Source organism: Zingiber officinale, chromosome 5A (genome assembly GCF_018446385.1).
Source record: "Zingiber officinale cultivar Zhangliang chromosome 5A, Zo_v1.1, whole genome shotgun sequence".
NCBI classification, from domain to species: Eukaryota; Viridiplantae; Streptophyta; class Magnoliopsida; order Zingiberales; family Zingiberaceae; genus Zingiber; species Zingiber officinale.
The window spans coordinates 143,961,037-144,100,294 of NC_055994.1; the positions used below are offsets into that span (position 1 = coordinate 143,961,037).

The 139,258-nt window shown below is 39.8% G+C and overlaps 8 protein-coding genes across 11 annotated transcripts; 5 read left to right on the plus strand and 3 right to left on the minus strand.

Moving 5' to 3' along the window:
• Positions 1 to 14,161: 14,161 nt before the first annotated feature.
• Positions 14,162 to 16,106, minus strand: LOC121982204 (heat stress transcription factor A-5-like). The gene is made up of 2 exons (XM_042535164.1): positions 15,729 to 16,106; positions 14,162 to 15,526 (listed from the first exon to the last, which is right to left on the minus strand). Exons 1-2 carry the CDS (start codon positions 15,954 to 15,956, stop codon positions 14,444 to 14,446), a joined length of 1,311 nt encoding a protein of 436 aa, XP_042391098.1. The 5' UTR covers positions 15,957 to 16,106; the 3' UTR covers positions 14,162 to 14,443.
• A 17,007-nt stretch (positions 16,107 to 33,113) lies between these two features.
• On the minus strand, positions 33,114 to 44,023 carry LOC121982205 (kinesin-like protein KIN-12A). The gene is made up of 16 exons (XM_042535165.1): positions 43,582 to 44,023; positions 43,363 to 43,500; positions 43,167 to 43,250; positions 42,932 to 43,057; positions 42,772 to 42,831; positions 42,633 to 42,686; positions 42,460 to 42,552; positions 40,413 to 40,508; positions 39,849 to 39,994; positions 36,768 to 36,917; positions 36,560 to 36,689; positions 35,515 to 36,474; positions 35,301 to 35,399; positions 35,071 to 35,223; positions 34,165 to 34,959; positions 33,114 to 33,631 (listed from the first exon to the last, which is right to left on the minus strand). Exons 1-16 carry the CDS (start codon positions 43,888 to 43,890, stop codon positions 33,323 to 33,325), a joined length of 3,702 nt encoding a protein of 1,233 aa, XP_042391099.1. The 5' UTR covers positions 43,891 to 44,023; the 3' UTR covers positions 33,114 to 33,322.
• A 3,883-nt stretch (positions 44,024 to 47,906) lies between these two features.
• LOC121982206 (protein JOKA2-like) lies at positions 47,907 to 56,804 on the plus strand. Its single transcript, XM_042535166.1, has 7 exons — positions 47,907 to 48,232; positions 53,723 to 54,957; positions 55,047 to 55,167; positions 55,313 to 55,546; positions 55,624 to 55,770; positions 55,853 to 56,347; positions 56,441 to 56,804. Exons 1-7 carry the CDS (start codon positions 48,194 to 48,196, stop codon positions 56,537 to 56,539), a joined length of 2,370 nt encoding a protein of 789 aa, XP_042391100.1. The 5' UTR covers positions 47,907 to 48,193; the 3' UTR covers positions 56,540 to 56,804.
• A 126-nt stretch (positions 56,805 to 56,930) lies between these two features.
• Positions 56,931 to 58,052, minus strand: LOC121982207 (oil body-associated protein 1A-like). The gene is made up of 3 exons (XM_042535167.1): positions 57,819 to 58,052; positions 57,342 to 57,745; positions 56,931 to 57,255 (listed from the first exon to the last, which is right to left on the minus strand). The coding sequence occupies exons 1-3, from the start codon at positions 57,944 to 57,946 to the stop codon at positions 57,080 to 57,082; spliced, it is 708 nt and encodes a 235-aa protein (XP_042391101.1). The 5' UTR covers positions 57,947 to 58,052; the 3' UTR covers positions 56,931 to 57,079.
• A 574-nt stretch (positions 58,053 to 58,626) lies between these two features.
• LOC121983342 lies at positions 58,627 to 85,636 on the plus strand. Its single transcript, XM_042536276.1, has 7 exons — positions 58,627 to 59,134; positions 60,232 to 60,323; positions 60,467 to 61,164; positions 66,663 to 66,733; positions 82,025 to 82,114; positions 82,183 to 82,373; positions 85,012 to 85,636. The coding sequence occupies exons 1-6, from the start codon at positions 58,757 to 58,759 to the stop codon at positions 82,324 to 82,326; spliced, it is 1,473 nt and encodes a 490-aa protein (XP_042392210.1). The 5' UTR covers positions 58,627 to 58,756; the 3' UTR covers positions 82,327 to 82,373; positions 85,012 to 85,636.
• A 2,201-nt stretch (positions 85,637 to 87,837) lies between these two features.
• Positions 87,838 to 114,170, plus strand: LOC121982209 (sialyltransferase-like protein 4). 4 transcript variants are annotated; one of them, XM_042535169.1, is made up of 14 exons: positions 88,146 to 88,210; positions 88,303 to 88,376; positions 88,741 to 88,798; positions 88,917 to 89,056; positions 89,273 to 89,362; positions 90,621 to 90,698; positions 90,991 to 91,091; positions 91,220 to 91,412; positions 91,499 to 91,589; positions 91,660 to 91,724; positions 99,462 to 99,616; positions 99,708 to 99,789; positions 99,874 to 99,983; positions 113,490 to 114,170. In XM_042535169.1, the coding sequence occupies exons 4-14, from the start codon at positions 88,979 to 88,981 to the stop codon at positions 113,677 to 113,679; spliced, it is 1,233 nt and encodes a 410-aa protein (XP_042391103.1). In that variant the 5' UTR covers positions 88,146 to 88,210; positions 88,303 to 88,376; positions 88,741 to 88,798; positions 88,917 to 88,978; the 3' UTR covers positions 113,680 to 114,170. The 4 variants fall into 4 exon arrangements, with proteins under 4 accessions (XP_042391102.1, XP_042391103.1, XP_042391104.1 ...); XM_042535170.1 differs by having other exon boundaries at positions 88,923 to 89,056; XM_042535168.1 differs by lacking the exons at positions 88,741 to 88,798; positions 88,917 to 89,056 and having other exon boundaries at positions 87,838 to 88,210.
• Positions 114,171 to 117,413: 3,243 nt separating this feature from the next.
• LOC121982210 (exocyst complex component EXO70B1-like) lies at positions 117,414 to 119,791 on the plus strand. The gene has a single exon (XM_042535173.1). It carries the CDS (start codon positions 117,553 to 117,555, stop codon positions 119,605 to 119,607), a length of 2,055 nt encoding a protein of 684 aa, XP_042391107.1. The 5' UTR covers positions 117,414 to 117,552; the 3' UTR covers positions 119,608 to 119,791.
• A 7,553-nt stretch (positions 119,792 to 127,344) lies between these two features.
• Positions 127,345 to 128,932, plus strand: LOC121982211 (photosystem I chlorophyll a/b-binding protein 2, chloroplastic-like). Its single transcript, XM_042535174.1, has 3 exons — positions 127,345 to 127,617; positions 127,720 to 128,234; positions 128,735 to 128,932. The coding sequence occupies exons 1-3, from the start codon at positions 127,380 to 127,382 to the stop codon at positions 128,750 to 128,752; spliced, it is 771 nt and encodes a 256-aa protein (XP_042391108.1). The 5' UTR covers positions 127,345 to 127,379; the 3' UTR covers positions 128,753 to 128,932.
• The last annotated feature ends 10,326 nt before the right edge of the window (positions 128,933 to 139,258 follow it).

The window sequence follows — 139,258 nt, forward strand, 5'->3', positions numbered from 1 at the left end:
CTATGTTCTGCTCATTTCACCAGACGGATACGCACAACACGAGGGATTGTCGAAGTCTTCCCTTCGTGGTCAATCCTAGTCCCAGGAAAGCCGAACGGCGGTCTACTCCCATTGACAGGAGACAAAGGACCCATGAAGCCGACCGGACACGCACCGAGAGGCAACATCGACAGACGCCCGATCGGCACCGGTCCCCAAGACCGGAGAATCGACGGGCGTCCAGAGAACGGTCCCGACCGTCCGCTCGGGAAGAGGAGAATAGAAGTAATATTGCCCGGGGCGAGATCAATGTTATTGCTGGTGGGCCGACCGGGGGAGATTCCAACCGAGCCAGAAAGGCGGGCGTCCGGCAACTACAAATTCACGCAGTTGGTTGTAGCCAAGAGCGAGCAAGCGGACCAGAAATCACTTTCGGGCCCGGGGACTTGGAAGGAATAGAAGTGCCCCACGACGACGCTCTGCTCGTCAAAGCGGTAATAGAAAATTACACTATTCACCGCATATTTGTTGACACAGGGAGCTCGGTCAACATTATATTCAAGAAGGCGTTCGATCAGCTGCAAATTGATCGAGCCGAGCTGCTTCCCATGACTACGCCGCTCTATGGGTTCACGGGCAACGAGGTTCAGCCGGTCGGACAGATCCGGCTGGCTACCTCGTTGGGAGAGTAGCCGCTCAGGAGGACCAGGACAATAAATTTTGTGGTGGTCGATTCTCCCTCGTCCTACAACGTCATATTGGGCCGACCGGCTCTCGGCGAATTCCGAGCAGTCGTCTCAACCTTCCACCAGAAGATGAAGTTCCCCGTCGAGGACAAAGTGGGAGAAGTACGGGGAGATCAGTTAGCAGCTCGGCGGTGTTACATAGAGATGGTCCGGGCAGAATCCAGCTCCGCTCGGAAGGCGCCTCGAATCGAGGTAAATGCTATCACTGAAAAGCCACCCGCCCTAATTTACGAGGAAAAAGAGGAAGTCTAGATTCACCCGACCCGATCGGAGGCTACAACTTTTATCGCCTCTGATCTGGAGGAGAAGCAGAAGGAGGAGCTGAGCCAATGCCTCCGACGAAATCATGATGTGTTCGTCTGGTCGACACATGAATTGCCTGGAATTTCGCCGAGCATAGCACAGCATGAGTTGCATGTCCGACCGGACGTTCGGCCGATAAAGCAGAGAAAAAGAGATTTCTGCGCCGAACAGAACTCCATCATCCGAGCGGAAGTGGAAAAACTTCTGGAGGCCGGCCACATACGCGAGGTGCAGTTCCCGAGCTGGCTGGCTAACGTAGTATTAGTCTCCAAGCCGGGCGGCAAGTGGAGAGTCTGCATCGGAGGCTACAACTTTTATCGCCTCTGATCTGGAGGAGAAGCAGAAGGAGGGGCTGAGCCAATGCCTCCAACGAAATCATGATGTGTTCGTCTGGTCGACACATGAATTGCCTGGAATTTCGCCGAGCATAGCACAGCATGAGTTGCATGTCCGACCGGACGTTCGGCCGATAAAGCAGAGAAAAAGAGATTTCAGCGCCGAACAGAACTCCATCATCCGAGCGGAAGTGGAAAAACTTCTGGAGGCCGGCCACATACGCGAGGTGCAGTTCCCGAGCTGGCTGGCTAACGTAGTATTAGTCTCCAAGCCGGGCGGCAAGTGGAGAGTCTGCATCGACTTTCGGGACTTAAACAAAGCATGCCCCAAGGACTTCTATCCTCTGCCTCGGATAGATCAGCTGGTGGACTCTACGGCCGGCTGTGAATTAATCTGCATGCTTGACGCCTATCAAGGATATCATCAAGTGCCGCTCGCCCGGGAAGATCAAGAAAAAGTAAGCTTCGTAACGGCCGACGGCACATATTGTTATAATGTGATGCCGTTCGGATTGAAGAATGCCGGGGCCACCTATCAACGCTTGATGAACAAGGTGTTCAAGGAGCAGATCGGGCGTAATTTGGAAGTCTATGTGGACGACATTCTTATCAAATCCGTCCGAGCGGCCGATCTCTTCAAGGACATGGAAGAAACCTTCCGAACGCTGCGCAAATATGGAGTCAAGCTAAATCCTCAAAAGTGCCTGTTCGGAGCAAAAGGAGGGCGTTTCTTGGGGTACATAGTGACTGAGCGGGGAATTGAAGCCAACCCCAGCAAGGTGAAAGCTCTGCAAGACATGCCGCCTCCCAGAAATACAAGGGAAGTGCAACGGTTGACCGGTCGGATAACTGCTTTGTCCAGATTCATCTCCAAAACCGCCGACCGGAGCTTACCATTCTTCAAGATCCTGCGCAAGGCTACTAAGTTCCAGTGGGATGAAGAATGTGATCGAGCCTTCGAAAAATTAAAGACATATCTTAATTCTCTGCCTATTCTTGCCAAGCCGATCGGGGGTGAGTCACTTTATATTTATCTATCGTCAACTGAGCATGCTGTGGGCTCAGCACTTGTGAAGGCGAGCGGCGAAGAGCAGCCGGTGTATTTTCTGAGCCACATTTTAAAAGATGCTGAATCTCGTTACACCGGGCTCGAGAAGTTGGCTTTTGCTTTGATTCTAGCCGCTCGGCGCCTTCGACCATATTTCTTGGCTCACACCATCATCGTCCGGACGAACAGTCCACTAGGAAGAGTGCTGTTGAATCCAGAAGCGTCCGGACGGCTCATCAAGTGGACGACAGAATTAAGTGAATTTGACATCCAATATCAACCCCGCTCGGCGATCAAAGCCCAATCCCTGGCTGATTTTGTGACCGAAGTGCAAAGGCCAGAGCCGGAAGCTATGTGGAGAATATATGTGGATGGATCCTCTACTCGGCTCGGAAGCGGGATTGGAATATTGCTGCTCTCACCTCAAGAAGAGAAGATGCACCTATCCGTCCGGCTGGATTACAAAGCTACCAACAACGAAGCAGAGTATGAGGCCCTCATAACCGGATTGCAGGCAGCCCGGCATGTGGGTGCCGGTCGGGTGACTCTCTATTCGGACTCACAGTTGGCCGCTCAACAACTTTCTGGCACCTTTGAAATCAACAGTGTTCGGCTTAAACTCTACGTTGAGGCCTTTGAAAAACTCAAAGCTACTTTCCGAGAGGTTCTTATACAGAAGATCCCCCGAACGGAGAACCAGGCAGCAGACGAGTTAGCCAAACTCGCAAGTTCAATAACACCAGTTGCCATTCAGCAACCAATTGAAAAAGTACTGCTGGTGGCACACGTCGATCGGATGCAAGGCCTCACGTTTCCAAGCGACTGGAGAACACCTATTATAGAATTCCTCCGTTCGGGCACCACACCCTCCGATGAATATGCAGCCCGACTCCTCAGGAGAAGAGCCGGTCGGTTTACACTCATTGGAGATCAGCTTTACAAGAAAGCTTTCTCGCGCCCATTGCTGAAATGTGTAAGCTCGGAGGACTCAGCTTACATCCTCCAGGAAGTACATCAAGGATCATGCGGGGGTCATCCGGGCGGGCGCTCATTGGTCAAGAAGATTCTCTTGGCCGGATACTTTTGGCCAACTTTACAAACAGACGCCGCTCGGACAGTATCTACCTGCCTTTCATGCCAGAAGTATCACAACTTCTCCCACCGACCGACCGAAGAAATGAGGGCGTCAAGCGTTTCATGCCCGTTCGACCAATGGGGAATGGATATTGTCGGTCCATTTCCGATGGCGTCCGGACAAAGGAAATTTTTACTAGTGGCGGTCGACTATTTCTCCAAATGGGTGGAAGCCGAGCCGCTGGCAAAGATCACTGAACAAATGGTTAAAAAATTCATCTGGCAACACATTATTTGTCGTTTCGGCATCCCTCGTCGACTAGTGTCCGACAACGGGCGGTAGTTCACAGGGAAGATGTTAGAGGATTGGTGCAAGAGCTACGGCATTGAGCAACATTTCACATCCGTGGCCTATCCTCAGAGCAACGGTCAAGCTGAAGTGGCCAACCGGGAAATTCTCCGTATCCTGCGCGCTCGGCTCGACCACTTGGGAGGAAGTTGGCCAGATGAAGTGCCGAGCGTTTTATGGGTCATCCGAACAACTCCTAAGGAAGGAACGGGCGTTACACCTTTTCATCTGGTGTACGGAGGTGAAGCGGTCATTCCAGTTGAGGTCGGCGTTGAGTCCATCCGGGTCTAGTGTTATGATGAAGGCAACGCCGAGCGAAGGAATATGGAGCTGGATTTGGTCGACGAAGAGCGTGCCAAGGCATCCGTTCGGCTGATGGCGTACCGTCAACGGATGAAGCAAAACTACAACCGGCGCGTCATCCCCCGATCATTCCAGGTCGGCGACCTTGTCTGGAAGAAAGTCAAGCCGGTCGGCGACGTCGGCAAGCTTGAAGCTCCGTGGGCAAGTCCCTTCAAAATCATCGAAAAGCTCCGCTCGGGCGCGTATTATTTGGAGGATGAGGACGGTCGGCAGTTAGATAGGCCGTGGAGCGCGAACCACCTCCAGCCTTACCGGGCGGGGTGAAAGGTGTGCCAATGTAAATCATCCTATGTACTTTTTTCAACTAATACTGGAAATGCAGAAATGAAGAATCAAGAGAACAAATATAAGGCATTGGCAAGAAATGAAGGCCACGAGCCGCTTAGCCGGAGTTAAATGGGTCGAGCCAAGCGCTCGAGGATCAAAGACCCAGTACCTTCCGGATGGAGGTAAATTATCCGAGCCAAAATGCTCGAAGCAGACCCTGAGCCGTTCGGCCAGGAGTACGTTCTCCAAGCTAGGTAAAAGGGGCATAGGGATTATCCGAGCCAAGCACCCGAATAAGTGAAGGCCTCCCAGCCGATTAGGTTCGCAAGCAAATGACCCATGCCGTTCGGCCGGGCACAAAGACTGTTCAAGCGTGAGATAAGTTATGAAGGCCAAGGTCGCTCGACCTGGTAAGGAGTTAGCCTTGAAGGCCGTCTAGCCCAGACGTTAAACCGTAGAGCCGCGCCGACCGGCTATAAACATCCGCGCTGACGAGCACCGTCGTTAAAAATCGAGAGCCGCGCCGATCGGCTATAAACATCCGCGCCGACGAGCACCATCGTTAAAGATCGAGAGCCGCGCCGATCGGCTATAAACAACCGCGCCGACGAGCCCCGTCGTTAAAAATCGAGAGTCGCGCCGATCGGCTATAAACATCCGCGCCGACGAGCACCGTCGTTAAAATTCGAGAGCCGCGCCGACCGGCTATAAACATCCGCGCCGACGAGCACCGTCGTTAAAAATCGAGAGCCACGCCGATCGGCTATAAACATCCGCGCCGACGAGCACCGTCGTTAAAGATCGAGAGCCGCGCCGATCGGCTATAAACAACCGCTACCGACGAGCCCCGTCGTTAAAATCGAGAGCCGCACCGATCGGCTATAAACATCCGCGCCGACGAGCACCGTCGTTAAAATCGAGCCACGCCGATCGGCTATAAACATCCGCGCCGACGAGCCCGTCGTTAAAATCGAGAGCCGCCGATCGGCTATAAACATCCGCGCGAGCCCGTCGTTAAAAATCGAGAGCCGCGCCGACCGGCTATAAACATCCGCGCCGACGAGCCCCGTCGTTAAAAATCGAGAGCCGCGCCGATCGGCTATAAACATCCGCGCCGACGAGCCCCGTCGTTAAAAATCGAGAGCCGCGCCGATCGGCTATAAACAACCGCGCCGACGAGCCCCGTCGTTAAAAATCGAGTCGGCGGCTATAAACATCCGAGCGGAAGGCCGACGAGCCCCGTCGTTAAAAATCGAGAGCCGCGCCGATCGGCTATAAACATCCGCGCCGACGAGCCCCGTCGTTAAAAATCGAGAGCCGCGCCGATCGGCTATAAACATCCGCGCCGACGAGCCCCGTCGTTAAAAATCGAGAGTCGCGCCGATCGGCTATAAACATCCGCGCCGACGAGCACCGTCGTTAAAAATCGAGAGCCGCGCCGATCGGCTATAAACATCCGCGCCGACGAGCACCGTCGTTAAAAATCGAGAGTCGCGCCGATCGGCTATAAATAACCGCGCCGACGAGCTCATGATCGTTCACAAGTACCAGATTGATTAATGCCGGTCGGCCGTCGGTTTGCCAATACTTCGCGTGCACTGAATGCAAGCAGTATGGTTAAGCGCTAAGTGATTTTGAGGAAGCGAGTCAATTGATTAACCCGATCGGTCGTTTAGTAAAAAACCCGGGGAGCCCAACAGATTATACGAATGAGCAGCAACGCATTAAAAAGGGTCAATGAAAGACAAACAAAAAATACAAGGCGCATAAGGGAGCCGAACGGCACGTACAATAAAGTTTTTGCATCCGCCAAGCGGATGAAATACAAAGAGCACTTGAAAGGACTCGCCTCACTCCGGGTCTTCAAAATTAAAAAAGGCGTCCGGGATGTCATCAATCATGGCCGCCAGGTCGGAGGCGGGAATATGCATTCCCTCGGGAAGGTAGCCACCCTTCTTCAGATACGCCAGGGTGACCTTGACCGCTTCGGCGAACGTAGAAGAGACATTGTCGCCGAACTTCGCGCCGAACCGCTCCGAGTGGAGATATTCTTGGCGCGCCGCTGCTAAGCGACTCGGCTCTCCCTCCTTATACCTTTTAAGCACCGCCCGGGAGGCAATTAGGGAATCTTGGACTGCCTTCAAGTCCATCGCAGCTTTTGTGTGTTCGGCCGAACGGATCTCCCGCTCGGCATTCAGATCGGCCTCTAGCTTCTTAGACTGCTGATCTAGGGCCCGGACTTCGACTTTCATTTTGTCCAGATCAGCAATCGCCCGCCTCTTCCGGCCACTGGCGCGTTTCACGTCCCCGTCCCGCTTCTTCACCAAGTCTTCGAGTCGGGCCACCTCTGCAGCCAGATCAGCAGCCTTCTTCTGTTCGGCCTCGAGAGTTTGTTTCTCCCGCTCGGCCGATGGACCCCCTGATACTTGGAGTTTTTCCAGGAGATCCTCCAGCTCGGCCAGCCGGTGGCTGGTGGCGATTTGCTCAGCCCAACGCTGTAAGGAAATAATAAAATCAGGAGTCAAACAATAGCATGGCACATGAAGAAAGATGAATTTACCTGTGTGGCCTGCTGCATATTGTTATCGCCGAGCTGCTTGGGCGTCATGAGGGCAACCTGAATCTGGGCGTCCTCAAAAAGCTTGGCGAGCGGACCCGTCAAGGTTATTTCGTGAATAGGGCTCGATGGCCGATCGACAGACAGTAAATATTCCTCCGATGGGAATCGGAGGGTGGTCTTGATGGTCGGATGGTCGGACGGCGCTTCTTCAGTTGCAGCCGCTTGTTGCGAAGACTCCCCTATGGTGGAAGTTTCGCCCAACCGACGTAAACGGCGACGAGTCCGGGGAGGAGAGCCGGGAGGCTGTGCGGTAGGCGAGGCCGCTGGAGTCCCGATCTGTGATGGCGTGCTAGCAGGCGGAGTTACGCCGATCGGCACCTGTGGTGCTCCCTCTTGTGGCGGCGGAAGGCTGGAGTCTCTTCGACGCTTTCGCCGAACTTCCAGCGGTGGATCCCCGACCTGAGGGACCCCCAGCTCGGCGGGGGCTGAGGAAACAGGATCCGCCTCAACCTCTGTTGAAGCGGATGGGGCAGCATCTGTTTCAGGGGCGGACTGCGCCCCCCCCTCTCCCGCATCTGCCGGGCGGCTGGGAATGAGACCCCGCTCGGTGAGCTCCTTTTCCACGGCCTTCAGTTTCAAATGAGCGGTAGCCTTAGAGCGCCACATGACTTCAGCTGCAGTAAAAGAAATTAAAATCAATTAGACAAAAAAGACTAAGAGAGTAAAGAATTCTTACTCATGCGGAAGGGGAGATTCGCCCGAACGGGAGACAATCCGAAAATATACAACACCCCCTTGAGAAGCAACTGGTCAATCTTGTATCGCTGACCGGACAACCAGTTCGCCGCATGAAGATAGGCTGGATTGCTTCTGAACTTGCCGAGCTCCGGCTGAGTCGGCACAGCGGTCTGCCATTTGGTTCGGAATGCTGGCCGCTCGGGAAGTCGGATATAAAAGAAAAACTCCTTCCAGTGTTTGTTGGAGGTCGGCATATTGTCAAAAAATTTAAAGCCTATTCTACTTTGGAAAATAAAAGTCCCCAGCTCGGATTGTTTGGGGTAGAAGAAGAAGTGGAATATTTTAGGGTCGAGAGGGATACTGTGCAGCTTGAAGAGGACGACCATCCCGCTCAGCAGCCTAAAGGAATTCGGCACAAGTTGGCCGAGCGGGATGCGAAAATAGTTACAAACCTCTAAAACAAAGGGATGGGTAGGAAATCTAAGGCCACCCTGGAATTGGTCTAAAAAGAAACAGATTGTGCCGATCGGCGGGTCATGTGGTCGGTCGGTCGGGTCGGCTACGACTATTTCATAGTTATCGGGAATTCCATACGTCCGAACAAGACGCCGAGCACCCTCCTCATCAAATCGACTCTCCATGGTCAGGTACCAAGGGCCATGAACACCAACAGCGGGTGCAGAGGAGCTTGCCATCTCGGAGAAGCGAAAGAATGGCAAGAAATCGAAGGAAGGGAAACGAAAGGGGCGAAATGAACAGAGAAGATCTTGTAAGGGAAAGGAGAAGCTTACTGAGGGAAGGTAGACAGAAAGGATCACCAAAGAGCCGGAGACCAACAAGAGATGAGAGCTGGGACGGCCGGAATGATGCTGCAGCAGCGGGCACCTTCGACGGAGAATACGCGATGAAACAGAGAATGCGGCGTAAAAGGTGAAGACGAGGGCTTTATACGAACGAAGCTGGCCGGCCTCGTCCATCGAATGCAGGTCACGGAAGACGAAGTCATCATCTAGCCGTCCGTTTCAAAATGACCGGCGTCCCATCGTACGGATCATCACCGCCACGCCAGAGAAGCCACGTGGCGCTCTGTCTCCAGGCACAATTAATGCGCCCATACCGCTCATGCTTCGACTTAATGGAGAGGATTTGCGTGATTTTCGAGAAGATCTAGACAAGCAAACACCCATGTTGAGCGACAAGACAACCGAATGAAGAGCCGAACGGCTGAATTTGGCAGAAGGGCCGAACGGCCCTAGAGATATTATAAGCGACTGGAAGGCGACGACCGCCCGCGCGGACTCACTGCCTCCTTCGACTAGACTTGAAGGGAAGGCAAGTGATCCGACGGTAAGAATGGGGGGGCCCACCCTCTGAAGGGTCCGAGCGGAGCTAGAGATAACCCATCCATGGGCTTGGGTTTCCGACGCTAAGGCAGGAGGATCGAAGAGCCGAGCGGGTTGCCCGTATCCCGCTCGGCTAGGATCGAAGGGCCGAGCGGGTCGCCCGTTCGGCCAAGATAAGGGCGAGGGTACAAAGGTAGCCGAGCGGCCTATTCGCTTGTCTCGGGATCTGGGATGTCAGAGAAGGCATGTCTGATGGTTGGGCCGTACACAAGATTGCACGATGGAAGATCTCGCCGTCACATCATGGAAAGGTTGATACAGTAGCAGTATGGCATCATGGACGTCTTCCTGACAGATCCATGTCTGGGCATGGCCCTTCTGACAGACCCATACCTGGGCATGGTCAAAAGGAGGTGGTTGCTTTGATTGGCGCGCCCAGGCTTCTTTGAGAGGTCTATATAAGGTCTCCATTTCTTCACCGGAGGTACACGAGTCTTCTACTTAAAAGCCACTTCTTTGCTATTTCCTCGCCTGACTTGAGCGTCGGAGGGCCGTCGCCGGGACACCCCTCCCGGCTCGGTTTTGTTGCAGGTTCGCCGGAGCACTCGAGGATCCAGCAGGGAGCGCCACGTTCCTAGCGTTCGTTGACCCTTGGTTCGGATAGGATCAAACAACATGTTCAACTGATGAAGATGAAATTTTGATCAATAGGATTCAATTGATTGATAATCCATAAACAATCAATTAAAAGCTCGACTAATAAACTTTCAACTCAAAGACCAATGGTGATCGATCTGCAACTATAAAAGACAAGTGAAGGTTGTTCGAATAGAACAAAAACTTATAAGCAATCATTCAATATTCATTCCACAACATTTTAGTGACAGCCAAGTGTGTCAGACTCTTGTTTGTTGCTTTTTCATTTCACACCACTATTACTTGTATTCTGTTGTTATTGTAAATTACTTTTTCAAGGACGAAATATAGTGATTTTTGAGTGACGACGGATTAGGTTGTAAATCACCTAGAATATTTTTGTCAGTCTGAAGGGTGTTTATTATTTACCTTTTTCATATGGGCATCCTTTTAAAATTAGCTATTCAAAATATCCTTATATTATTTGATTATTTGGTCCATCATTAGAATCTAGATTTTATATTCTTTTGTATTTTTTATTTTTTGGAATGACAATGAGATTAAAGTAATATTTCAACCCGATGTAATTGTATTTTAAATGAATACAATTTACGGTAAATTAAAAAAAAATCCTCAATGATAATCATAACTTTGCATGCAATCCCCATGCCTAAAAAACTTTGTTTCCACTCCCTGCATGCAAAGTATTACTTGTTTCAACTCCCTCATGCAAATATTGATACCTAAATTGCCCCTCAAATTTTTTAGGTACAAAAAGTTCAAAATTGAGTACAAAAAGTCTGAAAACGAGTATAATTCTTCTTAAAGTCAGTACTTTATATTAAAAATCGAGTATATTTTCTATCAAAATTGTCCCTCTTATTTTTTAGGTATAAAAAGTCTAAAAATAAGTATAATTCTTGTTAAATTCAGCACTTTACACTATAATCTAGTACTCTATACTAGGATCGAGTATATTTTCTATTGAAATTAACCCATATTTTTTAGGTACAAAAAGTTAAAAATTGAGTACAAAAAATCCGAAAATGAGTATAATTCTTCTTAAAATCAGTACTTTATATTAAAAATCGAGTATATTTTCTATTAAATTCAGCACATTAAACTAAAACGAGTATATTTTGAGGTGAAAAAAAGAATCGTACTCAATTTAATAGAAAATATACTAGATTCTAATTTAATATACTAAATTTAAGAGGATTTATACTGATTTTTGGACTTTTTGTGCCTAAAAATATTATGGGTAATTAGGTAAATATGTTTGACTGGGGAGTGAAAAGGAAGTTTTTCATGGATGGGGACTACATGCAAAATTGAATTTACCAATGGGGAGTGCATGCAAATTTACCCTACAATCTAATCTAGAAAGAGCATGGAATTTGTAAGTGCAGTAGCTATCAACTCATCTTACATGCAAGATTTTAAAAAAGTAATATTTTTTAATACTTCATACCTCCCACTGCGAGCTAGCATGATAGGTGGGAGGTTTTTCAATTTAATGATTACGGAGCCGTTTCTTTCTTTCATTTTTTTTTTATTTTTTTATATATTTATTTAAACAGCACAAACAATGGCTAATTTTTATTAGCTGTTGTATGTTTTTTTTAAAAAATTTTATATTAAAATATTTTTTTAATATTTTTTAAAAAAACACAAACAATGGTTAATTTTTATTAGATAACAACAGTTAAAAAATCATTGTTTAACAGTTAAAATTAATTTTTAAAATTTTAAAATAATTTATAAATATATGATCAATTTTTTTTCATTCATTTCATTATTAACTTTGCTATTTACTTATTTCTTTCATTTTTTATTTATATTTGAGATGAATAAAAATCGTAATACTTCTTTTATAAATCTTTTGAATTTTTCAAATATCCAATTCCTCGTATTTTCTTTCATGCAGAATATCCCCTACATGGTAAAAATATTTCCTAAATTTTAAAAATATTTTATATATTTCATAATATCCTTCAAAATTTTCAAATTCTTAAAGTTCTCAAAGTTTTTTTTGACAAATCCAAGTACGTCGCTCCAGTTCCATTGGATATGTATCCATTCCAAAATTGGTCAGCCATGAGTAGTCAACTTGGAATGTCTTATCCTTACGTATTTTCTCCTAATCAACTATCAATCATACTTTCGAATAAATTATGAAGGACTACTATGGATCCATCTATTGGCGACAAAGAATTTCTAACACTATCATCTGTTCTAGCAACTTAGTTGCCACCACATTCATCACAAGAAGAGCGTGAAGTTGAGCTGGAGAAAATAATCGAAATGAAGATTTTGGTCTCTTGATGCAGATGTAGTCCTTGTGAAGTCATGAGCAATTATCAATACCGATGTAATCATTGGTAATGACAAGAAGGATCAAGTTTTTTGGAAACGTATAGCTGATTACTACAACAAGCATCGCGCCCATTGGATCTATGATGAGAAACTATTAGCGGTTGAAATCACATTATTATATGTTTGCACCGATGGTAAATGAATTTTTTACAACCTATAATAATTTTTATACTAATCGTCAAAGCAGTTGGAGTGACGAGAATGTGTTGAAAAATACACTGAATATGTGGAAAGTCAACAACAATAACAATGATTTCAAGTATATGTATGTGTTGAGAGTTCTCAAAGAGTATGAGAAATATACTCCAGTTGGTATCATTATCCTAATAAGAAGGCAAGGACATCCGAATCAAGGGGAAACAATTCAACATCAAATCCAAATACGAGTGTTGATTTGGATGATTCTCAAGTCCGCAGTCATCCGATAGGGCAAAAGGCAACGAAGAGGAAGGATAAATCTAAAGTCAGAGAGGACGACACAATGCATCATAGTATCGACAAAGAATAATAAGATATTAAAGAATATTTAATACAAAAATGTCTTTGCAGGAAGCTGAAATCTTTCATAAAAATTATAAAATTGTTATAAAGGATACTAGTAAGATGACACCCGAATAACTTTATTTATATGAAAAAAATAATTGAACATATTAAATAGCGATATGATCTGATGTAGATATGTTTAAGTTTATTTTTATATATTATTATAATTTATATATTTTTATTTAATGTAATATAATATTTATGTATTTTTTTAATAAAATAATTTATGAATTTAAATTTTATAAAAATTAATGATATATAATGTAAAATAGGAAGAAGAGATAATATATATAATAAAAAATATGAGACATATAAAGGAGTTGTTGAGATTTTTTATAGTGAAAAAAAATATGAGGTTTTTTTACTTTTACTGATGTGGTAACAAAAAAAAAAGTTTTCAATGAGCTTAAGTATTGTGGATGCCTTAAGTCATATCATCCTTATTTTTTAAATTCCTTTGCGAATTAATTCTCAGTAAAGTCCTTTGAAATATGCGTTTCTTTTCTGTGCATATTTCAAAATATTTCTTCCCGCTGAATTTAAAATCTCTGATAAAAATATTTAAACTATTTTTTTTTATTATGCTATTCCCCCTTCTCCCTTAGCATCTATCTCCATCGAAGAAGGATTATTTTAAAAAGTTATTAATAGTTTAGCTCCATATAATATAATAATACTCAAAGAGCAAAGTTAATAGCATTAACCACTCTGAAAGCTAAAGGAGCATGGCAGAGTGAGTTATTTTTCAAATTTGAGAAATCTGGCCAAAATTACTACATAGAGCTAATTATCTAAAATTTTGAAGGTATAGAATAACTCAATACGTTCTAAGGAAACAACAATATGTTTGTGAACTTTGGATAGTATGGATTTATATAGAAGTTTTGGTCAAAATGTTATGTAAACTCAAATTGATCAAAGCTGAAAAATGAAGGTGTACATGTACTAAATAATTTTCAAGAAACCTAAATGAGTGTTTGGTTGTGAAGATTAATCAGTATATGTAGCAATTTTTGTTATATGTATTAAAAAACTACAAAAAAAAGGGTAAAAATAAACATTAATCCAAAGTGACCAAATAGGAGAGTTTAAAACTATTATTTATTCTTGTATTTCTACATTTTAAGTCCATCTAGCAATTCTGTACAACTCAAACATGATTATACACTTCAAAAAAATTAACAAAGGATCTTAAGCAATAAACCCTAATACTCTTCATGACAAAATAAAACTCTAAAAATAAAAAACAATGATACCCTCTACATATTCCTTCAAGTGCATGTTCATAATGTCAACATATTGTCCACCAAACTTGCACAATTTAATCTCATTCATCAGGAATTGCCTATCTGAGATCATCATGTCCTTGAAGGATCCACAAGTAGATCATCATGTCCTTGAAGGATCCACAACTTAAAACAGTGTCCTAAGGCAGGTGAAAACCTTGGAGTGTGAAAAATAGCTCATCATCTGCACTTATGGTCATTAAAGTCACCACACATTTCAAAATTGTAATAAATAACTTTGCGATCATGTGATGATCAAAACTCACACACAAACACAGCAACAAAGATATCTCCACCAAGTGTCTATCCAACTAAGAGTAAGAACATCCCCATGCTGAGAAAGGTTCATCCTGAAGAATTTATGAAATAACTACACATTATACAAGGACTCTACAGGAAGATCAGACTATAGTTTTTTGTCCAAATCCTTTTTGCATAGCCAGGCTATAGTTTTTTTCTAAATCGTTTTTGCATAGCCACACTTGCTTCTGCTCTTTCTAATATGCCCTCGAACTGGAGTTTGCTTCTTCAGTGTCATCTGAACCAGGCCTTTCAGTTAGGAATTGCTCCCAAAACACATCGTTGACTCTAACCGGATGATTCGGTTGTGTTTCACCACTAGTTCTTGGATTTTGTTGTGCCTGTGCAGCTTTTGTGCCACCTGATTCAGCTGCTGGATTTTGGCTACTTAACACTAGTGTGCCAAGTTCTTCCCCATCCGTGCCAACTTTGTCCAATTCCATGGAATTTTCTTCCCTTTGATCTGCTGAACTCCTATCCATTTCCATTCCAGATGATGCAAGCGTTAGACTTAAATGGCATGGAAAGCTCCCGTCCCCATTGTCATGTCGGCTTCGAGGCGAAAGATTTTTTGTTGGGCAAATAGATGCTCCGGTGTCGCAGAGCTCCAATGTCTCAGGCGTCAATGGCAGCAGGCATTCTGATGCGCCACCTCGCCCGTAGTCGAATTGCTTTTCGCGAGAGCTACCGGTGTCCTCGATGGAGCTCTGAGTGCTGGCCATGACCAAATCCCTGTCTTGAAAAGCCGAGCACAATTCCAGTTTCAGCTTATCGCAAAAGTCCTGATTGAGCACGAGCCCAGACTCGAATTTGGATGTGCTGCAATGGTCATCACACAAGCTGTTCTCTGATCCCAGCGGCAACCTTCGCTTCTTGTGGATCACCGAGAAGTCCATGGATGAGGAAGCAGCCATCTTCGCAAGAGTCTCCACGAACCGAGGGTTCAGCATCGCCTGCTGCAGGAACGTGATCATCTTCAGCTGCCGATTCTCCATGTCGGCCACTCTCCGCTCGACGTCATCGAACTGGCTGTGCATCTCCGAGCACTGTTGCTCGAACTTCCAGAGAGTCGCCTCGAGGCTGGATTTCTCTCTTCTCAGCTGGTCGATCTCGTCCTGTAAAGCGGCCCTCTCGGCATCCGCGACAGCAGCACCGCCAGGCGGGAGGCTGTGGCTGTGGATGGGCTTGCGGCGACGGATGTTCTTGAGGAGATCCTTCCTCCCTTTGATAAAATCCTCATTGGCGAACTCCCACCTCTCGGGATCTATTTTTCGGAATCCCTGCGTAAAGAATCAATTTCTACCTCGATTGATTGACCAGTTCCTTCAAATCTAGCTACACGAACTCAAGAAATTTCCCAATTCCAAAGAAGGCAAAAAACAGTTTTTTTCCAAAAAAATTCGAAAAATCGCAACTAGATTCAACCATAAAAAGTAAAAAATAAAAAATAAAAATCCCGGCATCGTGATTCAGGGGGCTTACATAGGTATTGAGCTGGCGGATGAAGCTGGAGAAATTGTTGTGCTTGAAGTAAGTCGGGAGGAGGCGGGCGGAGAAATCCGCGTGGTTCCACACCACGAAGCTCTTCGAGGAGGCGCTCCAGGAGACGACGTCGTCGGTGGAGGAATCATCCACCATCTCGTAGGTCTTGACCAGGAAAGGGGCAGGGCCGCCGGAGCTGCCTCCCTGCTCGCCACCCTCTGACTCCATTCTCTCTCTCTCTCTCTCTGTCTATCTTGCAAGGGTATCCTGGTCGTCGTCTGTATCGGCTCCGATCGCTTCCCTCCCGCGTGGGCGATGGTGGAGAAGGTTGGTGAAGACGAGAAGGGTCGCGAAGGTGGGGAAGTTGCGACTTGTGTTGGAAATTTGGTCGGGTCACTGTTTAGCAAAAAGGCCCCGCCTCCTTTCTCCAATAGAATCCAATTATTGCTCTTATTTTGGGCCTTCTAATTCTCTTATTTTGGGCCTGACAATTCTCCTTGACCTATCCATTATTGGTTGGTTTTCAACCCTTTTATGAGGAATTTCAAATAGATGAAAAGTTACGGTTGGAGGTTAGAGGTAGGCCAAAATATATATATACAAAGTTTTATAAATCACACAATAATGAGCCGAGAATTTAGAGAAGACAAAAGAGGATAAAAAAAAATTCTCATAGATTCCATTGATGAATAAACAGTCTATTGGTAAATACATAACTTAAATACTAATTTCAAATTTAAGTCGGATTTCATATTTTTCATCTCATCTCCGTGTATTATATAAATTCTCATCTAAATTCTCAGGGATATTCAACTCTCATGATATTCAATTTTAATCTCTATCTATCCTACCCAAATATTTTATTATCACTTAAGAGAATATTTTCTCCTTGCCGATTGATCATGTCTGAAATCGATAGAGATAAAATATTAAATACATAACTTTATTGTTGACCAAATAAAGACTCTTTACTCTCTAAAAAATGACTCCAAAGTATTCCTGTGTGTCAAAGAAAGTGTTAGTGATCGAGGTAGGGAAGGGTCTTGACATAGATTCTCCGACGTTCAAGTCAATAATCAGAAGAAGATGAGGAATCACAAGAACAGTAGATGCGTAAAATTATGTAGCTTTGTGTTGTGTGAGTGTACCTACACAAAGCCCTTTTTATAATGTTACTGTTTGTTTGTGCACGAATCTCAAAGTATTTTTAAAAAATGACACACCATAAGAATGCTCTGACATATTTTCTAAAATGAATTCACAATACCATAAAAATATTCTGACATATTTCCTTCCATGACTGATTGAAGACGCCTTCAGTCATTGAAGGCACACTCGAATCCAATTTTAGCCTTCTCCTCGAGTAAGCTTCAGCTCCGACTTCTCGTCCCTCGAACGTCACGCACATCCTTTTTGTCCACTGGCGTACTCTTCCGTAGCGTCTTATCCCTCGGACGCACCGAGCCCGTCGGCTCTCTCCCGTGCCGTCCTTCTCGCTAGCCGCGTCTTCCGCTCGACTTCCTGTGCTCCTAATCTCCTGCACACTTAGACACAGTAATCAGAACATAACAGGACCTAATCTAATTTGGTTGATTACACCAAAAATAACCTTGGGATTCCAACACTTACATGGCAAGCCGAGCGTGCTCCTTCTACAACCCGATTGACAGTCACTTAAGCTGATTGGACTTATAGGGTGTTATCGGGAACTTGCCATTTGTTCACCTTATATGTTTTAATCAAAGAGTTTAGCTGAACCAATCATTTGTTCTGTCCAATCGAACCGTAGTTCCGATGAGTTGAACTACTAAATCGGGCTAATGATGCTGCCTTCAAATGACAAAAAATTCTTGGCCCTCGAAGTGTCGACTTGTCTTTATGTCTTAGTGGAGAGGAATTGGGCATCTGATTGGTCCACTAGTTCGATCAAATAACCACCTGGCCAACCGATTTACTAAGTAAGCCTCAAAGGTTGACCTTTTTTTTTGACTCTGACCATCATGTGAGGTTACCTTCTTAACTTTGATCAGACTCTGGCCCCACCTCTTTGCTGACAAAAAATTGGTTCAACCCTAACATTCAATAAACAGTAATCCCAACCCAAATGGATGATTACATTAGAGTAAAAATGTATCTTAACGGTCCCTTCAAGTTAGCTTCACATATTCTAAAAAGAGGTATTTATCCTAGCATAATGGTCTAGGGATATCAAGTACTGACGTTGAGAATTGATCACGTATATATTATAATAAAAACTTATGCAATATCAACTATGCCAACACATAGAGGAAAAATAAAAAAAAATCCAAGACATTGGTAAGTTAATCAATTGATCTAATGAATTCACCGTTCTTAATTATGACAACAAAAGGAGGAAATTCATCATCCTTGAAACATTTGTGAGGAAGAGAGGCTGAACTCTCGTCTCTTAAACCTCGAGTCCTTAAAAAAAAATTAATATTAGGATTGACACCGGTGTGTATATATATGTACACACATACAGCAATTATTATACTCCGCACCGTGCAGTGCGCGATGAGCAATATTTTTTTTTTTTAAATTTAAGATTTAGTTTGATTAAGGTGTTAAGATATAATATTAATTTTTTAAAAAAATAAAAAATTATATTAAATGCTATATATATATATATATATATATATACTAATAATAATAATAATTTAATTGGATATTTAAGTTGGATATAAATAGAATTTTATTGACCAGGGCCGGCTCAAGACATAGACCATTAAGATATATGTCTAGGACCTCTATTATATTGGGGCTCATCAAATTGGATATATATATATATATATAATATTAATTTTAATATTAAATATTTAAATAAATTTTAGTTCAGATTTATTTTCATCAATAATTTTAATTTTTTAACAACTAAATTATATTTCGTCCATAATCTTTAATTTTTAGATTTATTAGATTTGATTGATAATTTTAATTTTTTAATATTAAAGTTAAATTTATTTGGTAATTTATTTTTATTTTTTTATTAAAATTTGACTCATAATTTTAAATTTTTTATTGATAAAATTTAATTTAATAATTAAAATTAAGTCTTGTTAATAAATTAAAAATGTTATACTTGATTAATATTTTTTTATAAATATACTTTTGAAAGTCTTTTAAAAGTAGGTTTAATGTTGTACTATTATTTCTCTAAATTTTATTTTTCATTCTATGTGTTTTTTTATTATCATTTTTAATTATTATTATTATGTCCTTGCTCTTCGACGAGTTATTATGCACATTTTTTTAAAAAAAAATAATGTGTCGTCGATATTTACTAGTTAAATATTTTTAACTAAATAAATTTAATTGATGATTTAGCCAAGTTAAAATTAATAAAAGACAGTTTGGTTCACGAAAATCTTGTCAACGTGGGATCCTAAAGAAAGATCTATTGTACCCAGTGTCTATATCTACTAGACTATTACTCAAACCTATTATATCTATGTCACACAATAATAATTTTTATCGTTGCGTCAAGAGTTACCTTCATAGAAGTTAAAATTAATTGATAATTTTTTTAAAAAAATAACAATTAAAATGTATATTAATAGTATTATAATTATTTATTAATCATTGTCAAATTAGTTAACATAAAATATTTTTTATTTTTTATAAATTTTACTAATAAAAAAGCGGGGTTTCTATTATATAAATAATCATTGACAATGTATAAAACTATCTGATCCGGCGGTTAGAACGGGGGACCCCCATTCTCAGAGGTCCATGCCACGCTGGAGTCAAAAGGCCAAGTGGTCGACCGGATAGGCAGACCAACCGATGAATAGCTGAGGCAATAGGCGCCCTGACTAAAGTTGAGGTTCCGACGCTCAATGAAACAATGTCTAAGAGCCGAGCGGAAGACAGTCGCCCGGAAGTCTCCCCAGCATTTCAACGCAAGCGACAGGCGAGACGTGAGGGGTGTACCGCCCGGCCGGCGCAAGGGATGAAGGCCGTCCGGACGATGGTCTCCGTCCAGCCGGCCGGACGTACGTCCCGGCCGGCGGCGGGTAAAGGAGAACAGGAACATCTTCTGACAGCCGTCAAGTCATATGACTAAGCCATACTCCTAGTCTGACAACGGGGTGTCTTGGTGTCCCATCGAAGGCGTGATGGGACTGTTGCAGTATGGCGTCAGGTAAACTTTCTGACAAACACATACCGAGGTATGGGCTGCGGACACGTACGCGCCGCGGTAGGCGTGTAGAAGCTCTTTCACCGCTCTATATAAAGAACTGCAGACTTCGCCGGAGGTACGCGTTCTACAAGCTTTGGAGCTCCTGACTTGAGCGTCGGAGGGTCGCCGCCGGGAACCCCTTCCCGGCCCGACTTCTGTGCAGGTTCGCCGGAGCTTCGTGAGACTAGCCGGAGATCTACATCGGCGACCCGGAGAGCGCCACGTGCCCAGCGTCCGTTGATTCAGCGTTCGGACAGGATCAATTTGGCGCCGTCTGTGGGAACGCTCCTGCATCCGATCGGAAGCAATGGACGAGGCTGGACGACAACACATGGTGACGCTTTCGAACGAGGAACTCGACGCTCTGATCGAGATAAGGGCCGCCAAACTCGTGGAGCAACAACAGAAAGCCACAGCCGAGCGGCCGGAGCAACAAGCAACATCAGCGTCTGGTGGTCGAGCGGAAGCACCACCGGCCACCGTTGCATTTCATCGAGCCCTATTCCGCACCCCTGAAGCCGTACCAGCTCATAGAGATAGGGGATCTTCTTCGGATGAGATGCCTAGACGAGATGACAGAAAGGGGAAAGCCCCCCGAATGGACGCATCACCCGAGAGGATTAATCGTCAATTTTCAGAAGCTATTCTGCGAGATCCCCTGCCGAAGCATTATGTGCCTCCGACGATCGGCGAGTATAATGGGACAACTGACCCAGATGATCATCTGGGTAAGTTCGATAACACAGCTACTCTCCATCAATACACAGATGGAGTAAAGTGCCGAGTTTTTCTTACCACTCTCTCGGGATCGGCTCAACGATGGTTTCGGAGGTTGCCGGACGGATCCATCACAAGCTTCAAGGGTGAGCATGTTCGCCATTAAGCAAGAAGCCCGTGAATCGCTCCGAGCTTACATACAGCGATTCAACAAAGTGGCGATGGATATTCCAACGGCCACTTCGGAAACCATGATGAATGCCTTCACACAAGGCCTAGTAGATGGGGATTTTTTCCGATCACTCATCCGAAAAGCCGCCCCGAGATTACGATCACATGCTGCACCGGACTAACGAATACATCAACGTGGAAGAAGCGCAAGCGGCAAGGAAAAAGGAAACACCAGCCGAGCGGGCTCCTTCGGCCGAGCGGAAACAGCACGCCACTCATCAGCCACCTAGAGGACCAAGGGCCGAAGCAATCCGATCCCCCCACGCCAGGTCCCATGTGCAAGAGGTAGCTGCCGCCCGACCCAAGCCAAAGAAGAGATGGACCCCGATGTTCTGCTCCTTCCACCGGACGGATACGCACAACACAAGGGATTGTCGAAGTCTTCCCTTCGTGGCTCATCCTGTGCCCCGGAATGCCGGACGACAGTCTCCCTCAGTCGACAGGCGACAGAGAACTCATGAAGCCGATCGGACGCGAACTGGTAGGCCACAACAACAAACTCCCAATCGGCATCGTTCTCAAAGGCAGGAGAATCGCCGAGCGTCCAGAGAGCGGTCTAGGCCGTCCGCAATAGAAGCAATACTTCCCGAGGCGAGATCAACGTTATTGCTGGCGGGCCGACCAGAGGAGACTCCAACCGAGCTAGAAAGGCGAGCGTCCGACAACTCCAGATTCATTCGGTCTACTGTAGCCGAGAACGAGCGGAAGGACCCGAAATTAGTTTCGGGCCCGGGGACTTGGAAGGAGTGGAAGTACCCCACGACGATGCTCTGCTCATCAAAGCGGTAATAGCCAATTATACTATTCACCGCGTATTTGTTGACACAGGGAGCTCAGTCAACATCATATTCAAGAAGACGTTTGATCAGTTGCAAATTAATCGAGTCGAGCTGTTACCCATGACAACTCCACTCTATGAGTTCACTGGTAACGAAGTTCAGCCGGTCGGACAGATCCGGCTGGCTATCTCGCTGGGAGAAGAGCCGCTCAGGAGGACAAGAACAACAAACTTCGTGGTGGTCGACTCTCCCTCTTCCTACAATGTCATTTTGGGACGACCGGCGCTCAGCGAATTCCGAGCGGTCGTCTCAACCTTCCATCAGAAGATCAAGTTCCCCGTGGAGGACAAAGTGGGAGAAGTACGGGGAGATCAGCTAGCAGCTCGGCGATGCTACATCGAGATGGTCCGAGCAGAAGCCAATTCCGCTCGGAAAGCGCCCCGGATCGAGGTAAACGCCATCACCGAAAAGCCACCCTCTTTAATTTATGAAGAAAAAGAGGAAGTGCAGATTCACCCACCCCGATCGGAGGCCACGACTTTTATTGCGTCCGATCTGGAGGAGAAGCAGAAAGAGGAGCTGATCCAATGCCTCCGAAGAAATCATGATGTCTTCGTCTGGTCGACACATGAGCTGCCCGGAATTTCGCCGAGCATAGCGCAGCACGAGTTGCATGTCCGACCGGACGCTCGGCCAGTAAAGCAAAGAAAAAGAGACTTCAGCGCCGAGCAGAATTCCATCATCCGAGTAGAGGTGGAAAAACTTCTGGAGGCCGGCCATATACGCGAGGTGCAGTTTCGGAGCTGGCTGGCGAACGTAGTATTGGTCTCCAAGCCGGGCAACAAATGGAGAGTATGTATAGATTTCAGGGATCTCAACAAGCCTTGCCCGAAAGATTTTTATCCTCTGCCCCGGATAGATCAGCTGGTGGACTCTACGGCCGGCTGCGAATTAATCTGTATGCTCGACGCCTACCAAGGCTATCACCAAGTGCCGCTCGCCCGTGAAGATCAAGAAAAAGTCAGCTTCGTGATGGCCGACGGCACTTATTGCTATAATGTGATGCCGTTCGGATTGAAGAATGCGGGGGCCACATATCAGCGCTTGATGAATAAAGTATTCAGAGAGCAGATCGGGCGGAATCTAGAAGTTTATGTGGACGACATTCTCATTAAGTCCGTCCGAGCGGCCGATCTCTTCAAGGACATGGAAGAAACCTTCCGAACGCTACGCAAATATGGAGTCAAGCTAAATCCCCAGAAGTGCCTGTTCGGAGCAAAAGGAGGGCGATTCTTGGGGTACATAGTGACCGAGCGGGGCATCGAAGCAAATCCCAGTAAGGTGAAAGCTCTGCAAGATATGTCGTCTCCAAAAAATACAAGGGAAGTGTAGCGTTTGACCGGTCGGATAACTGCTTTATCCAGATTCATCTCCAAAACTGTCGACCGGAGCCTCCCTTTCTTCAAAATCTTGCGCAAGACCACTAAGTTTCACTGGGATGAAGAATGCGATCGGGCGTTCGAAGACTTGAAGGCATATCTGAACTCTCTCCCGGTATTAGTCAAGCCAACTGCGGGCGAGCCACTTTATATGTACTTGTCTTCAACTAAGCATGCAATTGGCTCGGCTTTAGTGAGGTCGAGCGGAGAAGAACCTGTGTATTTCCTTAGTCACATTTTAAAAGATGCTGAATCTCGCTACACTGGGCTCGAGAAGCTAGCTTTCGCTCTGGTTCTCGCCCCTCGGCGCCTTCGTCCATACTTCCTGGCGCATACGATCATTGTCAAAACCAATAGCCCGCTCGGACGTGTTCTACTAAATCCAGAGGCATCCGGACGGCTCATCAAGTGGACGACAGAGTTAAGTGAGTTTGATATCCAATACCAGCCTCGTTCGGCAATCAAAGCGCAATCCTTGGCCGATTTTGTGACTGAGGTGCAAAGGCCGGAGCCGGAAGCTATGTGGAGAATATATGTGGATGGGTCGTCCACTCGGCTCGGAAGCGGGATTGGAATATTGTTACTCTCCCCTCAAGAAGAGAAGATGCACTTATCCGTCCGGCTGGATTATAAAGCTACCAACAATGAAGCAGAGTATGAGGCCCTCATAGCCGGCTTGCAGGCAGCTCGGCATGTGGGAGCCGGTCGGGTAAAGCTTCACTCGGATTCGCAGTTGGCCGCTCAGCAGCTCTCTGGTACCTTCGAAATCAATAATGCTCAGCTCAAACTCTACGTTGAAGCCTTCGAGAAGCTCAAAGCCGATTTTAGAGAAGTTGTTGTCCAGAAGATACCCAGAGCAGAAAATCAAGCAGCTGATGAGTTAGCCAAACTCGCGAGCTCAATAACGCCGGTCGCCATTCAGCAGCCAATTGAAAAAGTACTGTTGGTGGCGCATGTCGACCGGATGGAAGGCCTCACATTTCCAAGCGACTGGCGGACACCCATCATAGTGTAGGATTGAAAAGAATTTAGATATCTCCATAATGACATGATATTGTCCACTTTGGGCCTAAGCCCTCATGGTTTTGCTCTTGGGCTCTACCCAAAAGGCCTCATGCCAATGGAGATATCTTTTTCTCTTATAAACCCATGATCTTTCCCATGTGTTTCCAATATGGGACTATGTTTGCAAACTTGCAACCCCAACACATAGAGTTCCTCCGCTCGGGTGCCACACCATCCAATGAGTATGAAGCCTAGCTGCTAAGGAGGAGAGCCGGTCGGTTCACACTCATCGGCGATCAGCTTTACAAAAAGGCTTTCTCACGCCCGTTGTTGAAATGCGTGAGCTCGGAGGACTCGGCTTACATCCTCCAAGAAGTACATCAAGGATCGTGCGGAGGGCATCCGGGCGGACGATCGTTGGCCAAGAAGATCCTCTTGGCCGGGTACTTTTGGCCGACTTTACAAGCAGACGCCGCTCGAACCGTGTCGACGTGCCTCTTATGCCAGAAGTACCATAACTTCAACCACCGACCGGCAGAGGAAATGAAGGCATCAACAGTTTCATGTCCGTTCGATCAATGGGGAATGGATATTGTCGGTCCATTTCCGATGGCGACCGGGCAGCGGAAATTTTTGCTAGTGGCGGTCGATTATTTTTCCAAGTGGGTGGAGGCCGAGCCGCTAGCCAAGATCACCGAACAGATGGTCAAAAAATTTATCTGGCAACACATCATCTGTCGGTTCGGCATCCCTCGCCGATTGGTTTCCGACAATGGGCGGCAATTCACAGGGAAGATGCTAGAGGATTGGTGCAAAAGCTACGGCATCGAGCAACACATCACGTCCGTGGCTTATCCCCAGAGCAACGGTCAAGCCGAAGTAGCCAATCGGGAAATTCTTCATATTCTACGCGCTCGGCTCAACCATTTGGGAGGAAGTTGGGCGGATGAAGTGTCGGGCGTCTTATGGACCATCCGAACGACGCCGAAGGAAGGGACGGGCGTCACGCCGTTCCATTTGGTGTATGGCGGCGAGGCCGTCATTCCGGTCGAAGTCGGCGTCGAGTCCGTCCAGATCCAGAGCTATGATGATGGCAACACCGAACGGAGGAACATGGAGCTGGATTTGGTTGACGAGGAGCGAGCCAAGGCGTCTGTTCGGCTGATGGCATACCGGCAGCGGATGAAGCAAAACTACAACCGCCGCGTAATCCCCAGATCATTCCAGGTCGGCGATCTCGTCTGGAAGAAAGTCAAGCCGGTCGGCGACGTCGGCAAGCTTGAAGCTCCTTGGGCGGGTCCCTTCAAGGTTATTGAAAAACTCCGCTCGGGAGCCTATTATTTGGAGGATGAAGACGGGCGGCAGCTGGATCGACCGTGGAGTGCGAATCATCTCCAGCCTTATCGAGCGGGGCGAAAGGTGCACGAATGTAAATCATTTTTGTATATGTTAGTCGCCCAGGTCCTTGTAATGCAGGAAGCAAAATTAATTCAAAGGATGGCCAAGGGTTCCGCCGATCGGCAGTGTCGAAGTTAGCCGTAAAGGTCGTCGAGCTCCGACGTTAAATATCGAGAGACGAGCCGGCGTCTATAAACGTCCGAGCGGAAGACCGTCGAGCTCCGACGTTAAATATCGAGAGACGAGCCGGCGTCTATAAACGTCCGAGCGGAAGATCGTCGAGCTCCGACGTTAAATATCGAGAGACGAGCCGGCGTCTATAAACGTCCGAGCGGAAGACCGTCGAGCTCTGACGTTAAATATCGAGAGACGAGCCGGCGTCTATAAACGTCCGAGCGGAAGACCGTCGAGCTCCGATGTTAAATATCGAGAGACGAGTTGGCGTCTATAAACGTCCGAGCGGCTCGCATGCGAAAATCTAGCGAAAACCCCTTTGAGGTAAGGCGCGAAGCAAAAGATGGTTAATCGGAATTAAAAATGCGAGCAAGTGAACGAGTGACGTTTGCGCGCCGAGCGGCTGCTCAGTCGTATAATGAAAGACATTAAAGACAATTGACTTGTCTGACAGAGCGTAGTGCCGAGCGGAGGAGTTTTAAAAAACACTTTAGTAGGCTAACCAAAAAAGTTACTACAAAAATAAGTTGGGTCGAACGGCCTGAATACAAATAAGTTCATAAAAAGAAAAAACGCTTATCACGCGTCAAAGTCAAAAAGAGTGTCAGGGATGGTGCCCATCACGGTCGCGAGGTCCTCAGGGGGGATGGCCAGCTCGGCGGGCAGGTGGCCCTTGGTCTTCAGGTAATCCATCGCCGCCTTGATCGCTTCTTCGAAAGTGAGGGATATCTTGTCGGTAAACTTCTCTCCGAAATCTTCCGAGCGGAGATACGCCTTCCTCACTTCGTCAGAACGAGCCGACTCCCCCTCTTGATATTCTTTAAGCGCGGCGTGGGCAGCGTCGCTGGCAGCTTGGAGATCCTTCAATTCTCCATCAAATCTTTGAAGATCGGCCGAGCGGCTCTCCTTCTCGGTGGCCAGAAGAGCATCTAGATCCTTGATGGGTTGCTCCAGCCCTCTGATCTCCACCTTCATTCTATCCATGTCATCGATGGCCTGTCGCTTCCGAGTGATCGCCGTCTTGATATCCTTATCTCGTTGTTTGACCATCGCTTCGAGCCGAACGACCTTGCTCGCTAGATCGGAAGCTCGTTTCCGTTCGGCTTCCAGTAATTTTTTGGCCTTCTCCAGAGCGGCCGTCGACTGTTGACTGTCCCCCGCGGTTTTGAGTTTTTTCAACTCATCCTCCAGCTCGGCCAACCGATTGCTAACGGCAATCTGCTCCACCCAGTTCTACAAGCAAAAGTGAACAGGTTAAAAAGTTAATTCAAATACACGAACAAAGGAAAAGAGCATACCCCGGTGGCCTGTTGAAGGTTGCTGTCGCCAAGCTGCCCGGGAGTCATCGCTTTTATCCGACGCCGAGCGTCCTCCCAAGCTTTTGCAAGAGGGCCTGTCAAGGTGATCTGCTGCTCGGGGACCACTGGCCGATCAGCAGCTGCCATATATTCCTCTGAGGGGAGGCGCAGGATGGTTTTAATTAAATTTGAGCCGCTCGGCTCATCCCGAGAAGCATCGGGCTTACCGGATGGCCCACCGGTGGACGAGGAAGGAAGCTCGCCCAAACGCCTGATACGGCGCAGAGTTCTTGAAGGGCTGGACGGCGGCACCTCAGAGCTTGCCCTCGGAGAGCCATGTGGGGTCGGGGTGCTCTCTAGGGAAACCGTCCCGGACAACACCGGAGCATCCGAGCCCCGCTCGGGCTGTGGCTCATCAAGTGGAGTTGAGGCAGATGCAGATTCCGGTCGTCGGCGCTTCCGAGTGAGTAGCGGAACATCATCTGCCGAACGACCCTCCACCTCGGCTTGGGAAGAAGGTTCTGTGCCGCCCGCTGCCTCGTCGTGAGAGGTAGTAGCTGCTAAGGCTTCAGGGGCATCTTGAGTCCCCTCGCCTGATTCGCCGGTCGGATCGGCTGGATCAAGGCCCCGCTCGGCGACCTCCTTGTTCTTTACCGCCTCAATCTGAGCGGCTTTCAATTTGAGCTTCTCGGTCGCCTTAGCACGCCACATGACTTCAGCTGCAGAAACAAAGATTAAATCAATTAGAACAAAAGAAAAAGGAGGGATGAGAATCGCTTACTCATGCTGCAGGGCAGATCGGCGGGGGTAGAAGACAAGCCAAATATGTGCATTACTCCCGGAAGGAGCAGCTTGTCAATATGATAGCGCTGACCAACCAGCCGTTCGGCTGCATGAAGGTAGGCTGCGTCGCCTCTAAATTTGCCGAGCTCCGGTTGCGCTGGCATCGTCGTCTGCCACTTGGTGCGAAAAATTGGCCGCTCGGGAAAACGTATATAGAAAAAATGCTCCTTCCAATGTTTGTTGGAGCTCGGCATGTTATCGAAGATGACGAAACCTATCCTAGACTGGAAAACAAAGGTGCCCCACTCGGCTTGCTTGGGATAAAAAAAGTAGTGAAAAATCTTAGGGTCGAGGGGGATGTCGTTCAGTTTGAATAAAATTATCACCCCGCTCAGCAGCCTTATGGAGTTCGGAACTAGTTGGCCGAGCGGGATGCGGAAGTAGTTGCAAACTTGCAAGAAAAATTTATGGGGTGGGAAGCGTAGCCCGGCCAAAAATTGGTCTCGGAAAAAAAGAACTGTGCCGGGCGGCGGTTCATGAGGCCGATCGGCCAGTGTGGCTAATACTATTTGGTGGTCGGAAGGAATGTCGTAAGCCCGAGCGAGACGCAACGCGTCCTCCTCGTCAAAACGGCTCTCCATGGTCGTGTACCATAGACCCGGAGCGCCGCCGGTCGACTGCGAGGTACTAGTCATGGTCGAAAGACAAGAATACGGGACCAAAAGGGAAGGTTCAAGCAAGGAATGGAGGAAAACCGACTGAAGGAAACGATTAACAGAAAGAAGAAAACGTTAGGAACGAGAAAGAGGGTCTTACGAGCAAGAGAGATGATCGACGGGGGCCTGGGGGTTGCCGAAGAGTTGAGGGGCGGGGTCGCCGGAGAAGAAAACGAGCAGAGGAACGCCGGAGGAGGATGAAGCAACAATGCGGCGGAAACGAAGTCGCGGGCTTTATATCGCCGCCCGGGAGCAACCTCCACCGTCCGATCCAGGTCGACGATAACGAGGTCATCATCCAGCCGTTCATTTCAAACGGCGACTGTCCCATCGGAAGTGACGCCACCGCCATATGCTGACACACGCACGATCGCCACGTGTCAGCAGGATATTGGCCGCATTTAATGAGCTCCCCTTACCGTGCGCAGCGCACGTGATGGGTAGTAGGGGAGAGCATCGGACATGGATTCCAAGAGAACACAAGGCACGGACAAGATACCGCCGAACGGATGAGTATCCCTATGCCCGGCCGAGCGGCCTAATGCAGTGATCATTGCTCAATCAGATCGGCAGTCTAGTCAGTCGGAATTCGCCTCCTTCGACTAGACTCGAGGGGGAGACAAGTGATCCGGCGGTTAGAACGGGGGACCCCCATTCTGAGAGGTCCATGCCACGCTGGAGTCAAAAGGCCAAGTGGCCGACCGGATAGGCAGACCAACCGGTGAATAGCTGAGGCAATAGGCGCCCCGACTAAAGTTGGGGTTCCGACGCTCAATGAAACAATGTCTAAGAGCCGAGCGGAAGGCAGTCGCCCGGAAGTCTCCCCATCATTTCAACGCAAGCGACAGGCGAGACGTGAGGGGCGTACCGCCCGGCCGGCGCAAGGGATGAAGGCCGTCCGGACGACGGTCTCCGTCCAGCCGGCCGGATGTACGTCCCGGCCGGCGGCGGGTAAAGGAGAACAGGAACATCTTCTGACAGCCGTCAAGTCATATGGCTAAGCCATACTACTAGTCTGACAACGGGGTGTCTTGGTGTCCCATCGAAGGCGCGATGGGACTGTTGCAGTATGGCGTCAGGTAAGCTTTCTGACAAACACATACCGAGGTATGGGCTGCGGATACGTACGCGCCTCGGTAGGCGTGTAGAAACTCTTTCACCGCTCTATATAAAGAACTGCAGACTACGCCGGAGGTACGCGTTCTACAAGCTTTGGAGCTGCTTTTTCCACCACTTGCTTACCTGACTTGAGCGTCGGAGGGTCGCCGCCGGGAATCCCTTCCCGGCCCGACTTCTGTGCAGGTTCGCCGGAGCTTCGTGAGACTAGCCGGAGATCTACATCGGTGACCCGGAGAGCGCCACGTGTCCAGCGTCCGTTGATTCAGCGTTCGGACAGGATCACTATCCTTCTAAATTTTACTAATAAAATTAAATGTCTCTAATAATATTTTAAATATTTATTTTTTTCAAAAAAATTAAGACTTTAATTTTTTTTTTTTTCAGCCTATGCTTTCAGAATAGTTAAAACGGCTCTGTACCGGACATATCTGAATATCAAGATTCTCGTACCTAATTATTTAATTAAATTTAAAAATCGGGTTATGATTCTTCATCGGATCCACATGATAGCCCGTAGGGCCCGCTGCCTTAATGAAAAAAAAAATGGGTTCAATATTTGGAACCCAGGTAACCATTAAAAAAAAATCTATCATAGGTTTTTAGAACGGTCCTCGATAAAAAAAAAACTTTTGAAAACGCTCACATTAATATCTACATGTATATCAACATAGACGAGAAGCTAAAGGTGTTGGTCACAATTGCATAGAGGAGACACTAAGGGAGCATTTCAAGGATCTACTCTCCACGGGGTGTTCAATTGATCATAAGATCGTAGTTTTGTTATAGTGAGATAGAGTTAATTTTTGACATCTTAAAAAAAAATATTCCTTTCACTCTCTAATTACTTGATAGTCAGCTATAAATTGATCTTATGATTTATCTCCTTTCATATAACCTAAGGACGAGTGAACTTAATCACATTTTATTACAATGAAAAAAATGATCTAGTGCAAGTGTTGCAAGTTTTTCTCAATAAATAGTTTTTTATAAGTAGCACTAGGTATTCAGTCATTCGAGTCGACTAATCTTAGAAATGATCAGTTCAGTTTCACGAAAATTTCTCATCACCTATTAGAATAAGTCTTAAAGTGCTCACAATGGACAACCCAATATCCAAAATTTGTCATCCCACTTGGAGTTGTCAGACGAGCTGACTTGTGGTAAGGCAGGCGGGGAGGAGTGGGCTAACCTGTCATCTTAGCTGGTTGGAAAATCTTCAACTTAACTCAAAGCGGGTTGTGGGTTAGGTAAGTCAACCCACGGGTGCACCAAAAAATAAAATAAAATAAGTTTGCGATAGCTTGGGTTGACCTGTAAGTTGCTCATCCAGTTAAGAGAAAATATTCATAAAGCAAAATAAATTTAACATCTATTACTCAGGAAAACACAAGTTAAAAAGGTTTACTATAAAAATAATTATAAATGAATCTACTAAACCTAATTTCATCAATGCACTTTATAAAAGAGCAATAAGTGTGCTCTTAGCTATGATAAATACGAGAAAAACACCAAGGGTCCTCAACGACTCTTTAAGGTGCATAAACAACTGCTTTAGTATTTTCTTCAACTCACGGGTCAACCCATGTCCGCCGTAGGTCGTGCTCTTAGATATGATGAACATGAGAGAAGCGCCAAGGGACCTCGACGACTGTTCAAGAAGCATAAGCGACTGCTTCAACATTTCCTCAACTCACGGGTCAACCCAAGCCCGCCACAGGTCAACCCGCGTGGGTTGTGGGCCTAGGAGGGTTAGCCTGCCTCTGTCCGTTTTTAAATGGATTGATAAAATTTCAATCCAATCTAGTCAAATTAATTAGTAGAGAGGACAAACCCGATGAACTCAACTTAAATTGACGGTTCTAATCTGACGGGAGGAAAATACTATATAGTGCACTATATTTAAGAATCAAACTATAAAGAGTTGAGAGAATGCATAGACCCCTAATGCTGCACCTCACCATTTTCATTAAACAACTCTAATGATTAAATATGTTATGAAAAATTATTTCCAATCTTGTTATAAAAAGTATTGAGAAATACAAGGTCTTTCGATGTGATAAATATTTTGTCGACATGAAGGTAATTGGTCTATCCAAAAATGAACTCTCATACTCATGTTAATTTTTTTTATCATATCGGGTAGTTTTTATGATTAGTTAAAAAAAAATCTTTTAATAATGTGTCAAATAATGATTAGCATTAATTAGTTTAATAGAAAATAAACACCTCCATCATTGGATATAGTTTCGTTCATATCTATTATATTTGACACGTCTTAAACCTAGATGAGCTTAAAGTAATTTATAAATATTTTGCTCAAATTAAGAATGTAATTAGATTTATTCAGGTCATAACTCTCCAAGACAAAAGATTTTTAACAATATTATAGACAGTCATAACTCTCCATGACATAAGATTTTTAAAAATATTAGAGAAATATAAATGTTAAATTAAAAAAACGTTCGATATACCAAAAAGATAAAACTTGCACCTACTCATGCACAATATATCAATTACAATTATCGTTATAGTCTAAATTTTTCCTAATAACCAATTAACAAATAATGATTGATTATATGTTAAAAATGAATATAAACTTTTTATTGTTGTACAAATCAAATTTTCAGTGTATATGATCCAATTTGACACTTAATACATTATATATTATAAGTGTCACAATCAAAGGATGCTTAGTTTCTTGGCCGCTTGTCGAGAATCCTTCTCAATTTATCCTAGTGACCGGTGGAAAAATTTCATAGAACTAGATCGATCACCTTAGGATTAGTCAATGAGAAGCTAATTGAATTTCTCGTTAAGTGTTTTATATAGAAAATATAGAATCATAACCTTTTTTTACAAGGTTATTAAAGTTATGTAATAAAATTTTATGTTGTCACCCTCTAATCAACTAAATATTCATGAAAAATATTAAGCACATTTCATATAACTATATCTCCGGGTCAATAAGTAGAGTCTTGGATGATAAACTTCATATTGAGGTAAAGGAACTTAAATTTTATTTAGGTTTTACTTATTTTGATGAGTTAAATATATTATATTAGATCGGTGGAAAAATGAATACATGCTAGTTCTAGTCCTAGTTTACTGCGTATAACAATATAATGAACTAATGAAGAAGAAGAGACACTTAAAGGATGATGTATCGGAGATGTAAATATGCATGAAGAATTGGCTAGATGCAAAAGTATCTATGAGATCAAGGTGAGATCACAATATTCAACTTAGATCTCTATAAGCTTAGCTGTTGTTATTGTCATATCAAAAAGATCTACGTATATTCAATGACTTTCTTAAACTCCACAGCTACAACAATGCATTACTAGCCTTGGTCACTAAAAAACTATAAATAGGAATATTTATTTAAATTTTAATTGGGTTGAATCCCTACATAATCAGAAGCATTCAGGGTTCAAATAGCAGGTAACCTCACCCACCCTTTATCATCTCCATCTGTTTTAGTTTTTGCAGCATTTCTCCATTTCAAGTACTAATTCAGGCCTTAAATTGAAGGATACACAAAACTCTGCTCAATATTTATTATCGTGTATTGACACATCGCATATGATGAATTACAATTAGGAATTACTCGGCTAGGTAATTTCACAGAATACAAGGCAGTTCCCACAACAATGAGTTGGAGATCAATCAATCCACATGTGAAGTTTTACAACATATGTTCTCCTCGGCTACAGCCTTAAAAACCACCACTGTTTTCAGATGTTGCACCGGTCATAGTCGGAGTACCATGAAGTCGGATTTGTATCCTTAGAGAAGGCGGTGGCATCTCTCTCGAAGACAGGTTCAAATTCCTCTCGCCATCGCTGGTCAGTGAGACTCCCACCGGCATCATTTCTCGTCAATTTGGATTCATTAAGCACAGGAAATGCCAAAGCTTCTTTAGGCAAACGTGAATCTGTAAGAAGTTGGTTTAGCAACACAATCTGCCTATCGTAGTTTTTCTTCAAGTTAGTGATTTCCTCGTAAGCCTTCTCAGTCTCCAGCTCAGCCAAACCAGCCCTTTTCTGCAATGTGGATAAAATAGGCATCAAGTGATACAAGTATCCATAGTGCTTTTATGTGATAGTAATTTTGAATCTTGAACTCGTCAAATCAAGCATTATGAGCAAAATCGAGTGAAGATTTATATTCAAAATGGCCCTCCTTTTGTGTGCCCTGGATTCAACTAACCCATACCCAACAACTGAATTTGTGAGTCACATCGAATTAAATTTTATTGACTTACCCACTTGTCCCTGAATGCTTAAACTTTAAGAAAACCTGTCAAACCATATGTGTGTATATTCTGACAGGTTTTCTTATATGTATACATACATACATACTCTTAATATCTCCATATAACAAATTATTGTTGACTGACTAATCAAAATTTACAGGCAACGAACAAGTTCCATGCTAAATTTGTCATCTATAGAAGTGTTCAAAAAAATAATTCATCGCAACTTAAACTATAAATTCTACAATTGGTCAAAAAAGATGCATAAATCAGATATAAAATGAAATTGATGTGGATGTGGATAATAGCAAGTGTAAATACCTCAGCAATTTTAGCAGCTTCTTCAGTTTCCTTCAGGCACACAAGCAATTCTCCAGCAGCCTGTACAGCTTCAGCTGTATCTCTAAGTTGAGCCTTAAGACACTTGTTCTCATCCCTCCAGTATCGTCGTTCTTTGTCTCTATCAGCTCTTAGAGCAGAAATCTCAGCAGCAAGGGAGTTGATGAACTTTGATTCTGGTCCTTTTACCCCTGCTCTAGCAGCTGCCTTTTTGACATCTTCAATGCCATCCATGATCTTTCTGTGCCTAGCAAGTAAAGCGATATGGTTCTCCTGGAGATCTGCATATTGTTCCAGAATACGAGCATGACCTTGCATTGCTGTCTGAAGTGCCTCCTTCAGCTCCTCTGTGCATTTCTTCTCTGAATCAAGTTCAACCTTCCTCCTTTCGGCAAGAGATCGATTTGCTTCGAGTTCATGTTTAAGATCTTCACAAAGTATGATCCATTCACTCTCCCTTTTAGTCCAATTACACTCGTCGGCTTCTAATTTTCCTCTGTTATTTTCTTCACCTGATTCCGATATTGTACAGATAGGACTCGAATTGGGTTCACAGGAATGAGCAGCTAGAAGCAAAAAATCCTGTTTTCTAGCTGGATTTGAAGAATCCAAGTAATATTGCAATTGATTCCTCAAGTCCTGTATTTCTTCAATCAAGACATCCCTCTCACCCATGTCAAAAAAATTTCTATAGCTATCTAGATCTTCTTGGATCCTTTTCAACTCAATAGTCAGGCGTAGAATTTCCGGATGATTATCAAATTGCTCATTTAGAAGCTATATATGAAAAACAGAAGCTACATATCAATGGATAACTTGCAAAATAGCATTATCTACAACTGAATGGTTAGATAAATAAAGCATTAATAAGCAGAGCAACCACAAGACCTTATGTTCATTCTTGAGAGAAACAAATTCTTCTCCCATATACTCCTCTGTTGGCAAAATACCATCCATAAGACTTTCAAGACGAGAAATTTTATCCTCACGTGTTTCAGCAATTATGGCATTGCATTCTCGTTCATGCTTGTATTGTTGTAACTGCAATGGAAGTATCAATTTAAAAACCATAATGTATTTCAACTGATAAGAATCTATACAGGAACAAGAAACTCCACCAAACGGTTTAGTTGCATAATTTCAGCAGCTTGCTTCGAACAGTGTTCTTCAAGAGCCATTTCTCGCCTGATAGACCCAGCCAAAACTTTCTTCACTGCCTATAATGTCAGACGATGGTAGAATGAGATAATACTCTAGTATAATAAGCATTAAATATCTCATAAGAAAACATTGAAGGAAGAAAGAAAAACTTTCATGGAAGATTCAATATACCCTGGGAATTTTTGAATTAAGTTTGTTAGTCAGTACTGATCCATCAACTGGTACCAGTTGCAGCTTTGTGTCATTATTGGGATCGTTACACTCATCGATTGAGGCTACTTTCTTGCAAGAATTACATACATATGTAGCTAACTCAGTCAGTTCTGAATCATCAGCAAGTGTTTGTATGCCAACATCAGCCTTGTTTATTGGGACAATTGGCTTGCCATCAGCAAGGGAAATAGAAAACCTGAATGTTGATCTTCTCACTGCTGAACTACGCTGCTGGTTATCAATAATTTGAAGACCACGTTGCAGACTTGCAGCAAGGTTCTCATTCTTGCTTGCTCGACTGCAAGAAGAGCTTAAAGGATATGAATTGTAAGCAATGGATACATTTGGTGCTCCAGAGATATCATCATGCAAAATTTTATGAGATGCTGATGTAGATGATGATGTTCTAAGACTCTTTCTACTGTAATTTTCAGTGACTGGTGATGTGCTTAAAGTGGGTATTATAAGAACTGAAGATGTCTGACAGGGAACAATCCCAATGCTGCAGGGTGTGCTAACCAGATCCATAGTGCTAGAAGGTTTGTGAGTTTCTTCTGAACAAATAACAGGTTCTTTCTCTTCTAATACATTGTTTCCTTTTTGTGCATTAGAAACTGGTAATAGAATTTCATCATCCATCGGTGCTTGACAAAGCTCATGAAGTTCCTCTTGTGAGGTAGAAAGCCTGGTAGGCTCTTTAGCTTGAACATCTAAATGTATACCTCCAGTACATAGCATCTCAACATCTCTTTCATCAATCTCCATCTCTACATCAGTGTCATCTTTCAAAATGGGCAGTGTGTTTGAGTGATTAAGGCTCATTTTCAAAAGATTCAAGCTACGCCTAGCATTCCATGCTGATGAAAAACTTCCAGTTGTTCCTGTAGATCCATTAGATTTCATGCGGAGAAGTTCACCCTATTGACAAGATAATGCATTTTGATTTAAGTTCTATTACATGATCAGAGAAAAAAAAAACAGTAAAGAATCATCAAAGTATTACCTTTAATTGGCGTATCTGCTCACGCAAGACATTCACGTCATCCTGTGTTATTTCATTTACAACTGCCTTATTTTTTATCGCTTTTGCTCGTTGTGCAAACCTCAGCGTACTGAAAGTTTCGCTTTTGCAGCTGTATATATCATAGTTAGCCATCAGAAAAGCAGTGAGTGAATGGGTTAGTGGTAAGATCAAAATGCTCTTAATTTACCTCTGTGATGGTGAAATAGCACAAATCATTGCTAATTTGGCATTACCACCAAGTGATTCTTGCAACAAAAATGTCAATTTAGAATCACGATAGGGAATATGCCTTTGCTTTCCAGATTGTGAAATTTCTGCAAGAATATTAATTAAGTTTCTGTAACACAAAAAGAAAAACTATCAGAAAATATAATTTATAGAAGGAAAATGTAAATCACACTTCGACAATGAGCAGTCAACATTTACAATAATGAAAAAAGAGGAAGGCAATCGAGAAAATGCTATTGGTTAACATTGTAGCAGCTACAAGCTTGAAACAACATAATGCTCTTATGAAGCAGGGAACTCATGCGATAGAATAATTTGTCAATCCTGATATACTGTCACCGCGATTTGCACATTCATTATGATATACATTTATGATTCTAAGGATTGTATTATTTGGTCTTTTAGCTTCTAGCGTTTCATTGATTCTATGGCAACATTCACTCTATAGACCGAAACCTCTTCTTTCATTTAATCAAATGGTATTGTGAACTTGTTTAGTTCACACCGTTTGGCTCTACCCATATCTTAGTGATAACAAATTATTGATGAATTAATTACTAACGTAGTAGCATATGAGTCTAGTAACCTGAAAAATGGAGCAAAAGAAGCACAATCAATTTCTCATTACCATATACAAATCTCAGCAATGACTGTGATACTTGCATGTGTACTAACGATAGACACCTGAGGCATTACACAGCTTAAATGAATGCAACGATCGGCTTCATAATGCAAATCCAGAAACATAGCCGAGCTATATGTGAGAATAATTCTGTTAAGACAATTTGAGACATGTTCCCACACTGATAGTAGACACTTTAAGGGGCAGACTAATAAATAACTGATTCAACAATAGTAATAGACAATACTCACTTGATGACCAAAACTTGATTCATCGACAAAATCAAGCTACTACACTTTGCTTATAGATTGCATTCCAAAATCCTACAAACCGAGATTCAACTCATGCCTTATCTGAAGAAGCAGAGATACTTTACCACCAGGCCATGAGTCCAGTTGTACCAAAATCCTACAACTGATTCTGATCCTCTGCACTTTCTTATCTCAGCAATTTTGTCATTATTTCTTTAACATATCAGCAATGACAGTAATGCCTAAAATATGCACTAATAATTTGCACTTAAGACCATGGCTTCAAGTTTCATGTTGTGCTGGCAGCACAACATCCTGATGAATTACTGATCTCAGCTATTTGATAGGGATGGACAATCTCTTCTATACTGCTTTCTCCAAGAGCATTTTACTGTGTTGCAAACACTTGACATACTTTGCCACACTTTGACATACGTTGAAAGGCATCAAGATGAATTCGATTAAATAATATCTCAAACTATATTTGCTGGTTGATCCGTTATATTTTTAACTTATTTTTTTATAAAAAGAAATTCAACAAACTATCTAACTCCTACAAACTTATTTTTAAAACTAAAGAGCAGCTTGATGCACGAAGCTCCCGCCATGAGGGTCTCGGGGAAGGATCTATTGTACGCAACCTTACCCTTCTTTTTGAAAGAGGCTGTTTCCAGGATTCGAACCCGTGACCTTTTAGTCACATGACAACAACTTTACCGTTGCGCCAAGGCTCCCCTTCATTTTTTTAACTAAACAAGTTAAATAAAAGAATTTTGAAAGACTCAATGCATCACAATGCACTCCAATGCATACGAAAGTGTGTTGAATGTTGACAGGGTGTCCTACAACAAAAGTTCATTTAATGAATTATTTTATTGTTGTAAGTTTATTCTTAGAAGAAAAAAAAGGACACTGATTAAATGAGTAAAATTCAATCGAATTTACCTTGACACCCTTCATCACAATCTCGAAGAGTATCAAGTAGTTTCCACAGTAAGTAGTATATTAAAATTTTAATTCAATTGATTGTCAAATTGTTATACCGTTACTTTTACTTTTTAAGTAAAGAAACTAAGTGGAAGAGGGTTCAAGGAGTAAGATTCATATAAATTCAGCTCATCATGCATCTAATCTTGATGAAGCATACAAAAATATCAACACGCAATACAATATCAAACTCATACAGAATGGTGCTTTAAACCTTACTTAATGCATTATCAAAGTTGAGCATAGCAATGATTGGCTTCATGATGAAAAGCCAAAAACTAGGCCGACCTACATATGAAAAAAAATCTTTTTGACAATTTGAGACTTATTTCCACAACTTTGTTAAATAGACCAAATATTTACATATTTATCAGTAACAGTAAGCTCTTAATGACCAAATATTGATTAATAGATCCATCCAATTCGACTAGTACACTTAAGCTTACAGAATGGATTCCAAAAGAATGTAACTGATTCTGATTATTTGCACTTCTCTTTTATCAGTAACAGACTAGCCACCAATAATGATGAATTATTTCTTTAATAATTTTTCCATTATTTCTTTAATATAAATGCATTTCTAGAAGCTGCATTAACATATGTGTGAATAATAACTGTTTTGGCAATTTTACAAGTTTCGACATTAATGGTAAGACCGTATTATGTCACAAATTTGGGACTGGCTTCATTAGGAATTCTACAAGGCAAATCTAAATAGTTAATGTGCTGATACACAAAACATGTGTTTTACTAAAATTATAGACAGGTCTACGCCCAGGACTTAATTTTCAGTTTACTTGTTGGTCTGACCAAGTGTCAAGAAATTGTACAAAATTGTAAAAAATCACAAAAGATTTTATAAAAATATTATTGTACAAACAAATATTGGCACATCATGTTTTTATAATAATGTTGGGTTGTGTTGTGTCAGATTTTCCAAGTAATTCATTAAACATTCTAGATCATGTTGTACTTGTGTTCATTGCGCCTCCCTATCTCTATTTGATACAGATATATAGGATCTTCTCCCTTTCTCTTAAGGTTTATCAAGACGACACTATCAAAAAGTACAAGGGGAGGGTCATATAGGATGGATATACAATCTAGAAATTCCTAAAAGTGGATTGTAAGAATATCAAACTCAATGTACACACTGAGTGTATGGGAAGTAGAATCGTACCCGAGCTGTGAAAGGGAGCGATTTATATTCCCTGCCTCCTTCAGGCGATCGCCTGCTGCACCTGTTTGCTTTTGTCTTTCAGATCCTGCTAGATCAACAAGGTTGATCCTACTAGTCTTTAGGCTGATTAAACCATCGCTCATGTTCTACAACATTAAAGACAAAAAAATATTATAAATCGACTCCATAATCAAAGAAATAAATGGTAAATGTAAATGAGTAGTTTATTCTATTGGAAATGTAAAAAGGCTTTTATATTGTAAAAGATATTTTGAGTTAGCTTTTTCAACTAATGTGGAAGAAACTACATAAGATATGCTATTCAAGAATTCAACTTAAACTATTAGGCAACCATTGTTTACAAAATTTATACTGCAAAACTAAAGTACCATGTTGAACTCAAAATTAATAAAGTAACACAAGGCAAGACTTCACAACCAAATGAATTGCTTACAAAAGTTTTACAATTATGCAGCTGTGGTTTTAAATCTGTTTAACATTTTAGTTACATCTATTTTTGCAACATTAACCTTTATTGTCAAGTAAATGAAAAATATATGGTACCTTAGACTGTGATTCCATGATGCAAGTGAAGACACAATGAGAACGGGAACTATCCACGTTTACACTGGTTGAACCAATCCTTTTGTTTCCTAATCCCTGAAAAGCAATAGACGATTATAAACATGTATGTGATCTGAATGAATTAAATCCAGGAAAGCAGCCATGAGAAAGAAATTATGCAAAGGGTTTCCATAAGAAGGCAATCAAGTTTTCAGGGTAATTAAAGAAAGCAACAATTCTAAAATTAAAATGGAAAAACAATTAAAAAGAAAAAAAAAAAGGCAAAGTAAATATCAAAAACAAGTTTAAATCAAAATAGTATTAACAAATGACTTTTTCCATCAACTCAAATGAAGACATTACTCAAATTTACCTTTGATAGCAGGTGCTTTACATGTTTATCAAACTATGTGATACAAGAACCTCCATCAACAACAATGGGTCTCACAAACATCTTTAGAGAAAAACAAAATAGAGAAATGACATTTTGTACATAAAAACTGATCAAGCCAAAAAATGTTATTTTTGAGGCCCTTAACAATTACCACAAACACCGAAGGAAAAATTGAAGAAATTCCTCTGATATAAAAATTTCAAAATTTTGCAGTTAAATGTCATCAACCTTAAAGAAGGTGAAGAGCAGCAGCATGAAAGGATATGAACTGCATTTATGCATATTGAACAACACAATTACAGAATGATTGGAAAAGGACTGGAAAGATCTTGGACTTGACTGTACTAGACTACTAATAATTCCATAAGCTTCTAAAAGCAGGTCGGTAGACAAATACAGTTAAAAGCATACTTAATTTTTGGTATTTGTATTCTATAAAAAGATATATGTGCATGATTCAAGAGTGAATAGATACCAGTGACACTGCCAAAGCATATCATTCCGACCACCATCAAACAAGCAAATGTCATTTGTGATGACACAATTTGAATACTACCTACCAAGACAATGCCTACTTTAGCAAGTACCGTTCAAGACAAGAATATTCTCTTATAATAACTCACACTTCTATTCTCTTCTATCAGTCATGGGGAAGAGATAAAACACTAAAAAAAAGAAAGGGCAACAGAAGAGGGTGCACATCAACTAGAAAGCAAATCCTAGCAAAGAGAAGTGATGCCCAAGTTGAGAAACTTGAGATCTGTCGATATTTTGCACCTATATATGTACCAGTAAAAACTATGACAAACTAAATCCAACTCCTGGTCGTTAATCAAAATATATTTATAGACATGGAGAAATAAATTTCAATACCAAATCTCCTAAGAGCATTATTAATTCTGAGTCTTGAAAAATCATATGGTTGATCAAACTAGAATACTACGAAACTAATGTTCCCATCTAATGTACAACAATCATTTTGATATTAATAAGGATAGTTGAGATGCTAGTTATTTATATGGTAGATTGTTACACCACATTTTTAATTTGATTAACTTTTGAATTGCTATGGTGTTATAATTGAAGGTAAACAAGTTTAGTGGAGAAATATTATACAATTAAATCTCATTTAAGCTGATCTAAACATTCTTTGAATGATGTTACATCATGTCATTTGTTGGCACAACACAGTAGAAAAGTCTCAATATGACTAAGGACAAAAATTCTAGTAGAGAATGATACTTTAGGTCTTGTATATATCTATCAATTTATATGTAAAATATAAAACAGTATAAGCATTTTACAAAAAGATATTATGTGTGCAATTTATATCCACTTGAGTGTATGTACAATATCCAATGGTAGTATTCTATAAAATAGATATAAAATATTAAAATTCATGCAATCAGCCTCAAATAGTTGGGACAAATATTGCTTGCTGCAAATGATGATGACCGATGACGACATAAAATATCAAGATTCATATTTGTAGCATTTTCAAGACAACACAACTTACTATTCCTTTTTTATTAGAGATGACAAAGTTATAATTCATGTATGTATCTTAGGTATTCACTACCAAGTTCATTAAAAGACATAACAAATCAACAAGTTACATAAAAAAAAAAAAATAGAAGGGTGACCAAGATGCACCTTTGCCAGTAGACAGATAACATCCTTCATGGTATATACATATTCCTCTGTCAAATAATCAACATAAATGCCAGTTCTGACATCTTCCCTAATCTGAAAGACATACCAAACCAGTAAGTAAATAAATTGTAGAGATAAATAACAACAAAGAAAATCCAAGATAAGTATCACACCTGAAGGGTCTTTTGTGTTGAATCCAAGAGGTCAGTAATTTGCTCATTGTAAATCTGTAAGCCAAAAACAAGACAGTTTATGAAGTAACAAGAAGCTAAGAGAAAGTACACCATCACAAGGTAGCATCAGCAGACATGCCTCCAGAAAGGAACAGCGGCATTGGTAACTCAGCTGCTCGTCTGAATGTTTAGATTGCTCCTATAATATAGACAATGTCGTAAGCGCATATTTATTTTTTAGGAAAAAGGATGAACAAAGGGCTCAAATGAAGTATTGAAGACAAGTATAAGCTACTCACTTCATCTATGCGAGAAAAGAGTCGCTCAAAGACACGTGGAGTCAAACCTCGTTCACTGCTAGATGAAGAATCTTCAGACAAAGCACTTGGAGGTCCCCACATCGTATATGTCTTTCCACTACCAGTCTTTCCCAACAAATTTAGATTGAAAAAAGTTATTTTTCATTTGTAGACAAAATTTTAGCTGCATAAAGCATAAGGAACTTGATCTCTCTTAAATTACAGAAATGCATACCTGTCCATATGCGAATATGGAACTGTTGAACCCAGCCAAGCAGTTCTCAACAAGTGGAACTCCAACGAGATGGTATATGTCTTCCTGTAAACAATAAGAATGAAACAGCATAACTTCAATGATAAAGTTCAAATGCGTGGAAAAGCACTATAAAAATAATAACTTTCAGATCGGAAATGTGACATTTGAGATTCACCTGTGTGGAACTGGTATCAGCTACTGAATCAAAGGTGAATGTGTGGTCAAGAATTGAGACGGAGTTTGAGGAGATCTTTTCTACGATCAGATCTCCGTATTCTTCTTCCTTGCTTGGAGGGCGCATTCGCACAACCACCTGATGCAATCAATGGAAAATGCAATTTGCCTTTCAAACAAAAACATTGACCAACATTTTCACGTGATCTCGGCGTCCGACCTGAACACCGGAATCTGACGGCATGGAAGGAGGCCCACTGCTCTCAGCGAGGGTTTCCAAGGTCAGCTTCCGTTTGAGCGGGTTGCCACTGTGAGCCGCTGGGATCGGCGGTTTGGGAGGGAGTGGGCTCCGATTCCTGGTGGATAGAGGCTTTCCGGAGGTGGACGGAGACCGGAAAGGGGATGATTCCGGTGTAGTGGCGTTGGGATCGACATTCTCCTTGGGGATCCGAGGCGGGCGCTGCTTCTGGGAAGACGGAGTGAGGGTTTCGCCAACCCTTGCGCCTCTTGCGTTCGCAAGCGTCTTCATCAAGATCGGAGCAGAGACACGGAGAAGGCGTGGACGGAGAGGGAGAGGGAGAGGGAGAGGGAGAGAGAGAGAGACGTTCGGGGCAGGACAAGAGAAGAGAAGAGAAGCGCCGAAGCGGAGGAGCTTTGAGACGATTTGAATTCGGGGTAGAAATGTAATTTAGTGGGTATTTTAATTGCTGTTTGGTGGAGCGGCCGAAGGTCCGTTTCTTGAGGTAGTCGATCTGAACCGTCCGAGTTACACTGCCATGATTCGATCTTCGCGGCCCCCACGAATCCTTCAATTTTCCACAATAGTAAAATTTATTAATGAATCATTTAATGTCGATAATATAAAATTTTTTTAGGACTACATTATGCATAAATTACTGACATTAGCTCTCAATTTCTTAAATAGAATTTTTTTACATCTTAATTTTTTTAACATTTGTTTTTTAAGAAATTAAAAGATGGAATAAGTTAAACTGAAACGTAGGTTTAAGTTAAGCATTGAATTGAAGTCAAATAAGGTTTGGAGTGAACTCATTAGGTATAGTGGCGATTAGGATAATATGAGTTTAAATTAGGTTCCATTTGGATTTGTTTTGGCTAGCATAGGGTTGAACTAAATTTTCAAGTGGAATAGCTTGGTTTAGTTCTATTAGGATAAATTAGAAAAAAAAATTGAGGACTTACGAGTTAGAGCATCCACATTCTCTCATTAATGAGGTGTTATACTACTATCTTGGTGTTAAAATCATTATGAAAGGATGTTATAGCACCCCTTCATTTGAACACGTTGCCACCAACGTTCAAGTTGGTGTGGGATGGAAGTGTATTATTATTTTTATTTTAATTATTCAAAAAAATTATAAATTTTAAAATAAAATTTTTGAATAAAATGGGTAAATAATGAAGTATGAGTGTATTTATTTAATATGATATAATTTTAAGATAATTGAGTGGACTGTGAGACCCATAAATAATAAGTGTTAATGTTAAAAGGAACATGGGTGAAAAAAATATGTTATTATAATGAGTATGTGACAGTTGACTCTATGTTTTTTGATAAGATGATAGGTGTTATATTATTATGTGTTATAATAGCTTAGAGATCTATTAAAATGATGGTACGGAACATCCAATAAACTATAGAACAAAAAATAATAAAATAATGTTGGAGCAACTATAAAGCATTAACTTGCACGGTATGGTTAGGCAGGCTTTGTTGAGATTAAAGCAAACTAAGGACCATGAAATGAAAAGTATTGAGACAATGGGAATAACCACCTTTAGAGGTCGACTTATATAGGCATGATGCGTGAAGAATGACATGTAGAATGGTAGATGATGTAGGATTGAAATTAATCTATGACGGTGAGATTTCAATGAGTTGAGTGTTGATTGACTTGTGTCTATGAGAACGAGAATAAAATTAAGATAATTATACTCGACTTTAGAAGTGGTTATATTAATGATCAATAGTCGACTAATGACTGAATAGTCAATAATAATTAGGACGAATGTTATTGTATTCCGTAATCTTTCTTGAGTCCATAAAAGCAATCAACAAGCAAGCAAACCAAAAGAAAAATTTTATTCTCTTTTAAAATTTTGTTGTAAAAAGCTTTTTACATCTTTTAGCAGGTATTTAAGAAAGAAAAATATAACAATGATTGCAAGGAGTGATCCATCTTATGGATCATAGGTCATTCGGTAGGAGTCGAGGATTTCAAACCATTTAAGTTTAGTTTTATATTTTTTCACTATGTAATTAATACTTGTAGACGAAAACGATGCATGAATTCATGAGCGGCTAGTCACCCTTTCTAGCTACTACCATCAATCAGAACAAAGTGAGACTACTCTTCAAAACGAACCATCATAGAAATAAAAAACTAAGGCTATGTTTAGTAGGTGTAATCTATCTTATAATACAATCAAAATTACATTACAATATTGATTATTTTGTTTGGTTTAACTTTAAACTTATAATATAATGTAATCTCGATTATAAAATGTAATGAAGTTTTATAATCTGGATTATAAAGTAAATACTATGTAATCCGATTACATTACGAGGTCACGACTTAACTAAAATTTAAATGTTGAATATACTCTTAGTCAGCCACCACCCCCCGCCACCGCTTGTCGTCCACCAGCCGTCTCCCGTCGTCGGCCCGCCGACCGCCGCCGGCCATCGGCCGCCCGCATCGACCAGTGGTGACAACCACTAGTTGCCGGTGGCTGTCGCAAGCTTCAATAGAGGTGCAGCACCCCTTCGGTAAAAGTCGTAGGTTATTTTTGTCATTTTATATTAATATGAATTATATTCCTTATAAAAAATAATGGACACAAAACAAAAGAATATAATCATCCTTGTAATCAAAGATTACATATATTATATTACCAAACGTAGTAATGTAATCACGATTACATTATATTACAAATTTAATTATATTACAAACTCCATTACATTATAGTCAACCAAATGTAACCTAAAGAATTTGTAGAATCCACTAGTCAATGGAGCCGCAGATGGATATCTTGGTCCATGACTTCCGTCATCCTTGGAAATAAGCAACTTCATATATTGAAGGTAGTGAATGGACTACTTCATCATGACATACATCAATAATGGGTTGACTTTGATGGAAAACTTCAAAGCTCTAAAGATAAAAAAAATCCATAAAAAAAATGGATTAAAGAATAAATTAAGAAATTAGAGATTGATATTTTGAGTGCCATTGTGTTGTTGAGTTTAGCTTGATCAAGTTTCTTACTTTCATTGTCTCACCCAATGTATTTGTATTAACGAAATTCTTCTCCTTTGCTAACAACTTCAAAATGTTTCCATTAAGATTGAGTTCCTCTTTTGGAGCTTTGACCCACTTCTCTGCGGGGTGGGAGGAGACATCGTCAGTGGAAATGTTGCATTGGAAGGTCATTAGAGATCTCAGGGGGTGCTTGGTTCGGATAAGGGAATGAGAATGAGAATAAGAATAATTATAAATATTAATAAAATGAGAATGATTCTCATACCCCATATTACTCAGTAATGGTCGATTCCTATATTTAGAAGAATGAATCCGTGGGTCCCACCATCATTTCCCCAAACCAAATATCAAGTTTCATTTCATTCCCATTCCAAATCTCCCAAACAAGCAGCCCCTCATTTTATATGGAGATCTCATCCAATTTCATATATTTTTTTTATTCCATACATGTAAGGTTACGTACAATGGATTCTTTTCTAAAACCCCGTATAATGGGAATTTTATGCACTGGGTTAATTTTTTTTACTTATTGATGTCAATTCTCGATCTAGGGGTGAATCTATCGCTCGAGCAACCGATGGTGGGGTGACTACTTCAAAAGCTACATAGTTAATTAGACTGAGGTGTTGAAAGAAAGAGTATTTCGATATTTCAACGAGGAGGGAAGTGGATAGGCCTAAAACAATTCAAGATGTGTAGTTTAGGCGAAAATGACACATTGAACATCAAGTGTGTGATTGGGTAAATAAGGAAGTGCGATGTGCCATTTTAGCAATAATGTATAGTTTAGTAATTTGAAAAAAAAAATGATATCAAGAATGCACCTTTTTTTTTAAAAATTGTATTTATGTTCTCATGTTAACTCGGGCTCGAAGCAATCTTTTAATACCCTAATTTTCTTATGTGCAAAAATCAAAAGATTTCTCAAAAAAAGTCATACTATATTAAAAAATAGCAAAAACATATTTATTCTATTTTTTTTTAAAAATTGTTTTATCCTAATATTATTATTATAATTTTTTGTATCAAAACTAAAATGACTCATATCTAATTAACTTAATTAAAATAACTTTAATAATTGTTATTAAAATTTTATTACAAAGTCAAATATTAGATAAACTACTATTTGAATATTTTTTTTAACGTGAGATAATATTTTTAGTACGATAATCTTTTAATAAAAAATGAAATGAAATGCAAAAAAAAAAAAAAAAAAAAAAAAAAAAGGAAAGGCATTTTTTGACTTTTGTCCCTTTTCTTTTCTTCGCTACGAAGAAATCATCTAAATCATGACAAAACGAAGGAAAGGGGGCATGCGTCAGTAGAAAGCTGCCGTGGCTGATAGCCCTGCGTTCCCGGTTCCCCTGGCGCTCCGCCCCCTTCCCCTCTTTCTCGTAGCTCCACACTCGTAGCCTTGATCTCTACAGGCGCCTCTCTCTCTCTCAACGGGCTAGTTACTAGATATTAGGGTTGCACAACCTTCTCGATCCGATCTGCTCCTCATCTGGTAAGCTGGCGCAGTTCTCGCTGATCGATTCCTTCCCGCTGATGGAGCCTCGCGCCAACGAGTGGGATTTTGTCATTAAGGTACTATTTGTCCTCGCCAATGTTCGTTGATTGAGGTTTCCGTCTATTAGGAATGATCGGTTCTCGCCGGTGTATTTTTTTTTAGTTTAAAACTGGGATTTTGTTTTCATAGATGCGTGTGGAACGGATATTTTCTTTGATTTGTTCTTCGGTTTTACATGATCGTCGAACGTTGTTATTATTATTATTTCCATTAAGTATCTTTTCCTGGCCACTCATTCAAAAGGATGAGATATTATGTACGGGATCGATCTGTATGTGTGAATTGGCGCACTGGATCCGGTTTGGCTTTGACGATATTCTATTGTCATAAGTTCAATAAGTGACCTCACAGGAGAAATATTACATGTAGAAAAATTCCAACACAGGATCACCTGTTTCTAATACTTGTTAAATTTCTGCTTTTATAATTTTACTATGATAATTTAACCTTGATGTTTAAATTATCAGAAGAGAAAGTGAGAAACTATTCTGCAAATATATTCCCGGAATAATATTCTCCAGAATTATTCAAAAATAAAGATAGTGTTAGCCAAGCTCAATGGAAAAGACAAGCCTTGTAAATTACACAGATATCTGGGACTTATCTACTCTTTGTTGTTTGGATTCGGGTGAAAGTTTAAAACAAAGTGGATCAAGTTAAAAATCACACTTATGCGTGTCTATATTATAGAGCAATTTGCTCAGTTCTTTTGCCTTTTTTTGTTTGGTTAGACAATTAATTCAAAAGAAAGTAGTTGATGATTATAAATTATGATTCTAGGTGATTATTTTTCTTTCAACTATTCCACAGCTGATACTCTTTGAACAAACTTTTCTTTTAATTTGTGCCTCTTTCACCTCTCTTTTAGAAACCTTTTGAAAGCAACATCTTCCATGCGGAATGCTAGATATCGTTATCTCTACTTGACAAGTTAATGATTTTGTGAGATCGAACTTCACTGAACTCTGAAGCTTTGGTATTTATTTCTGAAACCATCATATGTTGTTGAACAATGAAGGAAAAATGTTTTGTTCCATGAGAACCATATTCATGTTGCTTGATGTCAACATTTGAGTTGCAGTTTAGGTACTTGTTTCAGTTCCCATGATGGTACTAACTGAGTAATTGTTTCAGTTGCATGCCATGATGATGCTAACTTGTGGTCAATTGCCCTTATCCATTATGAGCAATGAAGTTGATTTCTATATGTTATGGTTAAAACTGTAATGGATACACAAGTCTGCTAGCCTTTGGGTCTAGCTCAGAGCTAGACTTTCAGTCTAGCTTAGAGCTTGGTTGAGGAACTTGGCTAGAAAAGGCTGGGTTAAGAAGAGTTCAACCATTCTAGTTAAGCGTTTTAGGTTAAGTTTGGGCAATGTACTAGGAACTTAGGCAAATGGTGAATCTTGTTAAGTTATAACCGGATCATCTGCGATAGAGGGATGTAGAATTAAGTTGGACGACTGAGGTTGAGGTGGAGCTAGGTTATGGGGGTGTGGTGGAGTAATTAGCTAGGGTTGAAATGGAGAGAATTAGGAGTTCCAAAGCGGTGGTTACTAAGTGATTAGCTTGAGGTGATGATTAACTCTGACCTAAAGCTCTATGAATACTATAGTAGGACTCCAATGCTTCCAAAAGTCTTCATTTCAGTTGTTTTAGCTCCCTTTTTATAGGCTTTAAGTAAACACCTATCCAATTGCCATTTTGGTCAATGACCCCTATTGAGATTACCGGATGAGCAAGATTCATGTAGACAATCTTAAATATTGACATTAATGTTGATTAGTAACTAAAATAACATGGTTCTTTGAGTTGGATGATAACATTGTCATAGCCTTTTATTTGCATGCCTTGTTGCATGAGGTGATCAAGGCATCAATGTTTTTGAAAACTGGATCGGAGATTGAACTTCTATTACTATTGGTTTTATGGTTTGAGAAGTCGAACCAGTAAACACAAAAATAATATTGTAGATCAAGGTTTGAAATCTTGAGCCGTGTCGGTGCCTTGGAATGATATTGCTTCGGTATTGTGTTGATGTTCTGATGTTTGGGAGATGGAAGGGGGAAAAAGAGAAGGAAGAAAAAGAAAAGGATGAGACAACCATATAGTTAAGTTCAATGTTTGCTTTTCATCTGGAATGCTATGATTTTGACATTATCTTGTATGAAAACAAACTATATCAAAAAGAATAACACTATTATCTCAATTTTAGCATGTCAAGAGGTGTTGAGTGTTAAACATGAGACATTTTCTGGGTATTGAGTTTTGATAATTTATTGAAATGATACGTCTCAGTTGTTTCACTCGGCATAGTAGAGATTTCTAACCATGCCATAGATATAATTTATATATTCATCTATTATAGTTGAATATATTAAAAATACTATTAAAAATACTATTAAAAATATTTATTACTTATATCTAATAAATATATTCAAATTCATATCAAACATTAACTTATACGTATTATGATAAAAGCTTTGATAAATCAAATATATAATTCAAATATATTGTTTAATCATTTTTAAAAAGATAAGCATATGACTTAAAATATATATCTTTTGCAAAATTAAAATATGTAATTTTAAGTATATTTTGTGGAAAACAAATTAGAATTTTTTATTTATTCATTCAGAAAATTATTACTAATCTATTTTAAAAAACTTTATTGTATTCTCTCCCTCTCTTTCTATATATAAGGTTCTAATACATTATATATATATATAGGTTTGATTGCCTACACACCTCATGGTGCACACGTTGTGAGCACCATGTGTATTATTTTTTTAAAATTTCTTTAGCTTAACTATTATAACCTAAATCCTAAACTCTAAACCCTAAGCTCTAAAAAAATAAAGAACAATAATACACTTCGTGCTCACAATGTGTGCACCATGAGGTGTGTAGGCTGACATTCTTGTACACGCACGCGCACACACACACGCGCGCACACACACACTTTAAAAAAATACTAAATCAATTTCAACTATATTAATGTCTAATTTTTAGAAGCTAACTTAAACATATAATTTTGGATATATTTCTTTTATAAAATCAAATATATGTGGTTATAGTATGTTGTGTGGAAAAATTCAAATATATTATTTTTTTATTTCAAAAATATATTATGAGATCTGATTTCTATATGTATTAAAAAATTAAATATATAAAATATAACATATTGTCAACTTTTTGATGAATAACCAACAAATTAAATTTCGCAGAGGTTTGAAGTGAAACCTCCTCATTCACATTACTTAGAGCAAAAGCCTCTAGCCGAAAAGTCAAGAAACCAGGTTTTGATATTATTTTCCTGTTAGTGGTTTTAAGTCGTTTTATCTGGTTTTTGCATAAAGTGGTTTCTATATCAAAGCTAACCCAATTGACATCCAGTTTCGGGTTTAACCAAGTGGTCCTATCTGCTTTTTAAGACATTGGAAGGCATCAGGTTAACTATTCTGATTTTCGTGTCAAAAAGCAACTTTTTTCGAAATTTGGTGGCTATCAATATTTGATATAAAAAAAAATATACATATGTGTGTGTGTTTGTGTTTAAACTTGTTTGTAGGATAAGAGAAGCACCTTCTTTTGGGAGGAATGATAATCTTGTAATTGTCCATGCAAACATTGTCAAATATGAAGTACGCTTAGTTAAGTTTACTTTTTAGTAAAACCTGATGAGGATGCATATTAACCTAGACTCACGACCTCACAGTAGTATTCTCCTTTTGGACATATTGATAATGACATCTTTGTGGCTACACCTTTTTAAAAGCTTATTGGAGATAGACCTTTTAAGTTATATATTTCATTGTTAGTGGCTAGGTGAGATCTTTATGGCTACGCCTTTTTAAAAGCTTGTTGGGATAGATTTGCCAGTGGCTAGGGTGGTAGATAGCTCAAATAAGGTACCATTTTTGGTAGACTTCTTGGAAAGTTGGAGGAATATTAAATCAAAATTACATGCCAGATTTAGGAAAGCATGAATGTGATATGTCTCAAATGGATTAAATATATACTTTAAACAATGAGATGCCTTTCAAGGAACTTGGCCAATTTTTCATGAAAATTGTATAGTTAAGCATATTTAGTGAAGAGAAACATAGATATAGATGACACACTGGAAATTCCTTATGTTGGTGGCAATTTTCACCTACAGACAAAGTAGTGAGATTAATAGCACAAGATGCTGGTCACAAATGTGTCATATTTTAACGTTACTGAGTAGTTGCTGTGTCACAATTTGGCATCAGTGCTAGGTTCCTTTAGGAGGTTTATGGTATGAGAATGGACCAACTGAAGTTGGTGGCCTTGTAATGAGTAAGTCTAATGAGGACGAGTGATAATAGGTGCTGATAGCTCAGACAAAGTTGGCTCTTGGCATTCTTCTATGATGCTGGGGGTGGGGACAAATTGAATCATATGCTGAAGGAGAAAGAGTGATTGTTTCATAAGTGTAACTTGTTTACCCTAGATAATGTGTTTCCTTTTGATTGAAATGGCATGATTCTTTGTAAGAACTCAGAAGTTAAATGTGCTCAGGCAGAGCAATTTTGGGATGGTTGACCTCGTGGGAAGTTCCTTATGAGCCATTTTCCATCATTGGATAAATTGTGAGGTTATCACTATGAGATGTAGATAATTTCCACCATAGAACATGATGGACTCAATTCTATGTCAATGTGCTTCATTAATTCTTGAACCATTATATGGATTTTGGGAAGTTAAATATTTAGCTTGAGCTTTGCAAATGCAGATGTCTGAAAAATTAACCTCCATAACCATCTGTACTTAAATATTTCTACTGTGATTAAAAATTTAACTTTCTGAAAATAAATGACCTATTATTAAGCTCAACTAACAAGGGAACACTAGAAATTCAAGACATACTAAGAATAGCAAAGGAATGTTCAGTGCTTTAGATCAAACTTCACATAAAAACATGTATTTCATTGTTATGATCCATTTATATTATGATATCAAATTACTCGATGATGATTTTCATAAAATTTATGTAGCTTATCCAAAGTTGGTAGGACATATACCTTGTCATAGTTATTCTATGATTTCTTGACATGAATTGTAGTTTTTTCTCTTCACTGATCTTAGCAAATTGACAACATGATTCGTAGTCACATCTTCTGATTTTTGTGTAACTTCTAAATTAGTTTTTTCTATAGTTTTTGTTGTCATATTTATCTCTCAATATCTTTTCTATGCGCACAATCTTCTTCTTTTTCAATCCTGGCTCCAAAAAAAGCTGTTTTGTTGTATGTTTAGCAAAGTGGACTTACCTCACAACAAGATCTATTTGTATTTCAATTGTGATGCTGATACAAGTTTTCCCATTTTCAGCTAAGGGGCAAACGGAAAAAAAAGTTTCCATTTTTTTACGACCTATTTTTTTTTTTGCTGCCTATTTTAATCTTTGAAAGGCTAGCTCCTCTTCTGGTTTTAAGTTTTTTTTTCTTTATTTTTTTGTGAACATCCACTTGCACTCCCAGGTGAAGTATGGTGACACACTTAAGCGATTTAGTTCTCATGTCCATGGAGAGGCAATTGATCACAACATAGCTAGACTGAAAAAGAAGATTGTTACCCTCTTCAAACTCAGTTCAGAAGTTGATATAATCCTTACCTATATTGATGAAGATGGCGAAGTTGTAGCCCTTGATGACGATGATGAGCTGCATGATGCCGCTATTAATCAGCATTTAAATCCTCTTAGAATCAATGTCTGTTTGAAATCTAATACTAGTAAAGAGTCTTACCTGAGGAATGAGACTGCAAGTTCTACAACTGCTGCAACTGCTAATTGTCAACAAGAAGAGAACCAATCTCCTGGATTAAGTTCAATAATTGATGAGGTGCTAAAACCTGTCCCTGAACAATTTCGATCTTCACTTTCCAAGTTCTCTGCTGAATTCCTTCCAAAGATTGCATCATCTTCACCAGTAATAGCTGATATAGTAGACCACATCTCTAAATTAGGTATACAAAATGTCAGTCAGTCTTTGAACAGGCCAACTGGTGAGCCATCAGAAATACCTAATCAAACAAAGACTCAGCCGAAGGATCTTAACATCATTGAGGAACCGAAAGTTCTAAAAACTTCGATTCCAGTGTCGGCAATATCATCTGATCCAGTTTCAGAGCAGTTGCACAAGAAACTTGTTCCTACAAGTCAGGTTGATATAGACAAGACTCAGGCATCTGTTTGCAGTTCCAATTTACCAGCATTTGAACAAACATCAGGGAAACCCTCAATTGATGATTTGCTGAGAACATTTTGGAGTAGCAGTGAAACATCTGATCGTCAGAATCAAATTGGTAATGTTAGCTGTCATGGGAAATCTGTTAGAGCTTGCCCCCCTTTCTTCGTGCCTCCTTTGCAGACTGGGACACAGAATGAGAACTACAATCCATCAGCTCCAGCTTTGACTAATGCGGTTACTGACTTGATGGATGACCATGATAATAAACCATTTCCGACTGGTGCAGCTCCTACTGGAACATTTGATGGGCTTAATTTTGAGGGAGACAAACAGCGGTCCACTACAGTCGACCCACCTTTTGTGATTGGTGTAAGGCCCAATAGTAGTGGTGTAAGGCCCAATCGTCATCCTAACCAAAGGGATGATGCATTTATTGATAATGTGCTCCATACTTTTCATAGAGGTATCATATGTGATGGTTGTGGAATGCACCCAATTGTTGGTCCACGATACAAATCTAAAGTGTATGTATTTCTTGCCTTTCAATTTAATTGTTGGTTGGTTACATAGATTTTGCATACATCTAATGACATTTCTTTCCTTTACTCTGTAGGAAGGATAACTATGATTTATGTAGTATTTGTTTTTCTGAGATGGGCAATGGAGCGGATTATGCCCTGATTGACAAATCTCATCGGTTTTCTCGTAAATTGATCAAGCATTCTCATCGTGCTGTATGAGTCTAACTAATTTACTTGGTTTGATTCCATAGTACAATGTGTAACTTTTTCCAATTCCATATTTCAATATTCAGACTAACTAATAACTTGATTTGATTCCATAGTACAATGTGTAACTTCTTCCAATTCCATATTTCAGCATTATAGACGACGTTCTTCACATCTGCATGGTTTTGGGATGCCAAGAGCAAAATTAGAGAGTCTCTTTATCAAAGACGTTACTGTGTTAGATGGGACCCTGATCCCTCCTTCAACCCCATTCACGAAAATATGGCGGATGAGAAATAATGGCACTGTTCGATGGCCTTATGGTACACGACTTGTTTGGGTTGGTGGTGATCAATTTGCTAACCAAGACACAGTTTTATTAGAGGTATTGCATGAAATTATTATCATCATTCAGTGAGTTTTTTTTTTTTTAACTGAAGAAATATTTGCCTATTTATGCAGATTTCATTTGATGGGTTTCCTATGGAGGAAGTTGACATTGCTGTTGATTTTGTTTCTCCAGCAATGGCTGGGAGGTATGTCTCATATTGGAGATTGGCAACACCTTCTGGACATAAGTTTGGGCAACAAGTTTGGCTTCTTATTGAGGTTTGCAATATAAATGCACTGTATTGCAACACTGTCCTCTCTCTCATCTGTACTTAAAAAATTTTCTTCTCTATTTCAACAGGTGGATACCAGTCTACGAAGCTCTGGTAGTGGATTGAATCTGAATTTGCCACCTGAAAGCAGTATTCAAGGTCCGATTCGAACTATTGATATCAATGCAGATCCAAGTGATGGTCTTCCTCCTGAATCGGTCCTTGGTGATAGTTCAGACAAACTTGTGAAACCCAACATCATCTATGAAACAACAAAACTGAATGATAATCCCACTAACAACAATGCTCCTGCATCTGATGTGGTTCCTCTGTCAAGTCCTATTCCTATCATTGATTTAACGTCATCCAAGGGCGACTCTTCTCAATTGCCACCACCACCTACTACACCGTTCGACAACACTGTTGAGGATACATTGCTGAAGGAATTGGAAGACATGGGCTTTAAGCAGATTGACTTGAACAAGGAAGTTCTCATGCGAAACGAGTATGACCTGGAGCAGTCCCTAGATGAACTCTGTGATTATGCTGAATGGTATCTGCTTCTGGATGAACTGGCAGACATGGTCAGCGTTTAATTCTGCTATTTTAAGAACTATGATCATACCATGATGACCAGAGATTCACTTGCTAATCATTTGATAGTTTGATCATGGCAGGGGTTCTCTGATAGGGTGAAGAACAAGCAGCTACTGATTAAAAATGGTGGCAGCATTAAGCGAACCGTGTTGGATCTCATCGCTGGAGAGAAAGCGTAGTGTTAAGCACAAATTCTGTAAATAACTGAGGAATTGGGTGACTGCTGCTTGCTTCTCTTTAAGTACATATCGAGACTATTTGGGCTATTGATACTTAATACTGGCTGCTACTTATATTTAAGCTGCGATATTACTTGTTGGCATCAAATTGGTTCCTTTATTTGCCAGTATATTATGTGGTTTTACCAAGTGTATCATGAGAACAGACCTACCTAGTAGACTGGTTTCTGGTTTGAAACAGTTTAAAGGGCGTTTAAATTTGTTACCTTGGACTGTTAACATCTGCCTCTGCGCTTCTGATATTTTGCAGTTTGATGCTCATGAGTACTACGTTGGTGAAATTTGTTACCAAAATTCCATATGCTCGTTCTGAACTACAATTCTACCAACCAAACTACCTATTACCACTTGAAATAAGTGAAGTACTGATCTTTTTTTCTTATCATACATCCAAAACAGATATCAAACTGTAAATGATTTATTCTTTCTCTATCCCGTATGCGCTGACAGCCTTGCACTACGCGAGTACGCGTACATTTATTATACGAAGGCCCTTGGCACAGAAGAAACAGGGGGCAGATCCACCTCTGTGAGTACCAATCTCAGCCCCTTCCCTGCTCCGTTCGCCAGCGGGTGAATCCCCTTCGCCTGACCCTCCATATACTCCCTCTTCTCCCTCTCCTTCTCGAACGACACCCCGTACCTCGACTCCACATCTGCACCGTCACCACAATTATTAATTGTCATGTCATGTCAATCAGTTACAATAATTAAGCAGTTGTACTTCAGGTCTGGTGGTGACCTTTGGCGAGGTCTTCGCGGAGCTGGCCGTCGCGCGTGAGCGCCATCATGAGCTGCGGCGGGCCTAGGGGGAGCCGGTCGCCGCGGTCGACCTGCCAGAAGTGGAACGTCTTGCCGTAGGTCCTACAGACCTGCTCCAGGGCGCGGCGCTCGATGGGGCCGGGCACGCGCGGCATGAACAGCACGCCGCTCCTCACCTCGTACTCGTGCGAGTGCCACAGCGGCTTCTCCGCCTCCGGAAGCGCCAGGAAGAGCTCCTCCGAGACCAGGTATTCCACGCCGATCAGCCTCGCGTCGGGGCCGTCGCCGTCGTAAATGAGGCACTGGCGCAGGTCCTCGCTCTGGTGCGAGCAGAAGTGGTGCGCCTCCACCTGTCGCGTCATGTCGTCCCCGTAGAAATGGAACCTGCAATTATACGTGATTATATCTTGAAATATTGAATTCATATATCCCGATGAGCGGCTTAATTAGTGCTTACGCGCAAAGGTGCTGGTGGATCTTGTTGATCGGGTGGAAGTTTTGGATGGCGGCGGTGGCCGTATCCAGAACGGCGGTGACGGTCTCAGTGGGCTTTCCGGGCATGTCGACTTGGGTGGTGGCCGCCATTGCTGTCCCTGTAAACAGAGGAGCTCTGCTTAATCATTTCTATTTAGACGAGTCGGGTCACCTCGTCGCTTGCACGTGCACACGTGGACGAAAAACACAACGTGTCAAATTGTTGCCAGAAGCGGCTTCGGTGACATTTGTCTAGTAGAAGATGGAAGAAAAAAAAAATAAAAAATATTTATAAATAATATGGTTTTTGTAACATTTTTATCTTTTCTTTATTTAAGTAACCATAAAAATATAAATTTAAATTATATCAAATATAAATATTAAACTGACAAAAACATACATTATACTTAAGTTAGATGATAAAAGATTAAAAAAATTATATTTTTTAACTTGTCAGTTTAAAATATTTATAGAATTTTTTTTATGAAATTAAAGAGAAATATAATTATGTATTTTTTTATTCTTAATTAAATAGTGAGAGTAAGATAGTAACATTATTAAACATATTATTTTTATAAATTAATGTGTTTAATACTGAATAAATAAAAAATAAAATAAAATTAATGAGCAAGATAGAATAATTTTATATTAAAAAATTTAAATAAATGAGATGATTTATACTGAATTATATTATTAAAATATTATAAATATTATTATTAAAAAATATTTTTAGTTTTTGTTGCAATGCGCGGGAATAGAAGAAGTTCCTGAGAATTTCCGTCCCTATTTTCGTCTTGTCTTGGCATTTCCGAGGCCGCGTTAAAAAGGCGGAGATCGATAGTCTTATTGGAATCTCCATCGCAAAGCTACGGAGGGAACGAAGCGGCGGCCGCGGCGGCGGCGGTGGTGGAAAGGGGAAAAATGGTACCGAACGGGAGCAGCGGTTGCCCCGCGATGGCTTTCCGGTACAACGGTTCGCTGTGCGCGTGCAATCCCGGTAGGTATATGGTGAACGGGAGCTGCGCCATGTTGGACGCCCGGGGTGATTGGGTGATAAGCCCCGGCGGTTCGAGGTCCCCTGCCTTCCTCACCACCTTCCTCCCCTTCGACACCTTCAAGAGCTTCACCCAGTCGCAGGCCGTTATCCTGGAGGCGACTCTTGTCTTCCTCATCGCTTGGCTCGGATTCTGCCTCGCCTTGCGCTTTTCCAGGGTCGATGGCGGCGTCCAAAGTCTCTGGTTCCGGCTCCGCTGGTGGATCAGCCGCGTCGACTTCTTCTATAACACCCACCATTGGCTGGTAAGTCGAACTAGGCAGACCTAAGAATAGGATAAAGGCTTCAGTCGACAAAGAAAAAGTTGCTACTCCTTTCAAGCTCTGAACATTGGCTCAAAGTTTATTTTAATCACCTTAAATGAAATTACAATGCCATAACGTGGACCAATCAGATTATCTTGTGGTTTTATTTAGCATTTTTTGTAAGTAGAAATGCAAGGCTCTTGATAACTTCCTTACATAATTTTTTCTTGTTGGTGCTAAGAAGTAAGTGATGCTGGATGGTTTGAAGTCTAAGCTATAAATGACCAAAACATTTTTTTTCCTCAATCTTTTACTCCATGCGCTCTCATTTTTGAGCATTCAATCTTTACACTCCCAAATTCAAGGAATTCTCATGGGAATTATGGATATTATTCTCCACCAAATGACTCCTATAATCACTTTGCATTCGTATCCCTATTATAGGAATTCTCTTCCTACATGCTCTTTTGTAAAAGTAGATATGGACAATGAAGAAAATTAATTAAAATTTCTCTACAAAATTGCATTGTTCATTTAAAACTTAGTAATTTTTTCCCAAACACCTCTCCACATCATCTCAAACTTCACCTCCATACTCCATCTAAGTAACCTGCCACAATCTTTTGCCAATCACTTGGATATTTGAAAATTACCTCACGAAGTCTTCTCAAACTCACTTGTAACCATATGCATCTAAGATGGAAAACCCAACTTAGAATCCTACTTCATGGTTATGTTCCGATGGGATACATCAATGGATCATATCCCTGTCCACCATATGCAATTGTGCGAGATGGCAACACAATCTATAACATGGAGAACAAACTCTGGATCAAACAAGATAGTCTACTTCAAAATATGATAATGACGATAAATGCCACTATTGCTCCCATGTTTGTTGCAGCCACCACCTCCTAGCAAGGTTGGGACAACTACAACATGACATGGCAACATGTTTCAGTAACTTTTTTTGGCTCCATGTTCTCCTATTTTTAAACATTCAAATCTATGCTCTTCCAATTAGTATGCAATGATCTTCAAGGCATAGATGCTGATTTCCTTTGATCTTGATTTAGTTCTTTTTTCTGTCTTTGTAGGATGATAACAAGGTGGTAATAATGAGGAAAACAGAATTGGGTGGAACATTTTCCGTGGCAAGCTGTATCCTATTTGTTGGACTTTTGTCTGCGTAAGTAATGGATATCACTGTCAGCTTTAGTATCCTCAGAATTCTTTTCAGGCTTGTTAGTTCTATTTTTCATTGTCAGAATATTTCTGTACATCCTAAAATTAGCAACTTTCTATGACAATTTAACTATTAGTGTGTGCCAGCTTGCTGTATCAGATTATTACAAAACGGAGTATTGAGATCCATGGAGTCAGACCTGCAACTGCTGCAGATATATCATTTGTCAATGATTTGGAATTCAATATCACAGTTATTTCTGACATGAGCTGTTCCAATTTACGTGGTCTTGATTCCCTGGTGATTGGTACACCTGGCTTTATTGGTTCCAAAAATGTTTCCTTGTCTACTTATGTTAATCATCAGTGCCAAAACACAAGCATTGGTCCTACTATATCTCTTAAGTGCAACAGTTGCCAGATTCTACGAAGGGAGTATTATATTTCATGGCAGTTTGTTGATCTCCCAATGAATCCTGCAAGTGCTGTTGGCTTCCAGTTCAAGCTGACTGCAAAGAACCCAGCTGACAGTAAGCATGTTAGTTATGCTAGTGGTACAATTAACTCATGTACTTTCTCAAATGATAAACCAAAAACCTTCAGAGGGCAAGATGTGAATGTTTTGAAAATCCATTTGTTTCCTCGGACATATTACAACTTGGAAAACTTGAAACTCATACAGCCACTTTTCCATGACTTCATTCCTGGAACATCTTTTTCTGATATTAATAATCTTCAAGCATCTCTTCAGCAAGTCAAGGATGGTTTATTCAATATCACAGTATATGTCAATTATCTTTCTGATTACATTGTGGAGATCAACAAAAAAAATGCGCTAGGAATCGGTAAGATAACTACTTGTGTATTTAAATGTCATTACAACTAACTTTTCTCTATGATCCTAGTATGAATAACACCACTTTTTATATGCTTTTTGAGTGCTGCCATGTTTTACTACATGCATTCTACACTGATTTAGTCTAGAACAAGGATTTGTCTACTTTCACTTTGCATCAATTTCATCTTTAAATCCCTAGCTAAAACTTCTATACATGGTTTAAAATCTTATATCGTACTAAGCAGCACAATCAAAATGGATATTTCTCATAAATTATTGAAATTCAACATTATTCAACATGACATGGGAAATCTCTCTTGTTGCTATGTTAATCATGTATATGATGAAAAACTAAAGAGGGAGGGCTGTGTGTGTGGGGAGAGAGAAAAGGGGGGGGTGGGGGTGGAATAACCTTTTCTTAACCTTAGACAAATGTTAGGTTGTGTTGGTGCAATTCCTTGCTCTGTTTTCTATTTCCGCTGCGTTCTCTCGAGTTTCTAAAACGTGAAAAAGCGAAACGTGCTATTCACCCTCCTCCAGTGCTTCTTTGATCCTACAGGTTGTAGTAAGCACAAGTATACACAAGAGAAAAAAGCAAGCACGATCCACTAACTAAAGCAATGCAATAATAAGAGAGACATAGAAAGATAGTAATGCAAACTCAATCATTTACGTGGTTTGGTAGCTCCTCGGCTCTTATTTCATGACCTATGACCTTTTAGCATGCCACTCTACGAATGCCACTAATATTCTCTTTCTTGGGTGGAGATACCTCTTATGAAGCCTTTCTATACAAGAGAGTAAAAGAGAGCAACAAAAGTAGAGCACAGTTAAAATAATCTATATTTCATAGTCTACAGGCCCTATACTCATAGCCTTCTTCTAAGCCTTCAAACTCCTAGAACCAGTCTGCTGATTCTTGTCATAGTTAAGTTGACTGATCCTTACCCTCAAATGATTGCCCCTTGCCAATAATTGACTAGATTGTTCAATACTCAATCGTCAAACTATTGCTTCGGCTGACTGATCAAGTTTTTAGTCAACTGCTATGTTGTTTATGTTGGTGTAACTGTTCAATCACTTCTTTAGCCAACTCCTAGCCATCACTAGACTGTTCAAATGTTCAGTCACAGAAAAGAAATTAAATCTTGAGTTAACTCCATGCATCATCAATCAATTAACTAGTTGACTATTAGTCAAACAATGTCAATTTTGCAAAAGTATCAATTGACCCAAAATACTATTAATCAACTGAAACATAGTATTAGTTGGCTTAAGGTACCACAAATCAGTACCAATCGACCCAAAATGCTATCAATCAATTGAAACATAGTAATAGTTGACTTAAGGTACCATCTGCTGATTGCTCAACAGAATTGTTAAAGCAATATGCTATTGTTTCCTGCTCCTATTTCCCTGTTTGAGTTGATAACTAGCACAAGGTTTGTGGAAAAAGTGAGGGTTGATTGTCCAATCGACTCAAGTGTCAATCAACTAAGAATCATGTTTCAGTCGACTAAAACACTAAGTAGGCCAATTCGAAGGCTTTAGTCGAAGTCTAATTTAGGCCTTGATTTCCCCAAGTTACATGTGCACTCATACTCATTGTTACACAAAAATAATATGCTAGGTCACTAGAGAATACCTTTTCCCACCACCTTCATTGAGGTCTTCCTCTTTTTGCCAAACATCCAATTAACCTTGATATGCCAAGCATCTTATCAATCTTAATATGTTAGGACTTCCGTTTGTCAAACATCAGATCAAACTTGATCTGACAGGATTTCTTTTGTTGGGACTTTCATTTGTCTAACATTCGATTACCCTTGATCTTATGGGACTTCTTCTTTTACCAAGCATTTGATCAATCTTAATCTGTCAGGACTTTTTTTTTGATAAAGGTAAATTTTATTAAAGTTGATCAAGAACTTACATGAGGAACACTCAAAAATCTAAATACATGTGTTTGAACCTTTCTAAACAACCTCTCAATGTTTGGCACATCCCCTTCATATTGACTTCAATTTCGGACTTGCCAAATCAAATAGATCATACAAGATATACTCAAATGACGGGTTTTTATATGTCAGGACTTCTTGCTGTCATGTGACCAGCACACTTGTCATGACTTGTCAAATACATAATCTAATTTAAGTCTTTGACATACATCAAAACTAATTATTCCAATAGATGAAGTCGTATTATGTTGACATTAGAAATCCCTTGGCATAGTACAACAAATGTCAAGATTAATTGAAATAATGTTTGGTATTCTTTTGTAACTTAAGTTTTTACAACACAATATCAAAACTAGGTCGTGAGACCTCTTCTTCCATTGCTTGAGGTTTGTGGTGTATAAGGTGCTTTTGCTTCTTCCAAAAGTTCCTTGGTGACGAAATTTATAGCTTATTGTTCTCAGCAGAAGGGACTAAAATGGAAGAATTAAGCAATGATGATTGTTTGCCACTTTCGACTAGAGATGAGGGCAAAAGAGCCTAGCAACATTGATGTCGACACTATATTTGGTAGTGATAGAGGCAAGGCCACTATGAAGGTAGCGTGGTCAGGGATACAATTTATCCTCGTGAAGAGGAGGGTTTATAAATGTTTTTACCTTTGTGTTTGGAGAAGAAAGTGAAGATGATGAGTATCCGTTATTGCCACACGTCTAGCATTAATGGATGTTGAAGCAAGTTGATGTTTTTTGCCTAGGGGATGTGATGTATATGATATTGTGAGTATAAAGGATGATGTGGCATAAGTGAAGAAGAAAAAGAAAATGTATGTGCTCATAGTAGATGAACAAAAGCTTGATTTGTCTAGTGAATTAAATTGAAGGTGGTTGGTTGTGAGAAAAAATAGGGTATAATGGTGGAAAGAATTGTTTTTTAGATTGAGGAAGTTGTTTGATCCAATTCTCTCTTCCCCTTTAGAAAGATTTAACTGGGGAATTTAATAGACCTTTGAGTAGGAAACTATTCCGACTTCCATAGGCGACTAATCTTTTTAAAATTTTGAACTTAAATTTGATTTAAAATTTGAATTTATATTTGAAATGGGCTAATAGTGGGCTTTGTTTAAATTTGGATTTGAATTTTCTTAGGTCCAATGGAATGCAAATAGATTGAGTTTGGTTGATCATGCCCAAATCTGATTAGATTTATTTAAGTAAAAAAAGCACAAAATCCACATGTTTACCTTCCACGATTTCATAGTTCTTTATTATCTCACTTGAATACATCAACAGGTGTGATCATACAATTATGGTGTGTTTACTTGGATAGGACTAGGAGGGAAGAGAAAGAACATGAGCTTGCCATTTTCTTCCAAGTAAATAATGTGATGATGAAGCAAATTTGATTATGCCTAATCCTTTTATTTTATTTTAGTCCAAATCTGCCATAATATAAGAGAAGGATATTGAGTCACTAGCAAAATTATGTGGAGAACTTTAAAAACAAAATATTAGTGTAGCAGCTATTGAGACAATTAAGGATATCTATAAGGATTTAATAACAAGAGTGAAGATTTATTAACGAAAGCATTTCGTATAAAAATAGGGTTCCATCAAGAATCAACTCTAGTACTCTAGTTATGGATGAACTCATTGAACACATCCAATACACTTCACCATGATGCATTGTTTACAGATGACATTGTTTTGGTCGATGCAGTTTTAGGTAGATCATTTTTACAAAAGGATACAAGGGTTAATAGAAATATTTTACATAGGATACAAGCTGGATGGTTGAAATGGAGGAGGATGTTAGATGTTCTTTGTGATCCTAAGGTACCTCTAAAGCTTAAAGGGAAGTTTACAAACGGTCGTTAGATCTACTATGTTATATGGAGTTGAATGTGTAGATATACGTGGATGAACATGATAAAAACGAGAACATTAAATAGAAAGTCAGGGCTGCATATTGAGGGAAAACTTCGAGAGATGCGTTTAAGATGATATGGACATGTGCTTAGGCACCCATAAATATCCTAGTTAGGCAATGCGAGAATATGACAAATACATACATTAAGCAAGAAAGAGGGAAATCAAAGAAGACTTGTAAGCAATGATAAAATAAAATAAAATTTAGTTAAATATAGATGATGATGATATAGTAGAGAATTGAATCTAATGACGTATAGGGAAGTAGGGAACCATATACCCGACTACATTTAGCGGATAAAGGCTTGATTCTTGTTGTTGTTGTTGAAGTGTCAAAGAAAACATAACACACTAATTCTCTTTCAATTTGGTTCACATAGTGAGATAAATACAACATGAATAAAAAGGCAAAAGGAAAGGTTTTGATTTTTCTCTTTTAAATAAAAAAAATTAAAAGAAGAGATTTTGATCTCATTTTGATAATTCTATGTCTACAAAAATAATGTTATTAGTAATGCAAAATATAGATTTAGCATAGGGTTTTTTTTTAGATATAGAATACAAATCTCATATGTGGTCAAGCTCTTTCAGGTAGCTAGAGCTCCTACTTCCTACAAAAGGAAACAAGTAGAAATATGCAAGTATTAATTAGATGAATATAGATTTAGCACAAGTTTGTTTTTTATATATAGAATACACATCTCATATGAGGCTACTGAGCTCCTACTTCCTACCAAAGGAAACAAGTAGAAATAGTTAATTTCTTTTTCAACCAAAAAAAAGGTAGATTCAAAGATTTTAAAACTGTAGTTTGATTATTAAAAATGAGAATATGATATAAGATATATAATGTATTAATGGTGATAACTCGGTAAAAAAAAAGGTTAGTTTTGGTTTTTTCATTTCCCCCCTTGAAGTTTAACTTTTTTTATAAAATGTAGCTTGAAATTTTACAATTGTTAAAATATACTTAAAATTTTCAAACTCTATTAGGTGTATTGAATGTGTACCTATTGCTCTCAAAAACATATGAAAATAATCATTTTGATCATTGTACATTTATATTTAAGAAAATAAATAAGCCATATCAACATAACATTATACAGTACCCAACCATATCCATTTCAGTTAGAGACCAAAACTCCAGCCTCCTATTTCAGATGGATAACAAAAGAACATAGAAGGTTTTTAGCCATCAAACAGCAACTTGAATGGAGAAGGCCTATTCCCAGATTTTAGTACAGTTATAGGCGTGCCTAATACATGTTTAATGTTTTTTATTAGTACTAAGCTGATGTGTACAACTGATATACTGTTTTTCTTCTTCCTTTTATATGTTCACATGTTTAGTGGAAGTATTATTCAATGCAGTGGTAATTTGGTCAGTAGGCTGTTCCTTTGATTAATAGGACATCTCTCGTGGAAGTTTGCCATATTTTGATATAAGCTTTTCAGATAAAATTGTTTCTTGAATTTGAGTTGTAATAGCCTATCACAACGATTATATATTCAGATCAAAAAAAAATCTTCATTAGTAGGATGTCTACGTTGTATGTTTTTCTTCTTTTGTGAAACTAAACATTTGGCATAGTAATAATGTACCCAATGTTTAATACTTGCAGTGACTTTCCTTGCAGATGTGGGAGGTCTTTACATTTTTAGTCTTGCAATTTTCCTCTTGTTTTTGGTGCAGGTAATTAATTTCATGATCCAGTTTTAAGGCTATAGATTTTACTGCATATCATGCTAGTTCACCTTTATATCATTGTCTCATTAATGAATTAAGTGAAGTTTTATACACAGTAGCAAAACCTGGTTGTTAATTTATAAAATTGTATTTGATAATATGAATATAATATTTACTTGATGACATATTTGGATTTCTTTCCAAATATGGTTTTAGTTCATGGGACTTTGGCTAGATGTTGAATACGGAGAAAATATGTTCAATGACCTGAACTGAGTCTCGTCTCCTGGATTTAGTATTTGAAGCTTAATTGGAGAGAACATGAGCTTGCATAAATGATATTGCATCATCATTAATTTTATTATTCCAATCATGTAAGTTCTATTTTCTTTATTTCTGTCTTTAGAAAGAACATCTAGATAGTCTTAAGATCCAAGGTACGGTCCACTCCAGTATCAATAGTTTAGGATTTTGTCTAAAATAGCCAATAATGTCAACATTAGGATCCATATGAATGAAATGTCTTTTAGTAAAAATGTTGTCGCTCACATCTAAATTCATTTTTTTGCTCTCTCTAGCAACATATGTTGGAAAACTGGTGAATGGAAACATAACTTGTGGGTATTAGTCCCACATCAATTAAGTGGCATGCCAACTGATTGATAGTGCATAAGGGGATGTGAATTTAGGGCTTGGATTTCACCACCCCAAGGGTTCTTGTATGAATACGATTGCACGTAACGGATCACGGTCGGGATACATTGTATCCGCATGAATCAGTCATACTTTGCCACAAAACTCTTTTACGTGCTCAGTCCGTGTGGCTCAGTAAGAGCATGCCACTTGGCAATGCCATGTGTTGGCCATGCAATGCCACTTGGCTTGAATGCCATGTGTTGGCCATGCATGCTCAAGCTGCTCGTGTCAAGGCATGCATATGGCTTGTTGTTGCTTTGCATGTTATCTTTACATGCTCTCCAACACGTCACTGGCCATATGTCCTTGACTCAAGTTGAAGATGCTCCTTATAAGAAGGCATGTCTTGAGCAACGAAGGAAACTAGAGAAGCAATTCGGAATTGCTGATTCTGTGTGAGCCAAAGAAGCGACTGGGCATAAGAGTGATTCCCTTATTTCATCCTCTTTTTATTCTGCCGTGCAATTCTTCGCTTGACAGACTTGTGATAGTGTTCAGGTATATGCTTAGTTTGCCATGTCAACCTGTGCTAGGTTGTGTCGTGGTCTCGCCATTTTATCATGGGAAACAGACGTCCAAGGTGACCTCTTAGCACCGTCAGAGGGGACAAATCTGTTTTAAGGAGACTGCCTCGTTGCAGGACTCGGTGTCTTTGTTCCTTGGGCAACGCTCCTCACGCAACTTGGACACGGGCTCCTTATTTGTTCGGCATTCATCTCGAGCTGTCGGCATTAGCGTCCTCGACTCAACATTCAAAGAACTCATTGACGTAGCAACTTGATGATCGGCCTGCCAGGTCGACAACTTGAGATTATCAGCTCAAACTATCTTGACAGATAAGTAAATATTGTCCCTTTGGCAATGTGTCGATAAAGTTTCAACAATCTTAAAACAGATTCGTTCCGTTGAGATGGCGACAGAAGATGTTGAGATGCAACAGGCTCAACATGTGCTGACCTCCTCTGCCCTGATTGGAAATGCTCCAATCACACATGGAGAAAATCCAGAGAAGTTCACCGGATTGAACTTCAAGCGATGGCAGCAGAAGATGTTTTTTTTACCTGACCACGCTGAACTTAGCATAAATCCTGACTGAGGAACCTCCCAAATTTACTGAGGGTGTAAATGATGTGAAAATCATCACTTCAGTCGACAAATCGAACGAGTCTGAGTTTCTATGTAGAAATTACATTCTCAACAGTCTTACCGACTCGCTGTATGTTGTGTACTGTGAGAAGAAAATGGCAAAGGAGTTGTGGGAGTCCTTGGACAAGAAATACAAATCAGAAGATGTTGGGGTTAAAAAGTTTATTGTTGGTCATTTCTTGGATTACAAGATGGTTGACTCCAAGTTAGTGATTAGCTAAGTCTAGGAACTTAAGGTGATCTTGCAAGAGATTCACTTAGAAGGTATGATGCTGAGTGAAACCTTCCAGGTGGCTACAATAATTGAGAAACTGCCTTCTGGCTGGAAGGACTTCAAGAATTATTTGAAGCATAAGCGGAAGCAGATGACTATAGAAGAACTCATTGTAAGACTTCGAATTGAGGAAGACAACAAGAGTTCAGAGAAGAAGCTGTTCTTTCAAGCAACTGTAAAAGCCAACATGGTCAAGCACAGTCAAACCTTTAAACGGAAGAATCCCAAATCTTCTAAGATGACATCTAGAGAGAAAGTTTCAAGAAAAAATTCTCTGGGAAATGCTACAACTGTAATCCAGTTGGTCACAAAGCTTCGGAGTGTAAAAAGCCAAAGAAAAAGTAGGAGGCCAACCTAAGGAATCAGACATGGACCTCTGTGCCATGGTCTCTAAAGTGAACCTAATATTTTTCTTCTCCTCCTCCACTTCCTAGAGAGAGAAGCTCTCCCTTCTCTCTAGGAAGGGAGTGGTTGTTCTTTGCCAAAGAGAGGCGCCACATCAAGCAATCAAGGGGCGGTGAGGGAGGGGATCTTCCCCTTCCTCACCGGCGGTGGTCTACCACCCACCAGCGTCGGCGAGGGCTCCGGCGAGGTTCTCCGACGACTCAAGAAGGAGAGCAAGAGGATGCTTGAAGCCACTGCCAAAAGCTTTCTCTGGTGCAAAGGAGGGGGAGGTTCTTGGGTCCGGCCTCCTCCGGTCGTGCAAGGACACTACCGCCCCACACCACCACCAATTGGAGTCATCTTGGAGCATGATTGGAGGACTTGGCTTGACATGGAGGCGAGCCACAATGGTTGACGATGTGGGAGCTGGGGACCAAAGGGGACAAGTAACGACAAGGTGAACAGCGAGGAGCGCCTTCGTTACAAATCCGCCGACGGTAGCAAGTTTTGTGCCGACGATCGCAAGGGACTGTTTCTTGGCGTACAACATAGAGAGCGCTTGCCGGCCAGTTCACTAGAGGTCCCGCTGTGGTTGCGGAGAACAGGATTGAAGGGCAATGGTTTGGTGCCGCCATGGTGCTCATTGGCCGGTAGGATGACATGTTTTGGAAGGGTTATGCCGACTGCAGTTTTTTCAGATGACTAGCAGATCCTTGACACTTCCGGCGATATTAGTGAAGAAGGGGCTGAGGGTACATTAGATTCAGTGGTAGCAAAGACAAGGGAGGGAGAATCCAGCATCTGCAACTCCGACGAAGTCATTAGCGTAGACTGTGGCAGCAAAAGTCAGAGAGGTTGAATTCAAAGTTTGAAATTTAAATTCCAAGTTTTCGGTGGCAGCAACAGCTTGGAGGGCAGTTGATTCGGTGGCAGCAAAAGAGTGGGAGATTGAATGCGGTTTGAAATTCGAATTTGGAAATTGAAGTTGCTGTGCTTGATTTGCTCACCGTTTTGACCGAATTCAAATTTGAATGAAGCAAATGTGTAGAGGGCAGTTGGATTCGGTGGCAGCACAAGAGTGGGAGATTAGATTGGTTTGAAATTCGAATTTGAAATTTGAAGTTGCCGGGTCTGAATTGCTCACTGCTTTGACCGAATTCAAATTTGAATGAAGCAAATGTGTGGGAGATTAGATTGGTTTGAAATTCAAATTCAAGGTACAGTGCACTCACGTCAAATCTCATTGCATATGCAAATTCAAATTTGAAAATCAAAAAGCAAAGAGTGGGAGATCAAATTGGTTTTGAAATTCAAATCCAGCAAGTGCCGTGTTCCAAGTCAAAGGTCCAACTCATATTGGTTTTGCATGTGATCACCGGTGGACTAAATTCTCATATGGAAATCAGATAAAGCAAAATGTGGGAGATCAGATTCTGTTTGATTCAAATCCAGTCAGTACGTGTCAAAGGTCACAGCTCATTGCATGAAACTTGATCAACTTTTGCTTGGAGTTATCAGATGCTTGGACTCAATTACCGAGTGCGAATCAATTATAGTGCATGGAGTTGATTGCCGTATGCCTGCATGCAAGGAATTGGTTGCTTGGGATTTACCGGTTGCTTGAAATCAATTACCGTGTGCGAGTCAACTTTATTGCATGAAGTCGATGGCATATTCCATGCTGTATGCCAGCGCATGCGAGGGATTAGTTGCTAGAAATCAATTACCGTGTGCGAGTCAACTTCACTGCATGGAGTCGATTGCCGTATACCAGTGCATGCAAGGGATTGATTACTACCCTCTTCATCACGGAGTTGCCACTTGAGGAGCGGGTCAGTTTTGCGTCTCCGGCGTGGAGGTTGGCCAGAGTCAGCTTGCGGAGATAGAGCGCCAAGGAGGGCACAGCAGAGGCCATGCTGATACAGCCACTAGTGAGATTAATGTTTGTTAGTATGGTTGTCTAGTTGGGCTTGTACCCGAGATTTTGTGTACTTGTGATGACGGTTGGTGTCTGCGTATGCCAACCTACTGCTGTGATACGAATGCCTAGCCTTGTGCGGCATTGTATCCTTAGGCGGCCTTATGAATTTCTCGTTCCGATTTGGCATTGGTCCGGACATGACGGGCGGGGACCTTTGAGCCATAGGTTGCTGTACATTTCTTTCGCTTCATATATGATAATTTACCTTTCATCATCAAAAAAAAAAAAGTGAACCTAATAGGTTCCAACCCTCGATAATGGTGGATTGATATCGGTGCCATCAGATATGTGTGTTGTAATAAGGAGTTACTCCACAACTTTGAAGAAGTCAAAGAGGGGGACAAGCTGTTCATAGACAATTTAACAACCTCGGATATTCAGGGCCAAGGGAAAGTGGTGCTGAAGTTGACCTCTAGCAAGGAGCTCACCTTGAACAAGGTGTTGTATGCTCCAGAGATTTGAAAGAACCTAGTATCCGGATTGCTTCTCTGCAAGTATGGGATTCAGATTGTGTTTGAGTTAGACAAGGTTGTGGTGTCCAAACATGAAATGTTTATAGGAAGAAGCTATGTAAATGATGGGCTTTTTAAGCTCAATATAATGGCCATTAGACCTAAGATAAATAAAGACGAAAGCTCTTCTGTGTATATACTTGAGTCTTCCAGGTTGTAGCATAGTAGACTAGGAAATGTGAACTATGATGTATTACGTAGATTAAGTAACATGCAAAGCATATCTACATTCCACCTTGACTCGGAACATAAGTGTGAGACTTGTGTTGAAGCAAAATTGATAAGGTCATCCTTTCAAACATGTTGAAAGAAGTATTGAACCACTCAGCCTAATTCACACCGACGTGTGTGACCTTAAAGGTATACCGATACGTGGTGGGAATAAGTACTTCATCATTTTTATAGATTATCACATAAAATACAGTTATGTGCTTCTTCTTTACAGTAAGGATGAAACTATAGAGAAATTTATTCTCTATAAGAGTGAGGTTGAAAATCAACTTAATAAGAAAATTAAGGTGGTTCCCAGTGATCAAGGCGGTGAATATGTATCACTGTTCGTTGAGTTATGTGCTGAATACGGGATCAGACATGAAGCAACGGTTCCCTATTCTCCTCAGCAAAATGATATTGTTGAGCGAAAGAATTGTACTCTGAAAGAGATGATGAATGCTCTTCTATTGAGTTCTGGACTGCTAGAGCAAATGTGAGGGGGAAGTTGTGTTCACGGCTAATTACCTTTTAAATAAGGTGTCTCGAAAGAAAATAGAAAAGAGCCCGTATGAGTTGTTGACTGGTAGACCACCATCCAACAAATACTTGCGAATATGGGATGTCTTGCCAAAGTGTTGGTTTTTGATTTGAAAATGATTAAGATAGGATCAAAGATTGTTGATTGTATATTTCTTGGATATGCTCATAACAGTAGTGCTTATAGGTTCCTTGTGTTTGAATCACAAATATTGGAGATGCACAAGAACTCGATTATTGAATTGAGAAATGCCTCGTTCTTTGAACATATGTTCCTGTATAAAACCCAAGAGGAAGCTAGCTCCTCAAAATGGACTTATGAAACATAAAGAAAAGAAGAAGTTGATGAACCTATTGAGGTTGAGCTCAGACGAAGCAAAAGAGCTTTAGTAGAAATATCCTTCGGAACGGATTTTATCATTTTCATGTCGGAAAGTGATTCCCAAAGTTATACAGAAGTAGTATGCTGTTCTGAGGGACCTCAATGGAAAGAGACAATTGCATCTGAACTTGACTCTATCTTGCAAAACCACACTTGGAAACTTGTGGCTCTTCCTCTGGGAAATAAACCACTTGGTTGCAAGTGGGTTTTTAAGAAGAAAAGAAAATCAGATGGCATAATTGATAAGTAGAAGGCTAGATTGATAATTAAAGGTTATTGACAACCAGAAGGCCTTGATTACTTTGATACATAATCTTCGGTGTCAAGAATAACCTCCATCAGAGTCTTGTTGGCTATTGTCGTTTTATGGAATTTAGAGATATATCAAATGGATGTAAAAACTGTCTTTCTAAACGGAGATTTAGCAGAAGAAATCTACATGGAACAACCTGAAGGGTTTTCTGCGCTAGGGCAAAAAATAAGGTTTGTAGATTGGTCAAGTCCCTATACGACTTGAAACAAGCTCCGAAACAGTAATATGCAAAGTTTGATGTTTCCACGAAGGAACCACATTTACAATCAATGAATGTGACAAATGTATCTACATGAAAGGCGCAGAGCATGACTATATCATCTTGTGCCTTTATGTAGATGACATACTTATCATTGGGAGTAATGATATGATAATCAAATCCATAAAAACTATGTTGAACTCAAGGCTTGACATGAAAGACATGGGTCGTGCTGATGTGATTCTCGGAATGAAAATTCTGAGAACATTAGAAGGACTTGTTCTGAGTTAGTCCCATTACGTGGACAAGATTTTGGAGAGATTCAACAAAATTGATATCGCGTTGGCACGAACATCGATAGATATGAGTTTATATCTATCAAAAAAATCACAAAGAAAATATCTCTCATGTAGAGTACTCACGAATGATTGGAAGTTTAATGTACCTGATGAGTCGTACACGACCAGACTTGGCCTACGCAGTTAGTAAACTGAGTAGATACACGAGTAATTCCGATGTCGAACACTAGAAAGGGATAACCCGAGTACCGAGGTATTTGAGGTATACTCGTAGATATGATCTGCACTATACCAGATATCCTACTGTGATCGAAAGATACAACGATGTCAATTGGATATCTGATACGAATGATTCTAAAACCACAAGTGGATATGTCTTTACTATGGGGATGCATCCATTTCATGGATCTTCTAAGCAAACCGTAATAACCAAATCCACGATGGAATCTTAGTTTGTAGCTCTTGACAAATGTGGTGAATATGTTGAATGATTACGACAATTCTTAGAAGATGTTCCAAGATAGTCAAAACCTGTGTCGGTAATTTGTATATATTGCGATAGTCAATTAGCAATTAGTCAGACACAGAGTTATCTGTATAATGGTAAGTCTCGACATATACGTCGTAGACACAATACCATTAGATAACTACTTTCGACAGGAGTTATCACTATTGACTATGTACAGTCAAAGGATAACCTAATAGATCCGCTAACCAAAGGGTTAAACAGGGAGTTAGTTGCTAGCTCATTGCGAGGAATGAGCTTGATGTAAGTATAGATGCCGATTGTAGGTGTAAAGAAAACCCAACCTATGCTGTCTGGAGATCCTAAGAATTAGGTTCAAAGGGACAACCTAATCGCACTAAAAGACAATCACTGTGGGGAATGGCTCGATAACTTAGTGACTAGATGAAGGGTAAGCATTCTTGCTTTTAATGATCACAGTAAAGTCATGTGAAAGACTCTCAAGAGATCATCTATGTGAAAAAGAAGTGGGGCTGCTTCGAAGAGAATTGGATGCATAATTCTTAGCGCTTCTCACATAATCAGGTGTATTCATGGCTATGAACGAACACACTCATAAAACCTAAGCTATATTAGGAAGAGTCCTGGGTAAGATCTCTGTCATGCTTACATAAACGACAAAATAGTTCAAAGACATCGCGTCTACTGATAGATTTTCACAAGAGAAGGTTTAAAGGGTAACACCTACCTATCCTATACACGATTCAAGTGCCGAAAACTATCATGTACTCTGTTTCCATTCATGTGGGGGAGTGTTGGAAAATAAGTGAATGGAAACATAACATGTGGGTATTAGTCCCACATAAGTTAAGTGGCATGACCACTGATCGATAGTGCATAAGGGGGTGTGAATTCCGGACCGCGGTTGGAATAAAATGTATCCACGTGAATCAGTCAGACTTTGCCACGAAACTCTTTTACGTGTTCAATCCATGTGGCTCAACAGGAGCATACCACTTGCAATGCCATGTGTTGGCCATGCCATGTGTTGGCCATGCAATGCCACTTGGCTTGAATGCCATGTGTTGGCCATGCATGCTGCCACAATGCATGCTCAAGTTGCTTGTGTCAAGGCATGCGTATGGCTTGTTGTTGCTTTGCATGTTATCTTTACATGCTCTGCAACATGTCACTGGCCACATGTCCTTACCTCAAGTTGAAGACACTCTTTATAAGAAGGCATGTCTTGAGCAACGAAGAAAACCAGAGAAGCAATTCGGAATTGTTGGTTCTATGTGAGCCAAAGAAGCGACTGAGCATAAGAGTGATTCCCTTGTTTCATCTTCTTTTTGTTCTGCTGTGCAATTCTTCGCACGACATACACTCGTGATAGTGTTCAGGTATATGCTCAGTTCGTCACATTAACCTATGCTAGGTTGTGTCATGGTCTCGCTATTTTATTGTAGGAAATAGACGTCCAAGCATGACCTCTTAGCACTGTCGGAGGGGACGAATATGTTTTAAGGAGACTATCTTGTTGCAGGATTCTGTGTCTTTGTTCCTCGGGCGACGCTCCTCACCCAACTCGGACATAGGCTCCGTATTTGTTCGGCGTTTGTCTTGAGTCGTTGGCATCAGCGTCCTCGACTCGACACTCAGAGAACTCACAGACTTAGCAATTTGGTGATCGGCCTGCTAGGCCGATAGTTTGTGTAGGAGCAGCGGAGACCGGCAAAAGGGGGGTGAATTGCTGAAAACAAAAAATAAAAGTACCCTCCTCGGATTTCAACTCAGAAATAAATGCAGCAATAAAATAATAGCAACTAAATTAAGGAAACAGAAAAAGAAACAGGAACAGAAGAGACTCAAGGATTTAACCTGATTACAACCAAGGAGGTTGTTAATCCAGGACAGTAGAAAAAGCGCAGTAGGAAAAATCTCCTTCTCTAAAGGCGGAGAAGCCTTTTACACTTTGGAAGCTCACTAGTTGCTTAGGAATTGCTTACAGATTGATTGCTTGAGTTGTTGTTAATTTCCTAGCTCCAGGGGCTTTTATATAGCTCCTGGAAAGTCTATCCCGAGGGTCCAAGGCGCCTCCAACAAGGTTCAAGGTGCTTCCAGTTCGGTCAGCGGATAAACTTTATCCGCAACGCAAACGGTCAAAACTGACCTGTTGAAGGCGCCTTCAATAGGGTTGAAGGCGCCTTCAAGCTGGAGGCGCCTCCAAGCTGGCAGCTCATTTTCCAGTCTGGTTTCTTCAGCTTCTGACGCTCCGTTCTTTTGGGTGATTGCGGCCAACCGGAATAGGGCTCACCCGAACCCAATTCCCGGCCTTCTCCTCGAGCAGTCTTCGGTCCCGACTTAACGTCCCTCGAACGCCGCGCACGCTCTTCACGCCCACCGGAGTACTCTTCTGCAGCTCTCTCGTCCTTCGGACGCACCGAGCCCGTCGGCTCCCTTCCCTGCCGTCCTTCTCACTAGCTGCGTCTTCCTCTACACTCAGACACAGGGATCAAACACAGCAGGACCTAACCAACTTGGTTGATCACATCAAAACTACCACGGGGTCCAACAATCTCCCCCTTTTTGATGTGCATCAACCCAAGTTCAAGTTAGGGTAACAAATAGACATAAATAATAATTTTAAAGAAAAATTACTAAACTAACATATTTAAGCATAATTTTGCAATAAATAAAATTGCAACACATTTTTAAAAAAATAGGTAAAATTTTCATTTTCCTAATTCTCCTTACTCCCCCTAAACTTGTACCTTACTGTCCCCCTTTAATCACAGCAAAAATGGGGTCTTAAGTAAGAAAAAAAATTGCAAGTAAGATTGAAGTTTTGGAAAATTTTTCTAAGTAAAAATGAATTTTTGAAAAATTTCGAAGTTAAATTGAATTTTTCAAAAAAAATTTCTAAGTTAAAAAAAATCCTAAGTAAATTTTTTTAAATGTTCCCAAAATAACAGTCTATGTCAAATGAAGTTTTCCAAGAAAAAAAAATTTCTAAGAAAAAAAAATGATTGATAAACTTTTAAAGCATTATTTAATTCTAATTTTTAAATGCTTTTTCAGAAAGTTAATTAAACCTTTCATTTCAATATTTCAGATTCCAAGTTGTGGCGAGGCACTAGGCCTTCTTGGTTATTGGAGCAACAAGCACTTCCTTGACAAAGCTTTATAAAGAAATTTACTGTTTAATTTTCTTCTTTGAAAGCACTAAGTCTAATATTTCAACTAAGATCAAATATTATGATTTTTAAATTTCCATTTTAACTTCTCATAATTTCTCAATTCAAGGTTTTTTATAATTGTAGCAAAAAATATTGAGCACGCAGAAAATTGTATATTTTCTATTGTTAGTTTGTCAAAATCTCTTAATTGACAAATTGTGTCTTTTAACTCAATATTCTTTAATAGTTTTTCAGTTTTTAATTCAAAATATTCTTTCGACGAAATAATTTGTAATTTACGAAAACCTTTCGGCAATATCTCAATTGAATCAATTAATTTGCCAAGAGGTGGAGACCATACCTGACTTACCTTGTCGGCGGTTGATTCTCCCCCTGTTATGTTGTTTTCGTCTTCTGATATTTCTCCCCCTTCATCGATGCTCATTTGTGATGAGCATTCTAGGTCTTCAAGTTTGAGTTTTAGTTACTGGTTCTGTCTCGGCACTTACCTCGATTTCAGACTCTTCTGACGTCGGGTCAGTGTCCATCGAGGAGTCGGATTTAACTTCAATTTGTTCTTCATGGAGTCTTAAGAACTTTTCCCAAAGTTCTTTTGCACTTCGGTAGTTGCCAACTTTAACGAGATCTTCATCTGGTAGTACGCTTAGAAGATGAAATTCAGCCCGAGCGTTTGCCATAGACTCGTCACGTTGGTTATTGGTCCAGAGGTGCATCTCAAGTTCTTCTCCATTCGTTGTCTTTGGTGCTTCATAACCAAATTTCATTATTAATAAAATATTTAAATCTGTGTTAAGATATACCTCCATCCGGTGTTTCCACGTCGCGAAGTTTTCGACGAATTTCGGGGGATCAATATTCGCTCCGGCCATCGTCTTGATCGTAGTGCTTCAGTTGGCGGTTAGTCCTTCTGAGGCGATCAGGCTCTGATACCAATTGTAGGAGCAACGGAGACCGGCAAGAGGGGGTGAATTGCTGAAAACAAAAAATAAAAGTACCCTCCTTGGATTTCAACTCAGAAATAAATGCAGCAATAAAATAATAGCAACTAAATTAAGGAAACAGAAAAAGAAACAGGAACAGAAGAGACTCAAGGATTTAACCAGGTTACAACCAAGGAGGTTGTTAATCCAGGACAGTAGAAAAAGCGCAGTAGGAAAAATCTCCTTCTCTGAAGGCGGAGAAGCCTTTTACACTTTGGAAGCTCACTAGTTGCTTAGGAATTGCTTACAGATTGATTGCTTGAGTTGTTGTTAATTTCCTAGCTCCAGGGGCCTTTATATAGCTTTTGGAAAGTCTATTCCGAGGGTCCAAGGCGCCTCCAACAAGGTTCAAGGCGCCTCCAGCTCGGTCAGCGGATAAAACTTTATCCGCAACGCAAACAGTCAAAACTGACCTTTTGAAGGCGCCTTCAAGCTGAAGGCGCCTCCAAGCTGACAGCTCATTTTCCAGCCTGGTTTCTTCAGCTTCCCACGCTCCGTTCTTTTGGGTGATTGCGGCCAACCGGAATAGGGCTCACCCGAACCCAATTCCCGGCCTTCTCCTCGAGCAGCCTTCGGTCCCGGCTTAACGCCCCTCGAACGCAGCGCACGCTCTTCACGCCCACCGGAGTACTCTTCCGCAGCTCTCTCGTCCTTCGGACGCACCGAGCTCGTCGGCTCCCTTCTCGTGCCGTCCTTCTCGCTAGCTATGTCTTCCGCTCGACTTCCTGTGCTCCTAAGCTCCTGCACACTCAGACACATGGATCAAACACAGCAGGACCTAACCAACTTGGTTGATCACATCAAAACTACCACGGGGTCCAATAGTTTGAAATTATCAGCTCAAGCCATCTTGACAGATAAGTAAGTACTGTCCCTCCGACAGTATGTGGATAAAGTTTCAACAACATATCCTTCCAAGGAGTTATGCCCAAGCTCATTTGTGGCTATTGATGTCTCACATCACATTACACACCACCAGTGCAACATGCTGCATTGCCTAAATAGTAGATTGGTAATGGGTAAAAAAAAGGAAAAGAAAAGAAACGAGGGTGGAAGATATTATATATTCACCACCTGTCTATTGTGAAAACTTTTATGTGCATAGTAGAGTATGTGAGAGTTATGAGATGTGAGTCCAGGTTATCTCAATTATCAACCATACAAATAAAAGAGATTACTCATGGACATCTTTAGCCTTTGAACCAAGGTTCAAATTTGTGTCAGATTTTTTTTTTTTATTTTGACATTATTTTGGTATCGTGTTGGCGTTTTGATGTATGATGTTGGTAAAGATTTGGTGGAATGAGGGATATGAAGAAAAAGAATATAACCTAATTATACGCTTAAGTTCGAATTTTGTATTCTACCTAAAATGAAATGTATAGTATTTTTGACACAAGCTAAAAAAACATTATCTCAATTCATCTTGGCCTATTGTAGAATGCCAAAGGTGTCGAGTATTGGCATGACCAGATACTTATCAATTTGATCTACTGTGTCAAAAGGCGTCGAGTATTGGCATAAACCCATACTTATCAATATAATTGATATAAGGCACAAGAGACATTGCCGATTATCATTAATTTATCGGAACAATATGTTTCGATCGTGCTACCCTGAATGGTACATAATTTCAAATCATACTTTGACTTGACTTCGTTAACCTTTCCTATTGAAGTTGTAGAGAGAGCATTCAAAAAATCTCACTGTACATCTATTATCCATATTCTTTGGTTATTCACATCAATGAAGGATAGGAATTTACTGAAAATGGCTTGCAATGATGAAATGCTTCAGCTTTTGGATGAGTTCATCTTATATGGAAAATCTACAACTTTGATTCATTGAGGTTAATGTATGTAGTGTATGATTTGCAGAGAGTAACATCCTAACAAGTATTAGGACTAATTGAGTCACTGGATTAGTGCAAGCAACTTGTCTGTTCAAAGGGATTTGGCCTTGGCTGAGAGTCCTAATTTATTCCACATTGTTGATTATTATCATAGGATGTAAATAGGTTTGAAGTCTCTCCTCTTTTTATTCTTGAGGTTATCAGATGCTTTTTGACATTCACAGAATCACATTTCACCAGTATTTCAAATGTTGACAGTAGGGTGAAGCAGTGGCCCCATCAGTTCCTGGTTTCTCTGGTTGAACCAAGATAAATTCCAATTCAATTGGGTTGATCTAACTAGACCAGTTTGCCTTACTCTTCTTAGATTTACCATTTATTTGGTCATGCATTTGGTTAGTTTTAAGTTTGCCAATAATTAGAGTATAGATCCTTAACTTACTAGGAAGGTGGATAAAAATTGTGTAAAATTTTAAGTTAATATTTGGGCTATGCTTGATTAACCAATAAGACTAATGGTATTAGATATAATAGGCTTTAGAAAATGTAAAGAGAGAAATATTTCCAATATTAAAAGAACAAGATCGTGGAATTTCAAGAACAAAAATATAAAACTTTTTGAAGACAGAATGATGAAAGAGAAAAGTAGTTCCGAATTCTTATGGTGGAGTTGGGAGAAGAAAGGAATATAAATTAATTATATTGAGTTGGGAGAAAGGATACATATCATAATGCTAATATAAATGTTAGAGCTATTAGGAGTAGGATAAAAGATTTTCCTATAGCTATACGACAAGAACCAATCTTTTTGCATTAGTACTAGATGAACTAATCAATCCTTTACAAAATAATATCCTTGGTGCATGTTATTTACATATTGTGTTAATTAATGAGAGTAATTAGGTTAAATTTGAAATTTTAATTGTGAAGGAAAAGTTAAAAAAAAATCAAAGGGTTAAGATGAATAGACTAAAAACTAAATATATGAAAAATGCCTTTAGTAAGAAGAAAATGATTGATAGATATGTAAGATGAATGCACAAGGAATCCTTCTAGTACGAGTTTTAAGTATCTTGAATCTATTATCTAACTAGAAAGAAACGGACATTGATGTTTAATGAAGATAATAAAGAATGAGTGGTTAAAATCGAGAAGATTCTAAAGTCTTGTGTTACCATCTTGTCCCTTTAGGCTAAAAGAAAATTTGTAATCAGATTATGGTACCAACTGTTATAGGGTTGTGCATTTGTGTATTAGGAATCGTGTATAAAAAGCTTTATGTAGTAGAGCTGAGGATGCGCTTAAATAAATGTGTGGAGTTACAAAAAATAAAATAAAATAAAATTCTAATACTCAAGAGAAATTAATTGCATAAACGATGATAAAAATAAAAAAATCTCAATTGTTATTGAACATCTTACCAATAAGTTCTCTATTAGAAGAGTTGAATCTATTAAAATGGAAATGTACAGGGTAGAAGATGACCAGAGAAACATTAGTTAATATAATAAAAAAAATATTTTAGTAATTATATGGAAGAGCTCCATTGAATTGGAGGGATAACATTCATATGACTAACTTCAAATAGTTTGAACAAACATGACTCCATGATAATAATGATGATCTGATTGAAAACCTTGCTAATATGCTTATGTGGTCCTTCATCAATTATTTCATCCTTTTGGTACACCCTAATGGACTCATATATCAAGTTTTCTTTATTGAATGTATCAAAATTTTATCACTGTTGATCCTTGAATTACAAACGAGGATGACATTTGAAATTTCAATTTCTTTATTTCAGATCATGTCTCTTTCTGTATGTAGATTTCTTAATTGACTGCTTTGCACTTCATCATATATCAGTTTGAGGGCACAATCAAGAAACTTCGTTCTGAGGATACTGCAATGAGGAATATTATTAGACAAAATCATGCAAAAAGGAACTGGGATAAGGTATATATGATCTAACATTATTGTTTGTATGAATTTTAACATCAATGCTAACATCTAATACACAACAGGTAAGGAAATATGTCATGTACACATGGGGTGCAAATATCTCGGCAATTGATGATAACAATTCTAAACGATGTCGAAGAATGATGCTTGATTCTTGCAGTGGAATCCAAGCACTCCACAGAAAAAAAACAACCAATTCGAATTAGGTGCATTCCTGTCGAGATTCCAGAAGAAGCTTCGCAACATCTCAAAGGTAAATTTTAGAAGTTTAGACCGCAATTCTAGTATAGCAATTTAGTGATTCTTTTTTCACTAGTAAATGTGTCGGATGGATTGCATATAGTGCCATATCGTTGTTGTTTCACTATTTTTTCACATTATTAGAAATATTACATCTTATTTAAAATTATTCATTGTAAAAAGCAGCTCTTTGTAATTACTTATAGAATATTAATAGCTGGTATAAAATTTACAATTTATATTAACGATATTACTACAAGTTAAAATAAATTTTTTTACATATAATTGAATCATAAAAAATGTAAATATAAATTGCACTATATAATCCAACCATATGAAAAACAGGAAAGAACTAACATTGTTAATCTTTTTAAAAAGTAAAATACTAAAAGTAGTCTAGTTTAGCTATAGTAAATATGATAATATGAAGAGACATTGATAAACTAAATTCTAGTCATCTTAGTTAACAAAAGTTTAACATTAATGTAGTGCAATTAGAATATACTATATATTTGTAAAAATATAAAAGTTTATAACAAGTTCTTTAATTAAAATAATATCATGTTGTTTTTGCCTGTGACCATTTCTAATTTCTTTTTTATATATAGTGGATGGAGGAACTACTTTTTCTGTTTTTTCTTTATGGAATTTTCTAAAAGAGTTCTATGGTAAAGTTTGAGGTCCCTTCTGTACATATGTATAGATTCTTGTGATTTAAAGCTTCTTTTTAGTCAAGACCTTAGCCAAATAATATAAATAACCTTGAATATTCCTCGTTAAAATTTTGGACTAGTAGACATATTTTACTATATCTTGAACCTGTTATAATCTTCTAGAATTTCATTGTGTAGGAGCAGCGGAGACCGGCAAGAGGGGGGTGAATTGCTGAAAACAAAAAATAAAAGTACCCTCCTCGGATTTCAACTCAGAAATAAATGCAGCAATAAAATAATAGCAACTAAATTAAGGAAACAGAAAAAGAAACAGGAACAGAAGAGACTCAAGGATTTAACCGGGTTACAACCAAGGAGGTTGTTAATCCAGGACAGTAGAAAAAGCGCAGTAGGAAAAATCTTCTTCTCTGAAGGCGGAGAAGCCTTTTACACTTTGGAAGCTCACTAGTTGCTTAGGAATTGCTTACAGATTGATTGCTTGAGTTGTTGTTAATTTCCTAGCTCCAGGGGCCTTTATATAGCTCTTGGAAAGTCTATTCCGAGGGTCCAAGGCGCCTCCAACAAGGTTCAAGGCGCCTCCAGCTCGGTCAGCGGATAAAACTTTATCCGCAACGCAAACGGTCAAAACTGACCTGTTGAAGGCGCCTTCAACAGGGTTGAAGGCGCCTTCAAGCTGGAGGCGCCTCCAAGCCTGCTGGAGGCGCCTTCAAGCTGGAGGCGCCTCCAAGCTGGAGGCGCCTCCAAGCCTGCTGGAGGCGCCTCCAAGCTAGCAGCTCATTTTCCAGCCTAGTTTCTTCAGCTTCCGACGCTCCGTTCTTTTGGGTGATTGCGGCCAACCGGAATAGGGCTTACCCGAACCCAATTCCCGGCCTTCTCCTCGAGCAGCCTTCGGTCCCGGCTTAACGTCCCTCGAACGCCGCGCACGCTCTTCACGCCCATCGGAGTACTCTTCCACAGCTCTCTCGTCCTTCGGACGCACCGAGCCCGTCGGCTCCCTTCCCGTGCCGTCCTTCTCGCTAGCTGCGTCTTCCGCTTGACTTCCTGTGCTCCTAAGCTCCTCCACACTCAGACACAGGATCAAACACAGCAGGACCTAACCAACTTGGTTGATCACATCAAAACTACCACGGGGTCCAACACATTGATGAAACTTAATCGTGGGGTTGAATATGGAGGATTGAGGTTATCTCGCTTGCTATATTTTGTTAACAAACTAGGAAATTAAGTTGTATTTCATTGAACAATTCTACACTTAACCCTCTTATTCGTTGTTGTCCCCATAGTAGCAAATATTATGTGAAATGATTGTTACAGCTTCTGAAGGGTTGAAGCTCAGTATTGCAACTTCTATAGAGTTGTAGATTGATTCTACGCTTACCCTGATGGCTAATGTAGGTGACTGGCTTGTTTCTTAGCATATTTTTTTCAGTGCATGAAAACTGAGCTAGACTGACATGATAACAGAATTAGGTTCATCTATTCCCTTCTTACATGTGTTGAACATTGACAAATCAAACATAGTTAATCTGAGTGAACACCCAACACTCCTATTGGTCAAATTTAATAAATTCCAAAAACAAATATGTCAAAAACTTAGAACCATGCCTGTGCTAGATACTCACAACCAAGTCTAAGGGAGCGAACACTCAATATTCCTATTGATCACATCTAACAAATTCCAAAAACCACAATGTCAAAAACTTAGAACCATCCTGTACTATACTCACAACCAAGTTGAAGGAATCCTTATTCTCCACTGCATTGTTTTTTTTTTTCCTTTTAATGAGAATGAATGTGCACTGCTTCATCCACATTTCTTTTATTTGTTTGTTTCCTTTAAAGCCATATTTTTTTTTAAAAAAAAGATGGTTGCTGGCTGCTACCTCCTGGCTCCTGATACACAGATTATAAGGCAATGTTACCTTTCACGCTTTACTCCAATTTGGATACTACAGCACTGTTTAACTGTTATGACAGATTCTATTATGTAGCCTTGAGAAGCACGTTAGAAGAAAATGAAAATGCGATGGGACCAGGTGCTGAGGTGGATTTCTGAAAAGGTTTACTAGCAATCTTCAGTTTTAAGGAAATTACTGCTCAAGGATGCACCGGACTCTGCAATATGACATCCCTATTGTTCTGCCATATGGAGTTAAGACTATCAAATACTGATTGATTATGTCGGAGTGATAATCTTAATGCCCCAGAAACATGTTCTGTGATATATTTGAACACGAGAAGCCTCACCTTTTGTTCAAGGCGGTTCATGTGTTTAGAGAAGCCATTGAATCTGAGCAGATTTTTCAGGAATTGGCTAACTGGCCGGTTATCCTAGTTCAATTTATTCAACAACATTTTAATATTACACTGAGATTTTGCTTCCTTCTTGGAATTGGAAGTTACTAGTTCATGGTGTTTGGTACTTGCGGCATATGCATCTGGGAAAGACACCTACATTTATTGGTATTTACTTGTTGATCGACGCTTTTATCTGTATCTGAAAAGTTGTTCCGAGAATGAAGAGTAACCATTCCACAGGCTTAGAAATAGCATGATTAATACTCATACCTATAGCAGTGTTGCATTGATAGCATGCAAATATCAAAAGAATCTAATAATTACTATGGGCATATTGTTCATTTTATCATTGAATATGAGTATGTGGATGGAAATAAATTTTTAGCTTTTACTCAAATTGACTGAGACTCACCTCCACTCAATTGAATCTAATTAAAGATTTTAATTTCACTCTGTTTACACCCTTGTAAGCCTATACAAAATTATAGGATCAAGGTTAATCACTAGCTATAAAAAGCCTTTTTATAAGCCATTAGCTAGTCAAAATCCTTATCTAGCCATACACATAATCTCTTATGATGTTGCCTAAAATGTGAACCTCAATATTACAATCACTAGCTTCTTGGTCTTTAACATTATTTACATTGTCCTTGAGTTCACCTCACATCAGAACAAAATGCACTAAACCCTTCAAATTCGCTCCACTTGTCATCCTTTATCATTCACCTATAAAATCCACCTCCTATTAAGCTATCCTAAAGTTCCCCTCGATAGGAATTAGGAATTTCTAATCATTTAGATGCTCCAAGCTATCTTTCCCTAAACAATTTGAGTCCACTTGTTATAGGTAATCAAGCCATCTCACCAACAATTCCTAGTCTCATAGATTCTCCAAGTCAGCTTTCATAAATCATCTCTGAGTTCATTATACCATGAAACATAATCCATCTAACAAGCCAACCATAACAACTTAACCATGTCAAGTCATCAGCTCTATAAGATTAATGTACACTATTTATCAATTGTAGTAAAATGTTGATTATGTTCTTTCTAGACGTCCCTTACAATTTCTAAATTATGTGAAGGAAGATAAATCATAGGATCAACTTATAACCGATTGCCAAATGACTAAAGATGAAAGAAATTTTTCTCAGAAGGAATAGTAAGAAAAATCAAAGTTCCTCTTCCATCCACAATCGAGGTCCAAGTGCCCCATTGTTTTTCAATTGAAGAAAACCTATAAACTTTCCTCCAACATTAAAAACATCCAATTACTTTTACAGCATATACATTAATAAATTGAATGTGTTTGGAGAAAACCTATAAACTTGGCCATTTTTGGTGCACATTAAAAATATCTAATTAATTTTACAGCATATACATCAATAAATTGAACGTGTTTAAGACATAAATAAATAATTTTAATAAAATTATGATATTTTTAAGAATCTGTGTAAAAGTCATATATAATTTTAAGTCTTATAATTTGAAACCTAACATCCCTATTTATCATAATATAAATTTTTAACTAGGGCCATTTTGAACTATCCACATGGTCTGATAGCAAAATTTTTCCTAAAATTAGATATTTGTAGGAATAATTTATAATGTGAATGCTTTTAGTTTTAATTTAATGAAACACTAATGCGTCATCCATACATCCATACATCTCACTTTTAGATCTACTTTTGTCTATTTTTCTTTGCCTTTTCTCATATCTTTAACCACTTTTCCTTTAGTATCTATTGTTAGGCTACGTTTGGTAGGTTAATTATTTTTTTTAGTTTAATTTTAAATTTATAATATAATGTAATCTGGATTATAAAAATCAGTGAAATTTGAAATTTTGTAATCGGGATTACAAAATAAATATTATTTAATCCGATTATATTACGAGATCATCGTTTAACCAAAATTAAAATGTCAAATATACTCCTAGTTCGACGTCGGTCATCATCGCCGTAGGCCGCCGCCGGCCGTCGCCAGCCGTCGACGGCTGTCGACAGACTCAGGCTGTCGGTGGGCCGCCAATTGCTGATGATGGTGACCGACATTGGCAATTGGCGACGGCGCCCGACGATTGACAGTTGCCGGTGGCGGCTGGTAATGGCCATTGGCTCCAGCAGAGGTGCAGCGGCCACTCTACAGTAGAAGTTACAAGATATTTTTATCATTTTATAATAATACGAATTACATTCCTTATAAAAAATTAATGGACACCAAACTTTTGTAATCATCCTTTAATAAAAAAATTACATACATTACATTACCAAATATAGTAATTTAATCAAGATTACATTACATTATATTATAAATTTAATTATACTACAAACTAAATTACATTACATCCAATCAAACGTAATCTTAGTGTACAAAATTGTTCATTAAATGGACTGGTCTGGGCTTATGGGCCCTCTATACCCAAAATATTTACCGGTCTATGAAATAATATCCTTCGGGCTTCCCCTGGCAATTCCGAAATCTATTTCCGGGGCCTTAATAAGGAAAGACCAGCGTCCAGCAGCAAAAGAGGCGTAGCACCTCTTTGATAATGAGAGTGAGCAAACGCCAATAGCAGCCGAAATCTTTCCTGTAGAATCTTTGTATGCAGGTTGCGTTAAGAGTATCATCTCCCCTCCGATCTCCACTCCACTCCCCACTCAACGAATTCCACACCTTCGGAGAAGTGTTCGATCTGGAGGAGGAGGCGGAGGAGAAGAGGGCATTCACGAGCGGGGCTTTGGTGAATCTTGTGGATTTGGACGCCGCTACATTCGCCACCGGCATCAGATGCGGATCTTGCAGCTGGGGCTGTTGGTCGCTCTCGCATCTGGTGTTTCCGCGATCCTCATCTACATCGTCGGAGTGTCCAACCAATGTGAGATGGCCATCCCGCTCGACTTGTATTTCTTTGAATTTGTTGGGCTTAGCGCTCGATGCTCATGCTGTTCGTTGCTGTTTTGTTGGTAGATGATAGACTTAGGGTTACAGAAGATGATCTGAACGCGTTGAGGGCATTGCAGAGTGGCTTTAAGAAGTGCGTGGTGAGTCTCTGTATATACTTTTAGGATTTCATTCTTTGGCAATTTGACATTCCTTTTCAACGTATACATAATCTCTGTAGTAAATATGTCTATGCTTAAGTCAGGAGACTACTCAAACTATCTTTGAGAAACATAGTCAGTGTGGCTCAGAGGTTAGCAGAATAGCATAAATATATCACTTTCAAGTTAACCTTAACTCCAATAGGGTCCTTTGAGGTACCCTTTGGTTTAGAGTTGAAAGATACATTAAATTCCATGTTAATATGAATGTCCAAGTTTCCTATTCAACATCAAGTTCTTAGAAACTCTTTATTGAGTTAACGAGTTCATAGGCTTCACATGCTCTTGGCTTCTGGTGTAACAGGGAAGCAGTAGACCTAACTCCCTTTGAAGGCCTGCATTCACATTGGCTTCTACTTTGAGTTAGTAATGTGTGCTATATGTTTTTCTACTACTTCTAATTGACCTCCCAAGTGACATACATCCTATAGGATTTTTAAGTGCTCAAGATACCAGTTTAATAATAAGTTCTTTTTTAAGTTGCAGAAGTTCTTCATTCTGATTGCATCAACATAGCAGTGCTTGTGTAACCTTAGGCCCAGATGATCCAAATAACACCTTTGGTATCTGATATAATTGCTTGTGTCACCCATTACACTGCGCTTGTTGGAGCTTTGGAGGTTAAGCATTAGTTTTTTTCATCTTTCAAGATTTAGACAGAATATCACAATATTAATTATGTGATATGATTGTTGTGCTGGTAAGCAAACTCCATATTGCAATAGTAGTGAGTTCCGCCTTTACATGGTTTTCAAATTAGTTAAAATTATTTGAAGTGATGAATGAAAACTTTATGTCTTATTTGCAGAGCTAATTATTATCTTGTAATAGTGCAGGATTCCAATGGTTTAGGATTACAGGCTCTTATAAGCCAGGATTTTTGTCAAGTTAAGATACAGTACCCCAGTGATACAGTGTCAAAGTGGGTGAGTTTGTTTCTGACATGATGAATCTTGATTTTTTCCTCCATGATGAATCTTGGAATAGAATGTTAACATGTTTCCGCATGATTGCAGTTTACTTGCCTTTCATGCTTTCACATGTTGATAAGGACATTTTAGGAAAAGTCAGCATGTCATTCCCTTAGGCTGCCTAACGAAGGCAAAAAATAAAATAGTGACTAGAAAAACTAATGATAGAAAGTGATTGGAAAAACCAATTGAGTTTCCTCTTTTATCTCATTCAGGGGAAAGAAATATATAAACCTACTTTCACTTCATTTCCTTGTAAAGAAACAAAGAGCACAACAATCATAATTTTCATCATTTTCAATTATTAAAAATTTGGAAAAAATTACTACTAATAATAAGTTAAACATAAAAGAATAATTTTGTCTTTTATTTTTAAAAATTGAGTGGGTCGGCTTGCAGCTAACTTTGGTATCTTTTCACCCTATCTGGGTGGACATAGTTTAAAGAAAATTGAGAGAGACAAATCTCTCTCCATTTGTTTCCCTGTCTCTGTTTTTGCCAAACAAATGGATGGAGGCTGGAGAGGAATGAATAGCCACCACATCCTTAAGCTCTTTCATATGCTGTAAGAAACATGGCGTTAGGTTGCAGAACTTTAAGGAACATTTCAGTATAAACTTTTTGTAGCATTTGTCTTTAGTAAATATGTTCATCTCATCCACTATGACCACCCATAGATTTTAGGTCATTCCTGAGAATCTGAATTACTTTCCTGTGCAGGATAATTTATTATTACAGCTTCGTTTTCTTCAGAGTGATTGATTCTTGAGCTAAAGAACCCAACTTAGTTGTAAAGTACATCAAGGAAAAAAGAACTATTTATGACTCTTGCTTCTGCAACATAGGCTTGTTGACTGGTCCTATCACATCTATTTTGATGATCGCACATGAATTGACTGCATTTGTTCATCTGCAAGAACAATGCTAGTTTTCCTTAAAAAGCTCTGCATTATTTTTTCATATGCTTTTGTACCCAGTTTTCTAGATATGTTGTTTTTCATTTTCATTGTTTATGCGAATTTGCAATCTTAGAAGATTTTGTTTATGAAAGAAGAAGAAGGAAAGTATACATTCATTGTTTCACAAATGAGTTCTTTCACGAGTACAAATCATTGCAGATGTGATGTTTATCTATTTAGCTTTATGTTGTTTAGTATATTGGCTAAATTTGTGCAATCAATTTGTATCTAAGTTTCTATGCTAACCTTTATAGAGTGACCCTGAAACCGGAGAACCTGAAGGCTTATCATTCGATTTCAACCTTTGTGAAGCAGCTGCCACTTGGGAGCAGGTCATTTTTCCATTCATATTTCTTGAAGCATTGTGTTCAAACATCTTTTCGTCATTTCATATTTCTAACAATCAATCTATGAAACTATCAATTGTTCCAAAATGTGAGCTGTGATTTAGATATGATAATGTAAGCTTCTCTAGATGTCTATGTGCCAGTTGTATTATGCTTTTTGCCTCCTTATTTAACATTGGTATTGTGGTACAGTTTGCTGTTAGGTTCCTCATGAGACATGACTCATGATTTACAGACAACCTACTTCAAGCAAATAATCATCTAATTTATTGTTCAGGTTCGCAATAGTTCTACCATACTTACAAAAGAATTTATTGATGCATTACCAAATGGGTGGGAGGAATATGCATGGCGCAGGATCAATAAAGGAATACAACTGTGAGCCCACTGTTAAAATTGAGTCAGCCATTATAGTGTTATAACCTTTCACTTGCATTGATGAGTTCAAGGAAACTTTAAGAATTGTTAATGATGTCAAATGCAGAAATTTCTTTTTTCTATTCCAGGGATCAATGCAAAAATAGAACATTATGCATGGAAAAACTTAGTTCAGTGCTTCCTGAAACACCACCTTTTGTCCCACGGCAATTTGGACGATGTGCTGTTATTGGTAATTCTGGCGACCTTCTAAAGACAAAATTTGGGGAGGAAATAGATGGCTATGATGCTGTTGTGAGGGAAAATGGAGCTCCAATCCAGGTTTAATGGACACCTCTCTCAGCTCACTGCATAATTTTTTCCCCTTATTTACTAAGGTTTTTTTCCTTCCTATTCTAATACGTCAGAACTATACACAATATGTGGGGAGGAAAAGTACATTTCGACTTCTTAACAGAGGATCTGCTAAGGCACTGGATAAAGTTGCAGAGCTTGATGGTGTGAATCTCTATTGTATATCACTATGTGCTTGTCGTAGTCAACATAATCTGAAATTTTCATATTGCAGAAACGAAGAAGGAGGTGCTGATCATTAAAACCACTATTCATGACATCATGAACAAAATGATTCGGGTACTTGTCATGCTCAAACACTTTCTAGTGCAGTATGTTATTTCTTCTATAAGATTGGAACCTGTTATGCTATATATGTTCTGTCAGGCTAATTATATATCTGTGATATACACATTCATGAACGACTTATCGTTTTTGAATTTGCTTGGCTTGGTGCAATAGTTGAGTTACCATTCATGTACTGTCAATTGTTCTCATATTTGCATGGTTCATAGTAGGCTAGCAGCTGAGTTGTCAGTTTTTGTTCATTCAACCCAACCAGTCTGGCTCAAAGAATATATGGGCTTTTTGGCCCATCCTTGTCTGATTTTCAATAACCATAAAAGGCCATATGATGTGTGATGGGTCAGCAACTATTCTGTGGTCCATTTGGCTCAAGGCCTATCTAGTACTCTATCTTGGTGCTTTAGCTGACCTTTAGCCTCCATCGTGTGATAAAATTTGACTCAAACAAGCAATAAACCTCCCCTTCTGTCCAAATTGACTGTTGAACCAAATTTGTACTATGATTGGGCCGGCAATTCATGTTATTAATTTCGTGACTGTCATTCCATTCATGTCTATGTTAAGTCATACCAACTGATAAAAGGGTAGCTCGGTGCACAAAGCTCCTTCTATGCGGGGTCTTGGCGAAGGATCCATTATGCAATTTTACCAACTAATATAAAACTAATTTCTATATTTTATGTAAATGAGTTAACTTTCTGAAAAAATAAAATTATACACTGGTTAAAGATTTTTTATTATTTTTTGGCTATTTGATTGAAGGGAGGACAGTGTCATCTCTATGTACCCTAGGATTTATTCCTACTTGTACTTATCTGTGCAATATGTTTATGGAAAAATTACAAAGCCATGATTTAAGACCATCATGATTGAATTGCAAGCAATCCTAGTTTTGTCAACAGTGAGTTTCAATGATATTTGTTCCTCTTATCTCATTTAGTAGCTCAATTCATTGCATCATTCAATCAGAAAGTTGGGCAATTACAAGTTTGTGATTCTACGATAGAAACTAGTATTGATGCTTAAGAAGCTACCCAATTTAACATGGTAGCACGTCTGTTAACTTGTGTCTATTCTTTTGACTACGTTGTGGTTACATTGTACTTAGTGTTGCTTTGTTGTAATTGTTTTTGATTGAAGCACAAAAGCTAATTAACACCAAGTAGGTCCACAAGTATCTTTTTGTAAACTGTTATTCATTTTTAGCCTTGATTAAATCCAAAAGGAAGCTTCTGTTGTGAGACAAGTCGGTTAATCTACCTACTCGAAGTTGAGTTTCTATTTTTATTTTTCAAATGATGCTATTTCAAATAATGGTTACTAGCCAAGGAACAAGGGCATGTCTAGTTATCCAATTGTTAACTTGCATGCTTAGAGCTCCACTCTAGGATGACAGTGAACAACATCCTTTATGTAGGTTCTTATAAGTTCAATTAGGGGTGCAATAGAACCAAATCAAGTCGAATAGTATATTGAATTCGAGTTCAAACTCGAAAAATATGTGATGTTCGACTTCGATTCGAAGTCTGAAAATACAACTAATTCTGACTCGAGCTCAATTTGAAATGAAATTTGAGCTCAAGTTTGGTTTGAGTTGTTCGAACCTTGATTTGAGCAGAATCGAACTATTGCTCGAAATGGCTTAAAATCTTAATTTGAGTATATCCAAACCAAAATTGTGTAAAAATAAACACAGCTTGGGTCGAGTTCGGCTTGCGAGTGGCTTGTGAATAATGGAATAAAATATTATGGGTTCAAATTCAGCTTAAAAAAATTTTCGAGCATGGTTGAGTTTGGCTCGAATTCTATAATTCAAATACGAATCAAATATTTTTTGAGCCAACTTGAAAAGCTTGCCAGCAGGCTCGATTTATTTGCGCCCCTGAGTTCGATAAGCTACTATCCCCAATAAGTAATAATAGTTTTAACAATCTCCACTACATGGATGATTTAACCTAAGTGAAGTTAGAATAAATGCTGCCCCATGTTGTTGAATATTAGCTCAATATACATGGTTGGGATGGGTCTTTTTAAGAAGGATTTGGGAATTGAACTGAAGATTGCTGTTGCAATGACACTATTGAGGTACTTTTTTTGTAAGTAGGTATTGTTGTTTGGAATGACGTGTGTGTGGGAATTGTTGTTTGGAATAACACTATTGGAGTTTTCTTTTCTAAGTAGGGATTGTTGAACGATTATTTGATGAAATTATGGTCCTCACTTTGGGTCATAAAATATGACCCAATAGTGTCCTCACTTTGATGAAATTGGAGTCAGCGCCCTTCTTATAGGAGTCGAGCTTCCTTAGGAAGAGTTTATTTATATGATACTATAATATCCAACTAGAGAATTAGTGGTCAATCTGGCAATGTTTACTTTAGATTCAAGTGAAACACATAGCTCATCTTGCATTCTAAGAGCAGTAGAATTTGCCACCCAGCTGCAACCTATTAACCCTATTACCTTCTCTAATAACATGAGAAACTATGACTACGAAACCTTTTCGTTGAATGTCTATGTATTTGGCTATACTAATAGACAACGGAGGATTCAAGCCTTTCTGTAATAACATGAGAAACTATGACTTCAAAACCTTTTTATGGAACCTCTATGTATTTGGCTATACTAATAGACTACAGAGGATTCAAGCCTTTGCTCAAAATCAATAACATCTTAGCATTAGTCTCAATTTATATCCTTATATTTCCCTATGCAGCATCTTGCATTCTATCTTGCATTCCTGATGTGATCCGGCGGTAAGAACAGGGGACCCCCGTTCTGGGGAGTCAACGCCACGCGGAAGTCAAATGGCCAAGTGGCCGACCGGATATGGGTTGGTCGAACGCCCGGCCGGCTGACCGGGTTCTAACTGAAGGCGCCCCAGCAGGAAGCTGGGCCCCGACGCTCAGGGTACAGGATCGTAAGGCCGAGGGTACAGGATCGTAAGGCCGAGCGGAGGGCACGCTCGGCCGAAGACATGAGGTAGCATACTGCTAACAGTCTCCACAAAGCACATTACCGAGAATCTCCCAAGTAGACCACTATAGGTGTCCGGCTGGACGTAAGGCAGAGGCTGGCCGGCCGGACGCTCGGCCGGGAACAAGGGGAAAAAGACAATTGGCGTCTTTCTCTGACAGCGGGCATGTTCTACGTTTAGGCCATACTCCAAATCTTACGACAGGGGGTTTAGCTGTCCCATCGAAGACGTGCTTGGACTGTAGCAGTATGGGGTCAGGTAAGCTCATTGACAGGCCCTTACTGGGGTATGGGCTGAGGACACGTGTACACCTCGGTATGTGTGCACCCGCTTCCCCCCAGCCCTATATAAAGGCCCTCATCCTTCGCCGGAGGTACGCATTCTATGATTTCTGGAGCCACTGCTTTGTTGCTTGCTTGCCTGACTTGAGCGTCGGAGGGTCGCCGCCGGGAACCCCTTCCCGGCCCGACTTCTGTGCAGGTTCGCCGGAAGTTCGTGCAACCCGACGGAGATCTACATCAGCGACTCGGATAGCACCACGTGCCCAGCGTCCGTTGATTCAGCTTTCAGACAGGATCACTGATATTTATTGTGCAAGGACTGGTTTACCGGTAACTAACAAAATATGGAGTAGCTTTGTGATTCAACAAAATAAATTCACCATCTGCCACTTTCAGCAATCTGAATTCATCTTTAGACCAACCATCAAAGTTTTAGATTCTAACCTCAAATAGAGTTCAAAATGATATGATAAGAATAATATATCAGAAACGATAGAGTTAGACTATGAGATTTAGTTACAATTTTCTGTAGAGTTAGTGAGCTATATTAAATAAAGAATATCCTTAGATTCACTGTACGTTATTCTAAACAGAATGAGGTAGGATTTCAATAATGATTAAGTTCTTAAATTTATATCAAATATTGAAGTGTTTTGCAGATGTGCACATGTGTTTCTTATTAATAAGTTTAATGAACTATTTATTAAGTACTAGGTGTATACTATTTGTATTGATTGTTAGCAAGTATTATACTACATATTAAAACCTGTGTCAACAAGTTCATCAACACAAGTCCTTAACATGTGGCAATAGCAGTGAAAGGTATGAATGTATTTCGTGATTGTTTGACATTGTTCCCTTCACCAATGCTTTTATTCTAGTCTTTGAATTCTCTCTAGGCACCATTGTTTGTTGTTTGACTGCATGGCCATATTGGGTGCATGTGCTAGGATTGCTAATTGGATACGCAGATCAACATCCTTCACAACCCGTTGTCATCTTCAAAGTTTCAAATCAAGCTTGAGTTGTCAACTTTGTGCTTTAATTAGCTTCCTCCATGGCCCATCTATCATCTCTGGAGCTTTCATTTGACCAAGCTGAAGGGCGAGAAGCTTGTCAACACTCCAAATCAAAATTTTGCTATTGCCTCATGTAGCATATAGCTGCTGAAGGCGGGAAGGGAGGAATGACAAGATGGTTCATCCTTATGCCACTTCATTGCGGCATCCACCTTAAGGAGGCTTTCATTGCCACCACAACTGAATAACTGATCGCTTGTCTCTACAATTTGAGCTAATGCATTGGAAATATAAATAACAAATATGAATAATAAAGCAAGCAAACCAAGTAAGTGATTTACGTGGTTTATAACCCACCTATGATCCTTCGTTAGATCACCCTCGTAAGCCACTATTTTTTGTATTTCTTGGAAAGCTGTGGAGAAAACTCTTGCACTCTCTTCTTTCAATTGATGAGAAATTAAGTACAAATAGAGTAGCAAAAATGAGAGCAAAGAATACAATAACACGGAGCTTTGAATGAGAGAATTTCATCTTTCAATAAACTTACCATGGATCTCCTTTTTAGCCTTCAAACAACTTTTTCAGCCTTCAATCAGTCAGACTGAATTATACCACCAGTTGACTGCTAACTTGATTTTGTTAGTCTTCTGTGCCGTATTGGCTACTTCAGTTGACTGAAGTGAGCCATCCATCAATTGTTGAATGGTAGCTCATAGATCTTCTCATTGTTGTAGTCTGCTAATGACTAATCAACAATTCTCTTCTAGGTTTTTCATTGCTAGTGAGGCGATTGATTAGGCATTAGTTGATCCTCGTTGCTGGTCAGTCAAGTCTTTCGGCATTGGTTGATCCTCAACAAAAATATTGTGACTTTCTGTTCGTCTGAGTCGTCAACCTAGTCTGAAACAATTCCAATCGATTGTACCTACCACTTCCAAGGTTGAATCTTTCCTAAGTCTATTCTCACCTGTACCTCATTGTACAAGTGTACTTGACTCATCCTCGCAGAAATTACTTGTGCCAAGAAGTTCCATCCTCTGGGACTTCACCATGCTAAAATGCCTCACTTTCAGGTCTTCCGTGCCAAGAAACCTTACCTCCGGGACCTCACCATCTTGCTTTGTCTTGCATCATGTTCTCCTTAACTTATCGGTACGCAATCTGTCAAGCGTCCGGTCCTTGATCTATGTGCCCTTCCTTTAAAAGTATCCAGTCCTCGAACTACTTGGTCTTCCACTTGTCAATTATCCAGTCCTTGACCTATTTATACTTCAATTATTGCACTCACAATTACATTTCAAGCTTTTCTACATTGCACACTTGATACACGTGAAAAAATCACAATATCTTTTTAGTTTAATATTTTTGCCCAAACATCAAAACCACATGCTTAAGGGCATGATTGCATCAATATCTTAGTCTCCAATTTCTATTTCCGGTTTGCATTGAAGAAATAAATGTGAAGTGTTCAGGGAATATGAGGCTTACGTGGAAGATATCAATAATTTATGTTTCCCATGCACACAACGCAAGATATAAAAGCAAAGTTAATTTTCATTTAATTGATTGCTTATTTTAGTTAAAATAAAAGATGAAGAGACAATACTATTGTTTTAATTGTCTAATATTCCAATTCATTCGAAGTATATTTAAAGATTATCTTCATGATGTGACTAATTTTTATTAAAATGTTGAAACTATTCCTTCTTATACTTGCACGAAGTATTTGCATATTTTGAACTTGTTGCAAATATCTTCACTATCTATACTATTAAATATATTATTCTCAATAGAAGTCACTAAATACTTATTCATGAATTGATCTTCAAATTGTTTACATAAAGTGGTAGGTGCTAACTGTATAGCAGCCCCTCTACTATTTATTGTTGATAATACTCTTTTTACACTTGCCATTTTATCCCTCACAGGAGTCTTCCCCAAGTGGTAAGTGTGGTGCCTCTTGGTAATGCACAAGCCATACCAAAATTGATGTCCCTTCTCCACCTTTTTATATTGGGATTTAATTGTTTTTCTACTTGGGTACTATATGTTCCCCTTCCCAATTCCTAAAATTGCATAGTCCCCTTAGGAACTCTTAAGTTGCACCATCCCAAATTCACTACTTGGTCTCAACAATTTACTATGGCCACCATCACATTTTAAGATATAAAATAATGTTGTCCAACACAAGACATATATTTTTTTGAAAATATCAAAACTGATATAGCTCATGTTTAGTTTGATCCATAATATATTATTAAAAATGAAGAAAACCATTAGCTAAAAATGATAACAAGGAGATGGCTATTTCTTCATTTAGAATTAAAAAAAACATCCTGTATAACTTCAGATCCAGTGAGCTATCTCAACCAAGGAACTCCATACTCATTTTTACCTCTTATAAATGATGGAAACATTGAGGAGGAATTTGATATTTATTCAATGATGATTTTCTTCTTAAATAAGTTTTATAGTTCTCGACATCAAATTTTGACAACACTTTTTGCTTATCAGTAAGACCTTGGATGCAATTTTACATAATAGGCACTTTTGATTGCCTATTATGTAGTAGGCATAGATTAACTTTTTTCAGAATTGTTAACTCGTATATAAATTATAGTTTTATGGATAAACATACGTTAGTAATAATTGCATATGCATCTTTATATTTGCAGAATGTATAGATTAACCTTTTGTCAAAATATAGTTAATTTTTTATATTTGCCCATCAGTTGTTAACTCATATTTGCTTATTGTTGACTCTTTATTTAAATTAAATTTTCATAGATAACACAAAAGTTAATAATGATTCCATTTGCATTGATGCATATGCACTATGTTGTTCTCAACCCACATGCTTCTAACATAAGTGATTTAGAACCTTGACTATCAATTAATTTGAAACTGAGTCTTATATTACAATCCTGAATGGTTCATGGCTTTAATTTGTCCAATAGTCCAGTATTTCTGGTTGTATCTCTAAAACCAAATTGAAAATCTACTCCAAAACTATAATGCTAAAAACCAAAATATATGTATATGTCAGCAGAGGCTTATCCAACAGGATTGAAAATATAGAGAATTGGACAATGCCATGCCTATGGTATTGGTGACATTTCTATTGCAAGCTGTAAATCTCTAGATTTGTTCGCTTGTATATGAAATCAGTAGAAGCTCAATAATGATTCTGACATTTTGGTCATGTAGAGGCCATCAATTTTTTCATTTAAAGTCCGACCATTGATAGGAAATGGAATATGATAATACTGTAGATGCATCTACGTATCTGGTAGCATGTGGACACAAGGAACTGTCTTGCTATCAGATTTAAAAAGTATGAGATACCAATTTTATATTTCTGTATGCGTGAAACATAGACATCATAAACCTATTATGTCAAGAGTGATGACAGAATTCTAGGCACATGAAATTTTAGTTTTGCTTTTTGTAGGAAATCCCAATTCGGAATCAAGTATACCTCATGTTAGGCACCTCCTTTGGTTCTTCAGCTAAAGGAACTGGACTTAAAGCTCTTGAGTTTGCTCTGTCCATCTGTGACACTGTTGATATGTATGGCTTCACAGTGGATCCAGGATATAAAGAATGGTTGAGTAAAAAATCAAAACACCTTCAGCCTTGGCTTGTATGCAGACAGCGATTTTGTTCTTACCTAAGCTTGCATCTTTACTGCTTGCAGGACTAGGTACTTTTCAGAGTCTAGGAAGGGGCATACTCCACTTCATGGTAGGGCATATTATCAGATGATGGAGTGTTTAGGAGTAAGCAAAACACTGTCCTTATTTTTATAATTGTTGTATCTAGAAGTCAGTCCAACTTTTGAATGCTTCAATACTCCTGTTCAGATTATCAAGATCCATTCTCCTATGCGTGCTGATTTTAGCGGAAGAGTTAACTATCTGCCAAACAAAAGCACACTTGATGCTGCTCGAATTGCATCTGAGAAACTTTTGAGGTAACTGGATTACTGCAACTTATTTATCACTTATATGCTATGTTGGTTTTTAAACGTCTTCTAATGATTATCAAATTGGAATATATTTGAATACACTGTTTTAGTATCTATGATGTACTGCTATGGGTAATTTTCAAACGGTTCTTTGTAGTGTAACATTCAGTGATTCTGTGTTGACATTTTAATTAAGTGCTCCTACCATAATCAAGGCCTAAAAGTTTTCACCTATTAGAAGTTGTTGCATGTACCAGCCATGGTTGTCAAATTAATGATACAATCCAAAAACATAGATAACAACCATAGCAGATCAGTAAGCTCTGCTTTGGAATCGATAAGAAAAAAAAATCAAAATGAAGGAAAGAATCTAATAACAAATATAAAAATAAAAGAAATATGCTTAATGTATGAGATAACAAAATACTAAAATAACTTGGATAAACATATCTAAATCTTTAAAAAGTTTACATTTTTACTTAAATATATCCAAATGTTACATGTTTTCTTACATTTATCCAAGTTATTAAAATTTTTTAAATTTATCATATCCTACAAACAACAACCACCAAGTCACTAAGTGAGGTTGATTATATGAATCCTCCTTCATCATTGGGATCAATATCTTCATCTATATTTAAACAAAAAATTATTGAACCACGCAGCCAAAGTTTCGGAATGCCCAAATCACATAGGCAACTTTCAAAATTACTAAATCATGTACCCTCTTATTGTTCCCAATCGATTGACATATTTACCAATCAATTAGTAATGATTCTGTGGACGTGTAACATTCCATCAATCAATTGCTACAGTGTGGAATGTAACTCGATCTGAAATGAGTTGAAAAAATCACTACTCTCAATATAGTGTGTCAAATTAATGTTTGAAGATATAGATATATTAAGGAGACTTAGATGAATATATCAGTCTTGGTTTGGAGTGATTCGGAGTTCTCTAGATTCATTAGTCGGTTCGTCTAAAATCAGCTATGGACCTAGAGAATTCCGAATCACTCCAAATCAAGACTGATATACTCATCTAAGTCTCCTTAATACATCTATCCCCTCAAACATCAATTTGACATACTTTGTTGAGAGTAGTGATTTTTAACTTAGCATGAAAAATTATATCAAATGTTCATTATTCGTTATAAGTGCTACGACGATGATACTCAGTAATCGACATCAAAAATGACTTCCTAGAATTCCTTTGTCGGACAATATCAAAATTTGATTTTCTGAATGACGTAGGTCCATCCGTCGGTTTCGTCCAAAAGTGATGGATGGACTTAGAGAATTCCAAACCAAGACCGATGTACTCGTCTAAGCCTTCTTAATACATCTAAGCTCTCAAATATCAATGTGATGCACTATATACTGCTCTCAATATAGTGTATCACATAGATGTTTGAGGGCATAGATGTATCAAGGAGACTTAGACGAGTATATCGGTCTTGGTTTGGAGTGATTTAGAGTTCTTTAGATCCGTCAATCGTTTTTGGACGAAACTGGCTGATGGACCTAGAGAACTCAGAATCACTCCTGACCAAGACCTGTGTACTCGTCTAACTCTCCTTGATACATCTATGCCCTCAAACATCAATTTGACACTATATTGAGAGTAGTGATTTTTCAACTAGATTTTGATAAGTTAAAAAAAAACTTCTCTCAATATAGCATATCACATTGATGTTTGAGAGCATAGATGTATTAAGGAGACTTAAACAAGTATATTGGTCTTGGTTTGGAGTGATTCAGAGTTCTCTAGATCCGAAACTAGCTGATGGACCTAGAGAACTCAGAATCACTGCAAACCGGGACCTTTGTGCTCGTCTAAGTCTCCTTAATACATCTATGCCCTCAAATATCAATTTAACATACTATATTGAGAGCAGTGATTTTTTCAACTTATTTTTGATCGAGTTGCATTTCATTTCGATTGCTACACTGGTGGAATGTTACATGGCACATAATCATTCCCAATCGATTGCTACAGTGTAGCAATTCGATTGGTAAATCTACCAATCGATTGGGAACAAAAAAAGAGGTGTATAATGGATACTGGGTACGTGATTTAGTAATTTTGAAAGTTACCTACGTGATTTGGGTATTCTGAAACTTTGGCTACGTGGTTTAATAATTTGCCGATATTTAAATGAATTTTATTCCATTTTATTATTACTAACTCAATCCTCTTTGTTTTTTTTCTCGATTAATGTGCATATTTGTTTTGCTCTCACATTCCCTAACTGAGTTATTTATTTATTGCTTAAGTATATGCTTATATCATTTTAAATGCATCTCTCAAAGTATTCCCTCAGATGCAACTTCTTCTCTCTCTAGTATTCTCATTTTTTATTTTGTCCTGTCATGTATGTTTGCACATTCACCTTAACATTGTCATCTCTATGACTCTTATTTTTACTTGTGTGCTCGGTTCATACCCCAACATTCAATTTCATACAATATAGTAGGTTTAGCCACTATTTTATAGAATTTCCTTTTAAATTTTAGAGTCACCTTACGATTACAAGGAACATTTGACGTCTTTATCCATTTCGGCCATGCTACTTGTATTCAATATAAAACCGATCTCAGATACTTAAAGTAACTCGTTATCTCCTTTCTTAACAATTGCCTTATTACGTTCACTACTAAACATAAATTTTATATATTTTACTTTTATTTTACTAAGTTTAAAACTTTTTACTTGGTTCTGCCAAAATTCGATGATCCGGCGGTAAGGACGGGGGACCCCCTTTGAGGGGAGCCAATGACACGTAGAGGTCAAAAGTCAAAAGGGTCAACATGAGGTCCTGCCGATCGGATAAGGGTTGGGTCGACCGACCGAACGGGTTCGAGCGGAATCAAAGACAACCCGACGGGAGTCGGGTTTCCGACGCTCGTGGTGAAAAGGGTCGCCGGGCCGAGCGGGTAGTCCGCTCGGCCGAGGCATAGAGCAACACGGGCAGGAACAATATCAGCCGAGCACGCGACCAGGAATCTCCCCGGTCGGGCCAACACCTACGCCAGGTCGGAAGTGATGTGCCTGTCGAGCGGCTGGACGCTCAGCGCGCGGAAAAAGGAGACAAGGACCAGGGGACATTGGGGAACATCTTCTGTAGGGTTGTAAACAAGCCAAGCCGAGCCGAGCTTTGGGTGTTCAAGCTTGTTTGAAAAGGTAACCAAGCCGAGCCGAGCCGAGCTTAAATGAACCAAGCTTTTGAAATGAGTGTTCAAGCTTGGCTTGGTTTATTTTTTATGAGCTTGAGCTTGTTTGAAGCTTGGCTTGAGCTTAGTTCGTTTAGATGTTATCAAGCTCTCAATTCAAGCTTGGCTTAAGCTTGGTTCAAGCTTGGCTTGAGCTTGGTTCAAGCTTGGCTTGAGCTTGGTTCATTTAGATATTATCAAGCTCTCAATTCAAGCTTGTTTGATTGTTTGAAACTTTTAGTTGTTTGATTGGTTATTGAGCTTGATAATTTAAATTTATTTATTTATTTTATTTTATTTTATTATTTATTTAGCATATTGAAAAGAGTTTTATTAATGAATATGGTTCATGAACATTGTTCATGAACGTTGTTCACGAACGTTGTTCACGAACGTTAACGAGCTGAACACATATGTGTTCAAGCTTGTTTGTTTAGCTTAACGAGCTGTTCAAGCTTGTTTGTTTAGTTAATCTTATGTATATTGAACGAACATAAACAAGCTCTTACCAAGCCGAACACCAAGCTTGTTCACGAACGCTTGGTTCATTTACAGCCCTAATCTTCTGACAACAGGCATGTTCGACGACCAAGCCATACGCAGAATCCTACGACGGAAGGTTCTGCCGTCCCATCAGAGAGGTGCTCTGACTGTAGCAGTATGGTGTCAGACATGCTCCTCTGGTAAGTCCATACTAAGGTATGGTAAAGGACACGTGTACGCCTCGGTAGGTGTGCATAAGCCTCCCCACAGTTCTATATAAGAGCCCTCAGACTTCGCCGGAGGTACGCGATCCCTCATCTTTGGAGCCACTTCATCGTTTTCCTCTTGCCTGACTTGAGCGTCGGAGGGTTATCGCCGGGAAACTCCTCCCGGCCCGACTTCTTTGCAGGTAGCGGCGGAGATCCATATCACCAGCCGTAGACAGCGGAGAGTGCCACGTTCCCAGGGTCCATCCACTCATCACTCGGACAGGATCAAATTGGCGCCGTCTGTGGGAACGCACCTGCATCCGAGCGGAAGAGATGGACGAAGCTGGACGACCTCATACCGTGATGCTCTCTCAGGAGGAGCTCGACGCTCTAATTGAGGCTAGAGCAGCTAAGCTCGTGGAGCAGCAGAAACAAAAGGTGCAAGCCGAGCGCCTAGAGCAACAGGCGACGTCAGCATCAGCAGGTCGAGCGGCAGCAGAGTTCCGACTGGAGAATATCTCAACATGGGGCTGAGATAAAGATCCGGTCGACATTCAAGGGGAAGCACCACTTGCATTCAAGGGGAAGCACCATGGTCGAATACAGAACTACGACGAGGGCAATGCCAAGCGAAGGCAGCTGGAATTGGACCTGATCGACGAGGAGCGAGCCAAAGCCAACGTCCGACTGATGGCATACAGGCAAAGGATGAAGCAGAACTACAACCGCCGTGTGATCCCGAGAGCATTCCAGGTCGGCGATCTTGTGTGGAAAAAATTGAAGCCAGTCGGAGATGTGGGCAAGCTCGAAGCTCCCTGGGCAGGACCCTTCAGAGTCATCGAAAAGCTCCGCTCGGGTGCCTATTATCTGGAGGATGAAGACGGACGGCAACTGGATCGACCATGGAGCGCCAACCACCTCCAGTCTTACCGGGCGGGGTGAAAGGTGCACCAATGTAATGTATGCTGTATACTTTCCGTTCGGCTGTATACTTGAAATATAGGAGTAAAAAATCGGAAAATTAGCGCAAGTATAGGGCATCGTCAGTCGAATCGGAAGACCGTCGAGCTTCGACGTTAAATATCGAGAGTCGGACCGGCGACTATAAACCCCCCGGCCGGAAGACCGTCGAGCTCCGACGTTAAATATCGAGAGTCGGACCGGCGACTATAAACCCTCCGGCCGGAAGACCGTCGAGCTCCGACGTTAAATATCGAGAGTCGGACCGGCGACTATAAACCCTCCGGCCGGAAGACCGTCGAGCTCCGACGTTAAATATCGAGAGTCGGACCGGCGACTATAAACCCCCCGGCCGGAAGACCGTCGAGCTCCGACGTTAAATATCGAGTCGGCGATTATAAACCCTCCGGCCGGAAGACCGTCGAGCTCGACGTTAAATATCGAGTCGGACCGGCGATTATAAACCTCCCGGAAGACCGTCGAGCTCCGACGTTAAATATCGAGAGTCGGACCGGCGACTATAAACCCTCCGGCCGGAAGACCGTCGAGCTCCGATGTTAAACCCGAGAGTCGGACCGGCGACTATAAACCCCCCGGCTGGAAGACCGTCGAGCTCCGACGTTAAACCCGAGAGTCGAACCGGCGACTATAAACCCTCCGGCCGGAAGACCGTCGAGCTCTGACGTTAAACCCGAGAGTCGGACCGGCGACTATAAACCTCCCGGCCGGAACGAAAGACGCTTGAAGAGGAGCGGCAGGGAAAGTAGTGACAAGTCATATGCCACCTACGCCCGCTCGGGAGGCCTAGTTGGCCGAGTTTTGTATCATAGGCCCCGACCAATCACCCACAAGCATGCAAAGTAAAAACGAAGTTGCACAACACAGATAAATTTTTCATTGAAATCAGAGGAATCAAGGCCAAGCGGCCGAATTACAAAAAGGGAAGTTTGTGGCCGAACGACCGAATTACATAAAGACTTCTATTCCAGAAAATCATAAAGGTCCTTAGGGATGGTGCTAAGGAGCGCCGCATAGTCTTGAGCCGAGATGTTTGCGGAGTCAGGGAGCTGACCCTTGGACTTCAGATAGTCCGTCGTGGCGGTGATGGCAAGCTCAAAGGCAGTATACATCCGCTCGCACACTTTTTCTGAAAATTCGGTTGAGCGGATGTGATTCAGCCTCAGGGCTGCGACTCGACCAGGCTCAGCCTTCTGGTACTCCTTGAAGGTAGTTTGGGAAGCTTCAAGAGCCTCCTGTAATTTCTTCAGCTCGTCCTTATGTTTGATGGCTTCGCCCGAGCGGCTCGCCTTCTCGCCATCCAGCTGCTCCATCAGCTCTTTGACCCGTTGCTCCAGACCTCGAGCCTCGACGTTTTTCTTCTCCAGATCGACGATGGCCGTCTTCTTCTGATCGGTGGCAAGACTTATTTTCCGATCGAGTGTCTTTGCCTGTCTTTCAAGTTCTTCTAGAGTATAGGCCTGATCGACCATCTTCTTCCGTTCCGCCTCCAACAAATCCTGGGCCTTCTTGAGCTCTTTCTGCAGCTCGGCGTATGAGGGGCCTTGGGAGCCGGATGGGCCGCCCGAAGTCTTCAGCCTCTTTATCTCTTCTTCCGCCATAGCCAAGCGGTTGGAGACAGCGATCTCCTCCACCCATCTCTGGCATGAATAGGAATATTAATAGCCGATCGGAATTACGGCATAAAAAACTTCGGAAGAAAACACACTTACCCCAGTGGCCTGCTGCATATGGCTGTTGGCCAAGTTGCCGAGCGGAATCAAGGCAACCCGAGCCCTAGCATTGGCCCACATCTCGACAAGGGGCCCCTTCATAGTAATCATGTGCTCGAGCATAGTTGGCCGAGCGGACTCGGCCATAAGCTTCTCGGTAGGGAGATGCAGCGTGGCCCTGATCGTACGACTCCAGCCGGGAGTTGTGTAAGCAGACGCAGAACGATCGGAGGCCGGAGTGGAGAACTTGGATAAAATAGTCGAGCGGTGAACTCGGCGAGGCACAGGAGGAATTGAGCTGACCGGCACAGCCTCGATGGGATCCGCGGGTAGGTCCAGGTGAGAGGGGGTCCGATCGGATGAGATCGCCTCAATCGCTGGACCTTTGCCATGAGAAGCATTTCCCTCTCGCTCAGGTGCTTGGATCGCGGAAGTGGCTGATCGTGGGGGAGTTTCCGGCCGGCGTCTTTTTTGCCTAAGCGGGCGCTCTTCCTCCTGAATAGAACCTTCCTCCCGAACGGAAGGCCCCTCGGCTAGAAGTTGCGCCAACCGGCTAAGCGGCCGACTCCCCCGCATTCGTTTCGCTCTCTCCCTCGTGAGAGCCGACCGGGGTGATGCCCAGTTGCTCCATCTCCTTGGCGGCTGCCGCCTCAAGTGCCTCGGCTTTCTTCTTCAAGATACCGGCCATTATTGACTCCATAACAACGTTTGCTGCAAAGGAAAAAGAAGAAAATCAGTTAGCAATCAAGGCGAATGCATAAGTAAAATTCTTACCGAGGCTGCTCGGGAGGGGAGTCCGGATCGGACTCAGACCAAATATGTACATCACCCCTTCAGGTAAGAACTTATTGATGTCGAACTTCAGACCGGCTAGCATGTTGGCAACGTGAAGATAGTCCGGTCGGGGCTTGAACCTCTTTAGCTCAGGGGAGGTTGGCGGTCCGACCTGCCACTGGGTTCGGAAAAGGGCCCGTTCGGGAAGACGAAGATAGAAGTAGTACTCTTTCCAATGTTTATTGGAAGAGGGAAGTTTATTAAAGAAGACTAAATCGGGCCGAGCCTGGAACATGTAAGTACCCAGCTCGGACTGTTTAGGATAATAAAAATAGTAGAAGACCTCTGGTCGGAGGGGAATGTTGTGGATTCTGAACAAGACAACAACGCCACATAGAAGACGGAAGGTGTTAGGGACTAAGTTTCCGAGCGGAATGCCGAAAAAATTACAGACTTCTACGATAAAGGGATGGAGTGAAAAGCGCAGACCGGCTATGAATTGGTCGCGGAAAAAACAGATAGCTCCGTGCGGCGGTCTGTGTGGCCGAGCGGAGGGAACGGGTAAGATAAGTTCAAAGTCAGAGGAGATGTCAAAATTGTTCATCAGAATCTTGGCGTCGCTCCGATCGAAGCGCGACTCCATGGTGGTATACCACGGGCCGAGGGCTGGGTCTTGAGATTGAGAAGAGCTGGCTATAAGCCGAACGGGAAAAGGAGCAAGAGATGGACGAAAGGGCAAAAAGCTTAAGAGAGGGGACCGAATCGTAATCAGGAGATGAGAACGCGAAGAGAAGAAGAAAGCACGAGGAAAAACAAGAAATGAAAAGAAGATGGCAGAAGGACCTTACGGAAGCAGACGAAGATCGAAGGAAGAATGCGAGAGGTCGCCGGAAGAAGCAACAGCAGGATCACCGGAGCAGGAACGACAGGGAAAACTTCTGGGCACGCGAAAGCAGGAATGCGGCGGAGGAAGAAGGCGAAAGCTTTATAAGGTTGGGCCCGAACGACCTCAGCCGTCGGATGCAGGTCGCAAAAACCAAGGACTCTATCGGGCCGTCCATTTCAAACCGCCTCGGTCTCGTCGCCCGCGACGCCACTGCCATACGATGACGGCAGCAGTGCCACGTGGCATTCGGCCACTGGAGTGCATTTAATGAGCGCCTTCACAAGGCACAGAGCGCATGCCCGGCCTTAATGTCGAAGATTGGCGCAAATTTCGAAGAGATCCGAGGAATGTTGGCGTTGACTGACGTCATAGCTACCCCCGTGGGGGTCGAGCGGAGGATAGTTTCACAGAGACGCCGCTCGGCGTAACTGGCGGTCCAGTCAGTCGGGCTAATCGCCTCCTTTGACTAGACTTGAAGGGGAGGCAAGTGATCCGGCGGTAAGGACGGGGGACCCCCTTTGAGGGGAGCCAATGACACGTAGAGGTCAAAAGTCAAAAGGGTCAGCATGAGGTCCAGCCGATCGGATAAGGGTTGGGTCGACCGGCCGAACGGGTTTGAGCGGAATCAAAGACAACCCGACGGGGAGGCAGGTTTCCGACGTTCGTGGTGAAAAGGGTCGCCGGGCCGAGCGGGTAGTCCGCTCGACCGAGGCATAGAGCAACACGGGCAGGAACAATATCAGCCGAGCACGCGATCGAGAATCTCCCCGGTCGAGCCAACACCTACGCCAGGTTGGAAGTGATGTGCCTGTCGAGCGGCTGGACGCTCAGCGCGCGGAAAAAGGAGACAAGGACCAGGAGACATTGGGAAACATCTTCTGACAACAGGCATGTTCGACGACCAAGCCATACGCAGAATCCTACAACGGAAGGTTCTGCCGTCCCATCAGAGAGGTGCTCGGACTGTAGCAGTATGGTGTCAGACATGCTCCTATGGTAAGCCCATACTAAGGTATGGTAAAGAACACGTGTACGCCTCGGTAGGTGTGCATAAGCCTCCCCACAACTCTATATAAGAGCCCTCAGACTTCGCCGGAGGTACGCGATCCCTCATCTTTGGAGCCACTTCATCGTTTTCCTCTTGCCTGACTTGAGCGTCGGAGGGTCGTCGCCGGGAAACTCCTCCCGGCCCGACTTCTTTGCAGGTAGCGGCGGAGATCCATATCACCAGTCGTAGACAGCGGAGAGCGCCACGTTCCCAGCGTCCATCCACTCATCACTCGGACAGGATCATTCGAGTTTAACATTTACTTCTTCACATATCTTGTTGAACAAAATAATGTCATTTGTAACATGCAACATGGTGACTTATTTTGGATGCTTCCAATGAGTTTATCCCCAATTAGTGTAAAAAAAATATGGATGTAGAGCTAATACCTAATGCAACCCTATCTTTATTGAAAACACGTCGGAGTCTTCACTTTTGTCATTACTTCTTAATGTATATTGTTAATTATTTCAATATATGCCAAATTAACATATTTCTTTTTGAGAATTTTTCACATAATTTTCTTTATTGGAAACATGTCGATTAATCTGTCTAGAGTCTTCACTCTCATCATTATATCTTTATGTGTATTCTTAATTATTTCAATATATGTTACATTATCGATTTTGTTTTTTAAATTTTCCACATAATTTACTGCATAAATGTTATAGCATTTTGAATTAAATTTAATAATATATTTTTGATTATTAAAATCATTTCCTTGTGAAGAAATTACTGGCCTCTGCGAATTCAAGTCAGAAAATGCAGCCCTACTATTACTAATTCCTATATTATATACTATTAAATATTAATTTAATTAATAAATGTTATTACCTTATGATTTTTGAAGCCTTCCTATAAGCTTACTGCTACATCTTCTCTTGATGGAAGGTGGAAATTTTCTTTGCCATTTCCTCTCTTCCTAAAGATTCTCATTTTCTTGGCCAGGTTTCTCTCCCCTTTTTCTTTCTTTTCTTGTTGGTTGGAAATGAGATTTTTTGAGAAATAAGTTGGTTCTAAAAAAATAACTAAATTTTCTCAATTCTTACCGGATTTTAGTATATATACGATGAGATTTCCCCTAAGTTTGATCCTATCTTCAGCTTTCTGATGACCTTTTAATGGATGTCCGAGATACCAGAGAAAATAGTATTGGCTAGAGTCAATCCCAATCCAACTCAGCTGATCTGTATCTGAGTCAGCCAAGTTTGACAACCATGGTACCTACACCAGCTATATTATTTGTTTATTCATGCTGTCTCACTTCATAGTTCAGCTGCTTTTTTGATTGTTATATTGATGATTCATTGTATCTCAATCTTTCTATCTGGTTGTCAATCATACTCATCACTTTGATCCTGAGGTTCGGTTGATTAATTGTATTAAATTGTCACAACTCATATTAGCCTAACTGTACCTTATGCCCACAGTTAACCAGCACTCTGCAATTATAGCTATGAGTTATGGTTCCTAAAAAACTAGCTCTGTTTCTGTTCTGAGTGGTCTTCAAAGGGAACATGCATGCACTGAATTGGAGCTTGTCATCTTTATTCATAACCTGGCACTACAGGATCTTGCCCTGATAATCACACAGCAATTACTTTGAACAACTTTGCTCTATGGTTTTCTTTCTTTTTTCTTTATTTGATTTGATTTTAATTTTTTCTTTTTTATTGAGAGTGTTTTGGACCTTGAGCAGGATTCAAAGTAGGGTCAAACGAGTTTGAATCTTGAAGAGACTTCATTGGTTGGATTTAAGCTGTAAATAGCTAGGGACCTATTTTTAATGTGTAAGAAGAAGGATGTATTTGTAAAGTGATAATAAGATAATACATATAAATAAAGGAGACTGTAACATAATTGACCTTAATAATTTCCCCATTGCAACAATCTCTAAAGTCTCATTTAAAAACCCAATCGCCCCTGGGGCTATGGTGCAGTGGTAGGGCATCTAGGTTGTCACCCAAGCACCCGCAATTCGATCCCCAACTATGACGAATTTACATGAATTTTTTCTCCAAATGGGGCACGCAACCAAAGGATGTTGGGCTTCTTGGCCGCTCGCTGTGAGTGCTTCCCGATTTACCTGGTGGTCGGTTGAAAATTTCTGTGGGACTGGGCCAATCACCCCAGGGTTAGTTCATGAGGCTAACTGGGTTTATTTATTTATTTTTTCATTTAAAAACCCAATCACATTACCCATATGGCTCTTTGCAATCTCTCTAGTAAAAGCCCATTAGGTGTCGCCCTTTGGTGGTGCAAATGCGTGTCTCCATGCACTAACTAATATCTCAATGCATGACACAAGTATGTATTGTTAGTTTACGATGTCATGTTACTCGTGTCTAACATATCATGTTAATATAAGTAATACATCCACAAATACAGTAGCATGTTAAATAACTCTAAAGATGTATCCACTGAATCTCTCTATACTAATAAGCACAATAGTTAGATCAGGCATGCCAAACAAACACCTATTAGAAGGGGTCCGACAACATATGAATCCAGACAAGCAAAGAGGCAAAATAGGCAATTAGGTAACCACATACTCTGTCAGGTTAAGATTCAGCAGTGACACCTAGGTTGGGTTGACAATGGACTCAACATCTTGATCAAACTATCCATACAATATTAGATTTACCCTCAACTTCAATCATCGTTGCTTGACAATCACAATTTACAATATTACATCACTGAATCAAACATGAGGTCCAACTAACTCTTAGCATAACATAGGGAAAGATCACTAATTTGACAGGCAACTAAATATCTATCTGATTTAATAGAACCGACACATCATACTCAAGCCAGTATTACCACTGTCAACTCACTTATAATCAAAGCCTTGTCAATGACAGTTGTCTATTGATATATAGTTGCATGATGATAAACCACACATTGGCATCTAATAATTCACTATGATTATCAATATACATACCTCATACCTCACATCATGAACAACCAATATTCGTAGCTCACAAATATACTCTACCAAATGCCCCCGCGGGTGTAGCCGAGTTGGTACTCGAGCAGGGCTTGCCACCAGTGAGGCATGGTTATTCCCGACGGGTGCAAATTCTACTTTATCTCGTGCCCTCTGTCTAGGAAGGCCGCTCGGCTAAGACTCAATAAACCTCCGTGATTTACCTCCTTCTAGAGTGTGTGGGGCCGCCCTGGAGGGCCACTAAGGTGACGACTTCACCTTTTGCCACTGGATCTACTCTACCAAATTCTTTAATAATCATGACTTCAAGCATGAGATTGAAATTTTCAATCCTATTATTATCCAATAATTGATCTGAATGGATTTGGTCTATCCCTAGGTTGTATAAACTCGTGACACTCAATTGAACACCACATTCTTACACCATATAATTGCCACATGTCTTCTTACAATCCAAGCATATCACATAATTGTTGTTTGATAGCCACAACATCAACTTTAAAACTTCAACAATGAGCTCATGGTTCCAACGCTTACCATGACAACTATATCTTCACCAAGCATCAATTATATCTTTAATCATGATATTCGAAATAGACTATTGTATCAAAAGGTGATTATAAATCACGAAGTTATGTGAAGGGAGGTAAATCATGAAGTCAGCTTATAATAGACCGCTAAGTGGCTAGGGGGGTTGGGAAGAGGTTTTCCTCGAGGGCATACGCCCGTTGGGAATTGATTCCTGCCCCATTGTAACTAACCTGTCACCCTCTAGCCAACTGGGCATTCCCGTGGGGGCACATGGTGTACTGGTGGACCCCAATCTCTCCTTGAAACTTGACATGAATTATCCTCTATTTATTCTTGTTTCTGGCTATAGGAACAATATACTCGACACTGTGAATCCACATTCACATACTACCACATGCAAGTGAGTTCACCCCCTAAATCGATCATACTCTCCTGACCATTTTCTAAAACCCTATGTGACAATCACCCCAAAATAAAGGGAGAGGATCGTAAGACAATAATCACAATTACAAGGAATTTACCTATGATTTTTTGCACTAATGAATATTCCTTATCAGTAAATGTTAGGGACTCATGTTTTGTTTGTATTTTATTATTCACTATGTAGCGAATGTAAACTATTTCCTAGGGACTTCTATATTGTTAAGAGTCATATAACTCATTTTTGTTAATTAACAATCATGTAAAGGAGTTTTTAACAAGTTCTAACTTGTCAATTTTGATTATTCTTAGGAGAGCAGGTGCTGGGACGAATGACAAATTTGGTGCATGCTCTATCATGAATAAGGGCCAGAAAGGAAAGTTTCCGACCATTCCAGGACTGCGTGAACCCGCTGTCAATCATCAGAGATATGTGGAAGGTGCTTCCATGTATCCTCTGGAAAGAAACACCGGCCATGGAATGCTATGTGTGCTACCATAAACAAAGAGTAATCCATGATAGCTCAGAAATCAGATCAAGTTTTGAAGAAGATATTAACGACCGGACTGAAATCATTTCATTACGGGTTGAATCTGTCATAAGCTGCCCAAATGATGCCAAAGTACTGGTGCTCTACTGCCTCTACAAGGCCCCATTGCATTTGGGTTCCTCCTAAAGTAAGCATATTCAGTTCGTATGCCTCAATCTTTTTGGTAAATAGGTGGCCTGAAAAAACTTTTAGACAAAAGATAGATCCACATGAGCTCGCTAAATTTCTTTGCTTTTAGTTCATTCATAATTTAATACTGCTGAAGAAATTCAACAATTAAAACATCCAAGGAAGTGGTAGAGAATTTCATGGTCTTTGCTCGTCATTCTTTTCTTATAATTTTCAATACATTTTTTCCTTTGTGCATTTGCTTCCTGCATGTAGCCAATATTGGAAAACTGCGTGTATAGCATTTCTTTTGTTTCGTTTTGAAGTATAATAATACTGGATGCTATCTTATTGAATCAGTGGCTGGAGCTTCATTTTTCACCTTAATTTATGTGGTCTAATAAGTCAGTTCTAATCTATCTAAAAAAAACTAGTGGATGATCTAATTGATTTATTGGGTGCCTAAAGAGACTCATATAATAGTTTTAATTAAAATTAACCCTTCTAAACAAATTTATTCAGTTCTCCAATTAATTTATTGCGTGCTTAGCTAACTCATATAATAGATTTAATCAAAATTATTATTAAACTAAAATTGTTATTTATATATATATATATATATATATATATATATATAAAGAGTAATAAAGAATTGGAAATGTAAATTTTGTTATGAATTTTTTAAAAGTGCAATGTGAATTATAAATTTATAAAATAGAAGTTTTTTTTTAAAAAAATAAAATTTATCATAAAAATTAGATAATTTAGATAAGAATTAGCCTTCAAAATTATTATATGACTATTTTTTGATACGTTTAATTGCTTTAAAATCATAAATGGACTTTAATGACAACTTTACTTTTAACGGTGCGTTTAGTTCAAGGTTATCCTTGATAATTTTGGTTATCCATCCAAGGTTATCAATAAAAATCTTATTTGGTTTAGGTAATCGATAATTCTCGAGTAATATTTCATCCCCGACATGTCAACAAAATGACATGCAATCCGGAATTAAAAAATTTTGAAAAATTGAGGTTTTTCTTGATTCTGGGGTTAACGATTTTTTTTAAATGTAAAAAATAAAAAAAATGTAAAAAAAATTAAAAATATATAAAAATTTAAAAAACATAAAAAAAAAAATAAAAAATAGAAAAAAAAAGTAAAAAATAAAAAAACTTTAACAAATTTTAAAAAATGAAAAGAAATAAAAAATAAAAAAACATAAGTTTAAATAATAATAATAATAATAATATATGGTTAGTTTTGTAATTAAGGGTAATATAGTAAAATATTAAACTAGGTTATTTATTAAAAATTTCAAACAAATAAGTTTTTGTTATACTACCTAGGTTGAACCAAACAATATTTGATTATGTTTTATTCCTCATAACCTTGATTATGTAATTACTTGGTAATCACATAACCAAAGTTATAAATGATAATTTGAACCAAACACACCCTAAGTATATTTATCATATTCAAAATTTGACACAAATGGTCATATAAGGATTTTCGTCAAACTCTTGTACGATCACTTGATTCAATTCCTAGGTGCAGAAACCCTTCGAGTTATCTCATCCTTTGCATATACTATTATTGTTGGACGAAACCTCCTATAATTTACCTGTTTGTATTTAATCAGACTATCAGTTGAAATAAGTATTATCATCTTTTGTCATATATTTTTGAGTTGTATGCTTTTAAGTAACCAAATAATTTAAATTTGATAATGTAACATCTTTGGTCAAAATTATTTCAAGGTTATTTTTAAATTAAATTTTAAATATGAATTAGTGTATCATAGGAGATCAATGAAATCCAATACTATTTTTAAAATGATAGAATAATTCAAAATAAACCATGTAGTAATTTTGGCCCAAACTATTGTATGCGTAGTTTTGACCAAAATTATCACATATATAATTTACATTCCACTTGTTTTTTGAGAAAAAAATTTCTCTTGAACATATAGAAAGTTTATCACTTTGATATTTATTATTTTAAATTTTTACATGTTTATTATTTTTAAAAATGTGTATTTTTTATAATTATTAAATTTATAGCTTGTTTAAAATTTACTATTTTGTTTTTTTTTAAAAAAAAATTGTAACATGGTAATAGTTTTGACTAAAAGTACTATATATATGGTTGGATAGTTTGTTCTTTTTAAATAAGCACATAATAAAATTTGGTAGACTTAGAGGCATCAATATTAGAATACTTTAGGTGTCCTTTTGATTTTTGACCTTTTAATTTTACACAAATTTATGGATTTAATAATGCAAATTGATTTGTAGATTAGAAATTAGCATGTGATTTACAACTAACTTAGTTGACAATGACAATAATGATGGTGAATATGATGTAGAGAATGATGAAAAATTCCTCCTTTCTTGTTGCTTGAACCATAAATGCAATACTTTTACCCTACTTTCTTTGACATTTTGGTCTAATTCCTCATATAGCTACACCTCCATGTGACTTCTCCAATCGAATTGACTTGAGGTCCCTTGATACCTCGTAAGCATTCACATTTGATGTAATAGGAAACACCTACAACGAAAACTTAACTAAATCTTGATTGCTTACCTCCTCTCCAAGTGCAATTAAATCATGCATTTGATTAATCTTCTCTCCATTTTTCATGGTGAAGTTTTACAATTAACAATGAGTAGGTTTCTCTTGATGATCTTGGTTCTCATTATGCAACTCAATTATTTTTTTCCCATAATTATTTTTAATCTCTTGAATGCTCCTTGTTACCTTGAGTCCAATCATGCTATCCTTAGTCACTTGGGTGCACCAAGCTCAATGAGTTTGCTCAATGAGTACACCTTTACATCAAGCTCTTGATACCTTAAATGGACTAAACTCTCCAAGCTTACTCCATGTGCCACCTCAAACTAGGCAATCAACCAAGGAGCTCTACAATCTCAACTGCATTATTCCTCGCTCCCCTCAAGCGTATTTGTCTTTTTTGTCACAATTTTTGATCATGAAAGATGGATACTGGATTAATTACAGTGAATTATTTTGAATTTATTCGATAGACGAATCAGAGGAAGCCGCCCACCTCCAAAATTAATTGGATCTTACATGGTTTGGATACCTAAATTAACATCAAGTGCATTATTCCAAAGCACTATACTTGATCACTACACAATTGATCTGAATGTCAAAAGCAAATTTGGAATTCAACTATCTTAAGTTGAGAAATCAAATATTTATTATATATAGTTTTAAATAAATTATACATGAAATAAATTTACAAATTATAGCTTATATTTCGAGATGGGGAATAAAGTTGGAAATCAAAGGTAAGTATTTTAATTTGATAAAAATGATACTAATGACTTCAACTTTAATTAGCCAGACAAAAAAAAAAAAAAACAGGTGATTCTATATTTCTATGCGACTATTCGGTAGGAACTTGTGCTGGGCCCGCCATTTATGCGACTGCCACCCCCACTGCAGTCTTTTGGTCATTTTCAATCAATGGGGGTGTAAATTGAAAATTGTGCAATTTCTAAGGAAATCCTTTAAATATTGCTAATTAAAGAAGCAGTCATTTACAGGCCTCTTGCCATCCAACATCCACCGCGCGACTACTCCGCTCTACCCGTTTTCTCCTCCTCGGAACCCTAATCCTAGCTGCTTCCCTCCGGCCATCGGCCCAAATTCTAGAGCACCGACGCCCCCGGATCTCCGTTTGAGCGATGGCGGCTGCGGCGGCGGCGGCGAGGGGCGACGGGCAGGAGAAGGTGATCGCCGCGGCGAAGCACATCGTCAGCAGCCTCGGCAACTCCAAGAGCGCCACCGAGGACATGATCCGCATCCTCTCCGGCTTTGACAATCGCCTCTCCATCATCAACGACCTCTTCCCCCCTTCCGCTGTCGCGGACGACGACGGAGACGCCCAAGTGGATGGTGTAGATGATTCGGAGGCCGAGCTCCGACTCGAGGCCGCCCAGAAGGTCGTCCTCCGCTGGGACGCCTCCGATTCCCTTTTGTGGGAGTCTTCCCCCGAGGATGCCGAGGAGTACCTCGCTGCTGTCAATGATCTCATATACTTAGCGGGATGCGGTACCTCTCCAGCCGTCTCCATTGCAGACGACCTTGTCACTCGTGCGGAGGTCGCGCTTCAGATATCAATGTCTCGCCTTGAAGAGGAGTTCCGCCATCTGATGGTCCGGAATGCCGTTCCTTTGGACTCCAACGATTTGTGCTCCTCCATTCGCTGTCTCTCTCTCTCGTCTGCATCCGACGGCGGTGAGCCTATAGATGACTTTGAGAGCTCCGTCGATGATGAAAATCACCACCACCAACTCCAGCAGCAACAACAGCCGGCATCAGAACAGCTGGAAGGTAGCCCTAAGGATAGATCCGGGAGCAGTCTTGTGGATGATCGGTGCTTAGATCTGATCCATCCCGAAGTTGTTGCTGATCTCAAGGTGATCGCGGATCATATGATCTTGGCCAAGTATGACCGTGAGCTCCATCAGGTGTACTGCACTGTGCGACGGGATATTCTGGATGAGTGCCTCTCTATTCTTGGTATTGATAGGATAAGCATTGAAGAGGTACAGAGAATTGAGTGGAGGATGCTGGATGACAAGATGAAGAAGTGGATTCAGGCCCTGAAAATCATAGTTCGAATTCTGCTCTGGGGAGAGAGGCGGCTCTGTGATCATATTCTTGCTGCCTCAGAGGAGCTTAAGGAGGAGTGCTTCATGGAGACAGTTAAGGGGTCGGTCATGCAGCTGCTCAACTTTGGCGATGCTATTACAATATGCCAGCGGTCTGCTGAAAAGCTCTTTCGTATGCTGGATATGCATGATGCCCTGGCTGATGTTTTACCAGATCTTCAGGCCTTGTTTGCCGGAGACCCAAAGGACCTTATATGTGAAGCAGTAGAGGGGATTCTCAAAAGGTTAGGGGATTCTGTAAAAAGAACTCTCATGGAATTTGGCAATGCAATCCAGAGGGAACCATCTCGGAGGCCAACACAGGGAGGGGAGATCCATCCCATGGCACGATATGTGATGAACTATGTGAAATTACTGGCGGATTACATGGATACACTCAATTTTCTTTTAGAAAATGAAGTGATTGGCGGTGATCAGGGAAATGCTGAATCTTATGATAATAGTAGGATCTCTGATGGAGAGAATCTGGAGAGTATGACTCCATTAGGTCACCATATACTTGTGATAATTTCATATTTAGAATTTAACCTGGATGAAAAATCTAAAATATATGAAGATGGAGCAATGAGGTATATATTTTTGATGAACAATATAAATTACATCGTCAATAAAGTCAAGGATTCAGATCTTGGGAAGCTTTTGGGAGACCACTGGATAAGAAAGCACCGCAGCCAAATTCGGCAGTATGCCAGAAGCTACCTTAGAACTTCCTGGATCAAAGTGTTATCATGTATGAAAGATGATGGATTTGGGAGTGGTAGCTCCAGCAGTGTCTCAAAGGTCACTCCGAAGGACAAATTCAAAAACTTCAACTTGGCATTTGAAGAAATCTATAGGGTTCAGACAACTTGGAAGGTTCCAGATCCTCAACTCCGAGAAGAATTGAGAATTTTAGTATCAGAGGCGGTCATCCCAGCATATCGCTCATTTATGGGAAGGTTTGGTAGTCAAGTAGGTGGAAGACAAGCAACAAAACATATAAAGTATACACCAGATGATTTGGAGAGCAATCTTTCAGATTTGTTTGAAGGTTTGCCTGGATTTGCTCCAAGAAAAAAAACTTAGCTCATGAAAGCGGCAGGTATGATCTAAGTTTCATCTAGGGTCTCTGTATGCATGGTTCAGACTTCAGATATTGCACTGATTGTAAGCTTGACAATGACCCTTTCTAGTCATTTTATCGGTTACACATAGTGTTAGTTTTTCATATATATAATACATAAGTCATGTGCAAGTGTGAATTTTTATAGTAGTTTTAGGGTTTTAATCCAACAATTGAATTGTTGACTGGATGTATGTGAATTTTCATAGCTTGTTAAACCATCCAAACCAGCCATTCAGGAATGTTTCAGGGCATGATCATATTTCATCATTTTTACATTTAGCCACATCCCATATTTTGTTTTATTGATTTCTTATTTATTTATCTGCTATTGCTATGCAATGGCTTTCTTTTAGCATGTTTTAACCATCCATTAATATTCACCAGTTCTTATTGGCTGCAACTCTTAACATACATTGTATCTAAAATGCCATCATATTTCTTCATGGCCAATCCTCTAAGATCAGAAGCTACCTGAATCCCTTAATATGAGATCATGGATAATTTCTCTCCAGGGTAATTGTTAGGCAGTCTTACGTATCATCAAATGCTTGTGATTTGCACGCTTATTTCTTTTAGTTGATAATAGTGTTAGACTATTAGTAACAAATCACAAGTGCCATACAATAGAAATTTGTCCATCATCAAATTTTTTTTGTTGACTGTCTAGTACTTTGGCAACTTGTTTGGAGTTAAAATATTTTTGTGATCAAAATCAGGGTCTGATCCAGGTAATATTCCTTTATTGTCTGAATAATTTATTGAAGGATTGGAATGAGCAGGATTTTTTTTAATGAATCATTCATGTGTATATAAAGCCTAGGACATGAACATTGTCATAAATTCGACCCTGAGTTTTAAAAATCAGTCATTCCTGAACTGGATCTTGATCCAATGCTGTCTGATTTGTCAGGCGTGAACTGATATCCAACAGAGAGATGCCCAATTTGACCATCATTCATTGGAAACTTTGTTTGGACTTGTGACAATTTAATTCATTTGAAATTGGTAGTTCGAGGAGTAGAAGAGGTTTAGGGTTTGGATTTGCTTAGAGAAAGATATACAGCAAGTATCAATGCCATCCTCTGTCTGCCAAGTCATAGTAGAGTAATAGGTTAGTCATAATAAATGTTGTCACCAGCATCCAGCAGCATGTTGTCGGCTCCTTCCTCGCACGAGGAGGGTGAAATCTTGCGAGAGGATCACTAGTAACAATAACAACTAACACAAGATTATTAAATAATATGTAATAGGTTATTTAAATGGGTTAATATGAATGATTCAGTAGGTTAAGTAATAATAGAAAAATAGAAAGAAGTCATAGGGAATTACTTAACATAATTTGTAGTACTATAATATCATTACAGTAAATCACACTGCAAGCAGATATATGAATATTAAAATATAAATAAAAAAAAATCTTAATAGATATAAGCTAATCTAATTTAGAAAAACATATTTGCTTTCCCCTATTGGTCTTACTTGCACAATAGACAGATTCTCTCCAGAACTGAAGAATCAGATAAGTACAATGATCAATCCTCATTTCTGTTTTGATTAGATTCTTACGGCTCAACTTCAAAGTACTTTTGCCTGAGCCCCCAGATTGATTCTATTTCCCACTGAACTTGAGTGAATGCTGCTTGTGTTGGTTTTGGGACTTTATGGCAGCATGTTTGATCTTCTTACAATAAGGAATCAGATCAGTTTTGCTTCTCTTCAAGGTTTCCTAGCATGAAAAACATTCCTATCATACAGTTGAAAATTAAGTTGTGAGTAATCTTCATTTTCCATTTGTGAACTAGATTTAAGAAAGGCATTCCTCTCTTTCAGATGAATGGTTGAGATGAGAGTAACCTTCATTTTCATTTTTGAAATCTATTTAACCGAACTGTTTCTTGAACCCTATGTGTATTCTATTTCCCACCAAGCTTGACTTGACCTATCTCAATTATGAAGATTCAGGACACATGGAAGTCAAATACAAATGGTCTCAGTTTGAAACTTAAACCTGGATCACAACTAATTATGACAGATCTCTAACTCTATCCAAACTTAATGATTGTCTGTTTATTTATCTGTTTCATACTCAACTTCATCTTTTACTTGTCTGATTTCTGCTATGAGTCTACTCTTTTTTGTAGTTGTAACAATCTGGGAAAATATTAGATCTGTTTTACCCATTTGAATTGTGTTTTATCACTTTGATTTGACTAAGTACAATTTCAAATGCCTTTTCTTCCCACAATAATAACATTTCAGGAGACAAAGGTCTCGTTATATTCCTTTGCCTATCCATTCCATTATCTCGGTGGCCACATAATTATTTTCTCAGAATCTGTAGATGTTTTTTTAAGAAAATGTTATAGATTGACATGATCATGGATATTCTTTGAAGCCAATTAAGTCGAACTATTAATTTATTTCTAGAATGTCTGGAGTTAATACCCTTTTAATAAATGTGTCGCTGCGACTGAGAATGTATCGCAGAATATCTCACTCGCTGTCACGCACATGTAAGCCTTTCCTTCCTGTTCCCCATGAGTGGCCCTCGCATCATATATTTTCCATTGAATGGGACGCTGCAAAATTAAACTTTTTCTAACAATATTATTAGACTTTTGGTTGGTTATAGATAATGGTTACCATATAAATCTATTAGAGATTTTATTTTATTTTTATGTATTTTCAATTTCTAAGAATCTTATTTCTAAACTTATGGTTCATGGTTTTGGTTTTAATTTTGGACATGATTATTTTAGTTTATATAACAATTATATGGTTATTGGATTGCACGGTAGCATGATCTTTTGTGAGGAGCTCAGTTTTCTTTGTGGCAAAAGATAAATACGTTCGTCCTCAGTGTCCCTATCAATCTGTCTCAAGATCAACACGGAGGAGGTAAATTACGGACGACTACTAGCCTTTGGAATAATGACTAACACATAAGAGAGGTAATTATCTCGACTTTGTCGAGATTCGAACCCCAGATCTTATTGTGCCAACATTTCATGCGTTAGCCACTAAACCCATTCGAGGGGATGAGGAGTTCAGTTTTCTTGTTCCATAAAAAAAGTGGATCAGAGGATGAATTATTTGTAATTATGGTTGGATCGTGATTTTACCGTAATTGTCTTTTTCTAGATTCATCATCCCCGAAGGTTATAATTTAGGGCAGGACGGATGACCAAAGGCCACACGAAGGTCGTCCTTTCGTTCGGCGCTAGGTTATCTTACCACTTGTCCACTATTGACAGTTTCTTGGTGGCCTATGACTATTTGTTTCGACCTAAATTATAAATTAGGGATGATAAATTTAGGAAGGAATCGTAACTGATTGTCATCGGATTGTGATTATGATCCTTAATCTTTTTGTTTTTTACTAGAGGATCTACCCTCTGTCAGCGGCCTTGCATGACTGCTTCTTGCGACCACGAGCCGTGGGCGGCCATGCACGGTGGCCGCCCCACACGGTTGCGAGCGGCAGACAGCCTCGTTAGTAGGCACAAACCTAAAAACAGTTGGCGCACATTGAAAAAGATTGCAGTTTCAAAAAGTCTAATCAAGCTAAAATGGATAATAATGATGAAAGATCATTTGTTCTATGCTTGTGTTAAGAAAAAAAAAATGGCTTCTTGTGATGTGCCAACAAATGAAAATATTTTTCTTAATATTGGTGCTGTGAAGCTAGGAAATAATCTTACATTGGAGTAAAAGGTAAAGGGAGAATTTATGCCGAAACTAAAAGAGACATAAAATATGTCAATGATGTGTTATATGCCTAAACTCAGTCAAAATTTACTGTGTGTGTCAATTGGTTGAAAATGGTTCTTGTCTTCCTTTTGAGGTGGTGATTGCATTATTTTTGATAAAAAGAAAGAGATTTGATGATTACTAATGTGAAAATGAAGAGAAATAAAAATATCTCTTTTAATCTTCATGTTGGAGTAGCTATAGCAATGAAAAGAAAAGTTAAACAAGCCACTTGTCATTTGAACTTTGATGGTCTTAACCTTTTCAAGTAGAAAAATATATTTAAGGGGTGCTTGAAATTGAAAATATAACAGAAAAAAAGTGCATCATGACCAAGTAACATCAAAATTCATTTCGTCGACAAAGTTCTTAGCGAGCAAAACACCATTAGAGTTGATTTACATTGATATTTATGTCTAAATGCAAACTCAATCCTTGGGCTAGTGGCGGTATTAGAATATTCATATCAGTTTTTTTATTATTATATCTAAATTTTAGGATAAGTGACCTACTTTATTAAATTTAGACAATCACTTTTCACTATACACTATATCAACTATTCTAAAATTTTCATCATCCTTAATTTTTTATTATTTTCTTCTATTTTTTATTATTATATTTATGGAACAAGTGGAAAGAGAGAGATTAAAAAAATTGAGTGGAAGGAGAGAGATTAAAAAAATATTATTTTATTTTTAGGGTAGAGATTTCATTCCCTAAATTTAGAAAATCACTATTCATTAAATCTAAATTTAAGGAATGGATAGGATAGCTGATGTAAAGATTTTTTAACTATTTTTAAAATTTAAGATAAAATATTTGAATATGATAGTTGATGTGGATGCTCCTATTAATTTATGACTTGATTTTTGTTTTTTTAAGGAAAAGTCAGAAACATTTCTTAGGTTTAAGAGATTTAAGGTCTTTGTTGAAAAACAAAGCGGCTATAGTATTAAAACTTGTTTTATGTGTAAAGGATTTTCTCAAAAAACTAGGTATTGACATTTGAGAAATCTCTTGTAGTAAAATTGAAGACTATTGAATATTGATTGTTCTTGTTGTACAAAAGATATGGAAAATGTGAAGTCTACTTTTTTGGAAGGACGTTATAGAGGAAGAAGTATGCATAGAGAAAATAAAGTTTAGAAAAACTCTCTATATCTAGCTTTTTAATATCATAAATGAAAAGGTGAGTTGATTGCAAGTTGATCTTTTATTTTTAAGTAATTTTTATTTAGTCCTTTTAACACTTAGGATGCGTTTAGTTCAAATTATCATGTATAATCTTAGTTATGTGATTACTAGGTAATCACATAATCAAAATTATGGGAAATAAAACATAATCAAATATTGTTTGGTTCAATTTAGGTAATGCAACAAAAACATGTTTGTTTGAAAGTTTTAATGAATAACCTAATTTAATATTTTACTAGATTACCCTTAGTTACAAAACCAACTATACATAATAATAATAATAATAATAATATTATTATTATTATTATTATTATTTAAACTCTATTCTATTTTACTATATTTTCACATTTTTTATTTATATATATATTTTTATTTTTTTATTTTGTTTTATTTTTTTTTTTTTTATTTTTTAGGGTTTTTACATTTTTCTATTTTTAAATTTTTTTAATGTTTTAAAACTTTTTTATTATTTTTTTACTTTTTAATTTTTTTTACGTTTTTTCTATTTTTTTAATGTTTTTTTGTATTTTTTAAATTTTTAAATGTTTTTCCTATTTTTATTTTTTTTTGTATTTTTGTTAATTTTTTTAATGTTTTTTTATATTTTATTAATTTTTTAATGTTTTTTCTATTTTTTTATTTTTTAAAGTTTTTTGCCATTTTTTATTTTTTTAATATTTTTTTATTTTTTTTACGTTTTTTTATTTTATTTTTTATATTTTTCATTTTTTTCTTTACATTTTTCTTTTTTTCACATTTTTCTTTTATCCGAGAGTATTTTGGGTAAAAAAAATTCGATAACCCCGAAATAAAAAAAACCTCAATTTTTCGAGATTTTCCGATTCCTTGTTGCATGCCCCTTTTGCTGACGTGTCGGGCATGGAACATTACTCGGGAATCATCGATTATCTAAATCAAACAGAATTTTTATTGATAATCTTGAATGGATAACTAAGATTATCAAGGATAATTCTCAACCAAACGCACCCTTAATTTTTTTGGAGGGTGGGTGGGAGGAACTAATTGAATTGAATGTCAGTTTTGTAAAAATGGATCTCTCGTTATATTTTTTTTGCTGAAAATATTTTTACTTATTGTAACAATTACAATTAACTGTTATATCAAAAAATTTTTTTTTATGAATTTGACCAAAATTATTTTAACTAGTAGCTACTATAAAAATTTTAGAATGATTTTTTTCCAAATCCAAATAATTTTAATAAAATTTAAGTAATTTTAATCATAAAAAAATATTTTTATAATAGTATTTATTTATAATAATTTTGATTAGAATAAAATATTATATTTTATCACCAGTTAGTCGGTAAATGCCATAATAGTCTTTCAAAAAAAGGTATTCTTATGGTTAAAATAATATGATGGGATGTCATTTTATAAAAAAGAAATTCCTTTAAGTGTTTATTATGTAAGATGCCCTTTTGATTTTTAGTCTTTTTATTTATTTTTATTATTTTTTTTATCTCTTCTGCTGGATAATCAAATAATGTATATTTACTTGGCTAAAAGAGAGCCTTCACATAAAGGATGGGTATCCTCCCCATGGCATGGATTTAAATCTTGGAAAACTTTGAAGTCTTCATACTTACAAACTATAATTTTTTACCTCTTCAGAGATAATTATGGGGCTAATTACGTGGGATGTTTGCTAAAAATAGAAAGTCTTTATACTTTACAAACTATAATTGTTTGGCTTACCTCTCCAGGGATAATTACGGGGCTAATTATGTGAGATGATAGATTTTATCTTTTGTTATCATATGCTGTTATATAATATCCCAAGTAAAAATGAGTTGGTTAATATGGGATAGAATTCCTATCATAAAATAATGATTTAAATCTAAATAAAATGAAAAAATTTCCTTCTCATACTAACTAATTATAATCTTTTGATTTAGCTCCTAGATATGTTACTTTAGTGGTCCGTTTAGCATCGATGGTATGGATATAAAGAGAGGTAAATATAGGTACATAGGTCATAGGTGCATGATAGAATAAATTTTAAATCATCAATTTTTGAAAATCGACCTCTGACTATGTCCTGGGGACAATTTAACTCCTTAGATATGATGTGATGTGGGAGATGTAATCGAATTGAATAGAGTCAAATTCTTAAATGTTTGAGTTTGATTCGTTTATAATCAAGCTGAGTTCATGTTTTATTTAACGAATATATTTATAACTTACGAGCTTATTCGAAATTTTATTTAGACTAAACGAGCTTAATAAATATAAATTATAAATTTAAATATTTATTAAAAATTAAATTATATATTTAAAGAAAATTATAATATTTATATTAAAATTTATAATTTTATTTTAATAAATAAAATTTATAATATCAAAATTATTATTATTTTTATTTAAAAATTAATTTACGAACTTACTAATAAATATCTTCACAGACTATCGAATATTATAAAATTTAAATTTAATTTATTTCATAATGAATTTTATTAAATAAAATTTTTATCGAACTTCTAATAACTTCTGAACCGTCTGAATAGGCTACTAGACAGTGCTAATATCCATGGATTGATGGTCTAAGCAAATCTTATTCCTGATCGAGATTTAGATTTGATATCTATTCTATCCATGTCAACTGAGACACGAGGATTTAGAGCCACGACTTAGATTTCCTGTGCCACGTGGCGAGACGCAATAGCATCAAGAATCTACCATCCTATCTTCTCCAAGATAAGCCCACTCCTTCCATTCCTTAGCTTTATACACCATCTTCCTCCTCAGCTCCCCACCACCATCACCAGACATGGCTTCACTCTGTGCCTCCTCCTCTGCTCTCGCAGCAGCCGCCGGAGCTTCCTTCCTCACGGGAAGGAGATTAAGGCAGGGAGGAAGTCGGCCGGCTTTGCAAACCTCCCGCCGGGCCTTCTCCGTCTCCGCCGTCGCTGCGCCGGACAGACCCATCTGGTTCCCGGGAAGCACTCCTCCTCCATGGCTCGACGGCAGCCTTCCCGGAGACTTCGGTTTCGATCCCCTCGGCCTCGGTAACTCATTATATATATATAACTCTCTGTTTTGCTTCGAGACGATCGGAACGTGACGTGAGATGATGATGATGATGATGATGATGATGATGATGATTGCAGGGTCGGATCCGGAGAGCCTGCGGTGGAACCAGCAGGCGGAGCTGGTGCACTGCCGGTGGGCGATGCTGGGCGCCGCCGGCATATTCATCCCCGAGTTCCTCACCAAGATCGGCATCCTGAACACGCCGTCGTGGTACGAGGCGGGGAAGCTGGAGTACTTCACCGACACCACCACCCTGTTCGTGATCGAGCTCATCCTGATCGGGTGGGCGGAGGGGCGGCGGTGGGCCGACATCATCAAGCCCGGGAGTGTCAACACCGACCCCGTCTTCCCCAACAACAAGCTCACCGGCACCGACGTCGGCTACCCCGGAGGCCTCTGGTTCGACCCCCTCGGCTGGGGCACCGGCTCCCCGGAGAGCCTCAAGGAGCTGCGCACCAAGGAGATCAAGAACGGCCGCCTCGCCATGTTGGCCGTCATGGGCGCCTGGTTCCAGGCCGTCTACACCGGCACCGGCCCCATCGACAACCTCTTCTCCCACCTCGCCGACCCCGGCCATAACACCGTTTTTGCCGTAAGGATCTTTCTTTCTCTTTGAATGATCTGCCTAGATAATATATAATTAAAAAATATTATATGACAAAAGATGATTCCCCGTCAATCCGTCTCTAGATTAATACGAAGGAGATAAATCATAGATGACTATTAATTATTAATACAGATGATAAAACATGAAGTGGAGGCATGTTCGAATCGAATATGTCGAGTTTTGATCTTAAAATTTAATATAGTAATATTTTATGTTTACTATGATGAATATCATGATAGTGAATATGATAGGTATTCCTATTGGTTCTAGAAATAATTAATAATAATAAATCAGTTTATGATTATGATTCTGAATTATTATTTTTATCATCTTTGCTATGTACATAGGAAACATTACATTTCGTTTTTAATTCGGATCAAATTTTATGTTTGTTGTCAAAATTATTGTGATTTTGGCAATCTTTCGTCCCTAAATTATTATTTTTTTATAGTGGTCTATTGATGATCGATTTGGATTTTGTACAGGCCTTCACTCCACAGTGAGGAGGAAGGGGAAGAAGGTGATCCAATGGAGGATGTCAATTTGGAAGGTGTGATTGTACTCGATGTTTGAATATGTAATTAGGGTGGAGGAGTTGAATTGTCTATCAATTTGCTTTGAATGCAATGATACTATTGTGTACTTTACAAAGATTTTTTAAACTTTAGATTTGTGGTGACTAATGAATTATGTGTTTTGAAATTGAATCTTAAAGGTTTTAGAAAGATTAAATTTGAAAGAAAACATTAATTATTAGATGAGGATGGATCATTATTGTGGTAAAATGTTAAATTGTTGACTTAATCAAATATTCAATGAAATATAATTATATTCATCCACTCTTAATGATTTATTCTTAATTATGTGAAAAGAGATAAATTACGAAGTCAGTTTATAATCAATCGTCAAGTTAACTAAGGGGTGGGAGGAATTTTTTCTCCGAGGACATGTGTTTAGAAATTAATCTCTTGTCTCATTATAACAAGTGTGTCACTCTCTATTGGACATCCCATGGAAATCTTAATCAAACATTCAAGTTGAATATTGTGCCTTAATAAAAAAAATAGATATTATGAACTATTTTACGAGTAAATTATCAAACAATTCTTAAAATAAACTTCCATTAAATAAGAAAATTAATCCCTATTTGGAAGGTTAGAGGAAGAGCAAATCACTCACACATTGTTAGCTCAGTCTGAATTGAGGTCAGTTCAATTAATGAAGGTATCGATTGATTGATAGGATTATCAGTCGATTGATGCATTCGAAACAATGAATTTAAGATTTTGGATAGGGTTGTGGCATGAGCAATCGACCGTTGGATGTTGGCAATTGATTGTTGCATCAGTCGAGTGGTGCACTCGATTGATGACACTGTGAAACACACAGAATGTTTCATAGTCGATTCAAGAAATTGACTGATAGGGAGAAGATCAATTGATTGTTGACCTAGATGCTGAGTTGCATGAAGCCGTTGAGCAAACAAAGCATAGTAATGATTGAATTGTAGTACAATAGCTGATTGCAAAGAAGCCATCAATTGATTAATGGGTGAATTTCAGTCACGAACAATAATCCTATAAAAGAGGGTTCTGTGAATATTTCAAGAGATTGTTGCATTCTTAACTTTCAGGGAGCAATTTAAAACAATCGCAATGCAAGCAAAGTAAAGATTGATGGTGTAAATAGTTTATTTACATTGTATTTATTTTCATCTTTATCTTTGTATTTGGTCTGCGTTGCTTGTAAGAATAAATTTTGTAAGAGGTTTTCTGCCTATGGAAGATGTCCGGTAAGAAAAAAGAATAGTGGTGTTACCACTAGTGCTCTAAACCGAAGAGTACGAATTGAGGGTTCTGAACTGATCCTGTCCGGAATCTGAGTTAGATGGATCGTCGGATGAGGTGTATGGAATGTTGACTGAATTGTGATGTCCCGGAGGGGGTATGCTGAAATGGCTTTTATGTTGACCAAGTAGTCAGAAGTCCTCTGGTCAATGCTACCTGCAACTAGCGATCGGATCGCTTCGGTCTCTGGTACCCCGATGCTCGAATCAGATCCAACGAATATATAAGAAATAGGCTAATACTAGAATAATAAAATGAATGGAGAGAGTACGGTAACGTACCCTGGCCCAGGGAGCGCCCTCTGGTGGATTGGTGAGCTGGTCTAGATGCTGCCTGTGTTGCCGTGACCCGAAAGGGTAGATGACTCTAAACAGGCTGGAGAGCTGGATCTAGCTACGCGAAATTGGATATGACATTGATATGCAGGCTGGGATATGAGATCGACACGCATGCCGGGATAAGACATCGGCATGCAGACCGGGATATGACACGGACACACAGACCAAGATATAACACTAGCACACAGGCCGGGATACAACAGACAAGCCCAAATAAGACAACGACACGAAGATCAATATATAGCCTCGGCTCGAAGGCCGGAACACAACAGAGGTGGAATGCAGTCAGATCGGTGACAATGACCATAGTAGCTGAATCCGTGCTAGGGGACAATATACACCAAATCCCTACCGAGCATGACTGTAATGGCTATAAGAGGAAAGAGGAGGTGGCACTTGGCCACTGGCAGACCGGGAGAGAAGTAGGTAGAAACGAAGGCAGCATCGAACTACCAGCATGCAGAGGGAGGCTGTGTAGTCGGATAAATGGCGAAGGAGGAGAGAGGGGACTGCTCCGGCAACAGAGGATGTGTCGGGTTTGCACTGGTAGTGCTGGCAACCACACCAACGACTGGGGTATACCCACCGATGGTCGTGAAGTGGTCCTGGGGATTGCTACTGAAGCCACAGAAGATGGTTGTGGTGCGTAGCGAGGAATGGGGGCTAGCAAGGGCGGAAACGTCAGCCTCAGCGTCAACATTGGCGGTTGGCGTCGAGATGAGGCAGCGCTAGTGCTAGTCACGAGAGGGAAATCAGCAGCGGAAACGTGGCGCGACATCAAGAAGGAGAAGCGGTGTTGACGGCGTGAGGCGGCTGCTGACGAGGGAGATGTTATAGCCATCCGCGTGAGGATGATGGTTAGGCGTGAAGAAACTAATGCCGGAGGGGGGCTGCCGACGAGAGGAGAGGTGGTGAGGCAGCCCAAGCGTGCCTCCTCCTTGTGACAGTGACGGAAAAATGCAGAAGAGCATGGAGATAGAGAGAGAGAGAGAGAGAGAGAGGGAGTGGTGGTTTGTCGGTGATAAAGGAGAAGGTGGTAGTGGCGCCGTCGAATTTGCCTCCTGGTGGCGGTGACGTGGTTGTCGGTAGCGGGGACTTGAGAGAGAAGAAGAGGGGGTAGAGTCGATGAGGCTGCTAGTGTGCCTGCGATGAGAGGGGCCGACAGGTGACCGGCGGCGAGGGGCTCACGCGAGCAGGAGGGGTGCGTTGTGCTTGACGGCGGAAAAAACATGCAGAAGGCTCCTCTTGAATAGTGTCTCCTCACTCTATTAATGCCCCACACATTATGACTTAACCAAAATACCCCTCTCTTTCTCTCTAATTCTCCTTAGGTTTTTAAGACATATTCACATCACAAGCCTCCCCTTTAAGTCTAGTCGAAGGAGGTGCAAGTCCGACTAACTAGACCAAGTCTAATGTGTTGGACCAGTTAAGGCAGGCAAGAGAGGGTAGAGTAGTTTATCTGTCAAAAAGTAAAACAAACACCATTCTCATCCGTTCAACTCAGATTAGCAGCAATAGTATAATTAAAATAAATAACAAAAAAATAAAGAAAGAGGCGCAGAGTTTACTTGGTTACAACCTAGATGGTTGTTAATCCAAGGACAAAGAAGGCTCTAAAACTCTCCTTCGGTGAAGGCGGAGAAGCCTCTTACACTCATTAATTGCTCAGATTATTGCTAGGAAAGAATATAGGAGTTGTTGTCTATTTTCTAGGTCTAGAGGTCTTTTTATAATCCCTGAAAATCTTATATGTGGCTGGAAGGCGCCTTCCATAGGAGTGGAAGCCGCCTCTAGCAAGGCGCTAGTGGATAAAAGTTTATCCACTGCCAACGACAAAATCTGATTGGTCGAAGGCGCCTTCCATGTACATTGAAGGCGCCTTCTATAAAGGGTTGAAGGTGTCTTCCATGCACATTGAAGGCACCTTCTAGCAGAAGACTTCAGTAGCTACCGAGCTTCACTCTCTTCCTCTGGCTCTTCTGCTTGAGTGATTTTGACAAACTGAAATAAGGCTCACCCGAACTCATTTTCTGGCCTTCTCCTTGAGCAGGCTTCCGCTTCGGCTTCTCATCCCTTCGAACGTCGCGCACGTCCTTCTCGTCCACCGATGTACTCTTTTACAACACCTCGTCCCACGGATGTACCTAACTCGTCGGCTCCCTTCCCTGCCATCCTTCTCGCTAGCTATGTCTTCCTCTCGACTTCTTATGTTCCTAAGCTCTTGCACATTTAGACACAAGGTTCAAATACAACATGACCTAACTTTAACTTGGTTGATCACATCAAAACTACCATGGGATTCCAACATAATGTAAAGCAGAAATCGCTCCTGAATGCAAAGTCCAATCGCTGGACCTATCATATGAAGTCATACGAGTAGCTGTGGCGATGTCGAGCAAGTGACTAAAATAATATCGAGTGAGTGACGAAAAATAGTGCCGAGCACGTGCCAAGCAAACGATTGATCAGATGTCGATTGGGAGACCAAGCGATATCGAGAAAACGATCGGGCGATGCGGGTAGAATGACGAGTGAGAAGCAAACGATGAGTGTCGGGCAAAGCAACGAGTGAGATGTGAACAATGAGCGCCGGGCAGAGCGGCAAATGAGGCGCGAGCGATGAATGAGACGTGAACGATGAGTGTCGGGCAAAGCAGGGAATACAGGGCAGAGCGACGAGTGAGATGTGAACTTTGAGCGTCGGGAAGAGCGGCGAATGAGGTGTGAGCGATGAATGAGACGCGAACGATGAGTGCAGGGCAAGCGGGGAATGCAGGGCTGAGCAACGAGTGAGACACAAACGATGAGCGTCGGGCAGAGCGTTGAGTGAGACACGAACAATGAGCACCGGGCAGAGCGACGAATGAGGTGCGAGCGATAATTGAGAAGCAAACGATAAGCGCTGGGCAGAGCGACGAATGAGGCTCGAGCGATGAATGAGATGTGAACGATAAGGTCGGGCAGAGTGACGAGTGAGATGTGAACGATGAGCATCGGGTAGAGCGACGAGCGAGATGCCAAAGATGAGCACTGGGCAGAGCAGCAAATGAGGTGCGAGCGATGAATGAAATGAATGTTGACCAGGCGACGAGCGTTGAATAGAGTGGCAAGTGAGACCAGCACCTGATCAGGGAGAGGATCCGGTTAACTAATCGTCGTACTCGACCGAGAAGTCGTTGGCCACGAGAGTCATGCTCGATTATAACTCGCTCTCTGGCGAGGGTTTGGAAAGTCGACCAAGAGAATTTAATCCAACAACCGAATGGTACCTAGCAAATGCCAAGTGAACGGAAGAATGTTAAGCGTGCGTATAAACAGAACAAAGTGAAAGCCCGAGTAGTACCGAGCGAGCAATCGAAGAAATGTCGATTGAACGACCGAAAAATGTCGAGTGATGTAAAGCGAACGACCAAGCAGTGCCGAGTGAGTGACCGAGAGAATGCCGACCGGACGATCGGAGAATGTCGAGCGAGTGGAAAGACTACTGGAGAGCGGTGCAAAGCGCGCTGCCGTGAAAATGACGACCGATAGGCCGACTAGGACAAAGCAAATAGTCAAGCGGTGTCGAGCGAATGCCAAACGCATGGATAGGAAGTGTTGAGCAGGTTGCCAAGAGAATGCTGGGTGAGCAGTCGAGTGGTACCAGTGAGTAGCCGAGCGAATGGCCGGTCGATATTGATCGAGTGGCTACGACAAAATCAACTGAGCGACTAAAAGAGTGCCGACTGGGCAGCAGGGACAATACCGATTAGGTGGAAAGAGGACTGGTTAGTGGAGCTGAGAGAGCGACTGAGAAAATGCTGACCAAGCAACTGAGACAATGTGGAGCGGGTGGAAAGAGAACAGGCGAGCAGAGCCAAGAGCACGACCGAGAAAATATCGACTGGGCAACAATAAATTACGACCGGGAATCGAAAAATGTCCACCAAGTGATAAAATGCAATTAGACGATATCGAGCTGCACCAAGAGGTCGTTGGCAAACAGGAGCAAAACTAATGAGCTGAGTAGGAGCGGATCCCATGAACGGAGCGGGCATGAATCCCACGAGATTGAAGGCGAACAGTGTTGGGACCTTGACGTCCGCTAGAGGGGGGTGAATAGCGTCTCACCCAAATCAATCGCTTCCTATAATGTTAGTGCACAGCGGAAATACAAAAACAAATACTAACAAGAGAAAGTAAACCTAACACGTTGATTTAATGTGATTCGGAGATAAAGCTCCTATTTCACGGCTGTCCGTAAGGCGGACGATCCCGATCTGTCGGTGGATGACTCCCCGAAAAACCTCCGGCTAGCTTAAGTTCCTTGTCGGTGGAGAAACCAACCACAAACACTTGAATACAAGCACACCGATCACACGAAGGCTTGGGAGACTCTAATAGGCTTTAACCAAGTCTATTTCGTCAACCATGCCCAAGCACCCCGAGCTCCATTAAATAGAGCTCGAGAGGAAAATAGTAAGTTGTTTTCCCGCTATCAGTCGACTGGTGTATGCACCAGTCGACTGGTCCTTGAAGCCGACCGTTACCCAACGTTCGACTACCAGTTGACTGCTACAGTGTACCAGTCGACTGTTACAGTACTGTTACAGTATCACAACAGTGCTGCTACAGTGTCGTTACAGTACTGCTACATTGTCGCTACAGTACTACTGCAGTAAATCATAAAACACATAGAATTTTGCCCTGAGTACAATCACTCAGCACTCGTCCTCGCCCGACCAACCTAGACCTAGCCTTCTAGCCTCCTCCATCAGCTTTGCATCCCTCGGATGTTTCCCTATCCTTCACGTCTTGCCTTCTGGAGCTTCCTTCGACCTTGTCCATATTGTCGGGTCTTCCTTTGCCAAGAGGCTCCTCACCTCCAGGACTTCATCCATTGCCAAGTTACACTTGGACTTAGGTTGCCAAGACTACATGCTTGGACTTACACCGCCAAGACTCATCCTTGGACTTTCCTCCTTTGCCAAGATCACACTTGGACTTTCCTTGTTGTACCTGTATCCTGCACACTCACAATGCATATCAAATACAACAATAAACCTAACTTAAATCTTTGTCCAAACATCAAAACCTAGGGCACCAAGATTGCTTCAACAAACAGGAGTCGAGCCTTTAAGCCGAGCAAGCGCAGAGCTCGTGAATCGAGCTGGAGTGGATTTCGAGAGATCGAAAGGCACGACGTCGATGCCCCAAATGGACGCGAAGCCCATCGAAGGCGAATTCAAGAAGGGGCAAAGCCGGGGATCTGAGTGGGCACGAAGCCTGTGAGCCAAACAACGAATGAGACGCGAGTGTTGACTGAGCGGTGAGTGAGACGCGACTAATGAGTGCTGGGCAGAGGAGCAAACATGACCGAATAGTCGTTGTGTCCAACCAAGAGGCTGTTGGTCACGAGAACCCTACTGGGAGGTTGTTGGTCGTGAGAGCATACTCGCTTATAAAATCGAGGTGTTATGTGTTTGTTTCTTTTATTTTCCGCCCCGTATTAACCTTTTGTAGAGTAGCACATGATCAACTATCAAGAAATGATCTCTAGAGCAATAATTGGATCTCATTTCACATCATTGAATAATGGATATTTCAACATTTAGAAGAAGAAAATGGGATTCTCTGGTGGATGTTTTCTCAATGTTGAGGAATTTAGACATTTGCACTCTAGAAGAATTATTTTCCACTATAGAATGGCATGAAACTGTTGGAAACGGGGAGAGTGGGGATGTGGGAACACGACCCTCGTTCCCCACTACTCATATTGGAAAAGTCCATTATGCCCCTGGTTTATTTTTCTATATAAAGGGGATGTGTCCAAGGATCATTCGTGGGTTGGAGACGAGAGTAAGAGGAGAACATCTGAGGCGGTGGGATTTGGTTCATGGAATCGTGGAGGGCTTTCCGATCCCATGATCGCTCTTCTGACAGCGAGTTTTTGCCATTGCCGATTACGGATCTGCGGGAGATCGCTGTAAGTTTTTATTGCTTTAATTTAATTCCTCTTTCATGCATTTAGAATTTATCTACATTGGTATCAGAGCTGTGTTAGTTCTAAATGCATGTACGATCTCCTATTTAAAATTGCTGCCCTAAACGGAGTCCGTCTCCGTCTAGTTTTTCCGTAGCCGAGTAAGATTGTGCCCATGTCGCGATTTGCTTCAATTTGTCGACACCATAGGCCTCAAGAAACACCTAAAGAATTTGTCTCCGATATTGGTCGGTGACTGTGTTCATGGCAGCCTCCTGCAGAAGGTTTGCGTCATTAGTGGACGCTGGTGGCAACGATCCATGGCCGACGACAACATTTATGTTGGCCGGTGGCATGCCCGAGGTGGCCTCTTGCAATTTCTGCATAGTGTTCGTTACTGTGAGGCTGGCTGCAGAGGGGAGGCAATGTGCCGTGACCAGCTTTCGTCACTGTGTGAGCGGCGTGTGTGGCTTGAGCGGTGTGAGGACGTGGGCAGTGGCGGAGAAATCGACAAAAGAACAGTTTGTGTGAGGAAAAGTTTGATTTTGAAAAATCAAATAATAATAAAAAAACATGAACAGATAAACTCTCACGTTCCGCATGCAAATATTATGCAGAACAGTAGATTTATGAAAAAAAATGAAAACAAAATAACGTTTTTTTTTCTTTCATAGATAAGTTTTTTTAAAGTTTATAATAAAAAAAATCCATGCACAGTTTTTTTTCTTTTCTTACTGTAGCATTAATTATATTTGCATGTGGTAATCAATTGAGCATTGCGTTCAATTAATTCACCATTTACGATAAATGGTCTAGAGTAATTTTGGTTCATTTAGACCCGGTTCATGTTTAAACCATTAGTTGGTTTAACCGAACCAATTTGATCCAAACCCGAAATCAATTTGGGTTGATTAATTAGACTTGGACCAAATATGATCAAATGACCAGATTTGTTCTATTGGGACAAATTTGATCAAAACAATTAGATTTGTTCTAATTGGTCAAACTTAAACCAATGAATATTGGTTTGATAAAACGGACCTGAGTTTGATCAATAAGTCTGAAATTGGTCGAAATAGACTTAGATTAAAAAGTAACAGAACATAGGTACAAAAATTTCTATTCAATTAGATTAGTTCTAATTAAGGACAATGGACTGAGATTAGGATCTGGATTGCTAATCAACCGATCCAATGGGTCTGACCAATTAGATCAGTTCTAATTGTCGACTTGAACTCCTGAAAATCGAGAAGATTTGTTTTTCTTGATTTGAAATAAGCCGATTTTGTACTGGTTAGTCGGTTTTGTACTGACTTATTTAATTTCAATTTTTCTAGATGGCACGGACGATTACCACATTGACTCGTCGCGTAGTGCGATGAAATCAGCTCAGGGAGGAGATTCAGGAGATAGAGTATAACTCTACTTATGGAGTCGACGGACACATTGGACAGCTTGATGATTTGTTTTGGAAACTTGAGCGAGAAGAGTTTCCAGTCCTGGACAGTTATAGGATTTGGGCTTTGATGCATTCATTGTCAGAAAATCCAAGGATGATAGCAGACTATATTTGGGGGTGTCATCAAGGACGCGTTACATATTCTGTATTATGTGAGGAACTGCTTCATCATATGACTGAAGAGGATCTGGAAGAGTTCGAAGAGGACCCGGAAATGATCGAGGAGAAACCAGAAGAGGATCCAATTGAGGATCCTATAGAGAATCTTGAAGCTGTCCTGTCTGAGATTATTCCAAATGAGTCCAGGCTGAGAGGGATTATTTTGGCCACTGCACTAGTGTCTATCCTAGTGGGAGTGGTAGTTGCCTATCTAGTTTTCTAGGGTTCTGTTATTTTCATTATGTATGAACAATGTTAGTCCATTTCATTCATGTCAGTTAGTTATATGTTAACATTATGCAGCATAATTTTATGTTAATGATATGTTCATTTATTTATGCTGTTTACTTGACATGATGCATGATTAGTTCATGATGTATTAAATGATTAGTTCATTTAATTAAAGAAATCATGATATATTAAATGATTAGTTCATTTAATTAAAGAATTTATGATATTAAAAATGATCAGTTCATTTGTGGGATGTATGTAATAGAATTGGTTAATATTAATTTGATTGGTCATACGAATAATGAGTGAAAACATAGTTGTCACTTGATTTTGTAAACCAACTCAAAGTAATATTGAGTAAATCATAAATTGCATGCATATGATTTACACTGAATACTAAATAATGTGTTTATTTATGATAGATTATGGCAACCAAAAACATAATAGTTGAACTCAACAAAGGTGAAAAACTTAATGAGGATAACTATAAGATCTGGCACCTCAGGATACAATATGAACTTGAGGAACAAGAAGTTCTAGAGGTTGTAAATCAGGTTATGGAAGTACCTGTAGATGGTCCCACTGCACAACACAGACGAGATCTTGATGCCTATAAGGCATGGAAGAAAAAGGACTCCACTGCAAAGGGCATATTGATTAGTTCAATGGTAGACGACCTAGCTTTTGAGTATGAGTCGTACCTTTTGACTCATGCAGTTTGTGTAGCCCTTAAAGAAAAATATAGTGGAGTAAGTCTGAGCAAGCTTCGCCAGCTGACAATCAAGTTTGACAGCTACAAAAAGCGTCCGAATGTATCTATGGTTCAACACTCAGGGAGATGTCGAACATGATTCGGGAGCTTAAAACTGCTGGTCATGAGTTGACTGATGAACAACAAGTTCAAGCAGTTATTCGTTCACTTCCAGATTCTTGGGAGACCATGAAGCAGACCCTAACTCACAGTGAGAGTATTAAGAGTTTCACTGATATCTCACGCCATGTAGAATTGG

What these genes read in the sequence shown, in the direction of transcription:
- LOC121982207 (XM_042535167.1), bottom strand. Translation starts at nt 57,946, where the DNA reads ATGGCGGCCACCACCCAAGTCGACATGCCCGGAAAGCCCACTGAGACC. An exon ending in ATCCACCAGCACCTTTGCGC is followed by an intron (nt 57,746 to 57,818) that starts GTAAGCACTAAT and finishes GTATAATTGCAG; the next exon opens with GTTCCATTTCTACGGGGACG. An exon ending in CCGCGAAGACCTCGCCAAAG is followed by an intron (nt 57,256 to 57,341) that starts GTCACCACCAGA and finishes GTGACGGTGCAG; the next exon opens with ATGTGGAGTCGAGGTACGGG.
- LOC121982206 (XM_042535166.1), top strand. Translation starts at nt 48,194, where the DNA reads ATGGAGCCTCGCGCCAACGAGTGGGATTTTGTCATTAAG. An exon ending in AGTGGGATTTTGTCATTAAG is followed by an intron (nt 48,233 to 53,722) that starts GTACTATTTGTC and finishes TTGCACTCCCAG; the next exon opens with GTGAAGTATGGTGACACACT. An exon ending in CCACGATACAAATCTAAAGT is followed by an intron (nt 54,958 to 55,046) that starts GTATGTATTTCT and finishes TTTACTCTGTAG; the next exon opens with GAAGGATAACTATGATTTAT.
- LOC121982205 (XM_042535165.1), bottom strand. Translation starts at nt 43,890, where the DNA reads ATGAAGACGCTTGCGAACGCAAGAGGCGCAAGGGTTGGCGAAACCCTC. An exon ending in CCATATTCGCATATGGACAG is followed by an intron (nt 43,058 to 43,166) that starts GTATGCATTTCT and finishes TTGTTGGGAAAG; the next exon opens with ACTGGTAGTGGAAAGACATA. An exon ending in TCTTTTCTCGCATAGATGAA is followed by an intron (nt 42,832 to 42,931) that starts GTGAGTAGCTTA and finishes TCTATATTATAG; the next exon opens with GAGCAATCTAAACATTCAGA.
- LOC121983342 (XM_042536276.1), top strand. Translation starts at nt 58,757, where the DNA reads ATGGTACCGAACGGGAGCAGCGGTTGCCCCGCGATGGCTTTCCGGTAC. An exon ending in ATAACACCCACCATTGGCTG is followed by an intron (nt 59,135 to 60,231) that starts GTAAGTCGAACT and finishes CTGTCTTTGTAG; the next exon opens with GATGATAACAAGGTGGTAAT. An exon ending in TCCTCTTGTTTTTGGTGCAG is followed by an intron (nt 66,734 to 82,024) that starts GTAATTAATTTC and finishes ATCATATATCAG; the next exon opens with TTTGAGGGCACAATCAAGAA.
- LOC121982210 (XM_042535173.1), top strand. Translation starts at nt 117,553, where the DNA reads ATGGCGGCTGCGGCGGCGGCGGCGAGGGGCGACGGGCAGGAGAAGGTG.
- LOC121982204 (XM_042535164.1), bottom strand. Translation starts at nt 15,956, where the DNA reads ATGGAGTCAGAGGGTGGCGAGCAGGGAGGCAGCTCCGGCGGCCCTGCC. An exon ending in TCCGCCAGCTCAATACCTAT is followed by an intron (nt 15,527 to 15,728) that starts GTAAGCCCCCTG and finishes TTCTTTACGCAG; the next exon opens with GGATTCCGAAAAATAGATCC.
- LOC121982211 (XM_042535174.1), top strand. Translation starts at nt 127,380, where the DNA reads ATGGCTTCACTCTGTGCCTCCTCCTCTGCTCTCGCAGCAGCCGCCGGA. An exon ending in TTTCGATCCCCTCGGCCTCG is followed by an intron (nt 127,618 to 127,719) that starts GTAACTCATTAT and finishes TGATGATTGCAG; the next exon opens with GGTCGGATCCGGAGAGCCTG.
- LOC121982209 (XM_042535168.1), top strand. Translation starts at nt 88,123, where the DNA reads ATGCGGATCTTGCAGCTGGGGCTGTTGGTCGCTCTCGCATCTGGTGTT. An exon ending in CAGCTGCCACTTGGGAGCAG is followed by an intron (nt 90,699 to 90,990) that starts GTCATTTTTCCA and finishes TTTATTGTTCAG; the next exon opens with GTTCGCAATAGTTCTACCAT. An exon ending in TCATGAACAAAATGATTCGG is followed by an intron (nt 91,725 to 99,461) that starts GTACTTGTCATG and finishes TGCTTTTTGTAG; the next exon opens with GAAATCCCAATTCGGAATCA.